Raw genomic sequence first — 144179 nt, forward strand, 5'->3', positions numbered from 1 at the left:
TATTGTCATAAAACTAGCATGGAACATATCATTCACCTCTTCTTTAAATGTAATTTACCACTTGGATATGGAATTACCTACAAATTCCACGGAAGGAACTGCAGTTTGCAGGCGATGACGTTGGGACTCCAAGTGCAGAGTGTTGTGTCAACAGAGTATTTTCTCCACAAAGATGACTTGAGGGTTTATATCGAACTCTCGGGGAATGGGTAAAGAATTATCTCCCTTCCTCTTCTTCTAGCAATCCTGCAAAGTAAATAAAGCCTCGTGTCCCCGACTCCACCGTGTGGTTGTCAAGCAGAAGGTTTCGTATTAGTAATGGTAAATAAAAGAGGTAGCACAAGTAAAGTAAACTAAACAAATAAAATAAACTAAGTAAAAGTTGTAAAGAGATCATTGTTTTGGGGGTTTATGTGTAATTAAGATAACTAAATATTTTTGTATTTTCTGAGTAAAATATTGTTGCTAACAAAAAGTAAGATAAATGCAATAAAAAGGTGTTTCTTATGATTAAAATTGGGTATGGGTTCACTTGACTACTCTCTCTTTAAAGTTGTAGTGGATAACACAAATTCATCAATGAGATAATAATAATGGAACTCCAATATGTGTAAGATACACATTCATATGGGAATCACGTTGTAACATAGACATGATGCAACACACTGATGGTGCTTAACGTAGCGTAGATTTCACACCGTTGGGGAACCCCAAGAGGAAGGTATGATGAGCACAACAACAAGTTTTCCCTCAGTAAGAAACCAATGTTTAATCGACCGGTAGGAGAAAAGTGTGACCTATGAAGGTGTTGCTAGCTGACTTGTGGCAGGACGCACTACTGGCATCAGCAACAACGTGGAACCTGCACACAACACAACCAAAATACTTTGCCCCAACTTACAGTGAGGTTATCAATCTCACCGGTTTTGCTGAACACAAATAATTAAGCGTATCACGTGGAAAGAGATGTTTGTAGTGGAATTAAAGAGAATAGTTCTTGTAGAAAGTTAACAGAACAGGATTGAAGCACATGAATTTATCAGTGTAAAAGAAAGGACCGTGGTCCACAATTCACTAGAGGTGTCTCTCCATAAAGATAAATAACATGTTGGGTGAACAAATTACAGCTGGTAAATTGACAGAATAAAGACCATACATGACAAGATGATTAGTATGAGATTCGTTTGGGCATTACAACATAATACATAGGTCGTAATCCAACTGCGTCTATGACTAATAATCCACCTTCCGGTTATGGTATGAACCCCTTCCAGTATTAAGTTGCAAGCAACAGATTATCGCATTGAGCAATGTGTGTAAATTAAACAATAGAATTACCCTTGTATAAAACATTTTTGTTTTCTCCCTAGTAGCAACAACACATCTACAATCTTAGTTATTGTCACTCTTCCAGAAAATTAGAGGCATGGACCTACTATCGAGCATAAATACTCCCTCTTGGAGTCACAAGCATTTATTTGGCCAGAGTATCTACTAACAACGAAGAGCATGCAAGATCCCAAATAACATATGACAAGTATATAATCAATCTCAATATAGTATTCAATATTCATCGGATCCCAGCAAACACAACATGTAGCATTACATAAGGATGATCTTGATCATGATAGGCAACTCACAAGATCTAAACATAAGGCACAAATTGGAGAAGATAACCATCTAGCTACTACTATGGACCCATAGTCCAGGGATGAACTACTCACGCATCACTTCGGAGGCAGGCATGGCGATGTAGAGGCCTCCGCTGATGATCTCCCCCTCCAGCAGGGTGCCGGGAAGAGCTTCAGGACCCTCCCGAGCTAGGGTTTGCGATGGCGGCCGTGACGGAACTTTTCGTGGATGGAGGCTAGGGTGTTTAGGTTTTTCCCGAGATCGTGAATAAATAGGCGGAAGGGCGAAGTCGGTGGTCGCCTGGGGGTGGCACACAATCCCTTGGCGCGGGCCCACCCTTGGCCGCGCCATGGGGTGGTCTGGCCGCCCTGTGGTGCCTTTTAGATCCCCCTCTAGACTCTGTCTTCGTTACGGTAAAATATTGACTTCGGCTTTTGTTTCGTCCAATTCCAAGAATATTTCCCGTATAACTTTTCTGAAATACAAAATAGCAGAAAACAGGGAACTGACATTGTGGCATCTTATTAATTGGTTAGTGCCGGAAAATGTATAAAAGTGCAACGAAGTGTAAGCAAGACATATATAAATTGGTGTAAAACAAGCATGGAGCATCAAAAGTTATAGATACGTTTGCAATGTATCGGCATCCCAAGCTTAACTCCTGCTCATCCTCGAGTAGGTAAGTGATAACAACATATATTTTGAGGTGACATGAAGCCAATACAATCTTGATGAAGTTATTGTAAAGCATTGTAAGCTGGGATCAAAGTAATCTAAACATAGACATGATAGATATAATTCTAACAATAGAACTTAACAACTATGTTATAACATGAGAAATAACTCAAACAAATGATCATGAATAATTATGCATTGAAAGCAATTGTTTGTTTATGAGCATAGAGAAAACATACCAAAGTGGTACTCAACATGCCCCTTACGAAGTAGCAAAACATAAATGCTAGGACACCTTTAAAGTTCAAAGGGTGGCTAGATACAAGTAATTTAAGATCAAGAAATAGGATAATCATGAATCAATCAATAATAATTTTGGGACTATGCACATTATACTAAGAATGACAACTATGCTCTCTTAATTGGTGCATAAGCAAGAAGATGAAGACTCAACATAAAAGTAAAACGGAGGTCCTTCATAGAAAGAACCAGGATTAACAAGTTTTATAAACCTTCCAAAAAGTATGGTACTCATTATGTTTGAGCTCTCATTACCCCTATCATAAGCATCTTGAATGATTAAAGTTAATGTGAGGGCAAATATGAGTTATATGCTTGACAAATCACAAGTTGAAAATCTCATGCCCATTGAATACAAGTACCTAAACCTCATGTTACTCAACTTAGGTCCCAAATAAGTTCTTGTCATTGTAAGTATACATTTATCATCGAGAACGCCAAAGGGGTACCTCCTGCCCCATGATATGGAAGTACTCATGTATAGGAGCAATCCCATGCCAAAAATGACAAGACAAACAGACAATGAGCATCTTAGCAGTCCTTTTATTTACTATGGGTATAGCTTTTTATTGAACAAAAGAAGCCTGGTGACCGGGTGTATACGTGAGCACGCATCCATTGGCTGACACGTGTCACATTTAGCGATCCCCTGTTACCATCATTGTTGGGTTAGCAAACCACATCAGCACTAACAACACACCCAAATCACATTTTTAGCAATCCCCCGTTATCAATCATTGAAACGCGGGACCCGCAGCCCACGCCAAGTACGATTAGTGATGCATAAGACAACGTCAAGGCAACAGACTGAATTGACGAGAACCGAATCTCAAAGCAGATCGTGCGGCATCTAGAGGGTGCTCACGTATACACCTAGTCACCAAATCCACTCTCTTTTATTGAAAATGCTTCATAGAATGCTCACTATGGTTCGCTGTAAATTTCCACCATGAATGACGCATGGCTTAAATTGGCCACCCAGGCGTTTCTCTAACATGAATACAAACTCCATGGACTTACAAGTTTCCATTTTATTTCGTACGGTTAGGCATCCATAAACAAAATAACAAGATATCAACTAAATAGCAATAAGTGCAATGTTAAAAGCGTGCCCCATGAAAGCATGGTTGTGCTAACTCCCAACTCGCAATTCCAAGCATATAGACTTGATAAGATGGTCACACTGGCTCGAGTTTATTAAGTGCAAGAAAGTAAGTGTGCCATCAAATTCTTGAGAGCTTTACTAACTAATTTTCTCATGACAATTTAATTTGGAAGATAAGTAAAAACATGATGATTATACTTGGAATGGCAATGATGCTAATAGGTAGATATGGTGGACACAATTGGCAAACTTTGGTTTTTGGTGGTTAGATGCACGAGTAGAGCTCATACTCAGTACAGGCGAAGGCTAGCAAAAGACTGGGAATGACCAACTAAGAGAGCAATAATGGCCATAATCATGCATGGCGACAAAAAAGTATTAATCAAAACATAAAGTGATATTACAAGTCAACAAATAAATGATCATAGAGGCTTTAGTTGACTGGTTTGTAGTCATAACATGGTATAAGCATGTGTCAAGTCAACCCAATAAAGCATCAAAGGAGAATACCACAATTTATGTTTTGTATGATGGAAACAACACATGATTCTTTCAATAGCACATTATGCACTCTCAGCTATTCGAGACAAGTCATGCTACAACAATAAATACTAAGCATATAACAAGAATAACACCCACATGATATGCCAAAGTCTATGCCACGGTCTAGACAAGCTGAAGGAGATATGCCCTAGAGGCAATAACAAAGTGGTTATTATTTATATCTTTATGTCTATGATAAATGTTTATATATCATGCTATAATTGTATTAACCGAAACATTAGTACATGTGTGATATGTAGACAACAAGAAGTCCCTAGTATGCCTCTTAAACTAGCTTGTTGATTAATGGATGATTAGTTTCATAATCATGAACATTGGATGTTATTAATAACAAGGTTATATCATTATATGAATGATGTAATGGACACACCCAATTAAGCGTAGCATAAGATCTCGTCATTAAGTTATTTGCTATAAGCTTTCGATACATAGTTACCTAGTCCTTATGACCATGAGATCATGTAAATCACTTATACCGGAAAGATACTTTGATTACATCAAACGCCACTGCGTAAATGGGTGGTTATAAAGGTGGGATTAAGTATCCGGAAAGTATGAGTTGAGGCATATGGATCAACAGTGGGATTTGTCCATCCCGATGACGGATAGATATACTCTAGGCCCTCTCGGTGGAATGTCATCTAATGTCTTGCAAGCATATGAATAAGTTCATAAGAGACCACATACCACGGTACGAGTAAAGAGTACTTGTCAGGAGACGAGGTTGAACAAGGTATAGAGTGATACCGAAGATCAAACCTCGGACAAGTAAAATATCGCGTGACAAAGGGAATTGGTATCTTATGTGAATGGTTCATTCGATCACTAAAGTCATCGTTGAATATGTGGGAGCCATTATGGATCTCCAGATCCCGCTATTGGTTATTGGTCGGAGTGAGTACTCAACCATGTCCGCATAGTTCACGAACCGTAGGGTGACACACTTAAAGTTGGATGTTGAAATGGTAGAACTTGAATATGGAATGGAGTTCGAATATTTGTTCGGAGTCCCGGATAAGATCCCGGACATCACGAGGAGTTCCGGAATGGTCCGGAGAATAAGATTCATATATAGGATGTCATTTTATGTGAATTAAAATGACGCGGAAGGTTCTATGGAAGGTTCTAGAAAAGTCCGGAAGAAACCACCAAGGAAGGCGGAGTCCACGTGGGACTCCACCTCCATGGCCGGCCAACCCTAGTGGGGGTGGAGTCCCAAGTGGACTCCCCCTTAGGGGGCCGGCCACCCCCCCATATGGAAGGTGGAACTCCCACCTCTAGTGGGAGTCCTAGCTTGGGTAGGTTTCCCCACCATATGGAAGGTTTTTGGTTCGGGTCTTATTCGAAGACTTGGAGACCAACACTTGGGGTTCCACCTATATAATGAGGGGCCAAGGGGAGGGGGCCGGCCACCCCAAGAACCACAAGGTGGCCGCACCCCTATAGTGGCCGGCGCCCCCTCTCCCCAAACCCTAGCGACCTCTCTCCTCCACCACATCCCGCACGCTTAGCGAAGCTCCGCCGGACTTCTCCACCACCACCGACACCACGCCGTCGTGCTGTCGGATTCAAGAGGAGCTACTACTTCCGCTGCCCGCTGGAACGGGGAGGTGGACGTCGTCTTCATCAACAACCGAACGTGTGACCGAGTACGGAGGTGCTGCCCGTTCGTGGCGCCGGAAGCGATCGTGATCAAGATCTTCTACGCGCTTTTGCAAGCGGCAAGTGAACGTCTACCGCAGCAACAAGAGCCTACTCTTGTAGGCTTTGGAATCTCTTCAAGGGTGAGACTCGATAAACCCCTCGTTGCTACCGTCTTCTAGATTGCATCTTGGCTTGGATTGCGTGTTCGCGGTAGGAAAATTTTTGTTTTCTATGCTACGTTATCCTACAGTGGTATCACAGCCGTGTCTATGCATAGATGGTTGCACGAGTAGAACACAATGGTTTTGTGGGCGTTGATGCTCTTGTTATCTTTAGTTTGAGTACTTTGCATCTTCGTGGCATAGTGGGATGAAGCGGCTCGGACTAACTTTACATGACCGCGTTCATGAGACTTGTTCCTCGTTCGACATGCAACTTGTATTGCATAAGAGGCTTTGTGGGTGTCTGTCTCTCCTACTATAGTGAAGATTCAATTTACTCTTCTATTGAAAACATTAGTATCAACGTTGTGGTTCATGTTCGTAGGTAGATTAGATCTCTCTCGAAAACCCTAAACCACGTAAAATATGCAAACCAAATTAGAGACGTCTAACTTGTTTTTGCAGGGTTTGGTGATGTGATATGGCCATAATGTGATGATGAATATGTATTAGATGATCATTATTGTATTGTGGCAACCGGCAGGAGCTTTATGGTTGTCTTTAAATTTCATGTTGAGTAGTATTTCAAAGTAGTTGTAATAGTTGCTACATGGAGGACAATCATGAAGACGGCGCCATTGACCTTGACGCTACGCCGACGATGATGGAGATCATACCCGAAGATAATGGAGATCATGTCCGTGCTTTGGAGATGAAGATCAAAGGCGCAAAGACAAAAGGGCCATATCATATCACATATGAACTGCATGTGATGTTAATCCTTTTATGCATCTTATTTTGCTTAGATCGCGACGGTAGCATTATAAGATGATCCCTCACTAAAATCTCAAGATAATAAAGTGTTTATCCTTAGTAGCATCGTTGCCAAGACTTGTCGTTTCGAAGCATCTCGTGATGATCGGGTGTGATAGAATCAACAAGTGCATACAACGGGTGCAAGACAGTTTTGCACATGCGGATACTAAGGTGGCCTTGACGAGCCTAGCATGTACAGACATGGTCTCGGAACACGTGATACCGAAAGGTAGAGCATGAATCATATAGTTGATATGATGAACACTTTGAGTGTTCGCCATTGAAATCACACCTTGTCTCGTGATGATCAGACATAGGTGCGGTGGATTTGGTTCGTGTGATCACTAAGACAATGCGAGGGATATTGTTTTGAGTGGGAGTTCACCTAGATTTTTAATTATGTTGAATTAAAATTTGAACTCAATTTGTCATAAACTTAGTCTAAACTTTTGCAAATATATGTTGTAGAGATGGCGTCCCCAATCAATTTTAACTAGTTCCTAGAGAAAGAAAAACTTAAGAGCAACGGTAGCAACTTCACCGACTGGTTCCGTCATGTGAGGATCTTCCTCTCTGGCGGAAATCTGCAATATGTGCTTGATGCACCGCTAGGTGACCCTCCTGCAGAAACTAAAACCGATGAAGTAAAAGTTGTTTATGAGACTCAGAAAATTCGGTACTCTCAAGTTCAGTGTGCCATCCTATGCAGTCTGGAATCTGATCTTCAAAAACGTTTTGAGCACCACGATCCTCATGAGTTGATGAAAGAGCTGAAAGCTATTTTTGAGACTCATGCGGCCGTGGAATGCTATGAAGCATCGAAACAATTCTTCAGCTGCATGATGGAAGAAGGCAGCTCCGTTAGTGAGCACATGCTCGCCATGACCGGGCATGTGAAGAAACTCAGTGACTTGGGAATAGTGATTCCTAACAGACTGGGGATTAATCGTGTCCTTCAATCACTGCCACCAAGTTACAAGAACTTTGTGATGAACTACAATATGCAGAACATGAACAAGGAGTTACCTGAACTCTTTGGCATGCTAAAAGCTGCTGAGATTGAGATCAAGAAAGAGCACCAAGTGTTGATGGTCAACAAGACCACCAGTTTCAAGAAACAGGGCAAGTCTAAGGGAAAATTCAAGAAGGGTGGCAATAAAGCTGCCACGCCTCCTATGAAACCTAAGAACGGCCCTAAGCCTGATGCTGAGTGCTATTACTGCAAGGAGAAGGGACACTGGAAGCGTAATTGCTCCAAGTATCTGGCTGATCTGAAGAGCGGCCTTGTCAAGAAGAAGAAAGAAGGTATATCTGATATACATGTTATAGATGTTTATCTCAACGGTTCTCGTTCTAGTACACTGGTATTTGATACTGGTTCGGTTGCTCATATATGTAACTCGAAACAGGAACTAAAGAATAAACGAAGACTACTGAAAGATGAAGTGACGATGCGCGTTGGAAATGGATCCAAAGTCGATGTGATCGCTGTCGGCACACTTCCTCTACATCTACCTTCGGGATTAGTTTTAAGCCTAAATAATTGTTATTTTGTACCCGCGTTGAGCATGAACATTATATCTGGATCTTGTTTAATGCAAGACGGTTATTCATTCAAATCTGAGAATAATGGTTGTTCTATTTTTATGAATAATATCTTTTATGGTCGAGCACCACAAAAGAATGGCTTATTTCTGTTAGATCTCGATAGTAATGATACGCATATACATAACATTGATGCTAAGCGAATTAAATTGAATGATAATTCTACTTATATGTGGCACTGTCGTCTTGGTCATATTGGAGTGAAACGCATGAAGAAACTCCATACTGATGGATTACTTGAATCACTTGACTTTGAGTCACTTGATAGATGTGAAGCATGTCTAATGGGAAAAATGACAAAGACTCCATTTTCTGGTATGATGGAGCGAGCTACTGACTTATTGGAAATCATACATACCGATGTGTGTGGACCAATGAGCGTAGCATCGCGCGGTGGTTATCGTTATGTTCTAACCTTCACAGATGATCTGAGTAGATATGGGTATATCTATTTCATGAAACATAAATCCGAAACTTTCGAGAAGTTTAAGGAATTCCAAAGTGAAGTAGAAAATCAACGTAACAAGAAGATCAAATTTCTACGATCTGATCGTGGAGGTGAATATCTGAGTTATGAGTTTGGCATGCATTTAAAGAAATGCGGAATATTTTCACAATTGACACCGCCGGGAACACCTCAACGTAACGGTGTGTCCGAACGTCGTAATCGAACTCTCTTAGATATGGTTCGTTCTATGATGTCTCTTACTGATTTGGCATTATCATTTTGGAGTTATGCATTAGAGACAGCAGCATTCACTTTAAATAGAGCACCATCAAAATCCGTAGAAATGACACCGTATGAATTATGGTTTAATAAGAAACCTAAGTTGTCGTTCCTGAAAGTTTGGGGTTGCGAAGCCTATGTAAAGAAGTTACAACCGGACAAGCTAGAACCCAAAGCGGAGAAATGCGTCTTCATAGGATACCCTAAGGAAACTATAGGGTATACTTTCTATCACAAATCCGAAGGCAAAATCTTTGTTGCTAAGAACGAAACCTTTCTTGAGAAAGAATTTCTCACTAAAGAAGTGACTGGAAGAAAAGTAGAACTCGATGAGATTGATGAATCTATACTCGTTGATCAGAGTAGCGCAGTACCGGAAATTGTACCTGTACCGCCTACACCGGCAACAGAGGAAGCTAATGATAATGATCATGAAACTTCGAACGAGGAGACTACTGAACCTCGCAGATCGACAAGGGAGCGTACCACTCCTGATTGGTATGATCCTTGTCTAAATGTCATGATTGTGGATAACAATGATGAGGACCCTGCGACGTATGAAGAAGCGATGATGAGCCCAGATTCCAACAAATGGCAAGAAGCCATGAAATCCGAAATGGGATCCATGTATGATAACAAAGTATGGACTTTGGTAGACTTACCTGATAGCCGAAAGGCTGTCGAGAATAAATGGATCTTCAAGAGAAAAACAGATGCTGATGGTAATATTACTGTCTATAAAGCTCGACTTGTCGCAAAGGGTTTCCGACAAATTCAAGGAGTTGACTACGATGAGACTTTCTCACCTGTAGCGAAGCTAAAATCTGTGAGGATTTTGTCAGCAATAGCTGCATTTTTCGATTATGAGATTTGGCAGATGGATGTCAAAACGGCGTTCCTTAATGGAGACATTGAGGAAGAGTTGTATATGGTACAACCCAAAGGTTTTTTCGATCCTAAAAATGCTGACAAAGTATGCAAACTTCAGCGTTCAATCTATGGACTGAAGCAAGCATCGAGAAGTTGGAACCGATGCTTTGATAAGGTGATCAAAGACTTCGGGTTTATACAGTGTCATGGAGAGGCCTGTATTTACAAGAAAGTGAGTGGGAGCTCTGTAGCATTCCTGATATTATATGTAGATGACATATTATTAATCGGGAATGATATAGAACTATTAAGCAGTGTTAAAGGTTATTTGAATAATAGTTTTTCAATGAAAGACCTTGGTGAAGCATCATATATATTAGGCATCAAGATTTACAGAGATAGATCAAGACTCCTAATAGGGCTATCACAGAGTACATATATGGACAAGATTCTAAAGAAGTTTAGAATGGACGAAAGTAAGAAAGGGTTCTTACCGATGTTACCAGGCAAGGTTTTGAGTAAGACTCAAGGACCGGCTACGGCAGAAGAAAGAGAAAGGATGAGTAATATCCCCTATGCCTCGGCAGTAGGATCTATCATGTATGCCATGCTATGTACTAGACCGGATATAGCACATGCTATTAGTTTGACTAGCAGATATCAAAGTGATCCAGGAATGGAACACTGGACAGCGGTCAAGAATATCCTGAAGTACTTGAAAAGAACTAAGGATATGTTTCTTTGTTATGGAGGTGACCAAGAGCTCGTTGTAAACGGTTACACCGATGCAAGTTGGAACACTGATCCTGATGACTCTAAGTCACGATGCAGGTACGTGTTTATATTGAATGGTGCTGCAGTAAGCTGGGCAAGCTCGAAGCAGTGCACGGTGGCGAAATCTTCAACAGAATTAGAGTACATAGCGGCTTCAGAGGCTTCATCAGAAGCGGTATGGATGAAGAGGTTCATTGTAGAGCTCGGTGTGGTTCCTAGTGCATTGGACCCATTAATCATATATTGTGATAACATGGGTGCCATCGCCAATGCACAAGAGCCAAGGTCACACAAGAGGCTAAAGCATATCAAGCTGCGTTACCACTCGATTCGTGAGTATATCGAAGATGGAGAAGTAAAGATTTGCAAAGTACACACTGATCTGAATGTAGCAGATCCGTTGACTAAAGCTCTCCCTAGGGCAAAGCATGACCAACACCAGAATGCCATGGGTGTTAGGTATATTACAATGTAATCTAGATTATTGACTCTAGGGCAAGTGGGAGACTGAAGGAGATATGCCCTAGAGGCAATAATAAAGTGGTTATTATTTATATCTTTATGTCTATGATAAATGTTTATATATCATGCTATAATTGTATTAACCGAAACATTAGTACATGTGTGATATGTAGACAACAAGAAGTCCCTAGTATGCCTCTTAAACTAGCTTGTTGATTAATGGATGATTAGTTTCATAATCATGAACATTGGATGTTATTAATAACAAGGTTATATCATTATATGAATGATGTAATGGACACACCCAATTAAGCGTAGCATAAGATCTCGTCATTAAGTTATTTGCTATAAGCTTTCGATACATAGTTACCTAGTCCTTATGACCATGAGATCATGTAAATCACTTATACCGGAAAGGTACTTTGATTACATCAAACGCCACTGCGTAAATGGGTGGTTATAAAGGTGGGATTAAGTATCCGGAAAGTATGATTTGAGGCATATGGATCAACAGTGGGATTTGTCCATCCCGATGATGGATAGATATACTCTGGGCCCTCTCAGTGGAATGTCGTCTAATGTCTTGCAAGCATATGAATAAGTTCATAAGAGACCACATACCACGGTACGAGTAAAGAGTACTTGTCAGGAGACGAGGTTGAACAAGGTATAGAGTGATACCGAAGATCAAACCTCGGACAAGTAAAATATCGCGTGACAAAGGGAATTGGTATCGTATGTGAATGGTTCATTCGATCACTAAAGTCATCGTTGAATATGTGGGAGCCATTATGGATCTCCAGATCCCGCTATTGGTTATTGGTCGGAGTGAGTACTCAACCATGTCCGCATAGTTCACGAACCGTAGGGTGACACACTTAAAGTTGGATGTTGAAATGGTAGAACTTGAATATGGAATGGAGTTCGAATATTTGTTCGGAATCCCGGATAAGATCCCGGACATCACGAGGAGTTCCGGAATGGTCCGGAGAATAAGATTCATATATAGGATGTCATTTTATGTGAATTAAAATGACGCGGAAGGTTCTATGGAAGGTTCTAGAAGGTTCTAGAAAAGTCCGGAAGAAACCACCAAGGAAGGCGGAGTCCACGTGGGACTCCACCTCCATGGCCGGCCAACCCTAGTGGGGGTGGAGTCCCAAGTGGACTCCCCCTTAGGGGGCCGGCCACCCCCCCATATGGAAGGTGAAACTCCCACCTCTAGTGGGAGTCCTAGCTTGGGTAGGTTTCCCCACCATATGGAAGGTTTTTGGTTCGGGTCTTATTCGAAGACTTGGAGACCAACACTTGGGGTTCCACCTATATAATGAGGGGCCAAGGGGAGGGGGTCGGCCACCCCAAGAACCACAAGGTGGCCGCACCCCTATAGTGGCCGACACCCCCTCTCCCCAAACCCTAGCGGCCTCTCTCCTCCACCACATCCCGCACGCTTAGCGAAGCTCCGCCGGACTTCTCCACCACCACCGACACCACGCCGTCGTGCTGTCGGATTCAAGAGGAGCTACTACTTCCGCTGCCCGCTGGAACGGGGAGGTGGACGTCGTCTTCATCAACAACCGAACGTGTGACCGAGTACGGAGGTGCTGCCCGTTCGTGGCGCCGGAAGCGATCGTGATCAAGATCTTCTACGCGCTTTTGCAAGCGGCAAGTGAACGTCTACCGCAGCAACAAGAGCCTACTCTTGTAGGCTTTGGAATCTCTTCAAGGGTGAGACTCGATAAACCCCTCGTTGCTACCGTCTTCTAGATTGCATCTTGGCTTGGATTGCGTGTTCGAGGTAGGAAATTTTTTGTTTTCTATGCTACGTTATCCTACACAAGCTTCCTTTTGCATCACTATAAACACGAAACATTTTACTCGTCTACAACACCAATCAAATTATTTGAAATATCTCTCATAGATGAAAATCAATATGGACCGGAGAGCTAATCATACATAAATAAAGAATACTAACAAGCTCTGAACAAAATTCAAGTGAAAGACCAAGAGCTAAACACATTACTAGCAAACTAGAACACTCGCAGAACAATAAGAGCGAAAACTAGAGCGTTCTATGCAATTAAAACGGAGTGTATCATTCTCCAAAACAAATATGCCGGGATCCAAAAATATGCTACAGAAAACAAAACAAAACAAAAATAAAGACGCTCCAAGAATAACACATAGTGTATGAAGCAATAAAAATATAGTGTATAGAAAGATGGCATGTTGCTTTGTTGATGAAGAGGGGATGCCCAAGGCATCCCCAAGCTTTGACGTTGTACCTCTTGGATTTTTCTTGGGGTGACATGGGCATCTCCAAGCTTGAGCTTCAATGCATACTTCATCTCATTACATCATTATTCTCTCCCTACACTTGAAAACTTCCTTCATACAAAACTTCACACAATTCTTATTAGCAACATTAGTATAATCATAATAACAAATCCACTTGGGTTCAGTTCTAACATATGTCAAACATCTATTAAAGCATTAGCTACTGTAGCAAATTCTTCAAAAAGCTCTTTGCTCAGAAGAATTCAAAAAGAAAGAGATTAAGAGGCAAATGCAAATAGTGGTAGAAATCTGTTAAAAAAACAACGGGTAAAGATCGATTTTTTCGAAAACCTTCTGTTGATCAGATCGAAAAGTGCTAAACTAACGAAAGTTAGAGAATAACCTGGATCATATGCACAAAAATTGGCAGCTCAAAGTTTCACTCTGGATGTTAATACAAATTTTTATGGTGACAACACAGAATCTGTTTTCAGGACAGCAACTTCCCCAAATCTTACTGTCTTCCTATTAGAGACTATTCTTGGCACAAAAACGAAATAAAAATGATAAGGAGAGGTTATTACATAGTTAATAGCTTCCAAGACTCAACAAAAGAAAAATTACAGAAATTAAAACATGGGTTATCTTCCAAGAGTGTTATTCTCTAACGTCTTTCAGCTAGGCGCAGAAAAAGAGCTATCATCAAGTATTATCAAGTGAAGTAGCATCTAGATCAATCACTTCCTATAAAACACAACTTTTCAAAATATAGGCACTTTAGTTACCCATGGAGATGATTCAACATGTAAATCACTCTTAGTTGTACTAAAAGTTTTATCAATTTTAAACATATTATGGGGTTTTGGTTTAGGTGCCTTGGGAATATACATAAATTTCTGCTCTTTTCCCACAAAAGATTTCTCCTTCTTAAATCCAAGAGCGGAAAAGGTTGAACTTAAAGTTTCCATAGCCTCCTGTTGTTTACCAATCCTAAGATTTATACTATTATGGGTATCGATGGCCTCTAAACAGTGATTCTTTTATTGATACTTTCTATTGATTCATTAATTTGGCTAGCATTATCAAGGTAATTTGGCAAACTTTTCTATAGAGAGTTTAGTCTTTCTATATCATTTTCCAAAGTGATCTCAGTTTAACAACATTATTAGGTGGTATTCCTACCAAATTTTAATTAAATTGCAGGCTTCCAAAGCAGGAGTACCTAGAAAATTACCCCGTGTGAGAGTATCCAAAACATATCTATTCCAGCTAGATATGCCAACATAAAAATTTCTAAGGACGATCATGGTAGAATATTTTTAGTACATCTGTGATGAGCATTACTTATTCTATACCAAGCATCTTTCAAACTTTCTCCCCCTTGTTGCTTCAAAGAATGAACCTCAACTTCAGGAATACTCATTTTAGTAGAACTAAAATAGAACAACAGAAATAACAGCAATAATAGAAACTATATTTGTGTTTTTGATATAACGAAGCAAACAAGACAAAATAAAATAAACTAAGCAAAACCATAACAAAGTAAAGAGATTGGAGATGAGAGACTCCCGTTGCAAAAATCCTCTTTCTCCCCGGCAACGGCGCCAGAAAATCTTGATGGTGCTTGACGTAGCGTAGATTTCACACCGTTGGGGAACCCCGAGAGGAAGGTATGAGCACAACAGCAAGTTTTTCCACAGTAAGAAACCAAGGTTTAATCGACCAGTAGCTACGAGAAATGCGTGACTTATGAAGGTGTTGCTAGCTGACTTGTGGAAGGACGCACTACCGGCGTTAGCAACAAAGTGGGACCTGCACACAACACAGCCAAAATACTTTGCCCCAACTTACAGTGAGATTGTCAATCTCACCGGTTTTGCTGAACACAAAGGATTAAACGTATCACGTGGAAATAAATGTTTGTAGTGGAATTAAAGAGAACAATGCTTGCAGAAATTAACATAACAAGATTGCAGTAGATAAATTTATCAGTGTAAAAGAAAAAGGACCGGGTCCACAATTCACTAGAGATGTCTCTCCATATAGATAAATAACATGTTGGGTGAACAAATTACAGCTGGTAAATTGACAGAATAAAGACCATATATAACAAGATGATTAGTATGAGATTCGTCTGGGCATTACAACATAATACATAGATCGTAATCTAACTGCGTCTATGACTAATAATCCACCTTCCGGTTATCGCCTGAACCCCTTCCAGTATTAAGTTGCAAGCAATAGATTATCGCATTAAGCAATGTGTGTAAACTAAACAATAGAATTACCCTTAGATAAAACATTGTTGTTTTCTCCCTAGTAGCAACAACACATCTACGATCTTAGAAGTTATTGTCACTCTTGCAGAAAACTAGAGGCATGAACCTACTATCGAGCATAAATACTCCCTCTTGGAGTCACAAGCATTTACTTGGCTAGCGTATCTACTAGCAACGAAGAGAATGCAAGATCACAAATAGCATATGACAAGTATATAATCGATCTCAACATAGTATTCAATATTTCGGATCCCAGCAAACACAACATGTAGCATTACATAAGGATGATCTTGATCATGACAGGCAGCTCACAAGATCTAAACATGAGGCACAAATTGGAGAAGATAACCATCTAGCTACTGCTATGGACCCATAGTCCAGGGATGAACTACTCACACATCACTTCGGAGGCGTGCATGCCGATGTAGAGGCCTCCGGTGATGGTCCCCCGCTCCGGCAGGGTGCCGGGAAGAGTTTCAGAACCCTCCGAGCTAGGGTCTGCGATGGCGGCTGCGACGGAACTTTTCGTGGTTGGAGGCTCGGGTGTTTAGGATTTTCTCGTGATCGTGAATAAATAGGCGGAAGGGCGAGGTCAGTGGCCACCTGTGTGGCCCACACCACCCCTTGGTGCGGGCCCACCCTTGGTTGTGCCATGGGGTGGTCTAGCCGCCCTGTGGTGCCTCTTTGACCCCACCTCTGAACATTGTCTTCATTATGGTAAAATATTGACTTCGACTTTTGTTTCGTCCAATTCCGAGAATATTTCCTGTAGAACTTTTCTGAAATACAAAACAGAAGAAAACAAGGAACTGGCACTGTGGCATCTTGTTAATAGGTTATTGCCGGAAAATGTATGAAAGTGCAACGAAGTGTAAGAAAAACATATATAAATTGGTGTAAAACAAGCATGTAGCATCAAAAATTATAGATATGTTTGCAACGTATCACACGTCTCTCTTCTACTCCACAAGAAAGAGAAAACTCCATGCAATCTTGTATTAAGAATTACCAGAGCATTTCCATAAGTACTTTGACATAATGTTTGAATATCAAATATGCTACCTTGAACAAATAAGATCACCACTTTTGTCACGTGACGAACATAGCACATGCATTTACTTTATCATTAGTGTTGTGGGTATGATTAACGGGTATCCAATAGTAGGGTCAATAATTCGGCAAGTCCGGGTGGCCCACAGACGGTGGTGTTGGCATATGGCCCACTGGGAGGCCCAATTGCTGTTGACTGAAGATGGAAGAAGTCCAACTCATGAATAATGAGCCAGATCCATCTAGGACTACGAAAGGAGTCGAATCTAGAAGGTTCTCCAAAGGAGCCGGACCTTGGATGACATGTTAAGAATAGGTGGATCCTTGGTGTGCACTGCAATGTGATATTCTGTAGTTAGTCATCTTGTATTCCGGGTAGCTAAGACTCTCCGTAGAAACCGTAGATCCATGCGCCTATATAAGCAGGATCCTGGGAGCCCTAGAGGCACAACCACAACTCCTTGTAACAACGTGAAAGCGCCCATATAATTCCAGACAAACAACAGTAGGCCCTATCTCCATGTAACGTGACCCGAAGCTCGATAACTCGCGTACCACCGTCCCGATGGCTCTCCGCCCTATGCCCCCTCTTCTTCCCCCTCCATGAGGATCTCTCTGATGCATGTAAAACACATACATGAACTTTATGCTTTATTGCAACATATTACCACATATTTGCATCTTATATAATGTCATTACCATGTTTTATGATGTTTTAGGGGATTTTCTAAACAACCCCCCTCCTCCGGCTCTAATTCTGTTTGGCAGGAAACACCACCTTTTAGTGTTTTTGACATTACATGAGCTTTGGGACTCCAAAAAGGGCAAGGTTAGGGGCCACGCTTCGGAAATTCCGAGACGAACAAAATGAACTGAAGTGGGCCACCATGAGATCAAGGAGTTGGGAAAGAGGACAGGTGGCGCACCTAGCCCACCTAGTGTCGTTCACACCTCGTCCGTCCGATTTGACTCAATCTTTCGTGAACCAACTTGTTTTGCCCTAAAAACCACTATTTATATGACCCTAGGGATTTCATCGAGGCTACGGCGACGTAGATCAAAAACGCAGAAATAGAGAGTCAGCAAGCCACCGCCAGCGGAGATCGGAGGGGGGGAAACACTGTCGGAATCGCCTTCGGTGGACTCCACCCCCTCCTGTGAGGGCATCAGCACCATCTTCATCAACATACAGTAACTCTTCATCACCCCCATATGTAATGTCCTGGCAAACATGATGTATGATGCAATATATTGTTTTCCCATGATCTATTGTATTTCTATGTTGACGTTTGAGTAGTGAATTGTTCAAGGCAATTGATATATATATAGTTTGTTGTTGGTTGCATACAAGTATTTGTTATCTTCTATGATGATCTTTTGTATTTTTATATGAGTGCACACATATGTTAGGAGGATGCGCATAAGGTTATCGCCGTTGCATATTGATAGGATGAGGGATAGCGGGAGTGACATAAACCTTGTCCTAATTCTTAGATGCATGTTAGCGGGGGTCCAATTATAGGGACCTTTAAACTTATAGCGGTGGTTGGAATTCATGTCTTAATAATTCCTTTGCTTGCTCATGACAATGGCCTTAGGATCAATCACTAGGGGTGTATTTGCTCATATCAATGGCTACACCTATCTATGGATCCTCTCTAGAAGAAACACAAAAAAGACTACAACGAGCTTCACTAATTGTGACAACCACGCAAATGAAATAGCAATTTGCCTGGACACTTGCTCTCTTGAGTTACTCCACTTCATTTCCCTTCATATAATTGCATTTTACTTTATTACACTTTACTTATCTTGTATTTTACTTCTTGCATTTTAATTTCAGCACATATAATTTCTAGTAAAAAACTCTACAGACACATACCATATCTCCTTGAATAGAAAGCCATATAAGTGGGTTATAGGGCTTTAGAGAGTAGATAGTTTACGTTCAACTCCTCGTGGGTTCCACACTCAAATACTTATCAAATTATACTGCGGTGATCCCCTGCACTTGGGGGTTATCAAGATACTTTTCTGGCACCGTTGCCGGGGAGCGTAGCGCTAAGCTTCTATTATTATTTGCATTGCTAGTTTACTTTTAGTACCTTATTTTAAAAAAAAGGAAAATAACAAAAATACTCCTGTTATGAGCAAAAGTATGAATAATAATGACATCTTGTTTATGTACTTGAATGCTGCTGAGATTGCTAATAAATATAGAGAATCAAAAGAAGGTATGAGATTAGAATTGTGCTTGGAAATGCTAAATTCTATTGCTACTTAATTACTTGACTACTATGATGATAAAAAATGTTGCTCTGAACAAAATTTTAGACACTTTAATTTTCAGTGTAGATCCCATAAAGAGTATATTATTGCATCTTATAGTTGCGATTATACTCATTTAGGTATGGAACAAGTTGATCAACATGTTATTTATATGGCAGCATGTGAATTATACACATTCCTTTGTGAACAAGAAACTTGCCCTCTATCTTCTAATTCTAAAAAAGCTCATAGGTATCCTTAAATTATTGTATGATTAAGTACCGTGAAAATACCTATGTTGTTGACATTAAAAAGAGGGGCATGGCTGCCCAAGAGAGTACTATTTTTTGTACGAAGAAGAAGAGGAAAACATAAGATTTTGAATGTCCATGCAACCCAAAGAGGAATTCAAAGAAGAACAAGAGGAGGAAGATGATGATAAAAGAATAAGCTTGGGGATGCCCATGCAGCCCCAAGAAGAGCATGAAGAAGAACAAAAGGATGAAGAATGGAGTAGCTACCCATCTCCAACTCCCAACAATGGTAACACACAAAATACCCTGTCTTATAATATTGATGATGATCCTCTGATACGTCTCCGACGTATCGATAATTTCTTATGTTCCATGCCACATTATTGATGTTATCTACATGTTTTATGCACACTTTATGTCATATTCATGCATTTTCTGGAACTAACCTATTAACAAGATGCCGAAGTGCCGATTCTTTGTCATGCTGTTTTTGGTTTCAGAAATCCTAGTAAGGAAATATTCTCGGAATTGGACGAAATCAAAGCCCAGGGGCCTATTTTTCCACGAAGCTTCCAGAAGTCCGAAGACGAAACGAAGTGGGGCCACAGGGTGCCCAAACCCTAGGGCGGCGCGGCCCACCCCCTGGCCGCGCCGGCCTGTGGTCCTGGGCCCTGTGCCCTCCCCGACTTGCCCTTCCGCCTACTTAAAGCCTCCGTGACGAAACCCCCGATCGAGAGCCACGATACGGAAAACCTTCCAGAGACGCCGCCAACGCCGATCCCATCTCGGGGGATCCAGGAGATCGCCTCCGGCACCCTGCCGGAGAGGGGAATCATCTCCCGGAGGACTCTACACCGCTATGGTCGCCTCCGGTGTGATGTGTGAGTAGTCTACCCCTGGACTATGGGTCCATAGCAGTAGCTAGATGGTTGTCTTCTCCCCATTGTGCTATCATTGTCGGATCTTGTGAGCTGCCTAACATGATCAAGATCATCTATCTGTAATTCTATATGTTGCGTTTGTTGGGATCCGATGAATAGAGAATACTTGTTATGTTGATTATCAAAGTTATATCTATGTGTTGTTTATGATCTTGCATGCTCTCCGTTATTAGTAGATGCTCTGGCCAAGTTGATGCTAGTAACTCCAAGAGGGAGTATTTATGCTCGATAGTGGGTTCATGTCTCCGTGAATCTGGAGGGGTGACAAGAACCTCTAAGGTTATGGATGTCTTTGTTGCCACTAGGGATAAAACATTAGTGCTATGTTCAAGGATGTAGTCACTAGTTACATTACGCGCAATACTTAATGCAATTGTCTGTTGTTAGCAACTTAATACTGGAGGGGGTTCGGATGATAACCTGAAGGTGGACTTTTTAGGCATAGATGCAGTTGGATGGCGGTCTATGTACTTTGTCGTAATGCCCAATTAAATCTCACTATACTCATCATGATATGTATGTGCATGGTCATGCTCTCTTTATTTGTCAATTACCCAACTGTAATTTGTTCACCCAACATGCTGTTCGTCTTATGGGAGAGACACCTCTAGTGAACTGTGGACCCCGGTCCAATTCTCTTTACTGAAATACAATCTACTGCAATACTTATTCTACTGTTTTCTGCAAACAATCATCTTCCACACAATACGGTTAATCCTTTGTTACAGCAAGCCGGTGAGATTGGCAACCTCACTGTTTCGTTGGGGCAAAGTACTTTGGTTGTGTTGTGCAGGTTCCACGTTGGCGCCGGAATCCCTGGTGTTGCGCCGCACTACATCCCGCCGCCATCAACCTTCAACGTGCTTCTTGGCTCCTCCTGGTTCGATAAACCTTGGTTTCTTTCTGAGGGAAAACTTGCTGCTGTGCGCATCATACCTTCCTCTTGGGGTTCCCAACGAACGTGTGAGTTACACGCCATCAAGCTCTTTTTCTGGCGCCGTTGCCGGGGAGATCAAGACACGCTGCAAGGGGAGTCTCCACTTCTCAATCTCTTTACTTTGTTTTTGTCTTGCTTAGTTTTATTTACTACTTTGTTTGCTGCACTAAATCAAAATACAAAAAAAATTAGTTACTTGTTTTACTTTACTTAATATCATGCATGTTTTTATTTCACTAGTTAAGCATAATGGAAAACAACAAAAATATGAGAGATCTTTATGAACTTTATCTTGAATTAGGACATGATGTGTTTGAAGAGAGAATTAAAAAACCCATGGAACTTTATATGCATGCTAATGGGAATGTTATTACTATGGATGCTTTGAACACCATTGTTGCTAATGCTATGGAAAATTCTAAGCTTGGGGAAGCTGGCTCTGATGAGCATGATCTTTTTAGTCCCCCAAGCATTGAGGAGAAAATTTTCTTTTATGATTACAATATGCCTCCTATATATGATGATAGCCACTTTGTTGAATTTGCTCCCACTACAACTAATAAAATTGATTATGCTTATGTGGAGAGTAATAATTTTATGCATGAGACTCATGATAAGAATGCTTTATGTGATAGTTATATTGTTGAGTTTTCTCATGATGCTACTGAAAATTATTATGAGAGAGGAAAATATGGTTGTAGAAATTTTCATGTTACTAAAACACCTCTCTATGTGCTAAAATTTTTGAAGCTACACTTGTTTTATCTTCCTATGCTTGTTACTTTGCTCTTCATGAACTTGTTTATTTACAAGATTCCTTTTCATAGGAAGCATGTTAGGTTTAAATGTGTTTTGAATTTGCCTCTTGATGCTCTCTTTTGCTTCAAATACTATTTCTTGCGAGTGCATCATCAAAACTGCTGAGCCCATCTTAATGGCTATAAAGAAAGAACTTCTTGGGAGATAACCCATGTGTTATTTTGCTACAGTACTTGGTTTTTATTTTGTGTCTTGGAAGTTGTTTACTACTGTAGAAACCTCTCCTTATCCTAGTTTTGTGTTTTATTGTGCCAAGTAAAGTCGTTGATAGAAAAGTTCATACTAGATTTGGATTACTGCGCAGTTTCAGATTTCTTTGCTGTCACGAATTCCGACCTGCCTCTCTGTAGGTAGCTCAGAAAAATATGCCAATTTACGTGCGTGATCCTCAGATATGTACGCAACTTTCATTCAATTTGAGCATTTTCATTTGAGCAAGTCTGGTGCCTCGATAAAATTCGTCAATACGAACTGTTCTGTTTTGACAGATTCTGCCTTTTATTTCGCATTGCCTCTTTTGCTATGTTGGATGAATTTCTTTGATCCATTAATGTCCAGTAGCTTTATGCAATGTCCAGAAGTGTTAAGAATGATTGTGTCACCTCTGAACATGTTAATTTTTATTGTCGCTAACCCTCTAATGAGTTGTTCTAAGTTTGGTGTGGAGGAAGTTTTCAAGGATCAAGAGAGGAGTATGATGCAACATGATCAAGGAGAGTGAAAGCTCTAAGCTTGGGGATGCCCCGGTGGTTCACCCCTGCATATATCAAGAAGACTCAAGCGTCTAAGCTTGGGGATGCCCAAGGCATCCCCTTCTTCATCGACAACATTATCAGGTTCCTCCCCTGAAACTATATTTTTATTCCATCACATCTTATGTGCTTTGCTTGGAGCGTCGGTTTGTTTTTGTTTTTGTTTTGTTTGAATAAAATGGATCCTAGCATTCACTTTATGGGAGAGAGACACGCTCCGCTGTAGCATATGGACAAGTATGTCCTTGGTTTCTACTCATAGTATTCTTGGCGAAGTTTCTCCTTCGTTAAATTGTTATATGGTTGGAATTGGAAAATGATACATGTAGTAATTGCTATAAATGTCTTGGGTAATGTGATACTTGGCAATTGTTGTGCTCATGTTTAAGCTCTTGCATCATATGCTTTGCACCCATTAATGAAGAAATACATAGAGCATGCTAAAATTTGGTTTGCATATTTGGTTTCTCTAAGGTCTAGATAATTTCTAGTATTGAGTTTGAACAACAAGGAAGACGGTGTAGAGTCTTATAATGTTTTCAATATGTCTTTTATGTGAGTTTTGCTGCACCGGTTCATCCTTGTGTTTGTTTCAAATAAGCCTTGCTAGCCTACACCTTGTATCGAGAGGGAATACTTCTCATGCATCCAAAATACTTGAGCCAACCACTATACCATTTGTGTCCACCATACCTACCTACTACATGGTATTTCCCGCCATTCCAAAGTAAATTGCTTGAGTGCTACCTTTAAAATTCCATCATTCACCTTTGCAATATATAGCTCATGGGACAAATAGCTTAAAAACTATTGTGGTATTGAATATGTAATTATGCACTTTATCTCTTATTAAGTTGCTTGTTGTGCGATAACCATGTTCACTAGGGACGCCATCAACTATTCATTGTTGGATTTCATGTGAGTTGCTATGCATGTTCGTCTTGTCTGAAGTAAGAGAGATCTACCACCTTATGATTAAGCATGCATATTGTTAGAGAAGAACATTGGGCCGCTAACTAAAGCCATGATCCATGGTGGAAGTTTCAGTTTTGGACATATATCCTCAAATCTCAAATGAGAAAATTATTAATTGTTGTTACATGCTTATGCATAAAAGAGGAGTCCATTATCTGTTGTCTATGTTGTCCCGGTATGGATGTCTAAGTTGAAGAATAATCAATAGCGAGAAATCCAATGCGAGCTTTCTCCTTAGACCTTTGTACAGGCGGCATAGAGGTACCCCTTTGTGACACTTGGTTAAAACAGTGCATTGTGATGATCCGGTAGTCCAAGCTAATTAGGACAAGGTGCGGGCACTATTAGTACACTATGCATGAGGCTTGCAACTTATAAGATATAATTTACATGATGCATATGCTTTATTACTACCGTTGACAAAATTGTTTCAAGTTTTCAAAATCAAAGCTCTAGCACAAATATAGCAATCGATGCTTTTCCTCTATGGAGGACCATTCTTTTACTTTCAATGTTGAGTCAGTTCACCTATTTCTCTCCACCTCAAGAAGCAAACACTTGTGTGAACTGTGCATTGATTCCTACATACTTGCTTATTGCACTTATTATATTACTCTATGTTGACAATATCCATGAGATATACATGTTACAAGTTGAAAGCAACCGCTGAAACTTAATCTTCTTTTGTGTTGCTTCAATGCCTTTACTTTGAATTATTGCTTTATGAGTTAACTCTTATGCAAGACTAATTGATGCTTGTCTTGAAGTGCTATTCATGAAAAGTCTTTGCTTTATGATTCACTTGTTTACTCATGTCATATACATTGTTTTGATCGCTGCATTCACTACATATGCTTTACAAATAGTATGATCAAGATTATGATGGCATGTCACTCCAGAAATTATCTGTGTTATCATTTTACCTGCTCGGGACGAGCAGAACTAAGCTTGGGGATGCTGATACGTCTCCGACGTATCGATAATTTCTTATGTTCCATGCCACATTATTGATGTTATCTACATGTTTTATGCACACTTTATGTCATATTCGTGCATTTTCTGGAACTAACCTATTAACAAGATGCCGAAGTGCCAGTTGCTGTTTTCTGCTGTTTTTGGTTTCAGAAATCCTAGTAAGGAAATATTCTCGGAATTGGACGAAATCAAAGCCCAGGGGCCTATTTTTCCACGATGCTTCCAGAAGTCCGAAGACGAAACGAAGTGGGGCCACAGGGTGCCCAAACCCTAGGGCGGCGCGGCCCACCCCCTGGCCGCGCCGGCCTGTGGTCCTGGGCCCTGTGCCCCCTCCGACTTGCCCTTCCGCCTACTTAAAGCCTCCGTGACGAAACCCCCAAGACCGAGAGCCACGATACGGAAAACCTTCCAGAGACGCCACCAACGCCGATCCCATCTCGGGGATCCAGAGATCGCTCCCGGCACCTGCCGGAGAGGGGAATCATCTCCGGAGGACTCTACACTGCCATGGTCGCCTCCGGTGTGATGTGTGAGTAGACTACCCCTGGACTATGGGTCCATAGCAGTAGCTAGATGGTTGTCTTCTCCCCATTGTGCTATCATTGTCGGATCTTGTGAGCTGCCTAACATGATCAAGATCATCTATCTGTAATTCTATATGTTGCGTTTGTTGGGATCCGATGAATAGAGAATACTTGTTATGTTGATTATCAAAGTTATATCTATGTGTTGTTTATGATCTTGCATGCTCTCCGTTATTAGTAGATGCTCTGGCCAAGTTGATGCTAGTAACTCCAAGAGGGAGTATTTATGCTCGATAGTGGGTTCATGTCTCCGTGAATCTGGAGGGGTGACAAGAACCTCTAAGGTTATGGATGTGCTGTTGCCACTAGGGATAAAACATTAGTGCTATGTTCAAGGATGTAGTCACTAGTTACATTACGCGTAATACTTAATGCAATTGTCTGTTGTTAGCAACTTAATACTGGAGGGGGTTCGGATGATAACCTGAAGGTGGACTTTTTAGGCATAGATGCAGTTGGATGGCGGTCTATGTACTTTGTCGTAATGCCCAATTAAATCTCACTATACTCATCATGATATGTATGTGCATGGTCATGCTCTCTTTATTTGTCAATTGCCCAACTGTAATTTGTTCACCCAACATGCTGTTCGTCTTATGGGAGAGACACCTCTAGTGAACTGTGGACCCCGGTCCAATTCTCTTTACTGAAATACAATCTCATCGCAATACTTGTTCTACTGTTTTCTGCAAACAATCATCTTCCACACAATACGGTTAATCCTTTGTTACAGCAAGCCGGTGAGATTGACAACCTCACTGTTTCGTTGGGGCAAAGTACTTTGGTTGTGTTGTGCAGGTTCCACGTTGGCGCCGGAATCCCTGGTGTTGCGCCGCACTACATCCCGCCGCCATCAACCTTCAACGTGCTTCTTGGCTCCTCCTGGTTCGATAAACCTTGGTTTCTTTCTGAGGGAAAACTTGCTGTTGTGCGCATCATACCTTCCTCTTGGGGTTCCCAACGAACGTGTGAGTTACACGCCATCATCCTCTATCTGAAATAAGTTTGTCTAATTTATGGGAGGATCATGATGATGTAAAAGAAATAGATGATACCATATGCTCATTAGATGTTGTCTTTATGTGCTGATTCTATTCAGAACTATGCTACTGAGTTTACTCTTGATGCTTGCAAATTTTATGAAAAAGGAAGAGATAAGAGCCCTCTTTATATTTATATGTTATTTAAAATGCAAGATATTTGTCATTATATTCATTGTCTACCATTTAGTTGTTTTTATTCATTCATATATAAAATGCCAATACATAGGAAGAGAGTGAGACTTAAAAGTTAATGGTATCAAATCCTGTGGTGTGCTCCATATGCTTTCAAGTAACTTTTAATTTGAGCACACCTTTATATACTTGTTAAATAGATTTAGTTCTTATTACATACTAGTGAGTTTTTTTAAGTTTTAATAAAATAAAAAGAGTATGGAAGAGTAAGTGAGAAGGATCAGCAATGAAGAAATTGCGGTCGACCTTGAGCATGTGTTGCTCATGCCAATGGAACCATTGCAAAGTCTATATCATTAAAACTCTTCATACATTAAAACGAAATAAAAATAGTGTTTCCTTCTTCTTTATATATGTTAGCTTCTTGAATAAAATGGTTTCACAATGATTCCTATGGTCTCCATCATGGTAGAAATTATCATATCATTTGTTTGGAGAATTAACAATTTTGTAGGCATTGGAGTATCATGTAGATGAAAATATTTGTTTGTTTGAGATGAGTAACATGATATGATGAGGAAGAAGTAGAGAACCATAATTAGCAAGATCATAAGCTTGGGGATGCCCACGCATCCCCCTCTTTTTCAAGTATATAAAGTAAATCATTTCAAACTCATGTTCTAATTTTATCTTCATGATCCCGTTGAATGTTTATGGGGACCATGTATTTGTTTCTTTCTTTGTTTTTGGTTTTTCCTATGCATTCTTGTTGTAGCATGTTAGTTTTGTTTTTGTTTATTATTCTCTGGTTTCTAATAAAGTACCAACTTTTTACCTATTTGGATATTAAAAGTTGCAAAACAAAAATGGGAGTTGTTGTTTCTGCGCTGCACTTTTTAGTGCATGATTTTTGTGAATTTTTGGTAACTACTAAAATATTGATAAATTCACAATAGTTGTAACTTTTCATCCTCTATATGCACGTAAATTGGCTAAATTTTCCGAGGTGTATAAGTCGTGCCAAAAATTCTGGACAAATTCTGCCTTACTATGTTAGATTCATTCTTTTGAGTATCAAAATGATTTTTACTTGGAAATTTTGATATAATAGAATGAGTAGAACATTATGCTGTGGTTCATAAAGATATAATTTATTATTGAGTAAAATAATAGTAAGCATGATTTCTTTGTACCTGTAATATCACCCCATAGAAAATAATGGGAAGAAAGTTTTGTGTTGAAGTTTTTTTCACGGGGAATGGAAGAACACCACACCAAGAGAAATACAATAATGGTGAAGATCATAAGTTTGGGTATTCTCAAGGCACCCCACGGGAATCATATTAAAACTCTTAGTTTGCACACTTCTAAACTTTGTTTTTTGAGCAACATAGAATTCTCGCAAGAACTTGGAGCGCCCTTTAGAGTGTTGTGTCTAGTTTTTCTTTGAAATAATATTACCATCATGACAAGTGACTTGTATTATTATTAAAGAGCTATTGAAATAAATTATCATATCCTTTAATGCTTCCATGAAAGTGAGTTGCATGTTATAAAAAGATGAAGAGGGATGCATTAAAAGCTGAAATTTATATTGTGCATAGTACAATTAGTTTCAAATGCTTTATTGAGTGATAATTTGCTATGTGCCTTGTTGAGTGCTGCTTCTCACTAGTATACATAGATGTTTAATTTTAAGTATCATTGTTTGAGAATGAATGAACAGCTCTATGGGTACTATCGCATGCTTTTAGATCTCTTGCTAGCCAAAAGATTTGAATTCTTACACAAGCATAGACGTGTTTCCAAGCTGAACTCAAATCCAATGTCTATCATACCTAGCTATATAGCACTTGCATTCCAAGTATAGTTTGTGTGTTTTTCCTCCAACCTTTTCAAAATATCATTTTTATGTAATTTAAAGCTCCTAAGAAAGTAAGGTTTGGTAGGAAATACCACTATGCATGTTGTTGGTTTGACTGATTATGAGTGATAAGCTAGAGTGTAACCATGTTTACTGGGGAAGTCTTTTCAACATTGCACTTTTGGGGTATTGCACCCTGCGTTGATCATCATTTATTGTTTTGTTGATGGCTATCTCTTGTGGAATGAATGGAGGTTATTTTAAGCAACTAGGCATACATTGTTAGATAAGAGCAATGAGCCGCTAACCGAAGCCATGCAAAATTATGGTGGAAGTTTCAACAACAAGCATCCTCAATAGGAAGAGTGAAAAAAGCAAAAGACAAAGAGTTGTGAAAAAAAAGAGTATGAGAAAAACGTGAGAGAGTTAGAGAGGATGCTCAGCGTATGTTGTTCATGTAGTCTCGGTATGGATGGCCTATAGTTGAGATATACATATCCTTTGGTGCTTTGTACATGCGACATGAAGGTACCCCATTGCGAATACTTGGTTGAACCATGTATGTTGAAAGGTCTTGGTAACCCGAAGTTGTGAAACGAGAGGTGTAGTCCTTATCATTCAAGAAAATGAGGCAACACTTACTCATAAGAGGTCAAACTCATGACACATATATATCTTCATACATGAGATACTTTGTACCCCATCCTTACTATTATTGTTGACATGAATTGCATAGCTCAAACCATATTTTATGCTCTCTAGTTTTTATTTTGTTGGAGATATGCCCGAGAGGCAATAATAAATTAGTTATTGTTATATCTTAGTGTTCATGATATATGTTTACACTCCATGCTATAATTGTATTGACCGGAAACATTAATACATGTGTGTTGTGTAAGCAACCAGAGTCCCTAGTAAGCCTCTCATTTAACTAGCTTGTTGATTAATAGATGATCATGGTTTCCTGATCATGAACATAGGATGTTATTAATTACAAGATCATATCATTAGGTGAATGATGTGATGGACACACCCATAGTAAGCGTAGCATAAGATCAAGTCATTAAAGTTCAAATTGCTATAAGCTTTCGATACATAGTTACCTAGTCCTTCGACCATGAGATCATGTAAATCACTTATGCCGGAAGGGTACTTTGATTACATCAAACGCCACTGCGTAAATGGGTGGTTATAAAGATGGGATTAAGTATTCGGAAAGTGTGATTTGAGGCATATGGATCAAGAGTGGGATTTGTCTATCCCAATGACGGATAGATATACTCTGGGCCCTCTCGATGGAATGCCGTCTGATTAGCTTGCAAGCATGTGGCTAGGTCACAAGAGATGACATACCACAGTACGAGTAAAGAGTACTTGTCGGTAACGAGGTTGAACAAGGTATGGAGATACCGATGATCGAACCTCAGACAAGTAAAGTATCGCGTGACAAAGGGAATCGATATCGTATGTAAATGGTTCAATCGATCACTAAGTTATCGTTGAATATGTGGGAGCCATTATGGATCTCCAGATCCTGCTATTGGTTATTGGTCGGAGAGGAGTCTCGACCATGTCTACATAGTTCACGAACCGTAGGGTGACACACTTAAGGTTTGATGTCATTTTAAGTAGGTATGGAATATGGAATGGAGTTCGAATTTTGTTCGGAGTCTCGGATGGGATCCAGGACATCACGGGGAGGTCCGGAATGGTCCGGAGAATAAGATTCATATATAGGAAGTCACTTTCTAAGTTTGGAAATGATCCGGTGCATTTATGGAAGGCGCTAGAATGTTCTAGAACTTTCCGGAAGAAATCATCATGGGAGGTGGAGTCCCGGTTGGACTCCACCAACCCTAAACAGCCAACCAAGTGGGAGGGTGGAGTCCATGGTGGACTCCACCACCTTGGCCGGCCAAGCAAGGGGGGAAAGGGAGAGTCCCTGTCCCTCCGGGTTTCGTCCATATAAAGAGGAGGAGAGGGAGGGGGCCGGTTACACCAAGTTGGCCGCACCACCTAGGCCCCCCAAGACCGGCGCCCAAGAGAGCCCCCTCTCCTAAACCCTAGCCTCTCCCCTCCTCCATCTTCTCCCGTAGTGCTTAGGCGAAGCCCTGCCGGAGATCTCCACCACCACCGTCGCCACGCCGTCGTGCTGGCGGGATTCCGAGGAGGATCTACTACATCCGCTGCCCGCTGGAACGGGGAGAAGGGCGTCGTCATCAACACCGAACGTGTGACCGAGTACGGAGGTGCTGCCCGACTGTGGCACCATCAAGATCTTCTACGCGCTTTTGAAAGCGGCAAGTGATTGACTACAGCAACAATAGGATCTAATCTTGTAGGCTTTGGAAATCTTCGAGGGTTAGTCTCATGATCTTCTTGTTGCTACCATCTACTAGATTGGATCTTGGCTTGTTATTCGTTCTTGCGGTAGGAATTTTTTTGTTTTCTATGCTACGAATCCCATCATTCCCTGCTTACTTTCTTGTGATCAAGAGTGAAAAGAAATATTCATGAAAAGAGAGGACAAAGAGTCTTACAAAAAATCTATAGGACTCTCCTAAGCATGCTTTATGATTCATAGATATTTATCATTCATGTTTCTTACAATGCTATTTATTATTATGCGTGCTTTGTAGAATGTAAAAGATATCACTTTATACTTCATATTGCTTATTGTCATTCTTTATTGACTGAACCTTGTAAGAATTTGCATGATTACATAGAAGAGATGCAATAAGCTAGAAAGTCCATGTTATTTTTATCACCTTCATGCTCGAGGACGTGCATAGGTTAAGTCTGGGGATGTTGATGCATGTAAATTGCATACATGAACTTTGCAATTTATTGCAAAATATTACCACATATTTGCATCTTATATAATGTTATTCCCATGTTTTATGATGTTTTAGGGGATTTTATAAACAACGCACTCCTCCGGTTCTAATTCTGTTTGGCAGGAAACACCACTTTTTAGTGTTTTTGACATTACAAGAGCTACGGGACTCTAAAAAGGGAAGGTCAGGGTCCACGGTTTGAAAAATTCGAGACTAACAAAATGAGCTGAAGTGGGGCACCACGAGATCAAGGATATGGGAAATAGGAGATGTGGCGCGCCCTCCCCCTCTAGGCGCACCACCTGGTGTCGTTCGCACCTCGTCTGTCCGATTTGACTCAATCTTTCGCGAAGCGATTTGTTTTGCCCTGAAAACCACTATATATATGACCCCATGGGGTTTCATCGAGGCTACTGCGGCGTAGATCAAAAACACAGAAATAGAGAGTCTGCAGGCCGCCACCGTGGAGATCAGAGGGGGGAAACGCTACCGGAATCGCCTTCGGTGGACTCCACCCACATCCGGTGAGGACATCAGCACCATCTTCATCAACATCTACAGCAACTCTTCATCATCCCCCTTTGTAATCTCTTGGAAACATGATGTATGATGCAATATATTGTTTTCCCATGATCTACTGTATCTCTATGTTGATGTTTGAGTAGTGAACTGTTCAAGGCAATTGATATATAGTTTGTTGTTGGTTGCATACAAGTATTTTTTTATATTCTATGATCATATTTTGTATTGGTATATGAGTGCACAGATATGGCAGGGGGATGCATAAGGTTATCACCATTGCATGTTGATAGAATGAGGGATAGCGGGAGTGACAGAAACCTTGTCCTAATTCTTAGATGCATGTTAGCGGGGGGTCCAATTATGAGGATCTTTAAACTTACAACAGTGATTGGACTTCATGTATTAATAATTATTTTGTTTGCTCCTGACAATATCCTTAGGATCAGTCACTAGGGGCGTATTTACGCATATCAATGGCTACACCTATCTATGGCTCCTCTCTAGAAGAAACACTAAAAAAACTACAATGAGCTTCACTAATTTTGACAACCACACAAATAAAATAGCAATTTTCCTGAACACTTGATCTCTTGAGTTACTCCACTTCACTTCCCTTCATCTCATTGCATTTTACTTTATTGCACTTTACTTGTCTTGCATTTTAATTTCAGCACATATAGTTTCTAGTAATAACCTCTACACACACCATATCTCCTAGCTTTGCATATAGAAGGCCATACAAGTGGGTTATAGTGCTTTAGATAATAGATAGTTTACGTTTAGCTCCTCATGGGTTCGACACTCAAATACTTATTGAATTGTACTGCAGTGATCCCCTGCACTTGGGGGTTATCACCCTCTTTTGGGGTATCGTCGAGTAGGCAACGACAGTTGGTGCCCTGTTATCACCAGAATTTGACCGAGTCAGAGGTGGGCCGCGATCAAGATTGGGCTTGAAGAATATACATAGAAGAAATACGTGAACCGGCCTTATACATGAAGATTGGGCAGTTTGCCCTTGTATCTGTAAATATAGTAGGATACGTGTCGGTTAGATAAAACTTGACTCGTGCACGGTTGGGATTATTCCCACGTTAGAAAGTCTACGGACTATAAATATGTATCTAGGGTTATCGAGATAAACAACAATCACGTTCATCACAAACCAATCTTGGCGCATCGCCGACCCCTTGTTTTGAGGGTTTCTTCCGGGTAAGCATCATGCTGCCTAGATCGCATCTTGCGATCTAGGTAGTATACGTTTATTCGTTGTTCATGCGTTGCTCGTGCTGAAGCCTTTTTGATGGCGAGCAACGTAGTTATCATAGATGTGTTAGGGTTAGCATCGTTTTACCTTGCTACATGCTTTCGTTCATGCAACCCTTAGACGTCTAGCCGTCCTTACACCTTTCTTAGGTGTAAGGGTGGCACCTTGCTTGATCATTATTTAGTAGATCCGATCCGTTATGATTGTTCCTTGTTCTTCAAGGATTAGTTTAATATCTGCATAGTTAGGCCTTGCAAACGGGTTGAAGGATCCGGTGGCACGTAGGGTGCAGTTTGCTAACCCTAGATAAGATGTTCCGGGGATCAACTTCATGTTGGTTTTTAGGCCTTATTTAGGGTTGGTTTATTGATACCGTGCGTGGCTGCTAGGCTCAATCACGAGTAGGATGTTCCGATTATGCGGTGAAAACCCTAAATCGTTGTAGATCGTTTTAGCTTTATGTTGATCAAGCAGGACCACCATGCTATCGTAAACCCTTTACGAATCATGGGTGGATCGGCTCCTTGAGCCGATTCATGGGAAAACCTGAGAGCCGATCGAGGCTCGTATTTGATGTTTACGTGTATGCCATGCAGGAAACCTAAGCGAAGCAAATCCATCACCTTCCTGACCAGGTATAGGTCAGGTGGCACGCCCTTGCACCAGCATCGGACGTGTGTGCAGAGTCTTTGCGGGCTGTCGCGCGAGGGACCAGGGCCAGCCGCAGCTCTGAGTTGTTCCCGGCTCTTCGTGTTGCCAGCCGTTGCTCGCCGGTGGGTTTCGGACGCCAACACATTCTGGCACGCCCGGTGGGACAGTCTTCGACATCAACTGCATCGCCATCTACATCTGAGATGGCGGAAGGTACTCCAGTCACGTACGAGGATCTGCCAGAAGAGCTCAAGAAGAAGTATGACGATGTCAAAGCTCTCCTCGAGGCCGACCTCATCGGCTCTTTCCACAGGACCCGCTCACACGGCATCAGGTGGAGAGGGTTCTCACCTGAAGGCGCGCTCGATGGAGTGGACATGTCCACCCCTTCAGAAGAACGCACCACGTCCTTGCGTCAGGAGATCAATTTCATGGTAGCTCATTCGCTACACCGCCACTCTGAGAGCCTGCTGAACACTTTGGAGCGGGTCGCTCTTCGAGTGCTCCATGAAATCTTGAATCATCGGTTCTCTCCGTCAGGACCAGCTCTAGGAACTCATCAAGGGGAGCTACCACTCCAGAGCCGAGCACCGCTGCCGTTCGCGCTGGCAGCACCAGAAGTGCCGAATACACCGGCATTCGTTGTCTACAAGATCGGGGGCGATCCTAGTGATTACCAGTTCTTGTACGAGGCGCCCAAGGAGATCCCTCACGGATACACGTGCACATACGTGCCAGACAGCAGTAACTGGGCACTCATGAACCAGACTGCAACAGCAGGGACTTCTGGAACAGCAGGAGGAGTTTCGGATCAGATCTTGAGAAGCAGACGTGGCTGGCTAAGTATGCCGCTCCGACGAACCTCCAGAGCTCAACTCCTGTGGCTAGCTCAGATCTCGAGAAGCAAGCGTGGCTAGCTAAGTACGCCACCCCAGCAAATCTTCAGAGTTCAACTCCTGCAGCTAGCACGGCGGATCAGATCAGCACGATCTTAAGAGACCAGTTCGGCATGGTGCCGAAAAGGAGGGCAATCGGCTATTCCAAGCCGTATCCCAACGACTACGATTTGATCCCACTACCACCCAAATATCGGCTCCCTGAATTCTCCAAGTTTAGTGGGGCAGATGGCTCCAGCTCAATCGAGCATGTAAGCCGATATTTGGCGCAGCTGGGCATGATCACAGCTGCAGATCCACTACGCGTGAGGTTCTTCGCACAGTCCCTAACAGGATCGGCTTTCGGGTGGTACACCTCGTTGCCACCAGACTCGATCCGGACTTGGAAGCAGTTGGAAGAACAGTTCCACATGCAAGATCACTCGTAGGCTTCCGAGTCCGGCATTGCCGATCTAGCACAAGTACGTCGAAGCGTGGAGAAACCGTGGCGTAATACATCCAGCGCTTCAGAACTGTTAGGAACCGATGTTATTCGGCTCGTGTGACTGAAAAAGAAGCAGTCGAGTTGGCAGTGGTGGGCCTTGCATCACCAATCAAGGATATGGCCTCCCAAGCAGACTACCCTTCACTGGCGCACATGGTTCAGAAACTGTCGTTATATGAACAACGCCACCCAGACTTGTACCAGGACAAATTCAAGCGTGCGGTAGTCTTGGTTGAAGCAGATGAAGATGAAGGGTCCGCGGGAAATCAAGAGGTAGCAGTAGCTGAATGGACTCGGGGGGCAACCCCCGTGTCCTGCAAATGGGTGAAGCCACAAGGTCCTCCTAGAGGGTTTGACTTCGACGTGACCCAAGACGAGCAAATTTTTGATCTCTTACTCAAGGAAAAGCAGTTGAAGTTACCCGACGGTCTCAAACTCCCCACAAAGACAGAGCTGAATGGAAAGCCATATTGCAAATGGCATAACACGTTCAGCCATAACACTAACGACTGCAGGGTGTGGCATCAGCAGATCCAAATGGCGATAGAGCAAGGGCGTCTAATCTTCAACCAGTACGCCATGAAAGTCGACACACACCCCTTCCCCGCCGTTAACACGGTGGAGTACGCTTACCCCGAGGGGTGCCAGCCAGGTTTTTCGTTAAGCATCAACATGGTCGAGCCTGGGCACCACTCTGGAAAGGACAAAGGCGAGGGCAAAGCCGCTCTCGTAGCAAGGACAAAGAGGAAGCCGCTCCACGCGATCGGCTCCGACACGATGGCAAGCGCTACATCACAGAGGGAGAAGTGAAGAATGTACGATATCAACGACCTCTCTCTGATCATCTCCTCAATAAATACGTGAGTCAGTATGACCAGTGCCGGCGGTACAATAGCGACGATGAAAGGGATCGTCTAGCTAGCAGGAACGCCAGGAGACATCGTCGGCATGATCGCGACGAGGAGGGATATGAGCGCTACGCCAAGGAGAAGTCGAGAGAACAGGACGACGCGGACAAGCACTGGGACTGCCCTTTCTTCAATCACTGCTGGGATTCAGGAATGAGCCGATTGCCTACAATTGGCAACTGCCCAGAATGTAGACAGAAGAAGAAGGGTGCAACAGACGTGTCAGTGTTCAAACGTCTTGGGCCTCTCCCATCTAGGAACAAGCCAACTGAGTCCTCTCGGGAAGAAGACCTCGAGGAGTTGGAAGATGACTATGAAGAAGAAGAGGACAAGTACCACCGGCCAAGGTGGTGCCCTGATGGACTCAGCCGTTCCCAAAAGCGTAGGGTTCAGCGACTGCGCGGTTTGGAGGAAGCCGAAAGGTTATACCTGCATACGCTAAGGAAGGCGCGGCCTGATCTGGCCGAGAAAATTCAGCGAACTCTGGATGAAGAGGGTCGACCACAAAGGAAAGAATGGCGCCCCAAACAAAGGAAAGCCGATGATGAGACATCGGCTGGCACTAGTACGATGTAAACTTTTTTTGAGCAACGCAATCAAGATGGGGGTCGATTCCAGTAATCGGCCCATATTATCCTTGCCATACGCTTTACCTGTGTCCAGTGTCGATCTAACAGGTGGCGGAAAGCTAGGGTATGGGCTTACATCTGCTGATGAGCTAGGAGAAATCTACTTATGTGCAGGCATAAGGTCTTTAGATGACTGTAGAGCCGATATCTACAGTAACCTGGCAGATTTGGCTCGGGGGGGGGGGGCACCTAATCAGATGAACATGGGCAGTAAAATATGGGGGGGCCGATAGAAAAATCGGCCAATAAAAAGTAAATTTTTGATTCGCAGACATCGACTTAAGGGAATATCTAAAATATTTGAGATACAAAAGACATCGACTTCAGAATAAAAAGCCGATACGAGTTCAGCGAAGCATTTGATTGAGGTTACTGAAGAAACGCGTTGAGGGCATGAAGGGCGTCGGCACGGATGCGATCCACCTCGGCGATCTCAGCCTCGTCATCCTCGTCTTTGCCCATCACCAGCTGACTGCTCAGCGCACGAATTTCAGCCAGATCGATCTTCAGATCGGCTGTGAGACCTTTTGCTTCCTCTTGAGAGCGGGCGATAAGGGCTTCCTTGTCTTGGATGAGCTGCTTGGTCACCCTGACTCTCTCTTCAAGGTTCTCCAGTTCCTTACGTAGGGTCTCGAGTTCGGCACTGTTGGCAGAAGTGTTAGTCTTGGCGTCTAGGGCAGCCTTTTTCTCGTTGAGCCGTTGACACTTGTCTGCAATATCAGCTCTCAATGAAAGCTGGGCGTGGCGAAGGCTAATTCTCTGACGAGCCGACTGCACCCTTGACTTGAAGACCGACAGAGTCACAGCCGGCCAAAGCTTCACCTGCAGTGTCACCGGGAGATGGGGTTGGATGTCTTCGAGGATGCCTTTGACTTCCTCAGGGTTTTCAACCAGGGTCTCAACTGAGGAGGAGAGCAAAGCCTTGAGACGCTGGAGTGGACCATGGACCGTGCTAGGACCTGGCTCTTCACCTGCCTTGGAGGTAGCTGGTTCGATGGATTCAGGATCGAACGTCAGCAAGCTTGAAAGATCACAACCCTGACAAGACGAACAAGAGCGGTATTAGTATACAGCGAAGAAAAGGGTAAAGCCAAGGGAGTAGAGTGTACCTCTCCCAAGGAAGGAGGAGCGGCCGATGTTGTGATAATCGGCTTTTCCGTGGACTTGGCTAGGTTAGCCACTTGGTCAGCCACGATCGTCGAGGTGGCTAGGTCGAGCATGGCGGACGGCATCAATACCTCTTCGACGTCTTCGCTAGAGGTATCATTGGTCTACAAAAGGAAGTGATTAGCCGATCCGAGCGGCAATGGGTTAGCATGAAATATAAACCAGGGAGGTAATTACATTTGAAACCTCCTGGCTTGATGGAGAAGCTCGTGGGTCTTTGCGAGCCCTCTTGACGCATCGACGCTTCACGCGTGACCCTGTTCTGGTCGGAACTTGAAAGGCAGCAGGCTTGGGAGTTGACCTTTTCTTGGAAGCCGGCGCTGGCGAATCCGTCTGGCTCTGTGTGGTGGATCTCCCGGAGTTGCCCGGGCTCGAGTCTCTTTGGCTGGACTGTGCCTCCCCGCTGGAGTTTTCTTCGGTGGAAGTCTGTAAAAAGAAGTACAAACATGTTGCAAAAGACTGGGAGGACAGATAAATTTAGCCAAGGCACGAGTCAGCTTACGTGCAAGCTTTCTTGGGCAGGAGCTTTGCGCTTCAGGGTTTTTCTGGCAGCTACTTTCCTCACCACCTTCCTCGCCTGGATTGAGGCTCGGGGGGCAACTGGCCCCGAGGATGCTTTACTCTTGGGAGCCGATTTCGGTGAAATCGGCTGGCTCTCCATTATGACCTTCTTCAGGGGTGGCGAGCTCTGGCAGAAGAGAACCACCGGGGCTGGTGGAAGGAATTTGAAGGGGGAGCCATCGGCTTGCATGGGCTCCAGGCCATCTTGTTGCTGCCAAAAGATAGAGTCAGGTTACAGAAAATTGTCATGAGCCATTGCAAGAAATGTATAAGTAATGGTACCTGGTCTGCAGGGATGTCATATTCGGCATCAAGTTGTCTCAGCAACGGTCCTAGAGCTCTTCTGAAGGCATGGGTCTTCCACATGGACCACCAAGTCTCGAAACCATCGGTAGTGGTGGTGAAACGGAGGTTGTGGGGAATTGGAATGGCCAGAGCGTCAAAGAAGGTATAGCACCTTTGGCCAGTAAGGATGTCAGGCAGTTCAGCTCTGCTTGCTGTCAGGTGGTGGAGAAAGAAGTGTGGGGGAACCTGCCCAAGGCCAAGCTGCCGGGCTACTACTACCGGTTGGTAAGACTCATAACCAGGCTTGATGATCCGGTTTGAGGTACTCATGCCAACTAGGAGAAAGCAAGGACGAATCATGATAGAGTGTAAGTGCCGGGTGCTAGCGTCATCGGCAAAGTTATCCAATCGGAAGGAGACTGGGTTCTCAAAATTCTCCGATTCAGTATAAGGAAAGAACAGGGGGTTGTCCAAGCCTTGGAAGAAAATCTTGAACCACCCTGCTGCTTCCTTAGGTATCAGCCTGCTGCCTGGGAGACCATACAAAGCTTGGCCATAGCTGGTGCATCGGATCTCCTTTCCATTAGCATCTCGGAAGGTGCAGGTGGCCAAAGGTGGGAAATATGGGATCCGGTTCTGAAAGTACAACTGAGCCCATAACTGAATAAACCACCAGGGGCCTCCGGTTTTAACTGTCTTTTGAGAGAACAGTTTGACAGACATCAGTTGAAGAGATCGATAGACCTCTCCAAGAAATAGTTTGCCAAGGCCAAGTTGAGTGCCTTTGGCAAGTTCATAGGCCAGGGAAAGGTAATTCTTGGTTGGGGCGAGGGATGGGCCACAGAATATGAAGTGCTCCAACCAGAAGTTCAGGAAGGCTGTGTGTTCTCTCTCTGTCACAGGACCTTTGGTTTTCATATAACGATTGAGGTAGGCACCCCAGCTGGTACACTCTTTTTTAGAGGAGAGGGTGAAAGGGACTTTTGGCAGCTTAAACGCAGAGGGGCTTGGGGATGCAATGTCTAGGCCTGTGATCATGGCCACGTCCAGCAGAGTTGGTGTCATAGGACCGTGGCCAAACATGAAGCGATTCGATGCATCGGACTGAAGTAGCCGATGGTTTTCAGAATATTTTCATTCTTTTCAAGGGGAGACAATGATAATGACAAGGCATCGGCTATCCCTATGGTTTCCCAGGTGGCATAATGGGTTTTGGACACTCTGTTGTACCATGCCACCCAACCCTCAGGAGGATTAGGCCAGGCTCGCAGGCAGTCGGCCCAGGAAGACAGATCTAAGTTCTGGTTCACGAAGGGGATTCTGTTAGCCTCGCATGAGATTAAGAGAGCGGGACTCTCGGAAGAACGGGGACCGAGACACATGGAGTTTGCGAGAGAAGGATGTGGCAGCAGAATGTCTGAAACCTAAAATTAATAACGGAATAGGACATTAATTCAGGTGTTTGCTGTTAATCCTAACGTTGATTCGAATGGCGAGAGGAGGTTAAGGATTACCTTCAGACCGGAGACCATGGCGTTGGTATTGGATGATTCCACCATTGGATGCGCTGTAGAGTTGGGGCGGCGCGGTCGAGATCTGGGATGCGGGTGGCCGTGAGTTGGAACTGCTCAGGCGGCGATTTGGGGATCTGAGTTTGCTTTCTCAGACGGAGGTCGCAGGTTACCGTTTGGAGGGGCAGCTGGGTTGGCCTTACTCGTGTTTTTATGGTAGAGACCGATGCGATGCCATCGGCTCTTTTGGGAGATCGTTTGACTTTGACTATCGGCAAAAAGTTGATTGGAAATACTTCTTCATTAATAAAAGGAGGGTTTTTTACAATGAAGAGCCGATTGCTCAAGAAAGGGGGAACAAAAGAAGAGCCGATTGCTCGAGTACTACTGATCCTACTCTACTAATCCTCGTTGCCCTCGTCGTCGGCATCGTAGCTGCCGCCGGCGCTGCTTTCGGAGAACTCCTCGTCGCTGCTGCCCCAGCCCTCGGCCGGGGCTTCTTCCTCCTCGTCATCATCATCATCTTCACTGTCCGCCCAAGCGCGGAAGCGCTTCGCCGGCGGGTACCCAGCGGAGGAGGAGGAGTCGTCTTCCTCCTCTTCTTCCTGTTCCTCCTCTTCTTCCTCGTCTTCCTCTTCCTCCTCCTTATCGGAGGAAGTGGGGTTCCCCCAGGAGTGGAGGTCATCCTCGCTCTCGCTCTCCAGTTCCCCTTCAATGAGGAACTGGAGGTCGCCCTCCCCATCAGTCAGGGGCAGGTCGCCATCTGATCCGACGAGGGCTTCTGGTGGGCCATCTGGCACGAAGTCGAAGTCCCACTCTGGCTCTGACATCGGCTCGCTCGAGGAAGAAGATTGGAAAGAGAGGCCGGAGGAGACGGAGGAAGAAGAAGACATTGCGACAAGAAGAGGGTTTTTTGGTACCGATGGCTAGAACAGAGCAAGGGGATGAAGAGGTGGACTGTTCGGCACAATTAAATAAGGGGAGCATAGTGGAAATTGAATGCCATTACGGTGTCCGAGGGGGTGATGCTAAAGTTATCAAATCTTGCGGAGAAGTTGAGAAGGCAAGGCATCATGATGAAGGATACTGCGACGATTCTGCTCTGCTATGACATGACCCGACGAAGAGAAAACAGAGTGATTTTGGAATTATCAATTCCAAAACCAGGGGGGCATGTGTTATCACCAGAATTTGACCGAGTCAGAGGTGGGCCGCGATCAAGATTGGGCTTGAAGAATATACATAGAAGAAATACGTGAACCGGCCTTATACACGAAGATTGGGCAGTTTGCCCTTGTATCTGTAAATATAGTAGGATACGTGTCGGTTAGATAAAACTTGACTCGTGCACGGTTGGGATTATTCCCACGTTAGAAAGTCTACGGACTATAAATATGTATCTAGGGTTATCGAGATAAACAACAATCACGTTCATCACAAAACAATCTTGGCGCATCGCCGACCCCTTGTTTTGAGGGTTTCTTCCGGGTAAGCATCATGCTGCCTAGATCGCATCTTGCGATCTAGGCAGTATACGTTTATTCGTTGTTCATGCGTTGCTCGTGCTGAAGCCTTTTTGATGGCGAGCAACGTAGTTATCATAGATGTGTTAGGGTTAGCATCGTTTTACCTTGCTACATGCTTTCGTTCATGCAACCCTTAGACGTCTAGCCGTCCTTACACCTTTCTTAGGTGTAAGGGCGGCACCTTGCTTGATCATTATTTAGTAGATCCGATCCGTTATGATTGTTCCTTGTTCTTCAAGGATTAGTTTAATATCTGCATAGTTAGGCCTTGCAAACGGGTTGAAGGATCCGGTGGCACGTAGGATGCAGTTTGCTAACCCTAGATAAGATGTTCCGGGGATCAACTTCATGTTGGTTTTTAGGCCTTATTTAGGGTTGGTTTATTGATACCGTGCGTGGCTGCTAGGCTCAATCACGAGTAGGATGTTCCGATTATGCGGTGAAAACCCTAAATCGTTGTAGATCGTTTTAGCTTTATGTTGATCAAGCAGGACCACCATGCTATCGTAAACCCTTTACGAATCATGGGTGGATCGGCTCCTTGAGCCGATTCACGGGAAAACCTGAGAGCCGATCGAGGCTCGTATTTGATGTTTACGTGTATGCCATGCAGGAAACCTAAGCGAAGCAAATCCATCACCTTCCTGACCAGGTATAGGTCAGGTGGCACACCCTTGCACCAGCATCGGACGTGTGTGCAGAGTCTTTGCGGGCCGTCGCGCGAGGGACCAGGGCCAGCCGCAGCTCTGAGTTGTTCCCGGCTCTTCGTGTTGCCAGCCGTTGCTCGCCGGTGGGTTTCGGACGCCAACACGCCCACCGTGGGACCAGCGGCATCTGGAGGCCAGAACCGGGCGGGTTCCGCCTTGGGAGGCTTCGATGACACAATATCCGTGGGGCACGTCTTGTATGCCAAAAACTTTCCGATCGTTCCTCCGTACAAGTGCTGGATTCCGGCTAGGACAGACCCCGTCAAGCTCCCCATCATCCCGATCGGTGGGATACACATCTTCATCCGTGAAACCGTCGATTCCGATGGAAACACACTGGTATGTACTGCAGCTATGACCGCTGCCGAGCTGGGGGCAACTGCAAAGATCCGATCTAAGTCGCTGGAGTTTCCTACAGAAAATTCCGCCTTAGATCAGGAAATTTCAAAGCCCACCCTATCTGACCTTGAGCAGGAAATAAAGGTGGAAGACCAACGTAGATTCTCTTGGGTTTCCCAAGTGTTAGAGAAGCAGAGGTGGCACTTCGTGCACTTCCTCACACATACGCCAGGATCCGCCCCTCCTATGGAAGGTGATGGACCCATGTAGCTAGAGGATGCCGGAGATAGCAATAGATCCGAGTACCCAGAAGGTGCCAAAAACAACGAGGACTCCTTGCTCGATAGCCTCAGCCTGATCTCAGAAGACGTCTCTGTCCCGTGGCTTCGGAAGTATACGAGGCATATTGTAAGGAGTTGGAAGATGTTTAGAAAGCTAATGGTGAATCATCTCCGCCAAAGAAAGTCTTCGCAACCTTAGCTGGCTTAGATGTGAGGAAGAGGATGATTTAGAGAAGACTCCGCCTCAAGCAGCAATCCCGGATCCAGTGCTTCCGGATGTTCCGCCACGTGTTCGCACCTGTAAGATGGATCAACCGACAGGCGGGATCCTAAACTTTCAGGACAAGAAACAACTGAAATGCTCATGTAGATGGCAGGCGAGAACGGAGAAAATAAATCCTGACCAATCCGATCACCCCATAGGTGGTGGCGGATCCGGAAGCCTTTGAATCTAGACGTAAAGAACTCCTGACGAAAGCTCAAAACTTGTTCAAGCTCACCTCAGCTATCCTAAAGGACAAGGTAGACACGACAAAAAATTACGAGAAAGCCCAAGAGCATGAGCGAATGGTGGAGGAAGAATACGAGAGAGCGGCAGAGCTTGCGGAGCAATGGGCAATGCACATTAAGCAGAGCCAGGAGGAAGCGAAGCAGAATAAGACGAGGCGGAGAGATGCTATCCCCCCTACACACTCACCACATAATAAAATGGAAGTTAGGAAACATCATTAACGCACTAGGGCGTGCCATGTGTGAGGAGCAAGGACACGGGTCACTCTCCCCTCCTAGAGAGGGCGCCTTTGTCCTATCAAAACTAGTCTTTCCTTTTAATAGAGAGACTATGGCACGACGAGAGTAAAACCCCTTTTGGCATCAGACTATTAATATTTCGATTTCTAAAAATACTAAACTATTAAATATTTTAGGACGTTCAGTTCTAATAAATACTGTTTGAAATGAAGTATTATGCAAAACTATCGTGTTTCTTCTGAAGTATTGGAGAAAATGGTATTTCGCCCTCATTTTTTTCTAAAACTAAGAAAGGAGAAAAGCCGTGGTATTTGTTAGCCACATGTTGGGTTGAACAATTTGGTTTCCAGATTCTACGTCTTCACTAACTAACCAAACTAAGCTTAACCGATTTGAGATACTACTTTTCAACTTCATTTTTTTTTGGGTCTTTGAGATACCTTCTCCTTCAGTCGATTTTAGCCGTACTAGATGACCTGTTGCGCTATCGCGCAAATGGCATTATCAAGTAAGAATTTAAACCATAAGGATCAGCTTATTATAGGATCAGAGCAGAGCTCTGCCCCTCCCGCCGCTGCTGCCACCACTATGGTAAAAGGAGGGCCGCTGGGTTGGCTGAGCTCCATTAGAATCCGAAGGCTTGCACTGGAGAAAATGTCCTCGACAGCCCCTTTGCCCTCCTTTGGCTACTCCCTCTGACCCATTCGATGGTTCCTTCCGCCTCTCGTATGTCTTCCTCTTCCTCTTCCGACCCCTTGGACCCACCCAACATCCTTGCTGTTACGGGTCTGGATTGAACATATATTAAGCAAACTAAAGAACATTTATTTGATACAAGCAAAGGAAATATTAAATAGAATAGCAAACATTTATCAAGCAAAGTAACAGAACAGATGTCAATTTTATACATATACATTCAACCATTTTTCTTACTCAGTGAATAGTAGTGGCAGCAGGTACAAACTAATTTATACATAAATAAAGTAGGCCAACAATAGCATTGGTACAAAACATTACTTAAGGATAGTACTACCATAGGTACATTATGGAACTCAAGTGATGGTACTTATGTGTGCATTCTGTGAAAATGTTCTCAAATTTATAATGGAACATTTGAAACCCTTCTGCAACGATTCTGCAGGAATTTGCTAATCATCCGCTTCCAGATTAACACCTACGTTATAACATTACATCACTGTGAATGGCCCAAACTCTTCTGCCTATGGATCGTCCGGTTAACAAAAGGCTGGAGCTACATACAATAATAGTTGAAGGAACAGGTCTTTTTTGGTGAGTCCAAATAACACTTCTATACTCCTTGACGTTTGCCGATGATCCTGGATGGTAACCATCTGTATCAAACATGCCCAAAGGGCTAAGCAAATCTTCAAGCAGGCAAACAAACAATTATATCCATCAACTTACGGAGATGGTTTGAGAAGGTGTCCCTTTAGCCCAGCATAAAACTGACAGTAACATGTGTATCTAAACCAAAAGTCCTATTCTAACCACTATAATATGTAATTCTATAGACAAAGGAATATGAAATACAAAACTGAGATATTTCATCTCAAATAGATGCTAAAACAATTCAAATAGTCAACATGACCACATTTTTCACTGCTTAAATAGTCCCAAAATGATATGTTTAGGATATCCAAGTAGGACTCTGGTTTGTTAAAGAATAAGAGACGGGAGCTCTAGCTATTTGTAGGCACTGCTAACATCCGAAATAGGGGTGTCCATTACCGGTTTTTGAAGCCCATACTTTATTTTTATTATAGTTATCTTCAGCATTATGAGGAGCTATTGAAGCAAAGGCACAACATGAACAACAACCAGATCATCTTCTTTACTTTGAACCTCAAAGCTAGCATGGAGAAAAATCTAATACCTACCTCCGTTTCAAGGAATAAGGCGCACGCGTAATCCAAGACGAACTTTGACCATAAAAATTGAGCAATAAAATCTTGATTATATTATATGTATATAGTATCGTTGGATTCGTATTGAAAAACACTTTTTAGTGATACTAATTTCACACAAACAATCTTTATCTATTTGAATTAATTCTTGGTCAAACAAAAAGCTCGTAAAACGAGGGCGCCTTATTCCTTGAAACGGAGGTAGTAGAGAATAAGGGACTGCCAAAATGAACAAATTACAAGAAATTAAAAAAAATATCTTACCAACATGCTTGCGCACCTGGCATTGATCATGTCTCCCAAGCTCAGCGGACTCAACAGCACCTGAAATCATCTCACATTTTATTAAAACTGAATAATCTTGTGGAGCTGAACTTATGCTAAAGTACATTCCTCTCATAACACGTCTATTAAAATATAGAGATTCTTCAGTATATATGTCAAATGCAAATAGGAGTAATTTATAAATTCCAATGAATCTTGATTGCTTGTGAAACATGCTGCTGTGTCTCTACTTTGAATTGCCTGCATATTTACATAGATTCATGCTTTGGTGGCACTGTGTCTCATGAACCTCACCAAAATCCTTAGGACTTGCCAGTACATCTAAGAAAGGATCACCTCCGAGAATTAGCTTGTATTAACGATTATGAAGAAACAAAGATAGTTGGTCCCTTGTAACGTGAAGTGTATTATTAAGTTATAAAGTTCAATATCTCTACTGAGAACTGAGAAATAGGTCAAAGATTAATTTCTCATATGAAGAGCCTAACAGCTTAGATACATTATCTTTCAGCTCTCCAAAGATTCGAAATAACAAAAAAAACAGGTTGTTCCAATTTATTGACAACATGGCCAATTACATTAATTACATGGATATTGTGCTGCTATATTTGGATGCGGGCAAAATCAGGACATTCGATAACTCACAGTGCCATATGTAACAGAAAAAGACCAGTTTGAATGGATTTAGACAAAGAAAGATTCAAATCCTACCGAAAAAGAAGCAAGACCAGGACATGAGCAATGCCTTGTCTTATCACATGGTTCAACAGACACCAGTCACCGGCAACAGAACTCCATGACACTGCATCAAATTGATATTTAGTTAGTGCACTGGATCATGAGAAAGGAATCGCAAAGATCCAGTGAGTATAGCTAATGAAATGAAATTTAGTTAAAACAGACGGAACTATTATAGAACAAAAGATAATAATTAATGTCCTTGCATCAGTATAATCATATCAAATGAACACAATATTTGGCAGCTTAAATTCTTTTCACAAGTTGCCAAGTAAGAAACCTGAAAAAAAAACCTTACCTGAAGCAGTAACACACGAGTTGCCCATTGCTCATGCTCGTGCTCTCTCCTAGAATGCTCTGCAAATAAAATAAATCACAATCCCATGAATATGTATACTCGCGTGAAGAACATGCGAGAGACAGAGTTGTGCACAGCCAAAAGAACATGGTAACCTTCAGTCAGTACGGATCTCAACCAGAGGAATAGAAAAAGAAAAAGAAGGGTTCCATAACAAATGAGATTGGAAGAGAAAAAGAGCACCCCACTCTCAATTTGTAAGCCGTCCAGAAAAAAGGCTGGTTTGTTCCTTTCCTTTTCTTCTCCCAGCTCACAGTACCCCATTATATTTGTGCACATTTTTCGAAACTTTCACAAACAAATCAGACTGAAAAAGACACTTCTTCAAAGCCAGTGCAGATCTCAGCCAACGAATTACCAACAAAAAAGGAAAGAAAAAGAAAGATAAAAACTTACACAAACAAATCAGACCGAAAAAACACCTCTAGAGATTGAAGTGATTTATACATGATAAACGGTATCCGCGGATGATGCGATGACCTTCTATGAGACATTAATAGTCAGCTAACAATCTTATATCACTTCAACAAATAATAGAAAGCATAGTCTATCAGTAAACCTATATTCTATCCATCTATAAGCACTGAAAATTCTCTAACCAATTATAATTATAAAGGACTCTCTTGAGAAATAGAAATTATACATAAGAAAATCAATGCAAGTTAACTGAAAATTGGCATATATGTGCTCTTATCAGTAACCAGTGCTTTCAAATATTGCTATTATATTCTTGCCACAAAGATATCACCAGTCCAGAATTTAGAAATAGGAGTAAATATGCACTATCAATTATTAATAGCAAGAAAAAGGTTGACACCAATGATTGTTATACCAAAAAAATGTGCATCATATTAATGTCCACAATGGCTGGAATGAATTGATCTACCATTCTATATCGACTCAGAGAAAACAAGCTTGCATCATATAAAGAGAAATGAATCAACAAGCAACAAATAGAAGCTTGCATCATATAAAGATAAACAAAAGCAAGCTTGCATCATATTTTAATGTCCACAGTGGCTAAGCAATTGACATCAGTACACAAGCACCACATGCAAATTCCGGCAATTGCGGCACACTACCATCTACTGCACTGCACGCACGAACCGGAAGTAAATGCAGCTGTTATGAACCTATTATGATACGATCCATTGACATAATCTAGGATGCACTTTTTAAGGTAACAATGACCAAATTGAAAGAAACAATGAACCTTCCCTGGTCAGAAAATTGTGCATCTTCTTCAAATCGTGCATGGGAAAATTCATCTGCAAGAGCAATTATATACTCTCCACTCATTAGATGGCTCGGTGGCTTGGTGAGCACCTCGACGGAAGAATAGTTAAACCCTTACATACTAATATCATGTTTTGGTGAAGGAACATTTGGCAGGCATATGTCATCAACATATATGCAAGAAACTTTGTGTTTTGCTGAGACCATTATATGCACACAAATAATAATAAAAGGGGAAGGAAAGAAAGGAACAAATTTACAAAACAGGAGAGGAGATAGTAAGTCCACATATAATACTTTATTTTTCTAACCATATTGTATAGATTTCGACACCTAGAGACAGATAATAATTTATGGGCCAGTGAAAGACGTGACAAAACTTGACCTCTCCTTTCCTAGACCTGCGCACATTGCGTGCAAACAATCAATTAGCAATTGGAAATCATAGTGCTTAGCAGGTATGACATTAATTAGAGTACCCAAAAAAAACTACAACTGTGGTTAGCAGGTATGACATGAGTTGAAAAAACAGATTTGATGTCATAGGGAGAAGAATAGTGGAGCAGAGGACATGAAAATAGATGGAAGCTAAAACTTTGCACATATGGCGATGAGACATTAACATAAGTTGGGGAGAGATGGGGGATCATACCACACGCCAGCGAAAGCCACTTTCCTTGTCTGTATCTCCATAACCGGCCAAAACGAGATCGAATAATAACCAACTTCCGCGCTAGCAACCTCCAATCTAGGCACAAACAAAATATAGATCAGGTTGTATAGAACAAGTAACTGAGACAATAGTTTTTGGTTTTTGCTATTTATAAATTCACCCGCAAACAGATCACGAAGCACACAAGAACGTCATCAGGCAACAAGCTTAAAAAAACATCATCAGGCAGTAGATCAACATAAATTAAAATTGCATATATCACTCAATCCCTCCAACAATTAACGAAGTATTGTTGGAAAAAAATATTTAGGCAATACTGGAGTCACGATCTACTACGGAGCTGTTGTGAATGCATAAGCAATTGAATACCAACCTTATGGACAATCCTTTTTCGCAGTTATCCATAAAGATGGCCGTAGCAACCAGTGGTCGGGCGTATTTGTGGTCACCACCTCGCATAGCACAGTACAATCATTTGAATGCCTAGTTCTGAACAGGTCTCATCATTACAAAAATCAAGCTTCATCACCATAAAGAAACCTAAGGAAACAAGATCCAGTTGTTAGACATATCCTTTGATAGTAGTAGGCACCCTAGATTGAAGTAAATATTGGACAAAAATGGCCAAATTCAATTGCACTGAGCTACTCACAATTCTGTACCACATAATGCAACAACAGCAAGATTATTTTAAGGAATTTGTGGCAAGTAGAACGACTTTCTTCTATCTCTCAAAAGGTTAAAAAACCACAACTACCAAGTAGCAAGTAGCAATGTAATCTTCTAGCTAATAAGTAAATCATTTTGTCCATCATGTAGTATCGAACCAAGAATTCTGTAGAACCTTATAGGTCAAATAAGTATAGTAGGAGACAATGAAGTACCTTCAACAGCACTATATCCTTCATCTTGTCCATGATGTAGTATCGAACCAAGTGTTCTCTAGCATCCTTCGGAAATTAAGCCACTGCTAAACTGCATTAACAAGTTGCTTACCATTTTAGGAGCCAACTGTTTCATCCTAAATAACCTGTCAAACAATAGCTTACATTAATTAGCCTAGATGACCAACATTTTAGTCAAGCAAGAACGGACACACATAAAAGCAGAGGTAGAAGGATCGAAAGAAGCTCACCTTGGCATTAGGCAAGCTTGTCGTAGATCAACGCGGGCGTCTCTCCCCAGGTTGTGCTGGTGGAAAGTGTGCCGCTCCGGTTGATTAAGAAACTGGCAGTCCCTTCTTCTCCCCCACCCGTTGAATAATCACACCATCAATTTCCAGTTATCACTAAATCCGTGATAAGCATCGTATTTATGAAACGATCGGCCTGTGACACGCCTTAAAAAGACCAGCAATCAAGGTATCAAACGCATTGAAAAATATGGCAAATCATGTGCAGATGTGTAAACATTAGAGCGGCTTACAATGATATGACAGCAAGGTAGAATCAGTTCGTTTGCCTCAAATCCATATAGAGGCATGTCATTCAACTTGCCGTGGATGGTCCTAATGCTGCATAAAATGTGAGGCATTTAGAAAAATATGCCATAATAATAGTGTAACACAATTAGTACATTATACACTGAAAATAAAAGAGGGACAAAATGGAGTTAAGAGAGTACATGAGAGGACAGAAGGGAAATGGAAGTGTGTGTATACCTGAAGGATGCAGTAACTATAACACTATGAACATCAATTCTGCCTATTGCTGCAGTACTCTTATATACACCCAAACCGAAGATGCAAAAGAGACAAAAATTGAAGAGGAGAAAATCAGATTCAAGGGCTCCAGAAGGGAGGGATAGGAGAGCAGTGCGCTGTTGAAAACCAAGAGGAGAGAGAAGGGGGAAATCCAGACCTTGACGGAGCCGACCTGGGAGAGGAGCCAACAGTGGGCCGCTGCGGATCTCGATGCCTCCCACCGGTTCTTCACCTGAGGTGGCCACCCCGTGCCGGTCCCCCTCCGGCCACGCCCGTCGCCTCGGGTCGCCGCCTCCGCAGATCCGGCCGCGCTCGTCGCCTCCGATCGCCGCCGCCGCGGAACCGCCCCGCGCCAGCCCCTACCATGTAGAGCAAGTCATTAGATAGCATAAATCAATAATAAAAACATCATAATAAATATAATTTGGTTGTTACAAAAGTTTCAGAAGATCCTCTCAATCTAATGAGCTCTCCTAAGCTTCCGCATCTTGCAATATTGAAGCTTACCAGCAAATCTTCCAGATGCATCCTTCCAAGGAATATTGTACCAACTTGTTCTTGATAAATAGGATCCATCTCCACGCTTGATGATCAAATTAGAAATCTAGATGGGAGAAGCTGAAAAGGAAGCTTGTTGTGAGTACTAACGGGGAAAGAAAGAAAGCAGTCACAGGAGGTGAGGAGCAGTAGCTCATCTGGCTGTTAAATGCTGACACAACATCGTTGTTCAAAGAATGTTTGGGCTGCAGCTGAAACATATAATGCCAAGTACAGAAACAACCATCCAATACACAAAATCAAATTCAGAAATGGTACCAATAAAACTAAATGTTTAGTGACCGACCTAGTTCCACTTCCACATGTACAACATTCCCCAATTATTTGGTATGACAGAAAGGCGGCTACATATATTCTTTCAAGTTTGAACGTCGCAAGTCTCTACCGCTCTTAGAGGTTGAATGGTAACTCAAATCAGGTTATGTATATAGACTTTCTGAAAATGTACACTTTTTTTCTAAATTTGTGAGACAAAAGTAAAAAAAGCTATATGGCATATACAATGGTATCATCACGAAGGCTGCAACACACTGATTCGTGACAAATCTAACAACTATTCTCAGGTTTCATGAAACAAAAATGCTCAAAAAGAATGTAATGCAGAGTGCCGAAATTTCAGTTAAATGCTGACACAACATCGTTGTTCAAAGAATGCTTGGGCTGCAACTGAAACATATCATGCCAAGTATCTTCAGAAAAGTACCAAATGGCTAGTGGAATGGATCAGATAACTACATATGCACTGAACTCATGAATAAACTTACCATATAACACATACGCCATCACACATACGCCCCGCAGCATATGTGGCCAGCCGCAGCCATCGCTCGACGCACGCTCACTGCCGTTGCTCGGCACGCGCTATGCGACCATTGCCATCATCCAATCACCTGCGGCCAGGCGGGCCAGGGTGGCCTCATTTGGTCGCATATTTCTCTTTGGCATGTCTGTCAGTAAATACAAAATAACTAAATTAAAATAGGCAGAGTTGAATACGAAGCTACTCATCACATCAAAGAGCACTGATATTTTCAGCAAAACAAATCAATGAGTTTTCAAATAACGATAGTTTGGGGGCGAGATGACCTGGGAATGGCGAGTGGTTCTACTCCACTTCTCAAATGAAATCAAATCAAAGAACCGGGGAGTTCAGCTTGGAGATTTTATCCAGCTTCCTAGCCATGGAAATCATCTGGCCTCCTACCAAAAAAGGAGCTCATGCCTCACCTTCCACAGCCCATGGCAACAAAACGAGATAGAGCTCACCTTCGCATCTCACGTCCATGGATCTCACGGAGCAGCGCCATCACACATAGGCCCTCGCCATCTCACGCATGGACCGATCTGTGGACAAAGAGAGAAAGTGAGAGAGGGAGAGGGAAGATGCATTGAGAGGAAGACGATGGCCTTACTCGTGGAGAAGCTCGTCGGCGCCAAATCCGTGCTCCTCCTCCTCCATCCCAGTGCCACCCCTTGCCGCTCCTCCACCTCCGGTGATGGGTGAGAGACCCGACGGCGGTGGTGGCTCGTGGTCGATCGTGGCGGAGCTCGCAGACCGTCGCCATAGCCGGTCTCCCAGCGCCACCTCCTCTTCTTCTTTTCCTCATGTGGAGGTGCTTGTCGACGGGCCCTGGCCGCCGCCGCCGGTCTCCCCGCGCCCGCGACGAACCAGGCCAGCCCAGCCCAGCCCCGCGTGCCTTCTCCTGGTCCTCCCCAACCTCCTACGCGGCAAGGACGAGGAGCGGGCGTTGTTCCTCCATGTGCGCCGCCACGGCCGCGAAGAAAAGGCAATCTATGGATGCTCGCCTCCACAAGATCCTCCTCATCCACTGACCATGTTCGCCGACCTGCTGCCGCCATCAGGTCGGGGGAGGAGGAGAGTAGGCGCGGATTCGGGGAGGAGGCGAGGCGGCGATTGGGGGAGGGGACGAGACGACGCGGGGGATTGGAGGCGCGGCGTGAGGCAAGGGGATTGGAGGAGAGGAGACGGGGGATTGGGGCGCCTCACGATGCTAGGTTTTCACCGGTGCATCACATGGATAGGAGAAGACCGACGGGAATGAGCTGCCTCCGCTATCTCTGCCTGAAGGTCCCGCACGCGCTCTGGCCCAGTTGTCATGCACCGAGAACCTGAAGCAACTGGTGAAAAAACATTTACCGTATTGAACGGCTGAGGTGAAAAGCGGGGAAGCAAAATTACTGGCGCAGGTGGAACGAGCGGTGCTGATCGATTTGCCCCTCTCAGGTGCCTTAGATGGCCGGGTAGTCTTTGAACATTTATTTATAAGAGAAATGTATCCATCCGGAGCCACCACGGCAGCAAGTTTCGGTGGCTCGGCTCGTGCGTGCACTTTTGGGCTTTGGCGGGGCACCCACCAAAAAACGGACACGGGGGCGCGCAGTTTTGCCCATTTTCCGTTTTGGCGCGGGCTACGGCAGCACCGCACCATAGGCCAAACATACGGCGCGCGCGCGCGGGGGAATAGAAATCGTCAAATCGTTTCGTTCGGAAGCGGGAAAGCGGCGTACTAATGCGCACCACCACCCCACTTTGAATCTCCAATCCCCATCCCTCGCTCCAATTCTCCAAACCCGCCCTCCCTTCCCGTCCCACCGCCGCCTCCCGGCCGCCGCCCTCCGTCGCCTCCCAGGCACCGGCCGCACCCTTCCCCGCCGCCGGATCCCCTTCGTGTGCCGCCAACCGAGGCGCGCGTGCCGCCTCCACGGGGAAGGAGCTCGGTTCTCTCGCGGGCGGCGCCCTCCTCGGCGGCGGCAACCGGCGCGGGATCTCCTTCGCTGGTAAGGAACCCTAGATTCCCCGTATTCCCGCCCCGCTCCGTCCCCCGCTGCGAAAAATCCGAACCCGACCAGATCCTGATTCGTTGCATGCGCAGGTAGCGGTAGAGGATTGCTCGCTGTCAGGACCGCGCCGAGGAATGCGCCGCGGATCCCGCGCAGGCGTCCGCGACACCTGACCCCCCCACAAACCCGCGATCCGAACCCTACCCGCCGCCAATCCCCACGATGGAGGGCGGCGACGCAATCCTCGGCGTCGCTCGCTCCGAAGCCCCTAGCACCGGCGACGCCGCCATCCCGGACCAGTCGCAGATGCAGGTCGACGGCCCCGTCGCGCTCAACCGATCCGCCGAGCACGAGCCCGACCCGAGCGACGCGATGGACATCGACGGCGCCCCAGCGCAGGCGCCGCCGCCGACGCTGACGGACACCATCGTGCAAGTGCAGAAGCAGCTGAAGCGGAAGAGGGCCTCCAACGGGCCCGCGATTGCCGCCGCGGAGAAGGAGGCCCTGGTGGCCGGGTGCAGGCAGGAGCTGCAGGGCCTCTTCGAGTACTACAAGGAGGTCTCGGGCCACAGGATGCAGCTCGAAGGAGGCAACCTGTCGGGCAACGCGGTGATTGGGTGCCTGCTGGAGGAGAGCGCCCTTGGGCTGACAAAGCTGGTGGACGAGGCGTTTGAGAAGCTCAAGGGGACTGAGGGTGTCTCGGTGGCTTCGGTCCGTAGCTCCGTGCTGCTCATTGGGCAGAGGATGATGTATGGCCAGTCCAGCCCGGATGCTGATGTGCTGGAGGATGAATCGGAGATGTCTCTTTGGTGCTGGGAGGTAAATCCTACCTACCGTGCTGCTAATTTACAAGCTGGTGTTGTAATAATTCAGTTTACCTATGTGTTTCTTCAGCCCAAATTTTGTGTTGATGCTTCGTGGTGGCTTACCTGGTTCTTGTTAATTGGCAGGTGAGAGATTTGAAGTTAATGCCTGTGAAAATTCGTGGTTTCTTAAGTGGCCGAAGAACTGCCAGAAAGAAGATCCATGAGAGGATCAGCGCTATTCACTGTAAGTCTTTTCTTTTTACCACCATGTCTCAACTTCCATCTGCCAACTTTTGGATGTAGTTCATTCATATGCAAATTGAATTTCGTCTTTGCATAGCTGAATCTGTGCCTATTCTTTGCATATATAACATGTTTTGCTGCTAAATTACTCTCCAAATGCTGTTGTAAGTTAGCTTTGGTCTTGACATTTAACTGCAAGAACTGTGACCTCAGTTAAATTGCCTACTCAATACCTTTGTTTTCTGCCCTCTAAGTGGATGTATATTTCAGCATCTTTGTCAGTTCTGGAATCTCCAGGAGCTGAAGCTCAAGTTAATGAGCTTAGAAAAGTATCAATAAAGCTAAGCAAAGCATTGAACTTGGAAGGGATCAGATCAATGGTGGAAAGATTGACACAAAAGAACAACATTCCACGGTGTGTACCTCTTGCACTTTGTTTTGTTTATTGGTGTTGGCAAGCACACCTCATTTAAAGCTTTGAGGCTCTGAGGCACTAATATTTGTATTTATTTGTGATCAAAGGGTTGCCAAAGATGTAGAATCAACAGCTAACCAGTCAATGCAAGAGATGAGAGAAACTGAGGGAACTGCTGGCATAATAGAGACTGTACATGCCTCTGAGTTGCCAAATGGAAATGCCTCTATGACTGTTAGTGTCTCTTTCCATTGCATCATCTAAGATATTTCATTCAATTATTTAAAGAATTATAAGGAATGTGGTTAGGTATTTTATATATGGTATGAATATAATGCTAAAATTCCTATACATGAAGTTGATGCATGCCACTCAAATTTCCAGTGACTTTTTTAATTTTATTGCTTTAACTCTCAATACATATACATAACCATGGTGTCATTATACTGGTGGTTATTGCAGTGTTCATTCTTAGCCCCATCACTTGCAAGATACCTTAGTTTCTTCCAAAATAAATTAGGATATCATAATGCACCTGCTTAGCAAGGATCATTTGGTTTTAATGTTTGAGCTAAGTATACTGGTTTGGTGGATATATTGTTTTCTTGTATAACACTACACCATAAATTAGGTCTGTTTTTAAGTGGTATAGGAGTGCAATAGTACAATGGCAGTGTAGCAGGCGAACTGCATGCCCATTTTATCCATTAATTTGATGTTATACTACCAAATTGTAGGAGAAGGCAGTTCAGAAAATGCAAAAACAACTTGAGAAGGAAGCAAAACGCCAGGAGAAAGAGGAACAGCATATAATGAAACAACAAAAGAAAATGCAAGAAGAGGCACTGAGAGAACAGAAGAGATGTGAAAAGGAAGATGCTGAAGCGAAGAAACGCCAAAAGAAGCAGGAAGAAGAAGCACTGAAAGAACAGAAGCGCCGTGAAAAGGAAGAAGCTGAATTAAGGAAACAACAAAAGAGGCAGCAAGAGGAAGCTGAGAAAGAACAGAAGCGTCTTGAGAAGGAAGCTGCACAGCTCAAGAAACAACAGGCCCTTCAGAAGCAAGCTTCTTTGATGCAGCGCTTTTTCAAAAGTAAGGATGGTGAAAAACAGGATCAATCTGGAGAGAATAACACAGGTGCATGCTCTGTTGATCAATGCACCACCACCAAGGAGCTGGTATCAGCTGCTACATCAATAATTGATTCTTCCTTCTCGCTGAAAGAGAGGTGGACTTTGGAGTATCTTCGGAGGTGAGCAATGTCTCCTGAGTCAATGTTGTTTCTCGTACTAGGTTAACTTGTTAACACATGCATGTGATTGCTTAAAAACATGCTCTGGCCTTCCCAGAGAAATGGCTACATCGGTTTCATGAATTACTTTTGGCAAATTTCAAGTGCTATGTATTATTGTTCTCTTTTACATGTTTTAGATACACCACTGATATTTATTGAATGGGAATACTTCACAGGTTGCAGATCACTGGTTGGCAAAAGTTATCAAGCTATAACAGGTCCAGCAGATGGGGTATCAGACACAAACCTAAGAAGGAGGCATTTAAAGCACTCAAGCTTCAAAAAACCTCTGATGACATGCTTGATGAAGTACTTTCTACTTCAAATGAAGACATTTGCCACAACTCAAGTCACGAAAATGAATCAGATAAACTGGGAAATGACATTGATATGCTTCCAGCCAGTGAGATGCAGTGTCATGCCACCAATAGTAATAATTCTCTGACAACTAGATTGATAAAGAGAAAGCTTCTGCAATTTGCCAAAAGTAACAGACCGGCTTATTATGGCACTTGGAGGAAGCAAAGGTTAAAACTTAATCTGCAGTATATAATTTTTGTTGTTGTTGTTTTCTAATATACTGTCACATCATGTTATGTTTTATAATATTTGCAGTGCTTTTGTTGGTCCAAAGTGCCCACTCAAGATGGACCCTGATCTTGATTATGAAATTGATAGTGATGACGAATGGGAGGAGGTAATTGCTGGTGATCTTGCTTTCTTGTCCTTTCTGTCTGTCATAGATACTCATGTTATGTTTGTTGCACAGGAGGATCCTGGTGAGAGCCTTTCTGACTGTGAGAAGGACGCTGATGAGGTTGTAGAGGAAGATTCCAAGATAACAGATGAAGAAGAGGAAGATAGTTTTGTCGTGCCTGATGGTTACCTGTCAGATAATGAGGTATATTCTTGGCTTGTATCATTGAACAAATGCATTATTTTTGCTAACATAAGGTGGAAATTGTATTTCACATTTGTTTGTCTGTGTATGCTTACAACTAACCAAGCAACTACCAACTTGAGTTAATGAAAGTGGAAGCCAGAAAGCTTAAACCTGCATTCAAATATGTAACAGAAACTCTCCAATATTCTTTAATGCATTTAGCTAGTCCATCCTGCAAATACTTATCTTGTTCCCTTTGGCTTTCTAAACAAACAGCTTTTGCCAATGCCTATTAGAAGATAAGAGTAGAAATTATAATTCAATTTAAAAAACAAAAAAAAGTGGGTCTTCTTAGTTGATACACCTTCAATTCTGTTTGGCAACATATGTGAGATCATTGTTTTCTTCTGCATTTCCAAGTATCCATCATACAATTCAACACCTGGAGTTTCTTTCCTGCAGGGCATTCAGATAGAAGGTTTATTGGATGATGATAAAGATGATGAGGCCAGTAGTTTGCCACCCAGCCAGTGTCCAGAAATTGAGGAATTCAGAACTTTGCTACGCCAGCAAAAAGTGCTAAACAATTTGACTGAACAGGCTCTCCGTAAGAGTCAACCTCTTGTAATATCCAACTTAGCTCATGAAAAGGCTGAACTATTGACTGCACAAGATCTCATGGGAACTTCGAAGGTTGAGCAGCTTTGTCTGCAAGTTCTTTCAATGCGTATCTGTCCAGGGGGTGGAGTTGTCGATGTACCAGTCATTGACAGTTCTGCAATTGCTGAAGAAACCAATCAGTCGAATGCGAAGAGTAGTCCTGCTGCATCCTCTATACTGGATACAGATCTGCCAGAAATTGTAAGTAGCCATGACTCATTTGTATTCTCTGTTGATTGGAGATGGTATTTTGAAGACATCTTTACTTATTCTTTGTTTAACTCCAAACCAGGTTGGGGTGGTACTGTCAAGTCGAGATGGTATCAACAAGCTGGTTGAGTCACTGCATCAGAAATTTCCAACTGTTGCAAAGATTCAACTGAACCGCAAAGTGAGGGAGATATCTGACTTTGTTGATAACCGCTGGCAGGTCAGAATACAATCAACACATCTTACTTGGTTCATTACTGTTCATGTACTAGTAGCATGATTACTAGTTGAAGAGAGGTTAAATGGATCAAAGATTTTGCTGCATTAAGCTGCTCTTGTTTGGCTGCAGGTTAAGAAAGAGGTTCTTGACAAGCTTGGCTTAACTAACTCACCTGGTACTACCCTATTTGTTCATCTTCTTTTATCAGTAGGAATGTTGCACTATTGTCCTTGACAGCCTCACCAATGTTTCTGTTTTTATTTTTTTTCCAGTGAATCATCCCCAGAAGACGAAGGCAACAGCCAGTCCCAGTCTTCCCCAGAAGACTAAAGCAGCAGCCAAACTTCCCCGGAAGACCAAAGGAATAGGCATGTACTTCTCAAAGCGCTGTTTACCTCCAGAAGAGGCCATCAATGCCCTGGCATCTTCACCTGAGCTGCGGTTGAAATCAAAAACTGTTCAAGGCAACAATGGTGCTGCTGGTGCTCCTCAAGTTGATCTGTTTCCCTCTACAAAGTGATGGACCTAACAAGCTCATCCTGAAAGCATCTTCCTTGAATTGGGTCTGTCCATCGGTGGGACAAAACAAGCAGACATGTTGGCTAAATAATGTTGTAGTAAAAAGGCCACTTGGGTGCAATGTGGCATTGCATCTTTTGCCAAGTGGTGGTCTCCCGTGGAAAGTTTTTTTGGAATTCTGCTTAAGGTTTTGTGGTTTTATAGACAGGAGTGAAGAATTGCTGTATCCAGTAATTCTATCTTTGATACGGAATTTGTTCTATTGCTGCACGCTGTACTTACAGTGAAGTTAATAATATTTTAGCTTTGCATGTGGATGCAGTGTATGGGTTTGCCTTTGTAAATTGCCATTTCTTTTTTTGTTATTTAGTTCTGCCTCAGCCAATCTTGCATATTGTCCAGTAGTCGTTTGATTACCCTTGTGATTCTTACAGTAACACAATTGTAGTCAAGAAGATTGGTTAATTGTATGTATCCGTACATACCAAGGCAAACAGTAAAGAGTTAGCAGGTTGTAATAACATCTTATAGTAAGGGGTGGAGGGAGTACATCTTAGTACATGTATTTTACAACATACTAGCAGACTGAAGTATAAAATGTATACTTTGGGAGAATACTGTGAGTTTGATCAAAAGAGCCATTGTTGTGATTTGTCAACTAACAACATATTAATGGGGCATGTAAGTTGCTTTTCCAAATGACAAAGATGTTCTTTAGGTGCATCAGATGAGATGTCTGTTACTGGTGCCACAAAAGCATTTGTTCATGATTGAAAGTGGTAAGTTGCTAAAAACACATGAAAATAAGACAAAAGAAGAGAACAGAAAATGAATCAGATAAACTAAGAACTCGGTGGGGGGGAGGCGAAGGGGGTTAGCAACAGGGAATTTTGCCTTCCCTCAAAACAGAATAAATATAGCTACTATAGTGGGCAAAACAAGCCCAACCGTGGAGAACATTCATACACGAGAGATGAACGACTCATTTCCATGCATTGCTGAACATAGCTGACGCCGATCTGGAGGGACACAGAGAAGAGAAGGTGCCCGGTGGCTCAGAGGATACACGAAGGGGAAAAAACAGAGACAGGAAATATAGGTCTATTATTAGCATGCCACCCATCCACCCTCTCCTGCTCTCTTATAACACTAAGAGCAGGACCATGCTTAGTTTAGAGATAGTCATTACAAGTCTGAAAACACGCTTAAGGCGTTAAGTAAAACAGGAGATAAAAGCCACAGGAACTAACTGGTTACAGAGATAACTGACGGAGAACACAGGTCCTAACAATGCTCCCTCCTTCAGACAAGACCTCAGGGCTTGAAGGCAGGGAACGTCTTCATTACGAATTCAACATCCTCCCAGGTTGCCTCGTCTGCAGTCATGCCATCCCAGTGAATCAACCATTGAGGCACTGCTACATCATATTCACCATTGCTCCGAGGTACTTGACGACGCTGCAAAATAGCGACTGGGTGAAATTTGACCTTACCTTCTGGAGTTACCAGGGGTAGGCCTTGTGAAGGAACAGCTTTGTTGCCCACATGCTTCTTTAGGTGGCTGACATGGAAGACGTCGTGAAGTAATGTGCCAGGAGGGAGCTGTAGCCTGTAAGCTCTTTTGCCAACTGCTTGGATGATCTTAAAAGGGCCATACCATTTAGAAGCCAACTTCAATGGATTTCCCTGACCCAAAGCTTTCTCTCGCTGTGGCATCATTTTCAAATAGACCATCTCGCCCAATTCAAAGGACCTTGGTGTCCTGTTTTGATCAGCATATTTCTTCATGTTATTTTGTGCTTTAGTCAGGTTCTGCTATAGCAATGTTACCATTTTCTGCTTATCAGCCAAGATATCCTGGGCTTCCTGTGAGAGGGATGCTACTCCCACCAGCTCATTCAACACTGGAGGTGAATATTCATAGAGAGCTTCAAAGGGACTCATCTGAATAGCTGTATGGAAGTTGCTGTTATACCAGAATTCTGCCGCTGGAAGGTATTTGCACCACTTAGTTGGTTCTTGGAAAGCCATGCATCATAGATATTGTTCCATGCATTGGTTGACCCGTTCTGTTTGCCCATCTGATTCTGGATGGTATGAAGTGGAGAAATGCAATGATATTTTCATTGCAGTGAATATTTCACTCCACAGTTTGCTAAGAAATAAGCTATCTCTGTCTGTTGTAATGACAGTGGGAGGTCCATGGATCTTGATGATATTGTTGATAAACAGATCAGCCACTTTGTGCACAGTATATGGATGGGATAGAGGTAAAAAGTGAGCATATTTGGTGAGTCGATCCACTACCACCAATACAACATCCTTGCCATCCGATTTAGGTAAGCCCTCCACGAAATCCATGCTAATTTCCGACCATTTAGACTTTGGTATGGGAAGTGGATCAAGAAGTCCAGGATACTGAACCTTTTCTGTTTTGGATATTTGACAGATAGGGCAAGCTGCCACTTGTTCGGTCACATATTGCTTGAGCTTTGGCCAATAAAACAGGTGTTTCAGCTTATGGTAAGTGACTCGGATCCCAGAATGGCCTCCAAAGGCAGATGAATGGAAGGAGTCAAACACTTTTTGTTTGAGGTCAGTAGTAGAACCGACATACAGTCGTCCCTTGTATCTGATTATTCCTGACTGAGAAGTGTAGTTTGAATGGCTGGTTGGATCTACTGTTAGATCTTGTAGCAGTTTGGTACTGTGCTGATCGCCAACATAAGACTTGGTGATCTCTGTCATCCAGGTTGGGACAGCCACCGAAATTGTTGTGCAAATGAGCTGTTCAGAAGTACTGCTATGTTGTTGCTCAGATTCTTGATACTTTCTTGACAATGCATCTGCTGCCAAGTTCTCACTTCCTTTCTTGTATTGTATGGAGAAATCAAATTCAAGAAGTTTGAGCATTAGCTTGTGTTGAATGCCCTCAAGCAGTCTCTGACTGGCCAAGTACTTGAGACTATATTGATCCGTTTTAATGATGAGCTTGTTGCCCACGAAGTAGTGTCTCCATTTGCGTAAAGCTTCCAAGATGGCCATGGCTTCCTTTTCATACACTGATTTTGCACAGTTTTTGGGACCCAAAGCTTTACTGAAAAATGCCAGTGGCCTGGACTATTGCATCAATACTGCTCCTAGTCCTGAATCACACACATCAGTTTCCAGAGTGAAAGGTATATCAAAATTGGGCAGGGCTAGCAAGGGAGGATGAGACATGGCTGATTTCAGTTGCTCAAAGGCAGTTTGCTGTTCTGTTCCCCACTGGTAGCTATTTTTCTTCAAGGCAGTGTGCAAGGGTTGGCAAATGAGAGCATATTTTGGAATGAAACGCCTGTAATACCCAGTTAGCCCCAAGAATCCTCTAAGTTGCTTCACTGATTGTGGGGTTTTCCAGTTGACAATGTCCATTATTTTTGATGGATCAGTTGCAACACCGTTGCCAGAAATAATATGCCCGAGGTATTCCACTTGAGGTTGCTCGAAATGACACTTGGACATTTTGGCTTTGAGTTGGTGCTGTCGAAAGACACTGAGGACAATCTCCAAGTGTTCCACATGTTCTTCTCTACTTTTACTGTAAACAAGTATGTCGTCGAAGAAAACCAGAACAAACTTGCGCAAGTATGGAGAGAAGATAGTATTCATGAGTTGTTGGAAGGTCGCAGGTGCATTGCATAACCCAAAAGGCATTACCATGTACTCATAATGTCCCAAGTGAGTGGAGAAGGCCGTTTTGTGAATATCCGCTTCATTCATTCGTATTTGATGGTAGCCAGATCTGAGGTCGAATTTGGAGAAAATAACAGCACCTTGCAATTCATCCAAAAGATCCTCTATAACTGGTATGGGGAACTTGTTTTTAACTATTTGCTCATTTAGCCCTCTGAAGTCAGTACATAACCTCCATGACTTGTCTTTCTTTTTGACCAAGATGATAGGAGATGAATATGGGCTTGTACTGATTCTGATTTCTTTGTTCCTCAACATTTCTTGAATAATTTGTTCCACTGTATCTTTTTGACTGTGGGACAATCTGTACGGTCTGATGTTAGGTGGCTTTGCACCAGGTAGTAGTGGTATTTGATGATCGCCGGCACGCTGTGGAGGTAGCCCAGTTGGTGCTTCAAATATATCTTGAAATTGTTGTAAGAGCTTGTTCACTGGGTTGGACACCGGTGTGTTTTTGTTAGTTACATCTTGATCCTTCTCATCTGCTGCATACCATAACATATACCCTGTAGCACCATTTGCAATTAACTTGTTGCATTGATCAGAAGATATGATCAGTTTGTCTTGTGGAAATAGATGATCCTTGAAGGTCAACAATTTTCCTTGCACTCCTATGGTCAGTTGCCTGCCAATGAAATCAAAAGTCACTGGATTATGTTCCTTGAACCAATTGACTCTTAGGATGATGTCAGGTCCCTGGAGTTCCAGTATTCTGAAGTTTGTGACAAATTGTTGTCCTTGAATACTGAACTTGCAGTTATAAGCCACTGAATCAGAAGTTAGAATGCCACCTCCAGCTTTCACTGTTCTTTCTTTAGTTGTTGTCAATGGTATCTTGTGTCGCTTTGCAAAGGCCACATCCATGAAGGTGCTAGTACTGCCAGTATCTGCCAGTGCTATGGCTTGAGCTTTGTTGACATTGAGCAATAATGATATAGTTGATTCACCAGTACATCCCTTGTATGCTGCTGCTGATATGCACATTGCGGCTTCATCAGGCTGAGCCGCTTGTTGTACCACTTCTGGTTGATGCACAGGTTGAAGCACATGTGCTGGGATATTTTGCGGAGGGACTTGTTAGATCAGTGGTGGTGGAGGGTCTATCAACAATGGCAGTGGTTGTTCATCCTCCTCTTCATAACCTTGTAGCTCGATGGCATTAAGAGCGCGCTGCATTTGTGGGCACCTGTGGCCCAGGAAGAATCTTTCATTGCAGTACCAACATTGTCGATGTTCTCTGTTCTGCAATGGTGGTCTGTTGCGGTTGTCTCGAGCTGGTGGTCTTTGATTTTGTTGCTGAGGGTATGCTCTAGGCGTCGGAGCTGCTGGTGCTGCCTTTTTCACATTTAACAGGTAAGCTTGTTCATACTTTCTCGCATACCAGTAAGCAGAGAGCAAGGTATCTGGCTTCTGGCATTGCACCATATGCTTGATGCTGTCCTTCAACCCACTAATAAACCTGTCCACAAAGAAATCTAGCGGCAAGTAACTGCGCTCTCGCTTCATTTGTGTCATCCAAGACTCATACAAATCAATATAGGAGTTGACAGTATTGACTTGCTTCAAGAGCTGGAGCTGATCCATTGGATCACTGAGTGTGTTGTCTGGGAATCTCTCAATTAGTACTCGGCTCAATTCCTGCCAGGACAAAGTCTGCAGTGAAATTCCCGAGCTACTTATCCATGTCTTAGCCCGCCCTCTAATATGTGCTAGTCCCCATTTTACTCTGTTTGCAGGGGGAATCTCCACCAGATTAAATACATCTTCACATTCCAGTAGCCAAGCCCGAGGTGCTTCTCCCGTGAAAACAGGCAATTCTACATGTGGTGTTCTAAGATGCACTTCACTATTGTTATGCGGGTGGTACTGCTGAGAACCATTGGGTGTCGGTGGAGGAGGAAAGCGGTTTTGGGAAGGTGTGTGGTGTTGGTAGTGTGGCTGGCTATATGTTGGGTGTTGGGGCATGTTGGATGGGGGAAGTTGCTGGTTCTGGAGTGGCTGTGGTGGGTGTTGGGAATTTGGGGTTTGTGGCTGGTATAGGGTGGAGGCGGGGTTTGGTGGCGGTGTAGGGTTTTGGTTGATGCTTGTGGATGGTGGTTGTTGTTGGTAGTAGTGTGGCTGAGTGGTGGGATTGGTGCGCTGCACCAAGCTTGGTTGCGACGACGATGTCACTGTCGTAGACACAATTGGCTCACTTTCCGACACTACGGACTTCTGTCGAACATCTGATGTGCTAGCCGGAAGTGGTAATTGGGCTGGGGTTAGGCGGCCTAAATTCGGTGGAAAAGGTGGGGGATTTGGGGTGGATGTTGTGGTTCTGGGCGTAGGAACTTCGGGAATAGGCGAAAGCTGGGTGTTTGCTCGTGGTGGGGGAGTGACAAAGCTTGGAACTTGACCAGTGTCAGGGGTGATCATACCTTCCTGTGGCGCAAGCCGGTCGATGCTGGTCTGCATCCTTGCCATCATCACCGTCATGTTCTCCATTTGACTGGTGAGGAGGTTGATGGCCGCGGACGACTCTGCCTGATAGTTGCGGAGGCGGCGTCCGACTGAGCGCGCATCACGCTCTGACCGCTGCTGAGCCCGGAGGGCGGCGAGTTCGGCGTCCGTAGTCGAAGCCGAGACAAGGATCGGCCCGTCGAGATTCCTTTCACGAGACGAGGTACGGGACCTGGACGAGGCTCGTGATTTGATGCCGTCGGACATCGATGAACTGGGGAAGTGGCCGCCGTGGGTGGGAGGATGGGGAAGAACTTCGCTGGTGTGAGCTTGGGAGGGAGGGAGGGTAAAACGCCGCCGGTGCGGCTTGGGGTCCGAGGGCCGTCGGCTCTGGTACCAACTTGTCAGGACCTGGAGGTCACCGACGCCGATCTGGAGGGACACAGAGAAGAGAAGGAGCCCGGTGGCTCAGAGGATACACGAAGGGGAAAAACAGAGACAGGAAATATAGGTCTATTATTAGCATGCCACCCATCCACCCTCTCCTGCTCTCTTATAACACTAAGAGCAGGACCATGCTTAGTTTAGAGATAGTCATTACAAGTCTGAAAACACGCTTAAGGCGTTAAGTAAAATAGGATATAAAAGCCATAGGAACTAACTGGTTACACTGATGGAGAACACAGGTCCTGACATGCCCACAGGCCACACGATAAAAAAATATTCTTCCTGGTCTCTCTAGTTCAAGTTTGTGACTTCAACTAAAGTTCAACAGAGTACCCACCGTTCCAAAAACGGCAACATGAAACTAGAGAGCCTTCAGAACTTGAGAGCAAATGTAGCAAGCCCGCTTGGTGATTCACCGGTGCCGTTGATACTGGCAAACCTGACCCCCTTCTTATCCATGTCCTTCAGCCGTTCAGTGACATGTCCTCTTAGCAGCTTGCATTAATCCAAAAGATCTACCTCAGTACTCTCTGATGGATCAGAGAACTGGGAGTCGTTATTGAGCACCATACATGTGCGAGTCCACGGAGGTGCCGCTAGTTGTGGCGCTGTCTTCGTGCAAGGATCAACACGACCCTGAGGTCGACTACGATGTACGACTACATCATCTATGATTTCCGACATAACGTTAACCGTTTTTGGTCTACGAGGGTACGTCACCGAAATCTCCCCCTTACCATATTACTCCTAGATAGATCTTGGCAGTTGGCGTACACTAGTGGGAAAAGTTATTGTTTTTTGCTGCGAACCCTTTAATAGTCCCTAAGCCATTTATGATCCCTAAGCCATGTAGTACTACAAGAGCCATCTAGGGATTCATTAAGACATAAATGTCCAACCACTGCTTTAAGTTCTAAGGTCCGTGATCATGTAAACCCCCTATGCAACTTCAAAGATTTGGACGAGGTTTCTATCATCTACAGCCATCCATACTCATCTTCATTACATTAAGGTGAATCCCTATTGAAAGGACGAGATGTCGCCTAGATGGGAGGGGGGAATATGCGATTTTAAAACAATTACATATTTAGCTTATAAGATTCGGAAATACTTTTGTACACCCACGCATGGGTGTGGGTGTTTCCATCACCGTCCATTTATTCTTTGAGATTCGTGCCCACCATGGTAGAAGGAAAGATTCCTTTCTCTCTCCTCTTTTTATCCGAATCTCAAAGCACAATGGACGGTGACGGAAACACCCACACCCATGCGTGGGTGTACAAAATCCACTCTCTTATAAGATTATGAAAATAAACTAACATTTATTTTACAACCACAAAATCTAAATAAGTTATGCTTAACTAAGTGCAACAACAACAACTCAAGTATCAAGTTAATCAAGATAGACAAAAGATATATGTAACACAAATGATAGCAATATATAAGTACTTTAAACACGATGCCTATCATAAGAAAAGTAAACTCGGGTATAGAGATAACCAAGGCACGCGAAGATGAATATGTATTCCTGTGTTTTCTCACGTGAAGTGAGGTATGTCACATTGGAGATGCAGGCTACCATGAAGGCTCATCTTCTTCTCCAAGCCAATTTCACGAAGGAGACAAAGGCCTCTCCCTTATCGCTAGCTTTTCTTCCACTCAAGAGATGGAAAGCTCCACAACCATTTCACAAGCTCCACGAAGGAGAAGCCCGGGCCCTCTTCACAATCTTCCATGAAGAGGTCACCACAACACCAACAACCAAGACAACTAGAAGGCCACCATCCAAGAGTAACAAGCTCACGATCTCTCACTCGAATAAATTGTAATGGAGATCTCAAGACTTATGCAAGGATGCAAAAGCAAGTAGACCGAAGGTGTTAAATCCTTCACACTCAAATTCCACCAAAGCAATAAATGCTAGGGAGGAATTAGAGAGAAATCAACTAATAAATCCAAGATTTAGATCCCAAGAGTTTCCCTCACTTAGAGGACAAATTGATTGGTGGGGATTATAGATCTAGATCTCCTCTTCCAAATCCCTCAAGAAGATGCAAGAATCATAGGAGGGATGGAAGAGGAAGCAATATTTTGAGGTTCAACAATGACTACGAGAGAGAGAAAATGGAATGGTTGACCTTACCTCGTCAAGGAGCAAGAAAAGCTATTTATAGTCGAAGAGGAAAAACTAGCCGCTTGGAAGAATTTCCGTGAGTCAGTCCTACAGAAAGTCAGCAAAACCGGAGCTCCCACCGGACGGACCAGCGCCCAGAGTGACTAGCCGATTCAATCACCGAAATGGCTGACATGTGTTGGGCATGCACCTAGACAAGACAAGCGGCACTGCCGGTGAGCTATCGCTAGGACCAAACCAATCCGGCGGGCCGGGCCTATGCTGAAACGACCGGCTGGTTACGGTCCTTAGCCGAGAGGGTAACCTTCAGCGTGCACCGGTGTGGCACTCGACAGTTCGCCGACCATTCTGGCGGTGGATCTGGCGCTGCCGGTTTGGCTGGAAGTTCTTCAAACTGCATTTTTCTCAAAAGAAGTTAACTCCCACATAGTTTCCAACTCCGATTAAGATGAAATTAATTTTGTTGGAAAGACAACCACAAATAGAACCACCCAAAAAGTGGAAATATTAGGAATTATAAATAGATTGTTTTACATGAATTTAGAGGTGAAACCTCTCCACACGAAGGATTATTAAAAAATGATGGATTATGGGCATATAAAACAAAAAGTTTCGTAGGTTGCAACCACAAACGCACCAAGATCATATCTAGGAGATGCAAGTAATAGATAAACCATGGTTAAGATTAAATCACCCTTGAATACACAAAGCGTTAACAAGAACCGTTCTCGTGGTTGGTGTAGGGGATCGCTTGCCGATCTCAAGATCGTTATGAAGACTAGTGCTGCAAATGGGAAGCAATTCCGTACTCGATCACACGTACGACTTGACAACGACCTCTGATCCCTCGTTCCCGCGGGACAACAGAAGTAGAGGATACACCGGGACACTCCAACAACACTATGTCATGGTGGTGTTGGTGGAGGAACTATTTAAGTAGGGCTTCGCCTAAGCCATAGCTCGTATAATGGATCAGCGGAACAAGGAGAAGAGCCCAACCAAAGGGCCTAGAGATGAGAAAGCAAGGAAGAGGTGCTCAAGCCATCTATATAGGAGGAGGGGGGGGGGGGGCAGCAGCCCAAATACTCCCCATAATTGATATAAAACTCCCCCACCTCTTCCCTCATTATGTGGTGGACACTCCACTCACCCACTCAAAAACTCCCCATAATTGATATAAAACTCCACTAAAAAATGAAGGGTTTTTTCTCCCATAAAAGAATAAAACATTTTTAATTATTTTACTTAATATTTTTCAATTCTTTTAATTAAAAACATTAACATTCAACCCCTTGAACTTTTACGATATCCCAAGACAATTCCGCTGATACTCGAAGCAGTCCCTATGATGTCCAAACTTTTCTCCTGTGTTTTTTTATCCACTCAAAAGCGTCGACGAACCTTAAGTGTCTCACCCTACGGGTCATAAATAATGTGGATACGATCAAGACACATCTCTGATCAATAGTGATCAGCGGGATCTGGAGATCCGTAATGATTCATACTCATTCAAGGATGAAAGTTGTGATCGCGTGAACTATAAACGTTCTAACCAATTCCTTTTATCTCACGATATTTTACTTGTACGAGATCCGATCATCGGTATCAACTACACGTAGTACGATCCCGTTACCGGCAAGTACTCTTTACTCGTTCTGTGATATGACATTCCTGTGATCTAGTCACGTGCTGCAAAACTGTGTCAATGTGATACCACAAAGAGGGCCCAAAGTATATCTCTCCATCATCAGGGTGGATAAATCTCACTCTTGATCCATGAGCCTCAACTAATACTTTCATAGTACCCAAATCAACCTTTATAGTCACCCCATTACGGCGTGACGTTTGATTTCATCATAGTATTCTTCCGGTGTAAGTGATTGACATGATCTCATGGTCTAAAGAATATAGCTACTTCATATGTGTTATATATAGGAATGTAAACTTAATGACTTGATTGTATTTATATACATACTTGGGTGTGTGTTTGTCACATTATTCTTTTATCGATGTGACCCTGTTATTAACAATATCCAATGCTCATGATCAGGAAACATTGATCATCAGTTAATCAATGAGCTAGTTAAAAGAGGCTTTACTAGGAACTCTTATTTGTTTATTAGACACACATGGAACATTTTTGGTTAATAAAATTCTAGCATGAAAAATAAACATATATCATAAATATGGAATACTATAACAACCACTTTATTATTGCCTCTCGAGCATATTCCTTTTAGTATCGCACTTGCACTAGAGTCAACAATGTATTTTAAAACATTGGCAAAATCGAACACCCATGGCCTTCTAGTGATGATCATGTTTTGCTTGTGGGAGAGGTTTTAGTCAGTGGGTCTGTAAGATCAGATCCGTATGTATTTGCTACTCACTTGCATCTCTACGCAACACTCAACTCGAATGCGTTAGTGTGACATTGTATAAGTTTGGTATTTTGGTGAGACCTCAATTCCTCCGTGTGAAATTATGTTGCCAACATTGCTGTATAATGTAGTTTCATAATATTGACACATTTGGAACTGCACCAAGTTACTTTAAAGAACTTTTAACTCGAACACCTTCGAAAGGTTGTTATCAAAATATCGATATACTCAACCTTTCATTTGTAGAATTTGTCACAATGTTCAAACTTTAGAACTCATCTAAATCCAGCATGGATTACTCTAGCACACTGTGCCACATTGATATTGAAATTTATTTGTATATGTGACAACACTAATACTGGTGTAACACAATACACCGATTCTATTTTGTTACTATCATATACAACACATATCCTTAGTTCTTCAAAAGCACTCAAGGATTTTCTTACCTATTATCCAGTGAACATCACATGATTCACTGTGGTATATGATCATAACACCTTAGAGCACATGACATATGATTATGTACATATCATGATGTTTCATGATCTAAAATCTATCACATCTTTTACTCATCAAGTGTTAAACACACTCAAGTCTTGCTAAACTCCATACAACAAGAACTCTTTCTTGATGTTTCCATATTGAAGTACTTCAATATCTCTTTTATGTACTTTGATTTAACCTAATTAGGTGTCTCAATTTATCTCCATAGATCTTGATACTTGACAAGGTTTTAGTCCAAGTCCTTTCACTTGAAAACCAATTTTCCAATGAAACTTTAATTGTGCCTAGTAAAGGTAGATAGATTATAATCAACTATATGAAGGGATTTGGTGCCCAAGAGTCAATAATAAAAGAATATTTATTATAACCAATCCATGTTCATGATAATATTTATATACCATGCTTATTGTCTAGAAACATAATACATGTGTGGAATATGAACACAATGTGTCCCTAGTATGCCTATGTACTAGTTCGTGAAATAAGTGTTGGTTATTGGTTTCCATAGCCATGGACATAGGGTCACTTATTAGCGAGGACATAGTATTAAGGACAATAATTTATTCCTTTGGCATGAAATAAGTGTTGGTTATTGGTTATTGGTTTCCATAGCCATGGACATAGTATTAAGGTCACCTAATCAAAGCGCAACAATTTATCGTGTCACATAGTTCTAATTGCGAAGCTTTCCTGTTGTCATCTATATTATTCCTTTGACTACGAGATTATATAACTCCTGGGTATTGGAAGAATGCATATCTTGTGGCAAACGTCACTTTGTAATTGGATGATTATAAAGCTATCTCGCATGTGTTTCATAAGATGCTTGTTGGGTTGTATGTTATCAAGAGTGGGATTTATCCATCCAAGTAACGCAAAGATATTCTCTAGGACCTCTCGGTAATACACACTCAATCTCTTGCAAGCCCATGACTAGGTCACATGAGGGTGCGCTATTACGACGAGAAAAGAGTACTTACCGGTAACGAGATAAGAACAAGGTATGAAGGTACCAACGGTCAAATCTCGAGTAACTAAGATATCGTAGGACATGTGAATTATATATGAATGACATAAGTGGTTCACTCGATAAGATCACCGCTGAAAATGTGGGGCTTAATATGGATCTCCAGATCACTCTATTAACCATTGGCTAGGGACATAGTCATGTCCGCATAATCGCAAACCCGTAGGGTCACACACTTAAGGTTCAGTGCTGTTAGGGATATATAGATATCAAGAGCAGTATTTTTGGTGTCCCGAATGGATTCGGGGATATCACGGATGGATTCGGAAGGGCGAAAAACCTATAGGAACATATATGGGAAATATCGGAATGGTCCGGAAAGTTCTGGATTTTTCGGTTGTACTGTAAAGTTCCGGAAGGGGGGAACCCACCTAGCCTAGGGCCAGGTGGGCCCCACCCTGTGCCAACTGGACCGGCCGGCTGGCTAGCCGCCATGGACGAGTGGGAGAGGGAAAGTCCTCCCTCCACTCGGTTTGGAAGTGGGAGGGAGCAGATTTCGTTTTCCTATTCCAATTCACTTGGTGATTTTCTTATTTGGTTCCAATATAAGTTTGACAAGGTTTGACCGAGAGTCCAATTAGGATTCAGAGATCTTAAGGCCTCTCGGGTCCGAGCCTTTATATACGGAGCCCCGGGGCTGCCACAACATCACAAGTCCACAAGAGCCACACAACCCCGAGCTCCCCACGCCTAGTGCCCCTGTCGCCGGCCGCCGCCCATCGCCATCCTCCTCGTCGCCATGTGCCGTCGCCCATCGCCGTCCTCCTCGTCGCCCGTCCTCGTCGGGGTCCTCCTCCGTCCTTTGTCGTTTACCTTCGTTGTTCCTCCGACCTCCACCGGTGATCGCCGGAATCTTGCCAGAATCCTAATTCCGGTGAACTCCGAAAAGATAGTCCAGGCAAAGCCCTGCCGGATTTGCACCAAGTTCGTCATCACGCTGTTGTGACGCCAGAGCGATCTCTCTACGTCGACTTCAACTTGTTGGAACAAGAAGCAGCGAACATCTTCAAGTCGTACGTGTGCATCACCTTGGAGCCGCCGCACAAGCGACATAGTTGATCGAGTTGGATCGCCAATATTGAATGGATCGTGATCGCCTACATCGACACCAACTGTTAAGCATCCGCACCCGATTTGCAACGGTATGCAAATAAATTTATCACATTGTTACATGGTACTACATCGTTACATGCATCTTCTAGATTAGATCTTGGTGGTTTATTCGTTGTTGCGTAGGATTTTTTTTGTTTCCTATGCTAAGAATTCCTACATTATATGTCATCCACATAAAGTATTAGGAAAATGTCTTATCGCTCCCACTTAATTTCTTGTAAATGCAAGTGTCTTCTATGTTCCCGATAAAATCAAAACTCTTTGATCATTTTCCATCTCCATGATGTTTACTTTTTCTATCGAAGTTTGCATACCGCAATCTAGCATTCTCGGATTTGACAAAAATCGTGGTTGTATCTTGCATACATCCTCGATTTACACTCATTTAGTTTGCTATCCAATTGCGATATCTGAAATATGCAGTGATTGCTGGAATAATCCATATAGACTTTTGGCATCTCTATGGAAGATTTCAATCTTATCATAGTCAACGCCTTGAGTATTTGTTGTAAACAGTTTTTTGACAAGTCAGTTTAAGTCTATTGACTTTCGTCCTCAAATATTTTATTTGATTACATATTTAACCAAATCTAGAAGGTTCAATAGATAATTCAATCTCCGGGGCTGCAACACCTTGTACAAGAGCCATGAGGGTCGTGGCCATCTCCAGAACGGCTTCCGGTGCTGCACTATTCTGCTCATTTTGCTTAGGTTCGATAACCTCATCAAATTCTATTGTCCTCCCACTCAAACTTTTGCGAGAAAACTCCTCGAAAAATAATCCACTCTTGTGCAAACCAATTTGCCATTGGCTTTATAGTGGAAGGAATACCTAGTTAAGTCCATAGGATAACCAACACAGACAATCATCTGATTTTGGTTGTAAACATGTTTACTTATGCATTGCATACCAAAACTTAAGAAAAGACGATTTGGGTTTCACCCCATGCCATAACTCATATGAACGTCATTTCAAAATGGATCATGATGACGCTCTATTTAGTGTAAAGCGGTAGTCTCTAAAGCATAGTTCTTCAAAAATGTAATAGTAGTTTATTTATTTTACATCATTGATCTCACCATATCTAAACATGTTCGCTCAAATATTCTCCTCTATGATACTAATAATAGATTCTTAATTTTGTTGTTACAGATGATTTCTGCAACATGCTGAAATTCTTCGAATTTATTCAAACATTTCAAACTTCTTTCTCACCAAAGTAGGTACATCTGCATACATCTGCTTAAATTCACCGATGGAAGTTTTATGAAGTATAAGAATCTACCGCACACGATTACACTTGATGGATCACATACATCAGAATGTATAATTTCTACTAAGTGAATCGTTCCTTCAACTTTTGGCTTATGAACGGATTTAAGTCATTTTCTCTTTTAGGAAAGGTTTGGAAGCGTCAAATGATTCAAAAATCAAGTGACTTTGAAAGTCCATTTTCATGGAGTTTCTTCATGTGTTATTTGTAATGTGACCTAAACGGCGGTTCCAAGCAAAAGTGGACTTCAAATAATTGACCTTGCGTTGTTTAGCATCTATGTTATGGATGCGTATTTCACCAACATGATTTCCAATAACTGATCCATCTTTTATGAATATGTTCATAATTCAAACAACCATTTTCTTTCATAAGACCAGAACAAAACAACAATTTATTAAGTTCCTTAAAATAAATCTTGATGGCTAGGTAGAGCCGACGACGAACATAATAACTCTTTATTTCATTCTCGACACGCATCATGCCACACTCCTTTCTCACTTAGGCCATTGTATTCTTGTCTTTTGTTGAGTTGTATGAAACTTCATAACAATTAACCTGGTACATATACCCAAGAACTACATTGTGTGACCAATCAAAGAATTACATTCATTACATGTATATCGTTTATATACACTCGAGCTAGATTTTTTAGTCCTTTATTTCTACCAAATACTTTTGAAGTTCCTCTTTCTTCAGAAGAAATTCTTAAGTCAAAACATGGTGTCAACAGTTTTGGCACATATTCCTAGGCATGTTTAGTCAAGTACTAGTACCCTCAGAATTGCACTTTGAAGTTGATCATCATATGCCATATTTTCTTCCAGATTTCACTATTAGGAATCTTTTAGTGTGATGAATAGATCATTCACACTTGTTATCCATCCCATCATTCATGATGAAGCTATCATAGCTCAATCGGATTAGATATGTGATTATTATTAATGTCTAACTATTTGGAGGATCGGGACGCCTATCATCTTTCAACCTTTATAAACACTCATACAATTAGGAGTTCTTGTAGTTTCACTAATTATATTCCATCATCTTGTAACAAAACAAAGTCTTATAGATATCTCATACCTTTCTATTTATTGAAAACAAACTTTTCAATTCCTTACATCGCCTTGTTTCTCAAACAAATTTGAGAACATAGGTTTTAAGGAGACATGTATGATATTTGATTTTAATTGAAATCATTGCTCTCTAGATTTCGAATCACGTGGAGCAATCGGAGGTATACAAAAGTTTGGAATATGAATTTTTTCTTTTGTTGACTTTCTTTAACAATACAATACAAGTCCGTAGCGTGATTATTAGTTTTAACAGTTTTCAATCTCAACTAACAAGTCTAGTGCATAGGTAGACTAACGGATGTCATTTCTACAACGATTCATATGCATATACAATCAAAACTACATTCATAATGGATTGAGTTCAACTTTAATTCGAAATTACTAAGAGAACTCCCACTCAAAAATAACATCCCTCTTGTCATTTTTAGTGACTACACGAACCAAATTTACTAAACCGATCATCACGTGAGTCGGTGTAGTTTGAAAGGCAAACATCAATATGTTCATCATATCATCCATATGACTCATGATTTACCTTTCGATTTGTGTTCCGAGGTTATGTCTGTACATGCTAGGCTCGCCAAGTAGAACCATAGTATTCACGTGTGTAAATCTAATTTACACCAATTGTATGCGAACGTAGAGTCTATCACACCCGATTATCACGTGGTGTTTCGAAATGACAATTTTTTTAATGGTGCATACAAGTAAGAACACATTATTATCTTGATATTAACTTGGAGGGATCATCTTATAATGCTAACACCACGATCTTATCTAAGCAAATTAATATGCAAAAAGAGATTATCATCACATGGATGGATAATGTGATATGATATGGTCATTCTCGCATTTCGATCTCCATCTTGTGTGTCATGGTATGATCTCCATCATTCCACTAGCGTGGCACCAAGGTCCATGGTGCCTCCACCTTGATTGTCTTCCACCATTACAATATATCACATGGATATATATTTAGCACGCATGCCATAAAAGAAAACGACAACCATAAGGCTTCTGCCAGTTTTTCTCGGTTTACAATAAATATCATTTCATACAACAAATTTGTAACACTGACCATATCACATCACATAAAAACAAGTTAGACGCTTCTAATTTATCTTTGCATATTTTACGTGGTTTAGGGCTTTCGAAGATAGAACCGTTCATACCTACGAACGCGAAACTAAAACGGTGATAAACAAGTTATCAAGCAACCCCTTTATGAATTATATCTGAGATATATTAGTAGAGACATACACCCGCAAGACCACACTTATGCAAAACAAGTTGCATGTCAAGCGTAGAACGAGTCTCATGTACACATATGTGTAAAGTTAGTTCATGTCACTTCATTCCACTATGCCACTAAGATATAAAGCACACATAGAGGAAGCAATAAGATGATCATCAATTCCCACATTCATATGTGTTCTAACCGTGCAAAGCATCTACGCATAGACACTGCTCTGATACCACTAGTGGCTTCGTTGCATAGAAAACAAAATATTTCCTACGATTGCAACTACAAATGCACCAAGATCATATCTACGAGATGCAAGTAACAGATAAACCATGGCTAAGATTAACTCACCCTTGAAGACACAAAACATTAACGAGAACAGTTCTCATGGTTGGCATAGAGGACCACTTGCCGATCTCAAGATCGTGATGAAGACTAGCACTGCAAATGGGCAACGCTTCCATACTTGGTCACACGTACGGCTTGACGACGACATCCTAACCCTCGTTCCAGCGGGGCAGCAAAAGTAGAGGATCCATCGGGACACTCTAACAACACTACGACATGGTGATGTTGGTGGAGAAACTATTTGAGCAGGGCTTCGCCCATAGCTTAGATGGTGGATCAGCGGGAAGAGGGAGAAGATACCAACCAAGGGGCCAAGAGATAAGCAAGCTAGGAAGAGGTGGTCTGCCCATGTATATATAGGAGGAGGGGGGGGGGGGGGGCACCGGACCCTAGTGGGTGCCCCACCTCTTCCCTCATTATGTGGTGGACACTCAACTCACCCACTCAAAAACTCCCAATAATTGATATAAAACTCCACTAAAAATGAAATATTTTTTAAAATTCTTTTACTTAATAGTATTTGTTAATTATTTTAATTAGCAAACATTAACATTCAGACCCTTGAACTATTCTGATATCCCGAGACAATTCTAGTGATTCTCGAACCCTTAAACTAGGTATCTACTCAAAAGCGTCGATGAACCTTAAGTGTGTCACCCTACGGTTAGCGAATAATGTGGACATGATCGAGACACATCTTCGATCATTAATCATCAGCAGGATATAGAGATCCATAATGACCCTCACTCATTCAACGATGAAACTTGTGATCACGTGGACCATAAACAGTGTAACCAATTCCCCTTATCTTGAACCCGATCATCATCAACTATACCTAGTTCGATCACCGACAAGTACACTTTACTTCCGTGATATGACATTCCCGTGACCTAGTCACGTGCTTGCAAGCGGTGTCAATATGATATCACTGAGAGGCCAATAGTATATCTCTTCATCGTCAGGACGGATAAATCCCACTCTTAATCCATGAGCCTCAACTAATATTTTCATAGTATCCAAATCCACCTTTATAGTCATCGGGTGTGACTTTGATTTCATCAAAGTACTATTCTGGTGTTGATGATTGAAATGATCTCATGCTATAAGGAATATAGCTACTTTGTATATGTTTGATACGAAAGAAGCCTGGTGACCGGGTGTATACGTGAACACGCATCCAATGATCGACACGTTTCTAACGGCGTGACTCGTCCGTGAAGTGATAACACAGCAGCTGATCTCCTTAAAAAAGGTTAAAGCACAACCTTATCCTCTGACCTGCTCCACCTCCCCTACATCTCCGCCCCCTGCCCCGTCCTCCACTACATCGCCGTCGACAGGAGCTCGAGGGGCAGCCAAGGTCGGGGGTCCTCCTGCCGTGCCCTCCGCCTGTTCCCCGAACACCCCGCAGAAATCCCTCGATTTGTCCCGCAGAAATCCTAATAGAATCGGTGGTGCGGTCGTTTCTTCACCCAGGTGGCCATCGCGTCCCTTCGATGGGGGGCTGGGTGTGGAAGTCCTCCGTGCGGTCGCCGGAAGCCCATCACCGCGCGCGCGACTCGCGGTCGGGTCGGCCGTCGCCATCACGTATCGGACGGGAAGCGGGGTGCTCTCGATGGCCGCCAGCGAGAACCTCACGGTTAGCAGGTAGCTCCCCACGGCCCATGGCCCATGCCCCGCAGCGAAAGCACCCCTGCTTGTTGAACCTACGGCGTGCTCGCCTCCGCTCGGCTGTGACAAGCCTCGACAGCGGCGGCAGCGATAGCCCGAGGCTGATGCTCCGTCTTGAGTCCACATAAGCATGGACTCGTCGCATCTCTATGGACATGGAGAACTGGAGATCCCCTAGCCGCTGCATACTGTGGAGCACATCTGTCGCCGGCGCGGCTCAGCTAGCCTGGTGACCTGACTGCACGAGGGGGTTTGTGTGGCTGCCGGCGGCGGAGCAACGATGGATGTTGAGGGTGCCGTCCGGGCAAGGTCAACGCTCTAAAGCTGCAATCCATGCCCCTTTCCGGCCGCACAAAAAAATTATTAGCGCTAGAGACTTCGTTTATTACTAGCACATGTACTAATTAGCTAGTACGGAGTACTATATTGCTAGTGGTTCATATCGGCCAGGGTAGCTGCGATGAGGTGCAGCCCTGAAGAGATGATCCACACCAGTACAACACTAGCACAGCTGCACGGGAAGGTTCAGGAAAAAGACAGTGCAGTTGATGGATGCTTTTGGATTGGAGTAGTTTGTTTGCCCTGCCTCGTGAGAAAAGTGGACAGCAGCCCCAGAAAAAATAGATCTAATGCCGTTTGGCTCCGTTTGTGAGGCGAGCATCTTAAAGCAAATCCAACGGTAATGGATGCATGCTCATGTATACACCCGGTCACCAAATCCACTCTCATGTTTGATATAACAATGTAAATTTAATGACTTGATCGTATTGCTGTATCTACTTAGGTGTGTGTTCATCATATCATTCTTCTAATGGCGTGACCCCGTTATTAACAACATCCAATATTCATGATCATGAAACCTTGATCATATGTTAATCAACGAGCTAGTCAAATGAGAGGCTTTAGTAGGAACTCTAGTTTGTTTATTAGACACACATATACGAATGTTTTCGATTAATACAATTCTAGTATGAAAAATAAACATCTACCATAAATATAGAATTACACAATAACCACTTTATAATTGCCGCTCAGGCATATTCCTCTGATGCCGCTCTAATACTTCGCCGCCGACTCACATGCTGAAAAAACATTGCAGTGGTGACATTATCGGGAGGGCCGATGGAACTCATGGGCACATATGTCAGGCCAAGATGAGTAGGGTTTGATATACATGTGGGCACATTACTATACCCATGCCCGACCCGCAACTTGACAAGTACAGTATGGGTGCTGCCTATGAGTATAATGTGCCCATACACTAACCATACGACTTATACCCATGAGTAAAATTGCCATCCTTACTCCACACTAGGCTAACTCATGTTGAAATCAAGATGTTGATACACCCGTCAAACTTCGCCATAGAGAGGAAACAATGTGACATCAACAATCGCGAATACACTAGTTGTAATCATTTCTTTTCTTTTATCCATTTTTTCATTAATAAAAATTGAATTATTCTGATATATAAAATATGAATTATAATGGCTTTTTCTATAGAACCTTTTCAACTATGATTTTTTATTCCACTCTGTCCAGTTCTTTCTATGCTAAATAACAAAACGGAGACAGAATTATCATTTTCGTTCCACCTTTGCAAGTCAGAGGAAGAAAACGAATAAGATCAAGGGGTTAAAATGATCAAGTTGAAGATGAGGCAGAGCTAGGCCGGATGACAAACTCGTTTTACTGTGAGCTGTATCGGTCTGAATTGTATATTTTATATTTTCTGGATAAAAGTGATTTTATAATATATAATAAATATATACAAGTGTAAGATGCTGCCCAAGCAATTGCACGGGTCACTGCTGGTTTTAGTATGAAAAATTAAGATAGTCCGGGTAAGTCCTAGAGAACTGGTCACTTGAATTAATCAAAACAAATTAAGATGGACGGGTTTCTTCTGAAAAGTCTGAATCAATTGGACATTAGAGCACGTGGAGCCAGCAAATGTGTTCCCGGCCAATAATCACAAGCGCTGAATTAGAAGCCATACCCCAAGCGACTGCCCTGTGGTGGAAGCTGTGGTGGCGTTCGACTTGGCATGTGGCGAATCCCAGAGTTAGTTCCGACCAGCGAGTCACAATCTTGTGATGCATTACTATTTCGATGGCCACTGCTACTGCCATCAAATGCAGATCTCCATTCTTATCCGGATTGCACATCGGTTCTTGGGCTAATATCTGCAAGGCATGAACCGGCAACTCACTGTCCCCACACCTATTGAATTATTGGATCTAAATAACACAAGAAAAAATAAATTTAATAGAGTTCAAGGTACGGTTGCAATTCTACACCAATGCTTTTGAAGTAACAAAAAATAGCCCTCTAGAATTAGCAGTTGCTAAGTGAAACAAAAGTTACATAGCATGCATCTAATATAGTAACCCAAGGTTTATTTATCAATTTTTTAATTCTCTCTTCTTGATGAAAGGCTGAAGTGCTTTTTGGTAATGTAAAGATAATTTACTGTCTATCGCAAAAAAAAAGATAATTTACTGTCAAGACAGAACAGAACAGATAAAGGAAAAAAAAAAGCAGTACCAGAACATAAGAAAGACAAAATACATAAACTAAAACAGTCATCCCAAACTACAAAGGCTCTAGGCCTAGTAAAATGAATGATAAAGCATAATATTTAGAGTAAATGCTATGCAGGACATGGAGTGCTCCGGAAATGTACTGCGTTCGTCAGAGTTTTAACAAGGATACACTTACCTGATCTAGCAGAATCATTTGAGCGATTATCATGGATACTGAGCAGGCGAGTAACCTTGGACAGAAGGGATGATTGCATTTGAAATTTTGTGCGCCTGCGCTTCACGTTATGATCCTCCTGGATGAGCTCTTCAATCCTGGCAATGCTTTGCGTGCTATCCACAAATTACAGTTATGCATTAGTTCCTTTTCTGTTAAATAACAAATTTATATGGCATCAATTGATGATCTCTGTAAACGTGGCTAATAGGTTACTCTAAGAAATAGTGGATGTCAATACACACCAATCCTCTAAATAACATAAACCAAATAAAAATGCAGAAGAAAGCTCATCTGTATCTATAGCTTAACACACAACAGGCACTATTCAATCCAATAGCTAAAAGTCATAACAAGGACGAAGCCAGAAAATTTGGAGACCCGATCCTACCCACACTGCAGATTGGAGGATAGTGGATGTGAAAAACATAGCAGGACCATAGAAGTTCAGCCAAAGTGAACATACACTATTACATAATATCAGTAACCAGCAACTATCACCACAATCAAGATAGCGATTAGCAAGAACTCTTCTACTTAGGCCGCCCACTTTCACCATAAAGAAGGCCAGAGATTGTATGGTTTTCTCCATAATTGAAATGGAACCATATGTACTACTCCTACATCCAGCAAACGAATCAACAAATTGCTTAATGAAACAGAACAGACCTCTTAGGCTTGTGAGTCTTTTTATCATATGGATGGGTCGTACAACCCTTACATGGTCTCTTGGCATGAAATTGGGTACTTTTCGTCTATGGCGAGATGGAAGTTATCTTAAGTATTCTGACTATCATATGGTGCTATCAGAAGATCACAAAATGATCAAGACATATGCTTGTAAGCTCAAGAACATATAGTATGTTCATACATGGGTGGCGGATCTAGGAATTGACCACCAGGGGTTCCGAGCTTAGAATTCACAGTTAAAAAATTATCGCAAATTTAGATCAAGAACATATGGTATGTTCATATGAGTGGTGGATCTAGGAATTGACCACCAGGGGTTCCGAGCATAAAATTCACAGTTCAAAAATTATCACAAGTTTAGCTCAGAGGTTAAAAGCTTTGAATATTAAAATAGAAGTCTAATATGGTTTCGTACCAGAATAATTCCAGAAAAGAGGCTTGGAGCATGCGAAAGCAATTACACAAGGTTCTAATAATATCTTATGCCAAAGGTAGCGTAATTATCTCACCAACCTTATGGAAGTATAGAGCTGATTAAGCATGTCTTCCTTTGCCTTCTCAATTTGGCAAAGAACGACAGCCTGTTGAACAAGAGTAGTAAGACATTGGAAGTTGTGAAATGGAAATCAGAACGCTTCAACAAGATCCAGAATACTTAACTTGGGAACATTTGCCGCAAGACTACTGAGAACAGCTTCCACATATCCACGAACTTCCTGAGATATCCATCGAAGCTCTTCTTCAGGATCTGCAGGTTTTCTTAGCATTGTGTCCTGGACGGATAGTATACAGAAGATGGAGTTTTGTAAAAATAATTGAAGTATAAATGCCATGTAATTAATCCCTTGCTGCTTCTAGAACCTAACTTTCATAAAACCAGAATACTGGTGAAACGGCAGATGTTTGCAAACCAAAGCTTAAACACCAGGCATCAGGGAACTTTTGGATAAAATAAACAGGCGAAATTTCCGACTTACTAGAGAACCATCTTTTTTTGAAACAGAAACTAGCGAACCATCTGAATGGCTTTGCCTCATCAGTGAACCACCTTCTGAAACAGTTGTTCTCTTTGCAACAATACTCTTAATTCTGGCAACCCATTCAGTTTTGTCAGCCATACTTTCAGCCTTCAGTACAACAGTGCTGTGAGCTGCCGAAGTAATTATCAGCGACATGGACAAGGAGTAAATGGTAAGTAACGAAATTATCAATTATACATTAAAAAACTGATATAAAATTACCTTTCAAAACATGTTTATAAGCAACCTTATTAGTAATCTTGAAAACGAGACTAGGAGCTTTTCCGAAATCTGTCCCACTTGACCTTCTAGAATCTTTAGAACTTCTTGGAGGATCTTCCTCATCTAAAATCTCTTCAAGATTACACTCCTGCAAGATGAACACAGTAAATTTTGATACAAAAAAAGATCGAGCAATAATCTATTGTATTCTAAAAAAGATGATAAAACTTAAAGGAAACATCCACGTTAGAGACTAGAAATTCTCAGATTAAATCAGGAAAAAAACGAAGATATATTCCACATATTTCACTGGGTCTAGGTTAACAGTGCATATTAATGTTTTTTTAGTGTTTTAGAGAACATGAACTATTTGAAGAGTGTTTGTGCCTTTCTGCCAAATTTGTACCTCTACAGTGCTAACCCATTCATAAAGCGCTAGTTTTTTCGAACCATGCAGAAGGAATGCATGTATTATATTAGAAGAAGAGAGAGTGGCCAACGAAAGGCCTGAGTACATCCAGAATTACATTTGAAAAACATCCACACCACCCTGAAAAACGACCAGAACCACTACCCAGACTAATTACAGACTCCAAACCTGAAACTACCCTTATGTAGCAGAAAAACTAAACCGACCGCTGCTGGCCAATGCCCACTGCTTTGCATCCATTTTGATTTGTTCAATTAGTTTTCGAATGGGTCTGTGTGCATTTTCAAATACACAACCGTTCCTTTCTCACCAAATGGACTAAGTCGTCAGCACGACTAAAGTGTCTAGCTTTGCTCTGTCTTTGCTTTGCAAGTTGGCTGCAGCAACACTCCACCATGATCTGAGGGATTGACTAGCCGACTAGGGGTTGGAACGACCTGCGCTAAACCAGCCCAGATTGATACTGCATGTCTGCACTCCAAATGATGCTTACCACTGCACATCCCGCGAATAAGTGTTGTGAATTTTCTTCTCCCAGATTGCAGAAAACTCAGCAACCATTATGAGGTAGTCCACGTCTTGCAAGACGATCTGCAGTCCATATTCATCCTCTGGTAAACAACCAATCTGCAATCTTGCATCTGAGGGGAGCCTATCATCTCCAAATTGCAGGAGCTAAGTTACATAGTGCCATCGTCTGAAAGTGAGCTCGGTATAATGACTTGGCCGTGTAAATCCCTTTGGTGTCCCAAGTCCATGTATGATGGGCTGCAATCTCCGGTAAAATGACCATACTGCTTACTTCTTCACAAATGGACAGTATCTGTCGAAAGTTTTGAATATTAATGGGATTTTTAATGTCTTCTATCCAAGCGCAATGAGTGACCGCTTCAGCAACTGTTCTTGCTCTGATAAGGGATTGATCATCAGGAATATCTTTGGTGCTATATCTTCGACCGACTTTCCATTTAACCACTTATCTGTCCAGAAGAAGCGTCGCTCTCCATGTTTTTCTTTTTTGACACAAAGCGTCGCTCTCCATGTTTTTGATTACATGCATGCTTCATCATAACATCAATGTTTGTAGATTGCTGTATATTATACCACAACTTTTCATTAAATCGGTCTTTTAGAATAGTTGGTTGTATTAGCAGACCTTAGTGGAGGCGAAATGGGCCGCCGCCCCCCAGCCCAGTACAAAATTCCTTAATAACTGCCCATCTACTAACCAAAATCGGCCCAATACGTATAATCTTGCCCCAACCCATTAACCCCGCCAGTATTATGGCCCAAGCTCTGCCACTGATTGGTTGGTAGAACTATTCTAATATGGATATGGTATCAGAGGTTCGAGTCCCACACTCCACATTTTCTCCCAAATATTTCTCCGCTCGAAAGAGGACGTGAGGGGAGGTCTGTTTACTGAGAAAAATTGCTATATGACACCGCTGTTTTTTGGCGTTTGCCGAAACACACTGCCCACTCATTTGTCAAAGCAGACAGCGTGGCCAACAAACGTAAATTTTGGCATATTATTTTCAAAAACAAATGTTCATAGCATGGGCATCTGAGTCAACCGTGTGGTATGTTTCAACAAACGCTAGAAAATAATAGTGTTATGTAGCAAACTTTTCCTTTTCTTATTCCACATCCACGTCGGATGTAAAGGGGGTGTTATGTTAAAATATATAACCTGATTTTTGGAAAACTTTGCATCAATCTAATATGGTATTAGAGGCAGGAGGTCTTAATTTTAAACCCCAGCTAACACACTATTTAATCTAAAAATAATTGCAGCCTCCCGTCTATCCCACGTATATGTTCTTCCTGTTTGTCCATCCTAGACGTGAGGGGGGTGTTAAAATATATAGCCTAGCCCTTTCCAACAGTTTGGACTTTTAAAAATCTTGGCTAGTGCATCAATCCAATATTAAGTATATTATACCATCACTTTCCACTCCATTGTCCTGAAGAAGCACCAATTAATCCAAGATCACCTGGATAGAGAGGTGCATCTGTAAAACACGGGCCCAAGTATTGTTATTGAGGTATGTACAATTGTCCTGACGTTTCTCACCCTAGGCTTTACAAGCTTCTAAAGGTTTGGAGCAAGCTCATTGATCATTAAACAATACAATGGTCAGTCGAGAACAGTGAGAGCACACCGTTACCTAAAATGGCTCTGATGGAAACCCTGAACAGTAACATGTCCCGGACATGCCACTCATGCCGTTCGTTTTTATGAGGTTCTACTGCGATGACGAGCTGACAGCTACAATATCATGTGTGTACAATGAAGCACGTATATAAATTCAAGGGTGCTTGATGGGGTCCAGAAAGTCCAGCCGATCCACCTTTCTCACTACTTGGAAGCACAACTACATTGAGGATATGGAAGGCACGGGTGAAAGAGGGTCAACCTGCTGCAGACCTAGACTGTCGAGGATCTCCTGCCCCTTCGAGCTGCAATTTGGCAAAGATCCAATCCCACTAATGCCAGCCACAAACCACGTGAGATAGGATATCCAGCAATAAGGGGCAGGAAGAAAACCATATCAAAGGCACGGGCAATGTCAATCTTGAATAGAAGTTAGTTTGTTTGTCCTGGATGTTTGCCTTTGATGAAGGAGCTCTAGTTCGGTTGCACAAGCTCATTGAGGTGTCTAACGAAGCTTAAAGCTAGAACTCAAGAGAAGAGAACAAGACCTTACGTGGATTTTTGTGGGCCAGCAAATCAGATGCTAATGGTCCTCATTGCCACGTCAACGTTCAGGGTATGCTGCCCGCTGTGTTATGGAGGCTTGGGGATCCCGGACCTTGCCCACACCGCTTGCTGTGGAGGATGCGTACCGACACCCTGCAACCTTGACGCGGGTTCGATATGCAGTTCTCGAAGATGGATGAGGTTGTCTTCACGGCCTCCACTTTCATGGTGGTAGGAGACGGGAAATCTGCTCTCTTCTGGGAGGACAGATGGATGGATGCAGTGGCGTAGCCACACTTAAGCTGTGTAGTCTTATGACTACACAGTTTTTCAACAATACAAGGTAAAAGCGTGCAAAATTTTATTAAAAAATTATACAAATACATGTATTTGACTACACAACATTAATTTGACAACACATACTTGTTGTCCTGGCTCCGCCACTGGATGGATGGATGGTAAGTCCGAGATAGCGCCGGAGGTCTACGCGCTCACCCCTAAGAGTTGTAGAAAGAGGTGTACAGTAGGCGCTCGTGGAGCGCTCTTGGATCTCATACATAGTTGGCGCGCCGAGCGTTCTTTCCCTATGGTAGTAGGTTCAGTTGTGGAGCAGACTTATGGGCATGCAGCTATCGACGAACCAGGATAGGGTGATTTGGCGTTGGGCGACGGATGCGCAATACTTTTCCCGTTCCTATTATGACACCCTCCCTCTTCCAGGGGGCTGTTCTATCAAGTTTGTGGAGGTTGAACTGAAATCCTGCCTAGGGTGAAATTCTTTAGCTGGATGGCCTGCCTTGACATGTGTTGGACGAGTGAGCGGGTGGCGCGACGTGGCTTACCACATGCGCCAAGATTCCCGCTTTTCGATTAGTCCGAGTAGACTATCACACACATTCTCACCGGATGCTCCTTCTTCAAGACTATCTGGTATGAGGTTCTCTCGTGTATTCGGTCCACCTCTGGGTCTCTAACGGTTGAGGGAGACTTCGCGGAGTGGTGCGGACTGCCCCTCGCCAGTTGAGCAAGGGCACTTCATCGTTGATCATGCTCACCACATGATGGATATGGAAGCACCAGAACGCTGCAGTCTTTGACAACGCGCATCCTTCGGTGGCTTCCTTGTTCAACAACAACAGGACGCATGAGCCCAGGGTCTTCGCCAACTACTCCTCTAGATTAGGTCTTTTGGGTTGAGTTGTATGGTGTTGTGTTGATACTTACTTGAACTTGTACATATAACCTTCTTTTTCTATCAATGCATCAAAACACAAGGCTTTTGCGTTTTTGAGAAAAAAACATTATCCTTTGGGGGATCAATGTGATTAAGGCTAGACTGGTAAAGGTCCGTGGAACTAATTGCCCACCCTTATCAGCTGTTAACTTACATTTCAGTTTCCGTTAAAGAAAAAAGGGGTGATCTTGTTTGAATAAGCACCCAAGCAGAAAATATAAAGGATCACAATCAAGCAGCACTGAATACCTCCAAATTGATGACACCCCGGAAGTGTCTCTCCTCTTGTTTCTTAGTGTATCCAAGCTGGAAAATAATTTAGTACAACCATTAAATTACTAGAAGAAATTTTGGATAATGCATATTATCAATAAGAAGAGAAGCAATACCCCCTCCTATCCATACTAACTGTCATGGATTTAGTTCAGTTTGAACTAAAACCACCATACCTAGTATGGATTGGAGTCAGTACTGATTTGAAGTTATCTTATGGGTTGTAATATACTTGGCACAACACAAAAATAACGAACCTTTCCACTTTTCTCATTTAGAACAAACCATCGCCTGCTCCAGTCATTTCCTTTTGCACGCCTTTTAAACAGAAAACCTTTAACAGAGAAACATACATTATTACATATGAAAGACATTGACTAAAAACCTTCTAAAACCGATTAAAAACAAGCACTCCTTCCTGTAAAACTGCATCCTTCCAAATTAGATGGTTTGGCATGTCCTTACCAGCTGTAATTTCTCCAGCAGGTCCTAGAATTTGTAAATTTGATTCTTTTCCTTGGACTAGTGGGCTCGTGGCCTGACAAGAACAAACTGGTTGTCAGAGCTAATGGGGAAATTGGAGGATATATTTAATAATTTGAACACTGGGATATATTTATAGAGGAACCAATGCTCTAAAACACAAAGCTAGGCACACTATATACTCTGTTTTGGTCTGCATCTGAACTCTTCTTCATAGCGCGATTTTTCAACTCATCTTCATGACGTTGCCTTTCCATTCTGGATGTAATAACAGGCATAAAGATACCAAAACAAAAACAAATACAAAATCATCGTAGTAATAGGAAAACGTGCTAGAAGTTTTTCTCAATAAATGTGCATAATTTTGTATTAGAAAAGCATAAAAAATGATACAGAATTATATTTTGGTATTTGTGGGAAAGTTCTGGATTATTCCTTCCGTTCCTTTCATACACATAGATGTATGCAAGCACACATGGCCCACTTGGACCGCATGCACAGGCACACTCCCCCTCAAGATGGGATATACTACACTCCTTAACTCGTTAACCCAAATTCACATGACTTATCCTTATGATACCATAATCCAATTTATCTTTGATGAAGAAGCAGCCTATCTCAACATGCTCGAATCTGTCATGTTGGATTGTATTACCTTCTACATCATACATTCAATGAACCTTTAATAAAAACTTTTAGTTCTATGTCACTAAGCTCTTGAGACATAGCTCTCTAATCAACTTCAGCTGTTGATCTTAACATCAGTGCTTGTTTCTTACTTTGCCACGATGCAAGGTTTCTTCCAACAAAAACACAATAACCTGAAGTTGATCTTCCATCATCAAGGAAACTAGTCCAATCAGAATCGCTGTAACCATCCATATTTAGATGACCATTTTCTGAAACCACAGTCCTTTCCCAGGACTGCCCTTCAAATATCGCTATACCCAATTGAGAACAAATACAGAAGTTGTCCAACAAGTTTTTGGTAGTTCTCTCTCTCATCTGGACCTCCCGATTCAGAACACAGTTTGTGATTTGATCAATAGGTGTCGATGCAGCCTAACACCCAAGTATACTAGTGTCACTAAGCAACTGTAGGAAATACTTATATTGTGACAGAACTATCCCTTCAGGGGGGATCTAGAAATTTTAATGCCGAGAAAGTATTTAAGTTGGCCAAGATCTTTAACCTCAGTCGTGATATCTTCACTTAGCAATTGAACCAATCACAGCACATTGGTGGTTCAGCTTCCTTTGCCGTCTTCACTCTATCAACTAGCATCACTCATGTAAGGAGAGTCGGTCAAATACCAAATTGAGATATGTCTTCTCTCCATAAAACGACTAAGACTCCCTAAATGTCACATTCATGCTCACAAATGTTCAGTGATCGCTACCTATAGCCCTTTTATCCAGATGATTAACCTATGATGATGCACTTCACATCATGTGAATCTAACTTTCACACTGAAGTTTTTTGTTGTCTAACAAAGCAAGTACTCCTAAAACTTTTGGCTGAACAACCAATTCATTCTTGCCAAATATCCCATAAGGATTCTTCATCCCAAGTACCTTTGATGGCATATGATTGATAAATAAGTAGCAGTCAATAATTTTTTCATTCCAAAGAAATTTAGGCACTGCCATAGTATACATAAGTGATCGAGCAACCTCTAGTAGATATCCAATGTACCTTTCAACTACCCCCTTACGTGGAGATGTACTAGGACAGGAAGTTATATGTAGGTTCTAGAGAGAATATTGCCAACCTCAATGTTCACATGCATGATCACATTTATCAGACTTGATAACTTGAATAATAATACTGTAAGGATTTTGGATATAGCCATATAAGTCCTTGAAAGATGTAAGCACCTTACAAGTTTTGTTCATATCCAAGTCATGCAGAAGTAGCGATCAATGAAGGTGACAATATTTTTCCAGAGACTGCCCGGAGAAGTCCACACATAGACATCAGAGTGAATCAACAAAGGGTAATGTACTTCAGAGCCCATGGCTCACATCACATATGATGTGTTATCTATTTGCATGCATCAGGCACAAGTTACTCTTCCTCCACCTTTACCTCTCTAATAGATATCTTAGTCATAGTATCAAAGGACATATGGCGCAATCGACGATGTTCTAGTATCACCCTTGGCTTATCATCATCACTTGTTCTGTCAGAGTGGTGCACAATGCACCATTAATTTCCCATCTATCCATGTACTATAATCCCTTATGTCTCAAACCTATCCCAACCCTCTTCTAGTCTTCCTCTCCTCGGCTATACAATTGTATCAGTCAACAATTACTCGACAATCAATATTATCAACCAAAGACCTCATAGACACCAAACTAATCGGATGAAATGAAACATGTAAGACTAATGACAATGTAATAGACAAAGTGCATTTCACTGTGCTGACCCCGTTGACAAATTGGTAAGTTCCATCAACGGTTTGCATGGTCTCTTTATGCAAAGGGTGGATGTGGAGCATATGATACAGACTCACTTAAGCTACCCGTGTTATGTGCGGATGCTCCTGAGTCAACTATCCACTTTGACCAGGAGACATGTGTGGATGTAAAATCTTGAGATGAAGTACCAATCACAATTATCATTCTTATGCTCTCTAAATCATTTCCACACAATTTTATTTTTCTCAATTTCTCTAATTCCTCTGCTGATAGTTTGAGCCTCTCATTTGATCCACTTCCCATCAAAATAATATTGGACTTGTTCTTCCTCTTGTGCACCTGAACAAATTTCTCAAGCAATCTGTCTATCCCTTGATCCCACTCCATTATTCATCTTTGGTGCTTCCTTCTCTGAAATGGTGTAGTCAACAACCAGCAACGTGCAGCCAATTTTCTCATTTTGTTGCTAGGGTCCTTTTTGCAATTTTCGTGGCCTGTACTTCAAATGCTAGGTTTTCCAGGGCAGTAGATGAAAAAGAGGAATGATGTAATTTCTGTACCCACCGCCAGTAATGAATCTTCCAGGCCTTTCGAGGCCAACTTTGTTCAAAAAAAAAAAAAAACACTTCGGGCGTTCTGCCTCTCCATCCGACTCTTTCCTCCTCACTTTCAGCCACCCGCTCGCTCATACACACACATATCCCAACATATGCAGAACACCAATTGTGGCAGTAAACAAATATAAAGAAAAACATAAAAATATACATAAACAAATCAACACAGCAGAACTGCGTAACCAATGTGATGAAAAACTCTGAATGTTATATGAAATAAACACGCTAAATGTTATGCATAGCCAACAAGGTTATCATAAAACAAGCATGTCCAACTAACCTTTTCTGCACCAAGCGAATAAAATGCTGGGGAGGTACAAATGCACGCTCCATATCAACCAGTGCAACAACCATCTTTCTGGCTTCATTTTTAAAACCCTCTAGAGCAGCAGATGCAATCGCAATTACCTTGTGAAGAACAACAGATATAAATTGCCCTTATTGTATAAATAAATTATCCTCTTTAGGACACCTGAAAAGAAAGAATTATACCTCACGCTTGAAAGGGGGATATCTACCAAGTCCTGGAGTGGCATTTGCTGCAGCTGATACTATATCTAGCAATACACGATGAACCTGTTAACAGTAAATCTAAAAGTAAGCTTGTAAAAATTATCACCAGCTGTATGTTGAGGAGAAAATGTGTTGACAATACAATTTTTGGGTCGAAAATAGTTGCAACTGTATTTGAACAGAGTTTGATGTGTCAACAGCTAATGAAGAAAAAATAATGCATCTAATACTTGGAAGTAGTGGTTATTCAATTGTCAATAATATGTCAAGACTAATAAACATGCTTGTAGAAGTAGGAACATGACAATAATGCTGTGACGGAATACACCGAAAGTAGCAAGAGAATGGTCCTGGTAGAAGGCATTTGTATCTAATATGCATGCAGGCATCATTTGATCTGAGATAAATAAGCAACACAAACTTCTCAAGAATAGAAAGCCAGAATACCTATGGTCCTTTTGTCAAGTAAATGCCAAAATATAAAAAAATACTCCGAGGAGATTATAGTGACTAGTAGAAAATACCAGAATATAAGGATAATATAAGTAGTAGTTATGCACTGCATTAAAAAAGTTCTCTAGATTCAGAATAAGGCAGTAAGTCTTTAACCATGTTACCTCATCCACAAGAAGCGTTGATGGTTCCTTAGCTAACTCTAGAAGTCCTTTTATAAGAGACTTTAAGCCTCTCTCGGGTGATATCAGGTATGGCTGATAGCCATCGGCTTCTAGAACAACCTGGCTAATGTTTTATATTATAATCATATAATAGATAAGGTCAAGGAAGGATTTTTTTTTATTCGAGTATAACCAAATTACCTTTTTGACATTTTTCATATCAAAATGCCTGTCCAAAGGGAGTTGTTTAACCCTTGTTGGAAATTTCCCCTCAAAGCTAGCCACAACTTTCCAACCTGCACCCTGTGTATTTGATAGTGAAAAATTATAGATGATTAAATTATATTAGGTGTTGAGGACGACACGAAAGCAACACTAATCACTACTAGGGTAAACCGGCCAATTAAAGGGCCAAAGATATTGACGGAGAAGGGGTGAATAAGATATTACTAAATTTTAGTCCTAAAACTTTAGTTACTTAGAAATTAATCAACTAGGTGATCTAGAACAACCCTAAGCAAGCACAAACATCAAAGAAACCGATCTTGGAAGGTATGGGTGCTGAAAGAAAAGGAGAGACAACCAAATACTCCATGTTTTGTTTTCAAAGTTTGGATCGTTGGCCAGGTCCTACATCTACGTTAGGGAAGCTTGACAGAGATTGAAGCAGATACCGACACACGCTGTACCAAATGGCTTCCATATGCCTCACGACTCACGAACTTCTTGGTTTCTTCACAGCTTTGAAGATTCACAACGACAGCCAACCAAATTGGAGATACAAACCTCTAAGAGTAACAAGAACTTGGCTTTCATCCCACGCTTGAATGCTCAATAGAAACCCAATCCAAATCCTCAAGAGTTGCCCTTCTCGAATTATGTACATGAATTTAGAGGATAGTTAAAGCCGAGATGCACGGACACTAGGGTACAAAGGATAGTCTCCACCTAGGAAGTGTGGTTGCCTATATAGACATTCCCTCAAATACTAGCAGTTACTCACATAAATACCTCGCTTGAAGGCACCAGACAACATTTCTTGGTGGTTCCATAATTCAAATATTCACTACTTGCAATATACTGCTCAAGCCGGACGGATAGTTCAAAACCTCATGAATTTAACGACTTGAAGGACTTGCACAAAGGACATTTGAAGATTCAAAAGAAAAGTGTCTTTCTCTTATCAATTACTATGATAAACTGTACAATCGACATCACATCATTGACGGGGTCACGGGGGGAAGAAAACTGGCGTCGGTGCAACTGATGGGTTCAAATAAACATCGTTACTAGTGACTTCAACCGAAATTTTCGCAGGCCCCTCACTCATGCGAGCTATAGTGCACTCACACTCACTTTCTTTTGTTTTGTTTTGTTTTTCCAGTTTTGTTTTTTCTTTTTTCTTTTCTTTTATTTCCCCAGCTTTTTTTGGGGCTACATGAATATAATTTTTCGAAGACCTCAACATATATTCTGAACCAGTGAAAATTCTTTTGAACTCGTGAACTTTTTTTTGAACCCGTTGATCTACTTTATTTTCTACCCTTTAATAATTGTTTGAACCCGGAGACACTTTTTTGAACCATGAAACCATTTGTTTCGAAACATAAACTTATTTTGAATACGTATGAGAAATTTTTGTGCATGAACACATTTTTGAATATGTGAATGACTTTTCAAATCGTGAACATTTTAAAAAAATCTATGAACATTTTTTAAATCGGTTATTTGTTTGATCGATGTACATTTTTTAAACCTCGTGGAATTCTGTTCAACCCCATGGATATTTCTTGAACCTATGAACATTTTTTAAAACACAAACATATTTTAAATATGAATGAACAACTTTTCATTAAAAAATTCAACAATAATATTAAAATGTTGTGTAGGTTGAAATATCATTCTTGCATTTTAAAAAGATGTTCTTGCATATGAAAATGTTCATATGTCTACAAAAAAACTACTCCCTCTTCCCATGAAACATGTCAGAGGTTTGTCAAAATTTGGATGTATCTAGATGCTATTTAGTGTCTAGATACATTCAAATTCAGATAAATCTCAGACAAGTTCCATGGGATGGAGGGAGTACCATGTTTCGAAAAAATGCTCATGAAATAAAAAAATGTTCTCTTGTATTAAAAAAGAATTCATATATTTATCCAAAAAATGAAGAATGAATAAATAAATCATATAAAATATAAATAAAGTAAAAAACGAAATGAAAATAAAAGAGACAAAAAAATAAGAAAAGGAAAAAATAGAAAGATAAAAACATGAAAGGAAAAAACGAAGCAAAAAAATGGCTTTATATGGTCCAGCCCACGCGGGGGAGAGTTGAGGGAGAGCTAGCGCACCAATTCGCTTTAAGCGATGCACAAGGTATCCTGAAATTTGGCGACCGTCGATAATAATCATCACCAATAACAGGTGGGCTTTAATAGTTGGCCCTTCAGTGGCATTATACACACTAATGGATGGACCGCTTAGGGCCCTTCAGTGCTACATGCTCACTAGGCATTGAAAGCGTCGGTTCGATGCATGCACTAAATCCAGATGAGAAGCAACTAGTATGCATGCACTATAGATTCTTTGGATACTTGAATTTCACAAAGTTTTAAACTCTCAAACCATTTAACTAGCATTTCGTTTACATCGTCAGCCTTGTCTCGACGAGGTCCTCGAAATTAGAACCCATGTTGATGTGTTTCAACAACTTATTTTGTTTCGTGAAAGTTGACACCCAATGGTTCCTCCACCATACACTAAAGTTGCCATGTGTTTAACTTGTTACAAAATAGGCAGGGAACATATGCGCCCGAATAAAATAGGTAGGGAACATGTGCGTTCGAATAAAAGTTTGTCGAGAAGTCAATGGTGAAAAGGAACTATGAAACATGCATATGATTCGAGCTACAAAGCATTTTTTTATCCGGGAAATCATCTGTCAATGTGATTTCATCCTATTGTCTCTTGTGTGCATTTAGCATGCTTAGGTTTCTCATGTGTTTGCATCTAGAAAATGCATGCCATAAATGAATTGGTAGATTTTTCATGTAACATGGTTGGATCTGGAGGGCAATTACCACGTCGCGCATGGAGACTCCAACATGTTATATTTTCCATTTTTGCTCTTATTTGAAAATATAAGGTGTGAGTGTAGAGTTGACTCTTTTTAATATCCTTTTATCTTATTTATATCTCACACTTCATCATTTATGGTTAAACATATTCACTAAACATTGTATCTCTTATTCCCAATACAATAGCAGAATGACTACCATCTCTAGTAATACAAAGGTGATGAAACAAAGTTAGAATAGTTCAAACTGGCCTTGCCTTGGGAGTGGCAAACCTGAATATCCTCTTGCGCTGATTTGAGAATATGTCAGGGCTCAAAATTAACTTCTCTAAGAGTGAGGTGGTGGTGATAGGGGTCACGGAGGCAGAAAGGCTAAGGGTGGATGACTGTCTCAACTGCGGTGTCACATAGGAAATTGTCAGTGGCGGATTGGCACTTCCTGGGTCATAGGGTTGACCCATGGCAAGGCATATTCCTGGCATTGGCAGGTAGATTGGAACTTACCAATTCCTGCCTCTCGAGCCTACCCATGTTCGCAATGCGATTATACCTTCTCCACGATTCAACGCACGGGGCGATGAATAAGTCCAGGTCCCGATTCTTTTGGGAAGGAGTTGGAAACAAAAATAAATACCATATGGTAGATTGGGACACGGTTTACAGACCCCGAAGGAGTATGGGGGTTTGGGTATCCTCAATACTAAGGGCATGAATATTGCCCTGATGCTGAAATGGATTTGGAAATTATATCAAAACGCAGAGGGCTTATGGGCTGACCTCATCCGGGCAAAGTATATCAAAACGCAGAGAGCTCAGGGGAGTTCACATCACATTCCATCTACTTTCGGATGTCGCTTGGGGCAGTGGTTACCCACCGCAAGGATGTGTGGAAGATCAAAGTTCCCCCTAAGATCAAAATATTCCTTTGGCAGCTCCTTGGGGGACGGCTACCATCTCAAGCGCCACGGCCCCTTGAATGGGAATTGTGCTCTCTGTGGGGACAGAGAAGATTGCTCACATATTTTCTTTGGCTGCGCCCTAGCCAAGTTTATATGGGCAGGAGTGCGGGAGCTCCTGGATTGCGATTGGAACCCAGCAGGGGCTGGTCAGTTCTTGGCTCTCGTCCAGGGTCTATCGGGTCCCCTTAGTAGGCTAGCATGGCTCACCTTTGCGGCCCAATGCTGGACCTTTGGAGTATTAGGAATAAGCTAGCTATTGAGGGGAATATGATTAACTCTCCTGCTGATGCGATGTTTCAAATGTCATTATATATGCAGAGATGGAGGGTTCTGGTCAGGCCGACACCGACGGACAGGGGCTGCGCTGGTCGAGATTAGGAGGCTACATGCGCGGACGAGGGACGATGGATGAAGACAACAATGGAGATCTGGCGACGGACTTTTTTCGGAGTTTCATTTGTTACAGCGCTGTCTTGTATCTTGCACTCTGCTCCGCTAGTAGTCTGCGTCCCGTTTGAGTTGTATTTGGAGTTAGCCTGGTACTTGATGAGACTTGGGTGGGTCTTGGACCCGTGGTTGTATGTCTGGATCTTTGTTGGTTTGCCGCTTTATATATAAAGCTGGGCATTAGGCCTTCCCTTTAAAAAAACTGGCGGTTACCAACACTAAGATGACATGTGTAGAGAATTTCAATGGCGTCCGTGAATCAATATAATAATACACATGCCCATGCCATGACGTTATGACTAAATCAAAGATAGGAAAGATGGAGAGGGTGTGCAATACTATCACTAACCTCGCCACCTGCAATGTGCTGGAGAAACGCATCCTCAAATTCCCGGCAAAGCCCTAAAGCAATTACCCGGGTTCCTTCGGAAGTTTGGACCATATTTTCTGCAAGCTTTGCTAATTCCTCCTGAATTATTTGAGACTTCCCTTGAAGACTGTTTTTTCATGAAAATAAATATCGCACATGATTAAGAACTCTGAGATAAAGTTAGTAAAGTTAACGGCTAGGGCAGGACAAATTCATACCCATTCAAGAGATGTGGGAGCCTAACTCTTATCCTTGTCCTTATCTGCCTAGAAAGTGAATCAACTAAAGCTACTCGACCAAGTTTACTAAGAGGAGCTCCACAAAGTATAGATAAAAGGCTTTCAGCTTCAGCTTGCCAATAAGTTTCTGGTGAGGTTTCAGAACCTACTCCTGACTGGGCAGACGCAGTGGGAACAGTTTGTCCAATTGTAGCTACCCACAAAATGTCTTTTGCAGTTCTTGGACCTTGGTTCGCAAGCAGGGCCTGAACAGCACCAATAGCTTTCTGTTCTCCAGCTGCCTGATCAACTTTGCTCAAGACTCCAATGGTTCTAGTACCTAGCAATCCAACAAAATAGATAAGTACATGCAATTCGGAAACCTTTCAAGAAAATAGCTGGAACGGTAAGTTAGATCTTAAAAAATCTGGGATCTATATTGTGGCAAAAGAGCACAAATTAAAACGATGGATTCTCTGCTGTACTGTTGTCATTACTTCTCTCTATATAATAGTTAACATCTAAAAAAATCAGATCATACTAGGTCTTGAGTCCTTCATACAAACCTTCCGAATCCAACTCTCTGGCAAGCCGTAGAGCACGAGATGATGCCACATCAGGCGCTTGTAGAGCTGGAATGATAACTAGCAGAATTGCATCACTACGTACCACAGAGTTCCCAATCTGGAGACGAGATTGTCAATGGAAAACCACATATGTGGAAAGCTAGCAGATATACTTATTCGTTGCAGTTTCCACAATAGTCAAGGTCAGTTGGACGGCGTAGCATGTACGTTTAACTAAATCCATAGAAATATTAGAACATAATAATTGAATTTTATACATGTTGAGATGCATTAATTGTTCGGCAGGACTATAAAAGCAGTACTGTTCGACTAGTTGTATGTAAGCAACATTTGTTTATTATGCTCTGTATTTTGATGAAAAGCCAAAAGCTCATCCGTAATTAAATCTCTATCAACAAAGTAATGTGAAGATATTTCTATTTGAATGGTTTGTTTCTAAATTAAAAGCCATCTAAGTACCAAAAATTGATCCTAGAAATGCATCAGGCCCTACTGGTGGTTGCCCGATAAATAGCTGAACACATTTATAAAATGGGATTGTTTGTAATGCTTACTGCTGATTCATCCATGCTACGCTGATCAATCCCTGGTAAATCAATCAATTTCAATGGAGGGGCTGAAAAAAATTACAAGTATTTACGGTAAGTGAATTCACAATAAGATGACATCAATGACTATTATTGGCTAACCTTAACTCATGCATGCTATTTATATTTCAAGACATGCATTCAGGTACAGATTTCATCAAAATTTAGGACATGATGTTGAAAAACTATCTAACTTTCACCCTTAGTTTTACCAGTTGAATAACTTAACCCTACTTAAACCACAGTAGCACAATTAATGCTAATTCAGCTTATCCCGGACATATAACTATCATAAGTCCAAAGGCATCTCCACTTTCAGGCTCTTCTCCACAGCGCTCACTCGGTTGATCAGAATACATGCAAAAAAGTAAGAGCAAGAGGAATAATAAACAGACCTGTGCTGGTGGATAGTTTCACGTTTATCTCGTCTGATCGACCCTTAGCAGAACTTCCAGCCTTCGTCAACCGGTCCTGCAACGAGTGCCTGAGGGAACCTGCATTGTAAAAATTCAGACTTAGTCATATTCACACACAAATGCACATACACAGACGTAGGAGTATTGACCCATATCACCAGCTCTCTAAATCCCAGACTTTTCTTGTCACCTGGAACTGAAAACAGTTGCTAAATTTTGAAAGAGAACTCACTGGCAGAAACCTGCTGCGACTTGCTGTCGATGTGCAGCACAATGGTTTTGCTGCTGAGCGACGCATCCCGCTGCAGGTCTACACAGATTGGGGCCCTGGTTGCTCCATTCTCCCCAGTAGGCTATATACTCACAAATATATATACCCTTAGCGTGATCCGCTAAACATTTCGATGGACAATACAATTTTTTGCATTAAGAACATGCGGAAAAAATTGGACTCACGAGCACAGGATGGCCGATCAAGCCATTGAGCACCGCCGATTTCCCTGCGCCCTGCACAAACACACGTCACGATCCCCGACAGAACGATTAGATCATACACCGATCGAACAACAGCCGATCGAGGGAGAGAAGGCGAAAGGGAGGCTACGCACGACGTTGCCGAGCGCGACGACGGTGAGGAACGAGGAGCCGCCGCCGCGCCTTGTGGCGCCGTCGGCCGGGTCATCGTCCGCGAGCAGCCCGGAGGCTTGCGCCGTGACATCGGCGAGTTCTGAGAGCTCCTCTATCGCCTCCATCGGGCGGCGATGCGGCCGGCGCGGGTCAGATGGAGGCGCCGGAGATGGGGCCGGTGGGCGGGTGGTCGCGGGTTCCGAGATTCCGGCCGGGCTAGCACGATCGAGTTGATCGCGTTGGCGTCGTCCAAAGGCGGTTATCGCGGGGCTCCCGGTTCAAAGGGGACTTGGGGAGTGAGGAGCGGTCGGGAGTTTTGTGCGCACGCGCGCGCGGGCGGTGGTGGGGGATTCCGCATTTTACCACATTTTCGTTTTTATAATTAAAATTTAATTATAAATTAACCATGTGTTGTATAGTTTTTAGGTCCGATTACCCTTATTAACTACGGAGTAGATCATTTTTTCCTCTTCCTATAATGCATTGCGGGAGCTCCCGCCCTCTTGACGAGGTTCCATCAAAAATCAAAATTTAATGAAAAATGTGGCAAATATGAAATATCCGGGCCGCATTCCTTCGGCTCCATCGTGGCACGAGGGCCCCGCATGGCTAGGGAAAACAAGTCTAGCTCTCCCCGCAACCTATTTCCGTGAACTTTCGAGCTCTCCGCAGGTGCCTAAAATATTCTAAGCACCAGACAGTTGTTATATATGTTGATCATACAACAAAAGATGCAAGCCAAAGCTGAATCTTCTAAACAAAGGTTTGAGCCTTGTTAGCCGTCGTAGGAGGGTTGTGAGGGGCGATGTTTGGTAGCCTAGGGCAGAGTGCGGTCAGGCCCGAAAGCGTGTTGCGTGTTCCAAACGGGTGAAAGGATATGGATGTCGCCTAGAGCGAGAGTGGGGGAGGGAGTGAATAGGTGGTTTAAAACTTTTACAGTATGGTACGAAATAAAAGTGCACTAACAACTTATGCTAAAAAAAGACATGCAACTATGTGATAACAAGATATATAACTTCAACCTCGAAAGCTATCACAAAGTAAATTGCATAAGTAAAGAGCTCGATTACAGAAGTAATTGAGGCACACAGAGATGACGATGTATGCCCAGTTCCCACTCTTGCGACTGCTACTCTTCGTTGGAGAGATGTGGTGGCACAAGGTTCCTCAAACACCACGAAGTCTTCACCGTATTCTCCTCAAGCCTTCCCACTAAAAAGGAAGTTAATCCACTAAGGAACCTTAAGGGTCGTCACAAACATGCACAAATCTTGGGGCAATCTCCACAATTTAATTGTAGGCTCCTAATAAATTGCCACAAAGGCCTCACACTTGAGAAATCTCCACAACTTAATTGGAGGCCCAAGAACACAACTAAGTTATAAAGCCGTATAGGGTTTCAAGAACCCAAGAGTAATAACTTTCTCACTTTCACTTCCACGAATCAACGTGGAGAACTCAAACCTATGCACCAAAAGCAATGACGATTACACCACTAAGATGCTTAAATCCTCCACTCTCGGTTGCACCAAAGCTAAAAAAAGCTATTGGGGGAATAAGAGAGGAATAACAAATAGGAAAACCACAAAGAACTTCAAGATCTTGATCTACTATGTTCCCCTCACTTAGAGAGGATATTGATTGGTCAAAATGTAGATCTAGATCTTCTCTCTTGATCTCGTGGTAACATTGGACCATAGGTGACACGAGGAAAGACAACACGCCTGACAACTCTCTTGTGCAACATCAGGATCTAGGCCTGAATGACATCGGTAAGTACTGCAACGTGATGTAGAAGCTCGATGTGGTCATCCTACTCAAATTGATATCAAATTGATATGACCGACCAAATCGATGCTATAGAGTTCTAGGTAAATGGATCTACCGCTAGGCCAAAGAGTACAAAGGAAGATTGTCTCTTACCCCCCCCCCCCCCCCCCAATGTCGGACGACAAAGAGGAGCTGGTGTCGGAGAAGAAGGAGACCAACTTCTGCCTTTGTTGCGTACGCTGATGCGGGTCTGCTACCGGAGACCAAGAAGACGAGATCCTTCTCCTGAGGACGGCAAGGGTACGGTGCGGCAGTACAGATCTCGGTCGCCTCTGCCGCCATCGGTGTAGGAAGAGGGAAAAGAGGAATTCTGTTGGGGGCTAATGGAGGGGTTAACTAAAAGAGGGATGTGACCCCCAACTTTGCCGCGCGACGCTGCCCAGATTTCGCGTTTTCTCGCCATCTCGCGCTAGAGCTCCTGTGCGCAAGGCGTTACTGATTTTCGTCGCGCCCCGGCCTGCCCCTGGAAAAACGACCAGCCGTTCCTCCCGAGCCTATCCAGAGTGCTTTGAGACCCGTGCTACAGACCCCCTCCAGCCATCCAAACATCCATATTTAGTTCCCAGTAGGCCTAGCTAAAGAGCATGTGACCTACCAAATGCGCTCGAGAAGATAGTCAATTTGGCTTGGGATGAGGCAACCGACTCGAGGAGCTAGTAGCACGCTGGACTATCTGAAATCAGTGTCCAAAGATGTACACACTTGGAGCCAAGATGTTCTTGGTGATCTACAACAACGAGTCAAAAAATTACGTATTGAGCTTGAGGCGCTTCGGCGAGGTGACATTTCTGAAGCGAGCACAAGAAAAGAACATGTAACACGTTCCGAGCTAGAATGATTGGAGGGACATTTGGGTGTATTTTGGAAGCAGCAGGCACATGTGCACCTTGGAGGAGCTACGAGAGAATTCATGGGCGGGCCAGGCTAGAAAAAAACACCTTTTTTTTGTTCTCGGTCATACCAGTTGATTGGAAATTATTCACTGGTACTCAAATTCTTTGTTCTCATTTTGGTTACATCAGCAGTACATACATATATTAGTACAGACATAAAAAACTATACCAAAAGATGCTACCAAAAGGAGAAATACATCAGTGTCCAGGGTCATGGTTCTGTTGCTACTGTTCCACTTCAAGCAAGATTTTTATAGGGTCGTGGTTATGATGCTTACTAGTAGTAAAAAGATTTCTGACAAAAAATCTGGGCGGGCCGTGGCCCGGTTCGGCCCCAACTAAGCTCCGCCAGTGCTGGTTAGAGAAGGAAGATCGAAATACAAGTTATTTCCAATCCCAAGCTACAGAAAGAAATAAAAAAACACGATAAAAACACTAAAGGAAGATAATGGAGTTATGGTGGTGGAGGAGGAGTGATAAGGGCTAAGCCCAAGGATGTGCCCGATCTTCACGGATTTGGGTGGAACTCGTGGGGGAGGTGGATGAACACGATGAACACGACGAACGCGGAGGGGAATCGTGGGGATACAACACACACACGCACACAATCGGTTTTCCCTCGTTGGCCCGAACCACCAACTCGATAGAGGTTGCGAGAAAAGACCTTCCGGTAGAAGTCCCGCAAAGAGATCGACAAATCGAAGCTCACGAGATCTAGAAGGGTGAAAAGACCGGAAGGTTGATAGAAGTGCAAGCAAAAGACCAAATAGGTAGAAGTGCAAGCAAAAGATCAAACAAACGGTAGAAGTCACCAAAGAGATCTTCACGAGTCGATAAGGAGCCCGGGTGGGTACAAGATCAAAGATCTAGGTAGGGTTCCCACAAGGGTGAGCTAAGCTCAGGTTTAATTTCACATCAAGTCTAATCTCAGATCTGAGCCAACAAGGCTATTTATAGGTGGGGGCGAAGGGGTAAGTTACAAGCTGAAAAAGTGCTGTCGTGCTGAAGTTCGATGGGGCGGAAGTTCCGGTCAACTTGGGCGGAAGTTCCGGCCAGGGGCGGAAGTTCCGGTCTGGACGGGCGGAAGTTCCGGTCGGGGTGGAAGTTCCGGCCAAGTTCCGGCCTTGCTCCGGAATTGCGCCATTGTCCCGCAGTAACACCCAGTATGGTTTTCGCCGACTTTCGGAACTTGGGCGGAACTTGGGCGGAAGTTCCGGTGGGCGGAAGTTCCGGTCTTCAGGGGCGGAAGTTCCGGCTGGAGCCTGTCTTCTGGGCGCTGGAAGGCATCTGGAGGGAATCTGGAGGGCATCTGGCCGGAAGTTCCGGTCCTGGGGGGCGGAAGTTCCGGCCTGGAAGCTGTAGCTCCATCTTCATCATTTCCAGCTCTCTCTCCATCGGCTTGGTCTTCATGGCTTGCTTTTTGGTCGATGTACCTGATTGAACATAGGGTATTGGCATGAAGTAGCAAGCCATCCAAAGGGGTGTCAAAGGCGAACGTGGAGAGGAGCGAATTCACCTCTTGGTGTTGGGCTTGAGCTCGAGCTCGTGTCATTGGACCACGAGGAGGGCTTGTCGGTCTTGAGGCGGTGGTGTCCGAAGGCCACCCCGTATCATCTCCCCCCCCTTGGGAAAGAGTCGTCCTCGACTCTATGTTCTCCTCATCTCCATGATAGGGTGAGAGGTCGGACACATTGAATGTGTTGCTCACCAAGTACTTGGATGTTGGTATGTCGATGATGTAGGCGTTGTCGTTGATGCGCTTGAGGACCTTGAAGGGACCATCACCGCGGGGCTTGAGCTTCGAGTTTCTTTCTTGAGGGAAGCGGTCCTTGCGGAGGTGTATCCATACTAAGTCTCCTTCATTGAAGATCCGTGCCTTTTTCTTCATGTTTAGTCTAGTGGCTTGACGAAGAACTTGTTGCTCGATTGTTGCCCTTGTATCTTCATGTAGCTTCTTCATGTATTGTGCTCGCTTGTCGATGTTCATGTTTACTTGCTCATGTAGCGGAAGAGGAAGGAGGTCAATCGCCGTAGGTGGTTCAAACCCGTATACGACCATGAAAGGGCTTCTCATTGTTGTAGAGTGCTTGGCGCGGTTGTAGGCGAACTCCGCATGCGGGATGCAATCTTCCCATGCTTTCAAATTCTTCTTGACAAGGACTCGTAGTAGTGTGGAGAGGCTTCGGTTCACCACTTCGGTTTGCCCATCGGTTTGGGGATGCGAGGATGATGAGAACAAAAGCTTGACGTTGAACTTGGCCATTAGTGTCTTCCAAAGATAACTCATGAATTTGACATCCCGGTCCGAAACAATGCTTCTTGGCACACCGTGGAGTCTCACAATTTCCCTAAAAAACAAGGAGGCAATATGTGAAGCATCATCCGTTCGGGAACATGGTATGAAATGAGCCATTTTAGAGAATCTATCAACTACCACAAAAATGGAATCATGACCATACTTAGTTCTAGGCAATCCTAGTACAAAGTCCATGCTTATGTCAGACCAAGGAGCATAAGGAATAGGTAACGGTGTATAAAGACCATAGGGGTTGGAAGTGGACTTAGCTTGTAAGCATGTTGTACACCGTCGGCAAAGGCGTTCCACGTCGCGGTACATTCTTGGCCAATAGTAGTGAGTTGAGAGCATGGCATATGTCTTCTCTCTTCCGAAGTGTCCCATAAGACCACCACCATGCGATTCTTGTAAGAGCAAAAGGCGAAGCGAAGACATGGGAATGCAAAGTTTGTTGCCCTTGAACAAGAATCCTTGGTGCAAATAGAAATCATCGATGCCCTTAACACTAGAACACTTTTCAAAAATTGGGCCAAAGAAAGTATCGGAAGCATATTGGTCTTTGATTTCATCAAGACCCAAAACATGGAAATCCAACCGAGTGAGAAGAAGGGTGAGCTTGCGGGAAAGAGCATCCGCAACTACATTGTCCTTGCCCTTCTTGTATTTGATTACATATGGAAAGGACTCAATGAACTCAACCCATTTTGCATGTCTTTTGTTCAAATTGTGTTGACTTTTCAAATACTTCAAAGACTCATGGTCGGAGTGGATGACAAACTCTTTTGGCCAAAGATAATGTTGCCAAACTTCAAGAACACGAACCAAAGCATAAAGTTCCTTGTCATATATAGGATAGTTGAGGCGTGCGCCATCCAACTTCTCGCTATAGTATGCCACGGGTTTTCCATCTTGCATAAGAACGCCACCAATACCAAGTCCACTCGCATCACACTCAATCTCAAAAGTTTTTGCAAAGTTTGGAAGGACAAGAAGGGGAGCTTCGGTAAGGCGTTTCTTCAACTCATCAAAAGCATTTTGTTGGGCCTTGCCCCACACAAACGGAACATTCTTTTTGGTAAGTTCATTCAAAGGGCAAGCAATGGTGCTAAAATCTTTCACAAAGCGGCGGTAGAAACCGGCAAGTTCATGAAAACTTCGGACTTGACCAACATTTGTAGGAGTAGGCCAATTGTGGATGGCCTCAACCTTGGAAGAATCAACTTCAATACCATTAGCGGAAACCACAAAGCCAAGAAAAACCAACTTGTTTTGTGCAAAGGTGCACTTGGGAAGATTTGCAAAGAGCTTTTCACGGCGCAAGATGCATAAGACTTCTCTCACATGTTGCACATGGTCCTCGAGATTTTTGCTATAAATGAGAATATCATCGAAATAGACAACCACACTCTTGCCAATAAGAGGTCGCAAGATGTGATTCATGAGTCGCATGAAAGTAGAAGGAGCATTTGAAAGACCAAATGGCATGACAAGCCATTCATAGAGACCAAGTTTGGTCTTGAATGCTGTCTTCCATTCATCACCAATTGCCATGCGGATTTGGTGGTAGCCACTATGCAAATCTATCTTAGAGAAAAACGTGGCACCACTCAACTCATCAAGCATGTCATCTAAACGCGGAATGGGATGGCGGTAGCGAACGGTAATGGCATTGATGGGGCGACAATCCATACACATTCGTTGCGACTCATCCGGTTTAGGCACGAGGATCACGGGAACCGCACAAGGGCTTAAGCTTTCACGGACATACCCTTTTTCGAGGAGATCTTGAATTTGGCGTTGAATCTCCTTTGTATCTTCGGGGTTGGTGCGGTAGGCGGCGCGGTTTGGTAGAGGAGCGCCGGGTATGAGGTCGATGCGGTGCTCGATGCCTCGAAGCGGTGGAAGTCCATGAGGAAGCTCGTCGGGAAAAACATCTTGGAACTCCTTCAAAAGAGACAACAAAGACGAAGGAAGTGTTGTTAAGTTGTTAGTCTCCGAGGGTGGCCCCTTGCAAATGAGCACATAGTGCAATTTGGTGGATGGGTTGTGGTGCACTCCTCTCATCTCACTCTTGGTAGCTATGAGGACACTCTTCATCTCACTCACATATGGCTTGTGGCGCTCACTTTCTTTTTGGTGGGTCACTCTCTCACCGCTCATCTCACTAGTGATGGTAGCTTCCTTAGCCCTCGCTAAAGCCTTTGCATTGTCCGCAATTACTTGGCTAGGAGTCATTGGGCGTAGGATGAATGTCTTGTCGCCGACCTTGAAGCTATAGGCATTTGTGTATCCATCATGGTTTGCTCTTTTGTCGTATTGCCAAGGTCGACCAAGTAGCATGTGGCACACTGATACGTCTCCAACGTATCGATAATTTCTTATGTTCCATGCCACATTATTGATGTTATCTACATGTTTTATGCACACTTTATGTCATATTCGTGCATTTTCTGGAACTAACCTATTAACAAGATGCCGAAAGGCCAGTTGCTGTTTTCTGCTGTTTTTGGTTCCAGAAAGGCTGTTCGGGCAATATTCTCGGAATTGGACGAAATCCTCGCCAAACCTCCTATTTGTCCCGGAAGGCTCCAGAACACCGAAGAAGAGTCGGAGAGGGGCCAGGGGGCCACCACACCACATGGCGGCGCGGGCCAGACCCTGGCCGCGCCGGCCTAGGGTGTGGCGCCCCCAGGTGCCCCCCTGCGCCGCCTCTTCGCCTATAAAACCCCTTTCGACCTAAAAACGCAGTACCGCTCGACGAAACTCCAGAAAGACTCCAGGGACGCCGCCACATCGCGAAACTCCAATTTGGGGGACAGAAGTCTCTGTTCCGGCACCCTGCCGGGACGGGGAATTGCCCCCGGAGCCATCTCCACCACCGTCTTCACCGCCATCTTCACCGCCATCGCTGCCTCCATGATGAGGAGGGAGTAATCCACCCCCGAGGCTGAGGGCTTCGCTGTAGCTATGTGGTTCATCTCTCTCCCATGTACCTCAATACAATAATCTCATGAGCTGCTTTACATGATTGAGATTCATATGAGTTTTGTATCACAATTCATCTATGTGCTACTCTAGTGATGTTATTAAAGTATTCTATTCCTCCTGCATTGGTGTAAAGGTGACTAGTGTGTGCACCATGTGGTTCTTGTCGTAGGCTATGATCATGATCTCTTGTGGATTGTGAAGTTAACTATTACTATGATGGTATTGATGTGATCTATTTGGTTATATTGATCTATCTTGCACTATAAGGTTACTAAAATATGAACATTAATTGTGGAGCTTGTTAACTCCGGCATTGAGGGTTCGTGTAATCCTACGCAATGTGTTCATCATCCAACAAGAGTGTAGAGTATGCATTTATCTATTCTGTTATGTGATCAATGTTGAGAGTGTCCACTAGTGAAAGTGTAATCCCTAGGCCTTGTTCCTAAATACTACTGCGTTACTACTGTTTGTTTACTGTTTTACTGTGTTACTACTGCTGCAATACTACCATCATCAACTACACACCCGCAAGCTATTTTCTGGCACCGTTGCTACTGCTCATATATATTCATACCACCTGTATTTCACTATCTCTTCGCCGAACTAGTGCACCTATTTGGTGTGTTGGGGACACAAGAGACTTCTTGCTTTGTGGTTGCAGGGTTGCTTGAGAGGGATATCTTTGACCTCTTCCTCCCTGAGTTCGATAAACCTTGGGTGATCCACTTAAGGGAAAACTTGCTGCTGTTCTACAAACCTCTGCTCTTGGAGGCCCAACACTATCTACAGGAAAGGAGGGGGAACGTAGACATCAAGCTATTTTCTGGCGCCGTTGCCGGGGAGGAAAGGTAAAAGGTACTCACACTCCGGATCTCGGCTACTAAGCTATTTTCGCCGTTGTAAGTACTCGAAGCTATTTCCTTTAGATCCTGCAATTGCAACTTTTTTTTTCTTGTTTTACACTAGTTAGGCATAATGGAAAACAACAAAAAAATTGGTGAGCTTTTTAATCTTTTTCCTGATTTAGAATTGTTTGATGCAAAAATTAAAAAACCTATGGAACCTTATTTGCATGCTAGTAGTGATGTTATTAGTATGAATGCAATTACTGCTAATACTATGGATAAGTCTAAGCTTGGGGAAGCTAGTTTATATAAAAATAATCTTTTTTGCTCCTCAGCTTTGGAAGAAATATTTTGCTCTGATAATGCTTTATCTCCCATATGCAATAACTCTAATGATGCTTCTGATATTTTAAATCCACCTGCCGAAAGTATTCCGTATAAAATACCTATGCAAATTATTGAACGCGTTATGGATAACCGTTATACAGGGGATGGAACTGTCCACCCTGGAGATCATTTATTGTTCTTGCATGAATTATGCGGTTTATTCAAGTGTGCAGGTATCTCTATGGATGAAGTGAGGAAGAAGCTATTCTCTGTTTCGCTGTCTGGTAAAGCGGCGCATTGGTATAAATTGTTGGAGAATAGTCATTCTCTTGGTTGGGAGGAAATTGCATCTCTCTTTTATTCTAAATTTTATCCTCCTCATGAAGTGCATATTGATAGGAATTATATTTATAACTTTTATCCTCGTGATGGAGAGAGTATTTCTCAAGCGTGGGGGAGATTGAAATCACTAATGCTCAAATGTCCCATTCATGAGCTCCCCCGTAATGTTATTGTTAACAATTTTTATGCGAGGCTTTCAGGACAACACAAGGACTATCTGGACGCGTGTTCGGAGGGATCTTTCACAAGCAAGGAGGTTGAAGCTAGGTGGGATCTTCTTGATCGGATTGAGGACAACGCTGAAGGATGGGAGAACGACAAAGGCAAAGAGTCAGGTATAAATTATGATTATGAATGCATTGAAGCTTTTATGGATACCGATAAATTTCGAAATATGAGTGCTACTTATGGTCTTGACTCTCAAATTGCTGCAAATCTTTATAAATCCTTTGCTTCTCATTTTGAATTGCCTAAAAAGAATTTTGATAAGTATCATGAACCTTTTAAAGAGGCTTGCATGAAGAATGAAATTGTTGTTAATTATTGCAATAAGCATGCTCAAACTCCTAAGAATGCTATTTCTTATAAACATGTTAATTTTTGTGGAATGCATAGACCTTGCGGAATTAATCAAGTCAAAGATGAATATTGCATCCATCATATTAATGAAAAAACTAGAAAGTGGTTTAGGGCTCTAGATGATCTTGGTAAAAAAGTTTGTGCCCTCTATCCTTTTATTTGTGAAGTTTGCCATGAAGTGGGTCATTTTAATTTTCAATGCTCCTCCAATGATAATTTGAACCCAATGAGTGCTGCAAATTTGTATTGTGATGATGAAATTACTCCTAATCAGCATGATGAACTTACTTTATTTTTGGGGTGTGAAGAACTGTCGAGAAAAATCTCTTTGTTACATATGAGTGATCTTGATGCTGATGATGTTCTGCATGGGTGTTTTTCTTATTGCATTGATAATAGCCATACAAATACTTACATACAAAATATTTTAGAAGATGACACCTTGCCAAAATATGATAGGTCCGCTGTGTGCTTTCAACTAATTAATGAAAAGGAGGGATCCTCCCAAGTTTCTTCTATTGTTTCTGAAAGTAAATCAGGTTATGCGGACAAGCCACCCTTCAAGCCTCTTCCTCCTAAAGAAGGGAACGTGGAGAAGGAAGAGAAGAAGAAGAAAAAGGGAACGAAGAAGAAGAAGAAGAAGAAGAAGAAGGAGAATAAAAAGAAAGAGGTAACAGCGTATCCCCGCGTGAATGAGATAACGCTAGGTAACCGTAAGTATGTTGCTCCTAATGATTATTGTGATAATGAATCTGAATACGATGATCTTCCTATGCCCTTTACATACATTAGCAATCATGATTTGAATGAGCACACTACTTTTGATATTGCAAATCTCTGGGAAACTAATTCTGAAAATAATGATGATAATAATTGCCATAGTGTCAGTGCTATCCATGCTTCCTCCCATAATGATATAGAAAGCTTTAAGCTTGGGGAAGAGGTGTTTGAAAATCCTTTTGCTACTGGTCATTATGTTCTTGATACATCTCCTTCTAATAATAATGATGGTATGGTCATAGATAAACCGACTGTGAAAGATAACTATTCTATTTCTTATGATGACACTGTGCCTCCGATCTTTGATGATTATTATAAAGAATGCTATGATATAGGTTATAACTATCCTTATGAAACTTGTCATAGTCATGATTGGGTTACTAAAAACAATTCCCTTAATATGCAACTTGTTTACCATGTTCAAATTCTTGATAATAATCCTGCTCCAATTACTATTAATGAAAAGAACTCTCCTTATGCCAAAATTAATGATACTTCTATGCATATGAACCATGATAAGAATGTTTTAAGTGATGGGTATATTGTGGATTTCATCAATGATGCTACTGAAAGTTATTATGAGAGAGGGAAATATGGTTATATGCATCTTAATAATATTAAGTTTCCCCTCTTTATGTTGAGAATCTTGAAGTTACTCGTGTTTTATCCTCTTATGCTTGTCACTTTGTTCTTCATGAATTCATTTGTGTACAAGATTCCTCTGCATAGGAAGCATGTTAGGCTTAAATGAGTTTTGAATTTGCCTCTTGAAGCTCTCTTTTGCTTCAAATACTATTTCTTGCGAGTGCATCACCAAAACTGCTGAGCCCATCTTAATGGCTATAAAGAAAGAACTTCTTGGGAGATAACCCATGTGCTATTTTGCTACAGTACTTTGTTTTATATTTGTGTCTTGGAAGTTGTTTACTACTGTAGCAACCTCTCCTTATCTTAGTTTTGTGTTTTGTTGTGCCAAGTAAAGTCGTTGATAGAAAAGTTCATACTAGATTTGGATTACTGCGCAGAAACAGATTTCTTTGCTGTCACGAATCTGGGCAAAATTCTCTGTAGGTAACTCAGAAAATTATGCCAATTTACGTGAGTGATCCTCAGATATGTATGCAACTTTCATTCAATTTGAGCATTTTCATTTGAGCAAGTCTGGTGCCATTTTAAAATTCGTCAATACGAACTGTTCTGTTTTGACAGATTCTGCCTTTTATTTCGCATTGCCTCTTTTGCTATGTTGGATGAATTTCTTTGATCCATTAATGTCCAGTAGCATTATGCAATGTCCAGAAGTGTTAAGAATGATTGTGTCACCTCTGAATATGTTAATTTTTATTGTACACTAACCCTCTAATGAGTTGTTTCGAGTTTGGTGTGGAGGAAGTTTTCAAGGATCAAGAGAGGAGGATGATATATTATGATCAAGAAGAGTGAAAGCTCTAAGCTTGGGGATGCCCCGGTGGTTCACCCCTGCATATATCAAGAAGACTCAAGCGTCTAAGCTTGGGGATGCCCAAGGCATCCCCTTCTTCATCGACAAATTATCAGGTTCCTTCTCTTGAAACTATATTTTTATTCGGTCACATCTTATGTACTTTACTTGGAGCGTCTGTTTGTTTGTTTCTATTTTTGTTTTTGTTTGAATAAATGCTTGTGTGGGAGAGAGACACGCTCCGCTGGTTCGTATGAACACATGTGTTCTTAGCTCATAATATTCATGGCGAAGTTTCCTCTTCGTTAAATTGTTATATGGTTGGAATTGGAAAATGATACATGTAGTAATTGCTATAAATGTCTTGGGTAATGTGATACTTGGCAATTGTTGTGCTCATGTTTAAGCTCTTGCATCATATACTTTGCACCTATTAGTGAAGAAATACATAGAGCATGCTAAAATTTGGTTTGCATAATTGGTCTCTCTAAGGTCTAGATAATTTCTAGTAAGGCGTTTGAACAACAAGGAAGACGATGTATAGTCTTATAATGCTTGTAATATGTCTTTTATGTAAGTTTTGCTGTACTAGTTCATACTTGTGTTTGTTTCAAACAACCTTGCTAGCCTAAACCTTGTATCGAGAGGGAATACTTCTCATGCATCCAAATCCTTGAGCCAAACAACACTATGCCATTTGTGTCCACCATACCTACCTACTACATGGTATTTCCTGCCATTCCAAAGTAAATTGCTTGAGTGCTACCTTTAAACAATTCAAAATTTATCACCTCTGATTTGTGTCAATGTTTTATAGCTCATGAGGAAGTATGTGGTGTTTATCTTTCAATCTTGTTGGGCAACTTTCACCAATGGACTAGTGGCTTCATCCGCTTATCCAATAATTTTGCAAAAAGAGCTGGCAATGGGATTCCTAGTCCCAAATTAATTAACAAAAATAGACACTCCTCCATGGTATGTGATTGTTGGACGGCACCCGAAGGATTCGGTTAGCCATGGCTTGTGTAAGCAAAGGTTGGGAGGAGTGTCATCATAATAAAACTAAAATAAAAAGGCACTCCTTCATGGTATGAGATTGTTGGCAGGCACCCGAGGATTCGGTTAGCCATGGTTTGTGAAAGAAAGGTTGGAAGGAGTGCCATCCAAAAATAAAATAAAATGGGAGCCGCTCTTTGAAGGTTTGTCTGGCAAGGGGGTTAGAGTACCCGCTACCATTCGTTGACAACAACATACACCTCTCAAAACTTTATTTTTATGCTCTCTTTATGTTTTCAAAATCAAAGCTCTAGCACAAATATAGCAATCGATGCTTTCCTCTTTGAAGGACCATTCTTTTACTTTTATGTTGAGTCAGTTCACCTATCTCTCTCCACCTCAAGAAGCAAACATTTGTGTGAACTGTGCATTGATTCTTACATACTTGCTTATTGCATTTGTTATATTGCTTTGCATTGACAACTATCCATGAGATATACATGTTATAAGTTGAAAGCAACCGCCGAAACTTCATCTTCCATTGTGTTGCTTCAATGTCTTTACTTTGAATTATTGCTTTATGAGTTAACTCTTATGCAAGACTTATTGATGCTTGTCTTGAAGTGCTATTCATGAAAAGTCTTTGCTATATGATTCAGTTGTTTACTCATGTCATTACCATTGTTTTGATCGCTGCATTCACTACATATGCTTTACAAATAGTATGATCAAGTTTATGATGGCATGTCACTCCAGAAATTATCTTTGTTATCGTTTTACCTGCTCGGGACGAGCAGAACTAAGCTTGGGGATGCTGATACGTCTCCAACGTATCGATAATTTCTTATGTTCCATGCCACATTATTGATGTTATCTACATGTTTTATGCACACTTTATGTCATATTCGTGCATTTTCTGGAACTAACCTATTAACAAGATGCCGAAAGGCCAGTTCCTGTTTTCTGCTGTTTTTGGTTCCAGAAAGGCTGTTCGGGCAATATTCTCGGAATTGGACGAAATCAACGCCAAACCTCCTATTTTTCCCGGAAGGCTCCAGAACACCGAAGAAGAGTCGGAGAGGGGCCAGGGGGCCACCACACCACATGGCGGCGCGGGCCAGACCCTGGCCGCGCCGGCCTAGGGTGTGGCGCCCCCAGGTGCCCCCCTGCGCCGCCTCTTCGCCTATAAAACCCCTTTCGACCTAAAAACGCAGTACCGCTCGACGAAACTCCAGAAAGACTCCAGGGACGCCGCCACATCGCGAAACTCCAATTCGGGGGACAGAAGTCTCTGTTCCGGCACCCTGCCGGGACGGGGAATTGCCCCCGGAGCCATCTCCACCACCGTCTTCACCGCCATCTTCACCGCCATCGCTGCCTCCATGATGAGGAGGGAGTAATCCACCCCCGAGGCTGAGGGCTTCGCTGTAGCTATGTGGTTCATCTCTCTCCCATGTACCTCAATACAATAATCTCATGAGCTGCTTTACATGATTGAGATTCATATGAGTTTTGTATCACAATTCATCTATGTGCTACTCTAGTGATGTTATTAAAGTATTCTATTCCTCCTGCATTGGTGTAAAGGTGACTAGTGTGTGCACCATGTGGTTCTTGTCGTAGGCTATGATCATGATCTCTTGTGGATTGTGAAGTTAACTATTACTATGATGGTATTGATGTGATCTATTTGGTTATATTGATCTATCTTGCACTATAAGGTTACTAAAATATGAACATTAATTGTGGAGCTTGTTAACTCCGGCATTGAGGGTTCGTGTAATCCTACGCAATGTGTTCATCATCCAACAAGAGTGTAGAGTATGCATTTATCTATTCTGTTATGTGATCAATGTTGAGAGTGTCCACTAGTGAAAGTGTAATCCCTAGGCCTTGTTCCTAAATACTGCTGCGTTACTACTGTTTGTTTACTGTTTTACTGTGTTACTACTACTGCAATACTACCATCATCAACTACACACCCGCAAGCTATTTTCTGGCACCGTTGCTACTGCTCATATATATTCATACCACCTGTATTTCACTATCTCTTCGCCGAACTAGTGCACCTATTTGGTGTGTTGGGGACACAAGAGACTTCTTGCTTTGTGGTTGCAGGGTTGCTTGAGAGGGATATCTTTGACCTCTTCCTCCCTGAGTTCGATAAACCTTGGGTGATCCACTTAAGGGAAAACTTGCTGCTGTTCTACAAACCTCTGCTCTTGGAGGCCCAACACTGTCTACAGGAAAGGAGGGGGAACGTAGACATCACACACCGTCATGGGCACGACATCACAATCAACGGTGTCTTCATAGGCGCCAATCTTGAAGGATATTGTGACGGTGTGTTGTATCTTCACGTTTCCATTGTCACTTAACCATTGCACATGGTAGGGATGGGGGTGTTTCCGGAGCGGAAGGTTGAGCTTGGAACATAGTTCGGTGCTTGCAAGATTGTGGCAACTCCCTCCATCGATGATAACCTTTATTGACTTGCCATTGATTCTGGCTCTTGTTTGGAAGATGTTGCACCTTTGATCTTCATTGGGAAGTGCATGGGTTGTCAACACTTTGGTCACCACAAGGGACGGGCTTGCATCATGCACACATAGGACTTGCTCTTGGTCTTCCAAGTCATCATCTTCATGATTGGTTGCGGCTTGTACCAAGGCTTCATATTCGCCTTCACTCAAGTACTCCACATCTCCATCATCTCGAGTTATCATAACTCTTGTGTTCTTGCATTCAAAGGATTTATGTCCTTGAGCTCCACACTTGAAGCAAGTAATGTTACTAGATCCCGTGGAAGCTTTGGAGGACATAGTTGATTGCTCCGGCTTGAAGCTTGTTGTCTTGAAGGCACTCTTCATTTGCTTGGGAGGATCCTTAGAGGCAATAGCACTTGTGTTTTTGATGCTTGAGGAGGTGTTTGTTGCATTTCTCGCGGCGAAGAAGGACTTTGTTTTTGCACTTGCTATGTCTTCTCGCACTTGGCGCTCGGCTCTTGTAGCTTGATGAAGCAACTCAACCATGTTGGTGTAAGGCAAAAACTCCACTATCCTCTTGACGGGAATGTTCAATCCATTCAAGAATCTTGCCATAGTTTGCTCTTCTCGCTCATCCACATTGGCACTCATCATGGTCATGTGCATCTCCTTGTAGTACTCCTCAACGGACTTGAAGCTTTGCTTGAGTTGAGTTAGCTTGTTGAAGAGGTCACGTTTGTGGTGAGTAGGCACAAAGCGTTTGTGCATGACTTCTTGCATCTCTTCCCATGTATCAATGGGCTCTAAGTCTTCCTTGTCACGCTTCTTGTTCACTTCTTCCCACCACACATTTGCATATCCTTCAAACTCAAGAGATGCCATGGCAACTTTCTTTGCTTCGGAGAAGTTGTGGATGCGGAATATCTTGTCAACTTTGAGGACCCAAGACAAGTATGCATCGGGGTCTTCCTCTCCTTGGAACTTGGGCATGGTGAACTTTAGCTTCCCAAAGATTTCTTCCTCATTGCGGTCATTGCGTCTAGGCGGTGGCCTTTCTTCACCATGGTCTTGGCGTGGTGGAGGTTGAGGTTGTGGACCTTGAGCATCTTGATTGTTGCTTCTATTTTGTTGAGGAGGAGGTGGTCTTCCATGACCTTCATCTTGATCATCATTGTTGTAGAGGTGTCGAGGCATCACACTTTCTTCACTTGATGCTTGGTGATGACTTGATTCTTCATGTCTCGCCCTTGGAGGTGGTCTTCTACCATGAGGTCGATCATCATGATGGCGGCGATTATCTTGACCTTGAGGGCGTTGAAGTTGAGCAACATTGATGATTTGGCGCTCTTGGTGCGCTTGCCTTTGTTCCTCCTCATAAAAGCGTCGTCTTCTAGCTTGAGCTTCTTGTACTTGTCGTTGTCGCTCTTGCTCTTCAAGTGCTTGTTGTTCATTGCGGAGACGCTCTTGTTCCCTTGCTCGAACTAGCTCTTGATCATGTTGAAGGCGTTCTTGCTCTTGTTGGAATTGAGCATGGAGATTCTCTTGTTGAAGGCGCTCTTCTTCAAGGCGTTGACGTTCTTGGACAAGTCGAAGTCGAGCTTGCTCCGCTTCTAGAGCTTGTTGGTGAAGCACTTGATCATCCACATTATGGTGGCGTGGGTCTTCATTGGAATCATGGTGAGACGGTGTAGGAGCTCGTGACCTTGAGCTATGAGAGCGCGAAGACCTTGAGTGGTGTCTTCTATTTTCTTGATTTCGCTGAGTGTATGGAGGATATTGTCCAACGCCGTCTTCATTTCCCTTGTCTCTTGACCTTGTATGGCAAGTGTTGCCTTCAACTCATTGCCTTGAGTTTCAATCTTCTCATTGAGGTCTTGAACTTGATTGTTGAGGTCATTCCGTTGCACTTGAGCTCTTTCTTCATAGCGGACGTTGGTATCCTTGAGCATGGCTTCAAATTGATTGAGCTTGGCGTGGACGGCTTGAGTAGCTATCCAATGTTGGTGCCGCGTCATCGGTAGTTGGTTCCCTTCTCCACTAGACATGGTTACAACTAAAACAAGAACTATGTGGTGGGTGGTTAGGAAAGACTACCAAAAGTGTCAAAACTTGCGAACCAAAATCGAAAAGGTGTTTCAAAGCGGAGGGCAACCGATATGTATGCACACACACAAAAACAAAAACTCTATATGGTGTTAGGTATGGATGTGGAAAGCCAAATGGAAGAACCAAACGAAAAGTCTATTGTCAAAAGTGGGTAAGATCCAAAAGTCACAAGTCAAAAGCGGTGATCACAAAAGGCATACACAAGGTGGAACACACACGTGGGACAAAATGGGGTTAGCGCGACGGGAAAATGAGCACGAACAAAATTGGTCCTAACGAAGACTACTAGCTCGGTGTCACGCTAACACAAGAGAGACCGTGGCTTGGTTGCAAAATTGAGAAGCAACAAGATTTGCGCAAGACGCCTCTCTTCTCTTTTCTCTCTTTTGCTTAAAAGCTTTGGACTCTTTTGTGTATAGGTGTCACTCACACACTTTTTTCTTTTTGTATTTTTTTCTTTCTTTTTCTCACTATGCAAGGATACTACTATCTATGTAAGTATGTCACACTTCTTTTGCTTATCTTTTCACAAGGAGCTTGCTTCGTAGCTTTGCTCAACACACGCACACCCTCACGGTCGGGACGCTTGCGCAATGCTTCGCAACACTAGAAAGCCACTCTCGATGGGAAAGGTACGCAAAGGAAGCTAGGGCTACAAGTTAGGAGCAAGTTATACCACTTGATGACGGTGGCCGACGATCTTGAACTTGCTATGGTGGAAGTTGTCAAATGAACCGCTTGGATCTTCGGGGTGCCGTCGTCGTTGTCGATGTTGCGGAAGCTTTGTGGTAGCTGAAATGGCACACAAACCGAAGTCCAAACACAAGGGGTTAGTGCCAAAACGAAAAACGAAGTTTGCTGTGAAAATTTCGGCCAGGTGGAACTTCCGGTCCTGAGGGGCGGAACTTCCGGTCCCGGGCGGAACTTCCGGTCCTGCCGGGCGGAACTTCCGGTCGCAATCAGATTTGCGGGCTGTTCTTCGATTTGGGCGGAAATCCGGGCCGAAAATCTTCGAATTCGCGGAAAATTTGGCACTAAAAGCTGTGGGAAGGTGGAGGAATTGTAGATCAACACCAAAGACAAGTTTCTATTGGACCAAAACCACCAAAAACTCAACAAATCGCGAGATCCAACCAAGGCCAATTTGGGGCTATTTTTTTGGGAAATTTTTTTTTTGGAATTTTTTTTGGGCGAAATTGGTGGATTTGGGGGCTGTGGGGGTCAAATCCGTGTCAACCAAAGAGCTCTTGATACCATATGATAAGGGCTAAGCCCAAGGATGTGCCCGATCTTCACGGATTTGGGTGGAACTCGTGGGGGAGGTGGATGAACACGATGAACACGACGAACGCGGAGGGGAATCGTGGGGATACAACACACACACGCACACAATCGGTTTTCCCTCGTTGGCCCGAACCACCAACTCGATAGAGGTTGCGAGAAAAGACCTTCCGGTAGAAGTCCCGCAAAGAGATCGACAAATCGAAGCTCACGAGATCTAGAAGGGTGAAAAGACCGGAAGGTTGATAGAAGTGCAAGCAAAAGACCAAATAGGTAGAAGTGCAAGCAAAAGATCAAACAAACGGTAGAAGTCACCAAAGAGATGTTCACGAGTCGATAAGGAGCCCGGGTGGGTACAAGATCAAAGATCTAGGTAGGGTTCCCACAAGGGTGAGCTAAGCTCAGGTTTAATTTCACATCAAGTCTAATCTCAGATCTGAGCCAACAAGGCTATTTATAGGTGGGGGCGAAGGGGTAAGTTACAAGCTGAAAAAGTGCTGTCGTGCTGAAGTTCGATGGGGCGGAAGTTCCGGTCAACTTGGGCGGAAGTTCCGGCCAGGGGCGGAAGTTCCGGTCTGGACGGGCGGAAGTTCCGGTCGGGGCGGAAGTTCCGGCCAAGTTCCGGCCTTGCTCCGGAATTGCGCCATTGTCCCGCAGTAACACCCAGTATGGTTTTCGCCGACTTTCGGAACTTGGGCGGAACTTGGGTGGAAGTTCCGGTGGGCGGAAGTTCCGGTCTTCAGGGGCGGAAGTTCCGGCTGGAGCCTGTCTTCTGGGCGCTGGAAGGCATCTGGAGGGAATCTGGAGGGCATCTGGCCGGAAGTTCCGGTCCTCGGGGGAGGAAGTTCCGGCCTGGAAGCTGTAGCTCCATCTTCATCATTTCCAGCTCTCTCTCCATCGGCTTGGTCTTCATGGCTCGCTTCTTGGTCGATGTACCTGATTGAACATAGGGTATTGGCATGAAGTAGCAAGCCATCCAAAGGGGTGTCAAAGGCGAACGTGGAGAGGAGCGAATTCACCTCTTGGTGTAGGGCTTGAGCTCGAGCTCGTGTCATTGGACCACGAGGAGGGCTTGTCGATCTTGAGGCGGTGGTGTCCGAAGGCCACCCCGTATCAAGGAGGGCTTGTTAAAGGCCTTCGTAGCTAATTACTTTTCTTCATTGTTTACCCCCATGGAATGTGCGGATATCCAGCGCGTGTTGAATTGTGAGACGCCCCATGTAACTCCACAAATGAATGCTTTAATTTCTTCCGAGTATTTTGAAGAGGAGGTGAAAAAAAGCTCTTGATAATGTGGGGGATTTAAAAGGCCGTGGAGCCTAGGTGTTTGTGGTTTCTTTAGTTATGTTGTCGATTTGTTTTGAGCCTTAACATACCAAAGTTTCTTGTCGTTTAGGTGTGTTTGTGGTGCCATCAGGTTTTCGTCCCATAGCAGATCTTCGATGTCAAGGGTTCGCAGTGACAACTTGATTCATGTTCCCTACCCCTTTCCTTTTAATTTCTTTAAGACTATTGTGAACTTGTTCTTTCCGTTTGAATGAAAGGAAAGGGGTGGAAGCCGGGTTGTAAAAAAAAATGACAACTACCTTTGATGTTAAGTTTTGTAAATTTCTCCTTAATTATCTCATACAACTAGAGACATATGTATTATTTGAGCAATAGCAAGGTAATCCCCTGTAGGTACAAAAATCAATTTTTACCTGCAAAATTTTAGTTGACTTACCAGTAGGCCTGATTAAAGAGTTGTGTACTAACTTTTTTTAAAAGTGAACTCTCCATTGGCATCCTGCCAGGTGGCAAATAGTTTTGTGAAGAAACCTTGCAAGGGAAGTACGGATACCAGAGAGGAGTTGATCAGGCTATAATTTACGACGTGATAGAAAAATATTAATGTTCTCTTGTTGCCCATCGGGGGTCTCACTTGTTCCTTCTACACCGCGGCGGAAAGTCTATCTATCCTGCTCAACGGGACGAACACACCTGATAACAGAACAAGGGGATGGCTCGTCCCATAGTTCGTCCTTCATCGACAACATGTGAGGACAAAGCCCGGGGAAACCTCGTCTTGTAGATCTTCCCTCCCCATCAGGCACGCCAGCCGTGCACGCTCACCACGCCCTGGACGCGCCAGAGCGCCAGCTCGCCCCGTCGTCTCAGTCCTCCCCTACCTCTCCGCCTCTGCACAGCTCATCACCACGCCAACAGCTAGCGCCTAGACGTGCTCAATTGCCTGCGCGTGCCCTGTCGCCGCCGCCCGCGTCGAAAGTCGCCACCGGACCCGTAGCAGACGCTGCATCATCCCGAGCCATCCCATCTCCTTTTCTCTGCGCCAGCACGCTCCCGAGCATCGCCATGATGCTAGCCAGCCCACGCCGTCCTCGCCTTGCCCCTTCGCGGCAGATCTTTTTAGTGTCATTGAAATTGGCTTTAGTTTTGAATCTTGAATAGACTTTGGACTTAGCAATGCGAAATTAGGATTCGCACATGACCTACATGTAAATAAAAGTAATTCGAGAAATTCTGGATCCTCTAGCCTAACCTCTATTACCAAATTAGTATTGACTTTTTTCATCATGGATTTCTTATCCACCTTGCACTTAAATATTGGGTTATCGGAGAGTTTATCGATGAAATGCTTGCTCGCCTTGAACTCATCCATATTCTCGCAGAGGTAATACTTGCTCACCTTCCGTTTTCCGCCACAACGACGGTTGGACTGATGAAGCACTGGCATGATAAAGCTAGGAGTACCAAAAAAGGCGGACTGGCCTGTTTTTTTTTCTTTTCTGAAACGCGTGAGAAAGCACGCCTTTTTTTAATAGATAGAGGAAGAACCAAATACAAACTCCACACTTACAACACACGTGGCCAAGGCCAAAGAAGAAGAATAAACTCCTCACAAAAACCCCACAAGTTTCCACCTATCCACTTCCTCGACAATCGCGTCAAGAAGAAGAGCCTCCGACCTAGATTTGTTCTTGAAGATCCTATTGTTTCGCTCAATCCAAATCGACCTAAGAACCAACAAGAAGAGGGAGCGCGCTTGAGGCTTCAGCTTGGTCGGCCAGGACTCAAGCACACGCGGCCACCACTCGAGGAGGCCATCCACATTGGTCGGGAGAAGGGAGGTGCGGTCCAAGCCCTTCAAGACTTCGAACCAGATGATGCGGGAGAAAGGGCACTGGAGGAGAAGGTGCAAGAATAATCGTTAGTCAAGCCATGAGTAAAAGGGTACAAGATATACAGAGTTTAGCTATACAGCTAGGAACAACTTGAAAAAAAAAACGAAACACAAGGCTACATACGCAAGGGATTTTCCCAGCGACAAAAAACTGCAAAAACTAGGCTTCAGTCAGCCTTTTCACATTCAATTTTTGCGAGTTGATTATTCACATGATCTTTTGGGTACACTTTGCGTCTGTGGCTACAACAGAAAAAGGTAAGTGATCTATTCACGTAATGCATGCTCCATATCAAAGCATCAGGTGGTCGACTAAGGATTAATCAACATCGCATCGGCCTGTTGTATGTAGGCGGTGAGGATGGACAGTTTTCGTTCATGTTGGCATAGGGCTCGATGGTGTTGTACTCCGGGAGCTCCATCTTGTACTCCCCGAGGATCTGGCAAAAGGGGAGCCCGTCCGCGTCGCCGTTGCACCACCCTGGCAGCCTCGTTCGGTTGTCCTCAAACATCCTCAGCATGTATGCGTCCCGAATCTAAAGTTGCAACAGGCCGAAGAAGAGGGGCAGTCTGTCAGTCGATCAAGTCCGCTGCTGCCTGCTGGAGTGATGGTAAGCAAGTTTAAAGCACAACTTACAGTGAATTCCGTGACCTGGATCGACTCCGTGAAGGGGGCGAACACACCAGCCGCCTTGTACATGGAGAGGATGAAGGCGACACAGGTTGTCGACTTGCCATCGCTGTATTCCCACTCGTCTTGCTCTGGTATGGTGAGCAGCTGGTTGAATGACATGCCCCGTTTCTCCGTCTCCGTGATGATCCCGTGAAGGTCCAGTTGCTACATGGTACGGAGCAGCCAGCAGGTCATATTACTATTTAGCACTTAACTGAACATTTCATTAATGTGCGATTTCACACTAGGCATATTTGCAAGATTGCTATACAAACCTCAGTCCCAAGTCGTTTATTAAGTGCTTCATTCCACATGTTAGAAGCATAGCGTGGTTGCAATCGGCTCCACATTGACATAGCAGCCATTACCTAGAAACAGAGCAAGATGAACTGAACTACTCCAACGATATCAAATACTATGTGGACTGTAATCTGGCCGACAGAGCAGCCATTACCAACAGTTAGTATAACTATATGTGGATTATCTGATACGAATAACTATCAATGGAAAATGTATTTTTATATAAATCTAACATACCGATTTTATATCATATAATCAACATGTTTTTAAACCTCGGTCTAAGATAAATTTAGGGAAGCGCATGTGCCTTATTTCTTGATGGAGGAAATATGCAACAAGACAATAAGCTTACTATACTAAATAAAGTGTTCTATATAAAGAAACTATCCTCCAATAATCATTTATTTCGAATTACAAGTAAGACACCTGAGCTACGCTACAGAACTAGCAAACGATACAAAACATAGTTTACTGAATTTGTACATCAAATTGATTCACTTTGATGTTTCTTTTACCGGGGACAGAAGAGAAGACAGTAGCTTGATGCTATGCTCATAGGTCATAGGTCTATATGGTTTCTGTTGGTGTGTACCAATAATAGGAAAATGTAGTTTCATAGGGACTAAAGTGTAAGATGTACAAAAGATAAAAGAAGAAATAGACAGAGGAGGGCAGAGGACCCATCCAGAAATTTCCCCACATGTTCTTGCTCATGCCTGAATCTCCTCTCGGTTAGTAACACCAAAATCCTCCTAAATCTTTCAATATGGTATCAGAGCAGGTCAATCCTGCGTGAGCAGCCGCGATTAGATCGAGCACGGTGCTGTGACGCCGTCAGCTGCGAGTGGTGAGCCGCTGGAGCCGAATCGTGCACAGGGGGAGCTCCATCTTCGTCGATCCTCAATCGAGTCGTCCACTGGGGGGCCGGGCTGCTACACGCCACCGCCGGATTCGTGTCTGCTACTGCCTATAGCATTGCCGATTTGTGCTGCTGCGTGTGTTTATCTTGCCGCTGGGAAATTGCTGCTGCATCTCCATCGAGCTGTCCGTGACCAAGGATTCGGCCGGTCAGCTAGCTGAATGTCCGGCTGTTTACAAGCCTGGACGATTGATAATGGTATGAGTATCTAGCACATCATCTTGTTCCATGCGATTTGGCACATGTGTGCAGTAATAGACACTTCAGTCTCTGCTTACTAGTAGTAAAGTTCAGTCTGCTCTGCTTCTGCCTGAGTTCACTTCTAGTTCAATATACACGGACAGAGTGGTGTGGTCTCAACAGTGAAGAACTTGATTAACTGCTGCTGCCCGTGCTCCTGCTATTGGGTGTGCACTACTAGTATACTTCAGTCCTTTACTAGTAAGTTCAGTCACTGCTTGCTGTCAGTACAAGTACTTGCCTGGAACTTGTTTTTTTTGGTGAAACTTGTGAGCCTGTTACTTGAACCGTGCTGAGAAAAAAAAAGTAGAAACAAAATGGGGGACTCTAGTGTTGACAAGCTGTGTGAAATGCTTAATAAATTGTTGGAGAAACAACAACAGTTACAACCAAATTCTGAAGCCTTCAAGCATGCTCTTGAGCCTAACCCGATTAAACTGTCGGGGCCAGGAAACTACATTAGTTGGGCTCGTCATGCTCGATTAATTTTAAGCTCACATGGACATGATGACCTTCTTACTGCTGATGAAAATGTGAAAGAAAATGGGTCTGTTAATAAACAGGTTAATGACAGAGTACTTGTATGGTTATTGGGTAGTATGGAGCCATCTGTCCGTGAACAAGTTGAGACCATGACCTCGGTAGCAGAAGTGTGGTCATCGTTGGAGACGCAGTTTGCAGGAAAGTCAAATAAGATGCAAGCAAATCGTATTATGCACGAGTTAGTTAATTTGAAGCAACATTCAAGATCTGTAACAGAGTATGCTGGTGAGATGAAGAGATTGTATAGGGATTTGCACTACTATCACCCGTTTGAACCTCTTGATAAGAGGGACTTGGCTGTTCATCACAAATGGTTTGAGCCTATTGTGAGCAAAATTTTCTTGGATGGATTGGATGAAAAATTTAATCTTCGTCGTCAGTTAATATATTCCAGTCCAGCATGGCCTAGCCTAGAAGATATTGTCTCAAGTGTGTTGGAAGAGGAGACGCGGCTCACCGGTCAAGATGGGGACAACCAAAAGAGTGAAGATGCTCGTGCAGCCATGTCATTGCAATCATTTCATACCTCTAGCAGAGGAGTGCATGCTGACAAGAACAAACGGTTTTGTGACTACTGTAAGAAAAATGGGCACAATAAAGAAAGTTGTTTCAAGCTGCATGGCTTTCCACCTGATTGGAAAAAGGGAAGATCCCAGCAAGGGGGAGCTCTTGGTGGTAGGTGGAAGCAAGCTAATCACACTTCTTCTACAGGGGAGGTACAGGCGGTAGATGTTCAAGCTCTTGAGGAATTTAAATCCAAGCTCAAACTCTCTGAATGCTCGTCTTCCTCGCAAGACTCCTCTAAAGCAAATTCCAGCTATCTTGTCACTTCTCAAGGTATGGAATCTCAGGCTCACTCTTCCAAAATCCAATCTAGATATTGGATTATTGATACAGGAGCCACTAACCACATGACAGGAGACTCACGCCTATTTACATTCTACAAACCATGTTCAGGTAAAGATAAAGTGCGTGTAGCTGATGGATCCACATCATCAATCTTAGGGTGTGGATCGATCCAATGCACTAACACACTATCCTTATCACCAGTTTTATATGTTCCTAATTTCCCAGTCAATCTTCTGTCTGTCAGCTCCATTACAAAATCCCTTCAATGTATCGGTTGGTTTGATCCTACTTGTTGCGCTTTTCAGGAGCTAGGGACAGGGAGACTACTTGGGACTGGGACCATGCATAACGGACTATACTATCTCGATGAAGGAAGTGATGAAGTCGCTTTTGCAATTTGCATGTCTCCTACTCAGGAACTTTTACTCCACCACCGCAGGCTTGGTCACCCATCTTTTGCTACTTTATCTCGCATTTATCCGTATCTGTTTAAATCTTGTTCTAGTGAATCCCTTGTATGTGATGCATGCGAGTTAGCTAAACATACAAGGGGCACCTATCCTAGTAGGGGATTAAGAAGTGAGAAACCATTTGAAGTTATTCACTCCGATGTTTGGGGGCCCTGTGAGGTTCAATCAGTTTCTGAGCATAGGTGGTTTGTAACCTTTATTGATTGTTTTAGTCGCTATACTTGGCTCTATCTTTTGAAACATAAAAGTGATGTCTTCGCAGTTTTCAAAGACTTATATGCTCTCATTCAAAACCAGTTTGGATTGACTATTAAAATTTTACGTTCTGACAATGGCACTGAATATACGAACCAGGAGTTTGGGAAGTTCCTTGCCTCCCGTGGCATTGTACATCAAACTACCTGTGTTCACACTCCAGAACAGAACGGTGTCGCAGAACGTAAAAATCGACATTTGCTTGAGGTTGCTCGTTCGCTTATGTTTACAATGAATGTTCCCAAATTTCTGTGGGGGGAGGCGATTAAAACTGCGACATATTTGATAAATCGTATGCCTCTTCGTGTTCTTGATTATAAGACTCCTGCTGAGTGCCTTCTAAAATCTAACACTTTTGTGATATCTCCAAAGGTTTTTGGGTGTGTTTGCTTCGTTCATGATTATAGAAATTCAGTTGGGAAACTTGATCCTCGTGCCATTAAATGTGTCTTTATGGGCTATTCTCCTTCCCAGAAGGGATATAGGTGTTGGTGTCCCTCTGAGCGCCGTTTCTTTGTAAGTATGGATGTGACATTCCGTGAGTATGAACCCTACTATAGCCCAACCAGTGACACTGGCATTACTTTATCTCCACCTGAAGTGCAACAAGAGGGGGAGAGTAATAGTAGAGGTACTCCGATTTGCCCTATCCTTGTTCCCACTTCAGGTGTACCGCAAGTTTATAATAATACTCCTAGTCAAGAGGAGGAAACAAATAGTAGGAATGGTGGTAATGATGAAAACTCTAATCATGGAGACATGCAAGATGCAACCGTGAACTCAACACCGTCTTCATCGGATGTAGAGTCTCCCATGCATGAGGACCCAGGTACCAATCTATATCCCCTTAGTCCAGTTGCTCCTTCTAGCACTACAGGTCTAGGTGATAATCCATTATCTACCCCTGATCCTCAAAGTGAATTGCCTATTGCACTTAGGAAAACAACTAGATCCACAAATATCCCATCACGCCTTAAAGACTATGTTGGATATAAAAACAATATTGCCAACTTCTTGTCTTACAAGCATTGTAGCCACTCCTTCCAAAATTTTATTGCATCTCTTGATTCTATACCTATACCTACTAACTGGAAAGAAGCTAAAGAGGATCCAAAGTGGAAGGAAGCTATGCGTGAGGAGATGAGAGCTTTGGAGAAGAATAAAACTTGGGAGCTTGTTGATCTACCACCGGGTAAGCAACCTGTAGGCTGTAAGTGGGTTTTCACAATTAAACATACTCCAGAAGGAAAAGTGGATAGGTACAAAGCTCGCCTTGTGGCAAAGGGATACACCCAAACTTATGGGATTGATTATGAGGAGACTTTTGCTCCGGTGGCTAAGATGAACTCAGTAAGAACACTTATATCTTGTGCTGTCAACTTTGATTGGAACATTTATCAAATGGACGTGAAAAATGCATTTCTCCATGGTGACCTTCGAGAAGAAGTATATATGCATATACCACCAGGGTTTGAGACCAACCAAACAAATGGAAAAGTGCTTCGGTTGCATCGGTCTTTGTATGGATTAAAACAATCACCTAGAGCTTGGTTTGATAGATTTCGTCGAGCTATACTCAAGAAAGGTTATTGCCAGAGCAATGCTGACCACACCCTGTTTTACAAGCGCAACATGGGTAAAATTTCTATTCTCATAGTGTATGTGGATGATATTGTGATCACCGGAGATGATCATGGAGAAATTTCCTATTTAAAAAAACATCTCGCACAAGAGTTTGAAGTGAAAGATCTTGGATACTTGAGATACTTCCTTGGGATAGAGGTATCAAGAGGGCCTAATGGTATGTTCCTCTCTCAAAGGAAGTATGTTCTAGATTTACTTCGTGAAGCTGGTATGTTGGGATGTCGACCCGCTAGCATTCCGATTGAGCAAAATCATCGACTAATGGCTAGCACGGGAAGACCGGTAGACCGAGAATGCTATCAAAAGATGGTTGGTAAGCTCATATATCTTTCACACACTCGACCAGATATTGCATTTGCTGTAAGTGTGGTTAGCCAATTTATGCATGATCCGCGGTCATCTCATATGGATGCTATGACACGGATTTTGCGCTACTTAAAAGGGTGTCCCGGGAAGGTTTGTTGTACACTCGCCAGGGAAGCCTTCAAGTTGAGTGTTATACAGATGCTGATTGGGCTGGCTCACTAGATGATCGGCGGTCAACATCTGGGTATTGCACATTTGTTGGTGGAAACTTAGTCTCATGGCGTAGCAAGAAACAAACTGTCGTGGCTAGATCCACCGCAGAAGCTGAATTTCGATCTATGGCACATGGTGTGTGTGAGGTATTGTGGTTGAGGATCCTCCTCATGGAGCTTGGGTTGTTTCAAGGTACACCATTGATGTTGTACTGTGATAACAAGGCGGCTATAGCCATTGCAAATAATCCTGTACAACATGATCGAACCAAGCATGTGGAGATTGATCGTCATTTCATAAAGGAGAAGCTAGACAAAGGGATAATATGCATGCCATATGTCAGCTCATCTAGCCAAGTTGCTGATGTTCTTACAAAAGGATTGGCTGAAAAGACATTTTATGTTTTCTGTAGCAAGATGGGGCTTTATGATATATTTTCCCCATCTTGAGGGGGAGTGTTGGTGTGTACCAATAATAGGAAAATGTAGTTTCATAGGGACTAAAGTGTAAGATGTACAAAAGATAAAAGAAGAAATAGACAGAGGAGGGCAGAGGACCCATCCAGAAATTTCCCCACATATTCTTGCTCATGCCTGAATCTCCTCTCGGTTAGTAACACCAAAATCCTCCTAAATCTTTCAATAGTTTCACTAGTAAGGGTTGACACGACAAAAGGCTAGAAAAGGAGTGAAAGGACGAGCACCAACTCAAATCTTTACAAATATATATAGGAAAGACTATATAAGTTGGCCTTAACAAGTTTAGGAGGACCTATATGAGTGCATCATACTGCATGTTTTGTTTACAAAACAACAGTGCAATACTATGGGTTTTAGTACTAGATACTTATCCAAAAGTTTACGGCATTTATCCATGTTTATTCAGTCGCCTGTTATGCATAATAGAATGACACTGATAGAAAATCCACTTACAGTTTTTTGAGATCGTATAGGCATATAGTAAACCTTTGTCTGTTAAGAAAATTATCTAGCTCTTTTATGTCTTCAATATGCATGAATCATGAATATCTATATAGCAAAAGCCACTTACACGGTTACACCCGTAAATTTTGTATGTTCGGTACCGATTTTGTTGATGTTTAGGTAGAATGCATGAGATGATTCCTATTGTATTTCAGCGCAGTAAGTAAAACATGTTAGAGACCCACTTATCGTAAATATCCAACATGACCATTGATAACTTCATAAAGCTCCAAGACGAAGCAAAAGCATTCAAGTAAGAGACTGAAACAGTAATACAATTGCACAAAGAATTGAAGGGCAATGGAGGTATACCAGGTTAGCATCAAGAGGTGGTGGGTAATTTTCCGACATTGTATCAATCCAACTGAATATCATATTATGATAGCCATATGGTTTTCCGTACATGCCTCGAGCAAATTCCCATGCAGCACTTTCATTGAACTTGGCCCGCACATCAGGGTGTAACGGCAACAATGCAACCTGAGGATTTGAGTCATCTTTAAGGGCCATTCCCCACCATTCATCCCATGGAACTACAGCAATGATTTCCTCACCCTATTATTAGTAGCATGCATTGCCCAAGAAAAAACAGGTATCAGTATGTAAAATGGAAAATATGACAACACCATCAAATATTTGCTGCAATATATAACCAACTCTTTTTTTTGCGGGTAATATTTAACCAACTCAACCTCCTCATTTTCTTTATTTTTGTTTACAAGAGATTTGCGTGTACCTTTTTGTTTTCATAGCCTGACTCTGCAATCCAGAGAGTGCCGTTCTCATCTTTCAAGCAAACCGCGGTATGTCCAGCAAATGCACCAGTCACCCATTTCTCTAATGTCTGAAACCCACCCCACCGTCCTCGAATCTTGGAAAGAGCGAGGAAATCACCAGAGTGCACATCCTCTTTCCTTATGTTAGCAGACCAAGGCTGAGAACGCTTCTCAAACGAAGCTCCCATGCGCTTCTGAAGAAAGGCCAAGTTGGCGTTCTGTCCCCAGACAGTATTGGAAAACAGAGGAATGACATCGACCAGGGATAACAATGTCCCAAGCAGACCAGACGGCATGAGAAAAATAGCGATTCCATGCTGCTTTACCTGATCACAGATGCACAGATGTTGATTAGTAGAGACAGTAAGGAAGAGTGTAAGAGGAAGGGAATGGAAAACAACCTACATAGAGGAACGTACATATTCCATTTCTCCCGCATCTTCCCACGATTTGATCTCGAAGGTGTGTTGATGCGCCGTAGTGTAGTAATCCCATCCTATCCTGTATGGCGTTGCGAATACATACAGATCCATGCATGTCCAGCTCTGAGCTGCAGCAGTCTGTATATATTAACCCCACAAGACAGACATTTCGTTACAGGGGGCTTTGATTCAGTACAGAAATACATCTTTTTCTACTACATCCAGTAATACCACGAGCACAAGATATAGAAAATATGGAAAGTGCTGATGCCCAGAGCTGGCCAGCGCAAGTGAAAACAAAAAACATAAGGATCATGCCTATACATTGGCCATTACATGACAGATACTATGAATATACTAGTTTGGGGTTTGTTATTGATTGCAACTTGCCGCTAACAAATGATAACTCTGTGGGCACTGCATTAGCATTTCTGAACATGTGAGTTCTTTTTGTCTTCTTATTGCATTACTTTAGTTATCCAAACAATATTCTGTGCTATCCTTGTCCTACGTCGTTTGGGTCACGTTCAGATAGACACAGTTTACTAGCAGCTAGTACTAATCTTGTTACCAATGAGAACTAAATACTGGAAATCCTATGAGAAATTGAGAAGCCTGAGTGCGTCTACGGAGAAATTGAAGCTAGGCAAAAGGCATTGTGAAATGCTCAAGATATTGAGGGCAATGCAAGGGGGGGACCTTGAGGTGTAGGACGGCGCCGGCGGCGGCCGTGCCGTTGCGTCCGCCAGGCCCGGGCGTGAGGGTGATGACGGCCTCGTTGTCCGCGAAGCACGCGCCGCGCCAGGCCGCAGCGGGGCCGCCGGGCGCGGCGAAGGCGACGAAGGTGGGGAGGAGGTCGACGGCGCTGTGTATGGTGTCGCCCATGAGCGACCACGCCAGCCGCCGCGGCAGAAGGTCCCAGGCCTGGAACCCAGCGGCTGCGCATCGCGGCGGGTCAAGAGCCACCAGGAGCGCGAGGAGGATAGGCGCGACGAGACGTCGACGCCGCGACCTGGGCACCGATGCCGCCATCGCGCGCCTACTGGCCCTGCCTGCCGTCACGGTGGCCGTGCTTATCTCTGCGCCCGCCGCCCGCCCGTGACTAGAGCTCCGTGTCCGTCAGCCCATTTGGTGCCTCTCTGCCGAGTTCTCGTCTCAGTGGTTTGTTCGCTTGCTTGGCTTTGTACCTCGTGAGTTTGAGGCCGGGAGGTCGCCCGCGGTTCATTGTCTTTTTCTTTCCACCGCCGCCAGCGTGTGCGCACGCGCCCATGTCCCGCCAAAGTCATACTGGGTGCACGGAATTCTGGACGGCACGGGGGACGATCCAACATCCGAGCAGCGGCGCCGGCGGGGCAGAGAACCCAGCCAAGTCACGCCCGTGGATCCGGCAAGAAGGTCTAGCGGGACGCGCGTGAAAAAGGCAGGGTCCTTTGGTGGGAGCGGGTAGACATAATAAATCCCGTTTGATTCCCTGGCTATACCCACGTTTTGTTGCGAACTGTTTCTCAAAGGAGAGAAGTCCAATTTACCCCAAAAAGTATTTTTTGGCTCATGGGCACCAGTACTCCTGCTGTTTAATTTTTTTTTTGAAAATCATACATATTTGTTTCAAAAAAATCTGAAAATAAATCTAGACATAATAAATGACGTAATTACAAGCGTGTAAATTTTCAATATGAAACTCTTTATATTGTAGACTACATAAAAAAGACAAAATCTGTTGAAGTTTGGAGATTTGAAATATACGTACCCCAGATACACATTTATTATTTTTGTGTAGCCCAGAATTTTTTGTATTTGAAATTGAAAATTTTCACGTTTATGGGATAATTCATTGGCTACACCATGATTTTTTTCTAATTTTTTTAAATACATAAATGTGATTTTTATTTTTTCTAAAATAGTAGGAACACTGGTGCCCAGAAGCACCAATTCTGTGTCCAATTAAACTCCCTAAACTCGTTTCAAAGTTTAGATTATAATCCTCAACTTTATTTTGGTTCAATCTTCAACCCTGAATTCTATAAACCGTTCGGAATTGGGCCTTCTACCCTTTTTTGACATGTTTTCAACCAGTTTTTCTCGTTAGTTAGCGGATTTTCTTCCTATATACTGTGCCGACTCATCAACATACAACATACACAGTACACGAAAAACCAGCTTAATACAATGCAAGGGGTGATTTTGAACCGTTTTTAGAATTCAGGGTTGAAAGTTGAACCAAAGTAAAATTGAGGGTTGTAAGATGAACTTTGAGACAAGTTTAGGGGAGTAAATTGGACTTCTCTCTTTCTCAAAGCACCTGGCTAGAGCTCCATTTCTCCTAGGCCTGTCAAGTTGTCTTCACCTGCAAGTGGGCTTGCTTAGGCTCACTCTACCCTTAAGCTACTTCACATACCATCTTTTCAAATTAATACAACCATACTCCAAATGAAAATAAGCTGTACATGACAAAGATGTGTGTCGATGATATGAATCAATTCCGAAAATCGGTTTCGAGTTTCGTCAGTCGTAAATCGTCAATTTCGTGTATGCATTTTTAATCGAATTTTGCCAAATTCGTTGCACACTCTCAACCATTTGAAATTTCCTTTGAGGAGTATGTTCACCTCACCATTCTGCATGACTTTCATCTTGACAGGTTTTTGTTTCAGTGTGCATACACGGATAGATAAATGACTCGCTAGTATAATGTAATGTCTACGTATTTGTGAGTATAGTTCGAAATACTTTTGCTCAACTTCTCTCTTTCCATCTTCATGGACGGCGACGTGGTGCTGATATGTGAGAAGTCAGATGTGAAAATTCATGGTGGTGACGGCATGGTGACGTTCGTCTTCGTGGTCGGCGACATGGTGATGCTTCTGACCGGCGGTGTCATGGTGGTATTCAGCTTCGTGGTCGGCGATATGGTGATGCTTGTGATGGGCGTGAACGGCGGTGTCATGATGATGTTTGTCTTCGTGGTCGGCGAAGTGATGATGCTTGTGACCGGCGTGACCGGTAGTGTCATGGTGGACTTCGTCTTCGTGGTCGACGACACGGTGATGCTTGTAACAGGCATGAACAACAGTGTCATGGTGGTGTTCGTCTTCGTGGTCGGCGACGTAGTGGTGCTTCTGACCGGCGTGGCCAACGGTGTAATGATGGTCTTCGTCTTCGTGGTCGGCAACATGGTGATGCTTGTGACCGGCGTGAACGGCGGTGCCATGGTGGTGTCTGGCTTTGTGATCACCGACGTGCCGAAGCTTGTGAACATCGATGTCATGGTGGTGTTCAGCTTCCTGGTCGGCAACATGGTGATGCTTGTGACCGGCGTGAATGGCAGTGCCATGGTGGTGGCTGGCTTCGTGATCGCCGATGTGCCGAAACTTGTGAACGGCGGTGCCATGGTGGTGTCCGGCTACGTGCTGATGCTTGTGATGGGTGAGGTAAGGTCACCATGTTGCCATATAGATGAGGCTAGGAAAAGCACGTGACCAACCAAAAAAAGTGACACTTGGGTACCAACTGATGCAACCCAGGCAATCAAACGAAGTGCGTTTTTTTAACCCGGAGCTCATCTGAAACGCGCATTGTGTTCCATCTCAGTAGCGCAGGCATCCCCAAATCGGATGCAGGTAACCAAACGCGTCCTTGGTGAACGGTGAGAGACGAGGGCAGATTAGTCGAATGCCGCATTCGAGGCATAAATTTGGGTTTAGTATACGTTTATGTGGCATGGTGCAGACGACGCGTCGACGCGCGTGTCGTTCCGGTGTGTGTTCGTGTAGATCACGCCTGCTTCATCTTATGCACGTCCACTTTGCCTTCTACGTACGCGTCTTCGCCTTCCCCGACAACATCAATGCTACGCACGCTTCAAGTCCACATCTGACATTAATGGTGGCCGTGTGCCCATCCCTTTTGAGGCAACCGGACACTTCCACCGGTCCACACTGTGCGCGTTGTTGCCATTTTCAACCAAGGGTGCCCCAGACAACCGACAACCCCACAACGAGGCCATGGACAAGTTGTGGTTGTGGACGAAGACGAAGAACGACCACGAGGTCAGGTCCTCGCGACACAAGCCTAAGAACAACCACATGTACGTCGTCGTGGACGTGGCGTGGTCGCTCTAGCGGACAAGGAAAAGTGCATCTCCCCATCGGCTGGCACCTAAACATGCGCCGGTTTCCTGTGCCGTCGGTGCCACGGGAAGGCCAACGCAACGCAACAAGATAAGGCGTTGTCAGGAGCTTTTTCCGCTGTATCTACGGGCATACCCCGCATGTGCCCTCAGATCGACGTTGTGAGATACGTTCGGCTCTCGGGAGTGGGATCTCCGCCTGCTTTTTTGGCGATGACGAGTGGGACTACATGAAGACCTGATGGCCTGCAAGAAAACAGGGTCATTCGTTTATGTTTTCGTCGAAGTATTATTTCCGGTTTTTATATCGTGTCTCAACGAGGAGCGTAGGAGGATGTTTATCTGCGTTTCTGTCTCACCCAAGGTGTCACAAGTCTTAGGTAAATTGACTGCAAGGATTGAAATGGAAAATAGTGAATATGAATAAGGGAATCTTGAGTATTAAAAGTGCAATAACATAAAGTTTATAAAAGTAAACAATTATTAAGAAGTAAACGAGTTTCTGCAGATGGAAGGTAGGCGCGGGGAGGTTCTGTTCATGGTGATAGTGAATGTGCCTGGTGGAATAAATATGATAAGTGAATATGATTCTTACTATTTATATTTAAGAAGGAAAGCAACCCAAAAGAAGAAAACAAAGACTCCTCTTGGTAGATTTCATCTTTCTCCAATGACCCTACACCCTATTACCAAAGTCATGCTAAACGCATCTATTAAGGTGTTTGAACCAGATCAAAGCTTTAAGCTTGGTGGTTCCTTGCGATTCCTCGAGTATTGCTAGATCCTCTTTGATATCGGCTGTGTCACTAGGGGGTCACCGTTTCACTAGCAAACAAGTTCCTGTCTATGAGTTCTTGAGATCCTGTTACACGGGCCTTAAATTAGATAACAACATTACGTGCACATAGACATTCATTCTCATACATAATCATCTTAATCATAAATTCAAAAAAAGATGAAATAGAATAGGCACAACACATCTCACCAATCCGCTACATCTCCCATGCCTATGGGATATAATCACACATGAGAGGAGAAAAGCACAATGATATCATAGCAATGTAAATGGAGTTCATCTCAATATTACCGTAGCAAGCCACAATAGATGGAATAGGATAGGCATAACACATCTCATCAATCCCCTACATTTCCCACGCTTATGGGATCTACTCACGCTTGAGAGCATAAAAACACAATGATATCATAGCAATGTTCATCTCGATATTACCGTAGCAAGCCACAATAGTTGAAGATCAAATCAAATACAAACCAGGATGGAATAGATGTTTCAATCCCTAATCTTACAAGTATGAATCTCTCTCTCAGTACAAGGGTGTGTGTTATTGTTGGAGATATGCCCAAGAGGCAATAATAAATTAGTTGTTGTTATATCTTAGTTTTCATGATAAATGTTTACATCCCATGCTATAATTGTATCAACCGAAACATTGGTACATGTGTGTTATGTAAACAACAAGGAGTCCCTAGTAAGCCTCTTGTATAACTAGCTTGTTGATTAATGGATGATCATGGTTTCGTGATCATGAACATTGGATGTTATTAATAACGAGGTTATGTCATTAGGTGAATGATATAATGGACACACACCCAAATGAGCGTAGCATAAGATCAAGTCATTAAGTTCAATTTGCTATAAGCTTTCGGTACATAGTTGCCTAAGTCCTTCGACCATGAGATCATGTAAATCACTTACACCGGAAGGGTACTTTGATTACATCAAACGCCATTGCGTAAATGGGTGGTTATAAAGATGGGATTAAGTATTCGGAAAGTGTGAGTTGAGGCATATGGATCAATAGTGGGATTTGTCCATCCTGATGACGGATAGATATACTCTGGGCCCTCTCGGTGGAATGTCGTCTGATTAGCTTGCAAGCATATGATTGGATCATAAGAGATGACATACCGCGGTACGAGTAAAGAGTACTTCTCGGTAACGAGGTTGAACAAGGTATGGAGATACCGATGATCGAACCTCGGACAAGTAAAATATCGCGAGACAAAGGGAATCAGCATCGTATGTAAATGGTTCAATCGATCACTAAGTCATCGTTGAATATGTGGGAGCCATTATGGATCTCCAGATCCCGCTATTGGTTATTGCTCGGAGAGGAGTCTCGACCATGTCTGCATAGTTCGCGAACCGTAGGGTGACGCGCTTAAGGTTCGATGTCGCATAAGTAGATTCGGAATATGAGTTGGAGTCCAAAGTTTTTGTTCGGAGTCTCGGATGGGATCCAGGACATCACGAGGAGGTCCGGAATTGTCCGGAGAATAAGATTCATATATGGGAAGTCAATTTCCGGGGTTCGGGAAAAAGTCCGGCGTTTTGACCGGAGCTTCTAGAAGGTTCTAGAGGGCCACCAGTGGGCCCACCACCCCGGGAGAGGCCACATAGGCGCCACATGGCATAGTGGGTCCTGCCCACCATGACATGTGGGCCCAGGCCGGCCCCCCCTTAGAGATAAGATCTATCTCTAGTTTAAATGGTTTAAAATTAGAGATAAGATCTATCTCCTAAAATAAAGCGTTTAAATTAGGAGATAAGGGGGAAGACTTGGGGGAGGAGTTTGCCCCTTGATACGTCTCAAACGTATCTATAATTTCTTATGTTCCATGCTAGTTTTATGACAATACCTACATGTTTTGTTCACACTTTATATCGTTTTGATGCGTTTTCCGGAACCAACCTATTGACGAGATGCCGAAGTGCCGCTCGTTTTCTCGCTGTTTTTGGTTTCAGAAATCCTAGTAAGGAAATATTCTCGGAATCGGACGAAATCAATGCCCAGCATCCTATTTTTCCATGAAGCTTCCAGAACACCCGAGAGCCAGCAGAGGGGGGCCACAGGGCCACCAGATGATAGGGCGGCGCGGCCAGGGCCTGGGCCGCGCCCCCTGTTGTGTCACCGCCTCGTCAGCCCTCCGACTCTGCCTCTTCGCCTATTTAAGCCTCCTCGACTTAAAACCTCGATACGGAAAAGCCACGGTACGAGAAACCTTCCAGAGCCGCCGCCATCGCGAAGCCAAGATCTGGGGGACAGGAGTCTCTGTTCCGGCACGCCGCCGGGACGGGGAAGTGCCCCCGGAAGGCTTCTCCATCGACACCACCGCCATTTTCATCAACGCTGCTGTCTCCCATGAGGAGGGAGTAGTTCTCCATCGAGGCTAAGGGCTGTACCGGTAGCTATGTGGTTAATCTCTCTCTCTGTACCCCAATACAATGATCTCATGAATTGCTTTGCACGATCTAGATCCATATGATGAGCTTTGTACCACTATTAGTCTATGTGCTACTCTTGTGATGTTATTAAAGTAGTCTATTCCTCCTTCACGGTGTAATGGTGATAGTGTGTGCATCGTGTAGTACTTGGCGTAGGCTATGATCATAATCTCTTGTAGGTTATGGAGTTAATTATTACTATGATAGTATTGATGTGATTTATTCCCCCTTCATAGTGTAAAGGTGACAGTGTGTATGCTATGTTAGTACTCGGTTTAAATTGCAAAGATCTATTATGCTCTAAAGGTTACTTAAATATGAATGCCGAATGTTGTGGAGCTTGTTAACTCCGGCATTGAGGTGCTCTTGTAGCCCTACACAACGAATGGTGTTCATTATCAAACAAGAGTATATGTAGCACAAAGGAAGAGAACTTATTTATTTATGTGATCAATGTTGAGAGTGTCCACTAGTGAAAGTATGATCCCTAGGCCTTGTTTCCAAATACTGCAATCATCGCTTGTTTACTGTTTTACTGCATCTTTACTTCCTGCAATATTACTACCATCAACTGCACGCCAGCAAGCACTTTTCTGGCGCCGTTACTACTGCTCATATTCATTCATACCACTTGTATTTCACTATCTCTTCGCCGAACTAGTGCACCTATACATCTGACAAGTGTATTAGGTGTGTTGGGGACACAAGAGACTTCTTGTATCGTGATTGCAGGGTTGCTTAAGAGGAATATCTTTGACCTCTTCCTCCCTGAGTTCGATAAACCTTGGGTGATCCACTTAAGGGAAACTTGCTGCTATTCTACAAACCTCTGCTCTTGGAGGCCCAACACTGTCTACAAGAATAGAAGCACCCGTAGACATCACCCCTCCCCATGGCCGGCCAAAAGGAGATGGGTGGGCCCTAGGGGCCGACCCCCCACCTATATAAAGAGGGGAGGGGGTGGCCGGCTAAGGCCCCCCATCCATAACCCTAGCCGCCACCTCTCCTCCCTCCTCTTTCTCTCTGCTGCGGCTTAGGCGAAGCCCTGCAGAGATTCTCCTCCACATCACCACCACGCTGTCGTGCTGCTGGGATTCCGAGGGGATCTACCACACCTCCGCTGCCCGCTGGAACGGGGAGAGGAAGGTCTTCATCGACACCGTACGCGCGACCGAGTACGGAAGTGCTGCCGGATTGCAGCACCGGGGACGATCGTCTACATCAACAACGAGATCTGATCTCGTAGGCTTTGGAAATCTTCAAGGGTTAGTATCTTATCAATCTCGTTGCTCCGATCTTGTAGATTAGATCTTGGGTGTTCCATAGATTAGATCTTGGATTTATTCGTCTTGCGGTAGGAAATTTTTTGTTTTCTATGCTACGAACCCCAACAGTGGTATCAGAGCCATGTCTATGCATAGATCTGTTGCACGAGTAGAACACAATGGTTTTGTGGGCGTTGATGCTTTTGTTGCTTTAGTTTGTGCACTTTGCATCTTGCGGGATGGTGGGATGAAGCGGCCCGGGCTAACTTTACATGACTGTGTCTCATGAGACTTGCTCCACGCTTGACATGCAACTTGTATTGCATAAGTGGCTTTGCGGGTGTCTGTCTCTCCCACCATAGTGAAGATTCCAATTTGCACTTTCTATTGTCAACACTAGTATCACCGTTGTGGTTCATGTTCGTAGGTAGATTGGATCTTACTCGAAAACCCTAAACCACGTAAAAAATGCAAACCAAATTAGAGGCGTCTAACTTGTTTTTGCAGGGTTTGGTGATGTGATATGGCCATGATGTGATGATGATTATATTTTATGTATGAGATGTTAAGACCTAATGGTTGTCTTTAAATTTGTTAAGACCTGCGTGTCTATTCATCATGTAATAGCTTTATTTCAAGTAGTTGTTATAGTAGCTATAAGTGATGGACAACCATGAAGCGGCGCCATGGACCTTGGTGCAATGCTGGTGATGATGGAGATCATGCTCATGTGCTTTGGAGATGGAGATCAAAAGCACAAGAAGAAAGGCCATATCATATCACATAATATGAATTGCATGTGATGTTAATCCTTTATGCATCTTATCTTGCTTAGATCGCGACAGTAGCATTATAAGATGATCCCTCACATTAATATCAAGATAATAAAGTGTTCTCCCCTCGTATGCACCGTTGCTACAGTCCGTCATCTCGAAGCATCTCGTGATGATCGGATGTGATAGATTCTACGTTCACATACAACGGGTGTAAGCCATGTTTGCACACGCGGAATACTTGGGTTTGCTTGGCGAGCCTAGCATGTACAGACATGGCCTCGGGACACAGGAAACCGAAAGGTTGAACACGAGTCATATGGATGATATGATCAACATGTTGATGTTCACCATTGAAGCTACATCATCTCACGTGATGATCGGTTTTGGTGTAGTCGATTTGGATCGTGTACCACTTAACAACCATGAGGGATGTTGTATTAAGTGGGAGTTCATTATTAATTAGATTAAAACATGAACTAATTATCATGAACATAGTCTGAATAGTATTTTGGATTAAGTTTGTAGAATTGGCATCCGTTTTTCTACCATGCGCTAGTCTTGTAATTGAGATAGAAATACTGTTAAGTCTGACAAGTAACTTTACGGACTGGTACCGTATTGTTAAAGAATCAAGATATGATTAAGTCCTAATGTAAAAATTTAGTAAACCTCACATTGATGATTCAAAAGAGCAATGGTTTCAATTAGTACCAAATCATCTTGTCTCCGTGAAACTTGAAGTTCAAATCCGTTTGAAAAGTAAGGAGCTGGAAATTTTGTTTTCAGAAATAAGCAAGGTATGAGATATGTGTGATATCTAAGACCCTATTGCAAGATGATAGAATATAATCTAGTGAGACTACATAAACTCATAAGTTTTATGGGAATGTACGAAGGTTGAAGACGCTAGGCGTCCCGATCCTCCAACTAGTTGGGCACTAACGATATTCGCATATCCATGAAGTGATCGTCCTTAGTATGCACCATTGCTAAGACTTGTCGTTTCGAAGCATCACGTGATGATCGGGTGTTATAGATTCTACGTGTGCATACAACGGGTGCAAGCCAGATTTGCACATGCGAATACTAAGGTTAAACTTTACGAGCCTAGCATGTACAGAGATGGTCTCGGAAAGTCATCATGATTTGATGGATAAAATTATGAGTGAAATTGTTCATCACATTAAAAGGTAACTAATAGTGAAATCTGGAACACTTGTCATGTGATGACCAACTTCAAAGTAAGAACCTCGAGGTTATTTGTATTTGACCAATGGACCTAAAAGTTATTGAAGGTGAAGTGTTTTCTGAGAATGAGGAAAGCTAAAAGAGAAACTACAAAAGATATTTTGGCAGAAAGAAAGAAAAGACTAGAAAGTCTAGGTCATGTGTATATAAATGATATACATGTTATGAATGTATTCCTAGTTTGGTCACACAATGAAATTCTTGGGTAATTGTACCATATTGGTTGGTATGAGGTGTCATACAAAACAACGCAATACAAGAATACAATGGCCTAAGTGACTGACAAGGAATATGGTAGGAATGCACGTCTGGAACAAAATAAAGTGTTATTGTGTTCGTCGTTGGCATTTTACCTAGCCCTTCAGATTTATAATAAAGAACTTTATAATTGTTGTTTTGTTCTGGTTAAATGAAAACAATGAGTTGTTCAAATTGTAACAGCATTCCATGCACGATGGATAAGTTATTATAAATCTTAATGGTGAAACACACATACATAACACTGACGCTAAAATGCCATAAGGCAAATGATTTGAATTCCACTCATTAGTGGAACCGCCATTTAGGTCATGTTAGAAAGGAACGCATGAAGGAACTCCATTTGAATGGAATTTTGGAGTCATATGATTTTTGAATCATTTGACGCTTGTAAATCTCTTCTAAAAGGAAATGACTTAAATACCGTTGATAGGCCAAGAGTTGAACGGGCAACTAACTTAGTGGAAGCATACATAGTGATGTATGTGGTTCACTGGGCATAGTTGTGTGCGGGAGATTCTTTTACTTCATGAAAACTTCCAACAATGAATTGAGTATATATATGTGGATATATTCGATAAGGAAGAAGTTTGAAACATTTGAATGGATTCAGATAAATTTCAGCATGAAGTTGAAATCATCGTAATAGAAAAGTCAAATATCTATGATTGGATCATGGTGGAAATATTTGAATTACGAGTTTTAGCGAACATCTAAGAGAGTTATGAAATTGTTCTACAACTCACGTTTCTTGGAGTATCATAGCGATGATGGAGTATCCGAGAGACGTATCCAAACCTTGTTGGATTAATGATGAGATAACATAAAATAAAGCCATTATATTTTTGTGGATTATGCTTTAGAGACTACCGCTTTTACACTGAATAGAGCATCATCATGATCCGTTGAAATGACACCATACAAGTTATGGCATGGGTATAAACCCTAACAGTCCTTTCTTAAAATTTTGGTATAAGTAAATGAGTTTACAACCAAAACCGGATGAATGTCTTTGTTGGTTATCCCAAGATAATGGATTGGCAATTCTTCCCACTATGAAGTAAAAGACAAAAGTGTTTGTTAATGTTACTTGCTTATTTCCAAGAAATTGTTTTCTAGCGAAGTATTTGAGTGGGAGGACAACAGAACTTGATAAGGTTTATGAACCTGAGCATAATGATCAGAGTAGCGCAGCATCGGAATTGGTTCCGGAAGCGGCCACGACGATCATGGCTCCCATGACTACAAAATGTTTTAGCCATGGAGATCAAAGTACCTATTGAACCTTGTAGGTATGATTTACTTTGTGATCAAATAAATGATTTGTGGACAAAGGATTGTTTTTGAACAATGATAAACCAACTACAAACAAAGAAGTTATGATGGGCCCTGACTCCGTTAAAATGGCTATGCGCCATGGAATCCAAGATAGATAAATCCTTTTTGAAAGTAAATGGATCTATGAAATTGATGGACTTGGATGTAATATCCTTGAAGAAGCTTGACTTGTCGAAAAGTTGTTTACGACAAAGTTCAAAGAGTTGACTGCGATAAGATTAGATCTTCCGTAGCAATGCTTATAGTCTATGTGGATTATTCTAGTAATCGCTACATATTTCTTTTATGAAATATGCTAGTAGGATGGCAAAATACATTACTTAACAGAAGTGTGTATTAAAGGTGTATACAAGATACAAACCAAGAGTTTTGCTAGTCCGTGGAATACTAGATAGGTATACGAACTTCAATTGGATGAAGTGAGTATCGCGGAGTTGGAATCTTCACCGGATGAAATAGTCAAAGAGTTTTTGATTTCATCAGAAACGATGAAGATGCTTGCATTTGCAAGAAATTAAGTGGGAGCGCTGAGACATATTTATAATACTTTATGTAGATGACATATAGTCGGTTATAAATGATGTGATTATATACTTGATTAAAAGGTTTCATTGAGAATTAACTTCAATGAAAGGATATGAACTGAAACATATTTAGTGTCAAGATCTATGAAGATAGGTTAACACATAATAAGTTTTAAGTCAAAGTACATAGAATGGATATTGAAGTAGTTCAATATAGAAATATTAAGAAAATGTTCTTATCATGAGAAGGTTTAACAAGACTTGAGTGTATGTAACATCCCAAATTTCAAATAAAAGAGAGAAGAAGAATTTCAGAGATTCAAAATTTAGAACCAACAAAAACTTTTAAATTGCATATAGTGCCCTGCATAGGACTTGTGCATTTTGAGTGATATGCCATGATGATTGTTTTATTGTTTATGTGATGAA

General features: G+C 42.9%; 4 protein-coding genes and 2 long non-coding RNA genes across 8 annotated transcripts; 2 read left to right on the forward strand and 4 right to left on the reverse strand.

The window, feature by feature from the left end:
* Nucleotides 1–44688: 44688 nt before the first annotated feature.
* LOC139833030 (uncharacterized) lies at nucleotides 44689–46061 on the reverse strand. Its single transcript, XR_011748034.1, has 2 exons — nucleotides 45996–46061; nucleotides 44689–45158 (listed from the first exon to the last, which is right to left on the reverse strand). It is a non-coding gene; the product is annotated as an uncharacterized lncRNA (long non-coding RNA).
* Nucleotides 46062–48985: 2924 nt separating this feature from the next.
* Nucleotides 48986–50541, reverse strand: LOC127318646 (uncharacterized). Its single transcript, XR_011749494.1, has 5 exons — nucleotides 50447–50541; nucleotides 50157–50360; nucleotides 49906–50051; nucleotides 49395–49541; nucleotides 48986–49096 (listed from the first exon to the last, which is right to left on the reverse strand). It is a non-coding gene; the product is annotated as an uncharacterized lncRNA (long non-coding RNA).
* A 3352-nt stretch (nucleotides 50542–53893) lies between these two features.
* On the forward strand, nucleotides 53894–59677 carry LOC127318741 (chromatin assembly factor 1 subunit FSM). The gene is made up of 13 exons (XM_051349222.2): nucleotides 53894–54080; nucleotides 54176–54902; nucleotides 55034–55133; nucleotides 55403–55547; nucleotides 55655–55781; nucleotides 56285–56799; nucleotides 57018–57368; nucleotides 57457–57538; nucleotides 57611–57742; nucleotides 58187–58585; nucleotides 58677–58814; nucleotides 58944–58989; nucleotides 59087–59677. Exons 2-13 carry the CDS (start codon nucleotides 54306–54308, stop codon nucleotides 59332–59334), a joined length of 2880 nt encoding a protein of 959 aa, XP_051205182.1. The 5' UTR covers nucleotides 53894–54080; nucleotides 54176–54305; the 3' UTR covers nucleotides 59335–59677.
* Nucleotides 59678–80465: 20788 nt separating this feature from the next.
* Nucleotides 80466–100268, reverse strand: LOC127318647 (dynamin-2B). 2 transcript variants are annotated; one of them, XM_051349126.2, is made up of 21 exons: nucleotides 99983–100268; nucleotides 99831–99881; nucleotides 99607–99727; nucleotides 99354–99452; nucleotides 98926–98987; nucleotides 98351–98468; nucleotides 97785–98124; nucleotides 97546–97693; nucleotides 92913–93014; nucleotides 92712–92831; nucleotides 92074–92157; nucleotides 91862–91989; nucleotides 88726–88801; nucleotides 88526–88598; nucleotides 88318–88394; nucleotides 88037–88093; nucleotides 83420–83567; nucleotides 83156–83328; nucleotides 82692–82951; nucleotides 81450–81604; nucleotides 80466–80914 (listed from the first exon to the last, which is right to left on the reverse strand). In XM_051349126.2, exons 1-19 carry the CDS (start codon nucleotides 100124–100126, stop codon nucleotides 82805–82807), a joined length of 2268 nt encoding a protein of 755 aa, XP_051205086.1. In that variant the 5' UTR covers nucleotides 100127–100268; the 3' UTR covers nucleotides 80466–80914; nucleotides 81450–81604; nucleotides 82692–82804. The 2 variants fall into 2 exon arrangements, with proteins under 2 accessions (XP_051205086.1, XP_051205087.1); XM_051349127.2 differs by having other exon boundaries at nucleotides 80466–80951.
* A 22259-nt stretch (nucleotides 100269–122527) lies between these two features.
* On the reverse strand, nucleotides 122528–132000 carry LOC127318589 (uncharacterized). 2 transcript variants are annotated; one of them, XM_051349072.2, is made up of 7 exons: nucleotides 131668–132000; nucleotides 130966–131106; nucleotides 130507–130872; nucleotides 130083–130325; nucleotides 123324–123416; nucleotides 123013–123213; nucleotides 122528–122911 (listed from the first exon to the last, which is right to left on the reverse strand). In XM_051349072.2, the coding sequence occupies exons 1-7, from the start codon at nucleotides 131998–132000 to the stop codon at nucleotides 122699–122701; spliced, it is 1590 nt and encodes a 529-aa protein (XP_051205032.1). In that variant the 3' UTR covers nucleotides 122528–122698. The 2 variants fall into 2 exon arrangements, with proteins under 2 accessions (XP_051205032.1, XP_051205033.1); XM_051349073.2 differs by having other exon boundaries at nucleotides 130952–131106; nucleotides 131668–131929.
* Nucleotides 123937–126639, forward strand: LOC139833086 (uncharacterized). The gene is made up of 2 exons (XM_071823245.1): nucleotides 123937–125887; nucleotides 126205–126639. Exons 1-2 carry the CDS (start codon nucleotides 124825–124827, stop codon nucleotides 126246–126248), a joined length of 1107 nt encoding a protein of 368 aa, XP_071679346.1. The 5' UTR covers nucleotides 123937–124824; the 3' UTR covers nucleotides 126249–126639.
* Nucleotides 132001–144179: the final 12179 nt, after the last annotated feature.

The sequence above is a fragment of the Lolium perenne genome, chromosome 7, assembly GCF_019359855.2.
Source record: "Lolium perenne isolate Kyuss_39 chromosome 7, Kyuss_2.0, whole genome shotgun sequence".
In the NCBI taxonomy this organism is placed as follows: Eukaryota; Viridiplantae; Streptophyta; class Magnoliopsida; order Poales; family Poaceae; genus Lolium; species Lolium perenne.

Coding starts and splice junctions, on each gene's coding strand:
- LOC127318647 (XM_051349126.2), bottom strand. CDS start 100,126: ATGGAGGCGATAGAGGAGCTCTCAGAACTCGCCGATGTCACGGCGCAA. Junction 99,453..99,606: donor GTCGCAGCAGGTTTCTGCCA/GTGAGTTCTCTT, acceptor TTTACAATGCAG/GTTCCCTCAGGCACTCGTTG. Junction 93,015..97,545: donor AGCACATTGCAGGTGGCGAG/GTTAGTGATAGT, acceptor TCAAATACACAG/GGTGCAGGTTGGAAAGTTGT.
- LOC127318741 (XM_051349222.2), top strand. CDS start 54,306: ATGGAGGGCGGCGACGCAATCCTCGGCGTCGCTCGCTCCGAAGCCCCT. Junction 55,782..56,284: donor ATGGAAATGCCTCTATGACT/GTTAGTGTCTCT, acceptor ACCAAATTGTAG/GAGAAGGCAGTTCAGAAAAT. Junction 57,539..57,610: donor GTGATGACGAATGGGAGGAG/GTAATTGCTGGT, acceptor TTTGTTGCACAG/GAGGATCCTGGTGAGAGCCT.
- LOC139833086 (XM_071823245.1), top strand. CDS start 124,825: ATGGGGGACTCTAGTGTTGACAAGCTGTGTGAAATGCTTAATAAATTG. Junction 125,888..126,204: donor CTATCTTGTCACTTCTCAAG/GTATGGAATCTC, acceptor TGCGCTTTTCAG/GAGCTAGGGACAGGGAGACT.
- LOC127318589 (XM_051349072.2), bottom strand. CDS start 132,000: ATGGCGGCATCGGTGCCCAGGTCGCGGCGTCGACGTCTCGTCGCGCCT. Junction 130,873..130,965: donor ATGCGGGAGAAATGGAATAT/GTACGTTCCTCT, acceptor ATCTGTGATCAG/GTAAAGCAGCATGGAATCGC. Junction 123,214..123,323: donor ATAAACGACTTGGGACTGAG/GTTTGTATAGCA, acceptor CGTACCATGTAG/CAACTGGACCTTCACGGGAT.